The 144,179-nt window shown below is 37.7% G+C and overlaps 1 protein-coding gene across 2 annotated transcripts; it reads right to left on the bottom strand.

Annotated features, from left to right (window-relative positions):
* Positions 1-53,992: 53,992 nt before the first annotated feature.
* On the bottom strand, positions 53,993-127,955 carry LOC149152255 (peptidyl-prolyl cis-trans isomerase CYP19-4-like). Of its 2 annotated transcripts, XM_089445992.1 has the most exons (8): positions 127,800-127,920; positions 127,411-127,497; positions 125,328-125,400; positions 101,529-101,576; positions 101,375-101,398; positions 79,686-79,868; positions 54,504-54,579; positions 53,993-54,384 (listed from the first exon to the last, which is right to left on the bottom strand). In XM_089445992.1, the coding sequence occupies exons 1-8, from the start codon at positions 127,866-127,868 to the stop codon at positions 54,243-54,245; spliced, it is 702 nt and encodes a 233-aa protein (XP_089302118.1). In that variant the 5' UTR covers positions 127,869-127,920; the 3' UTR covers positions 53,993-54,242. The 2 variants fall into 2 exon arrangements, with proteins under 2 accessions (XP_089302118.1, XP_089302119.1); XM_089445993.1 differs by lacking the exon at positions 127,411-127,497 and having other exon boundaries at positions 127,800-127,955.
* Positions 127,956-144,179: the final 16,224 nt, after the last annotated feature.

The raw sequence follows: 144,179 nt of genomic DNA, 5'->3' as shown, positions 1-144,179 counted from the left end.
TAACATCTTCGACCCTAAGAAGCCCCCGATATCAATCTCATGTATCCTTAGTCTCCTTGAGGAATATTATGTGACATTTTTTGTCGCCAAACTTTCAGTGATGATTTTTTTCAAAAATTAACCTCAAAATAAGTCTACAACCTTTCAAAACAATCACAGCTAATCTATAGAGCAACTATGTCAAAGTTATATGATGTTCGTATGTGCATGTGCGTGTGTATGTGTGTATTTATATTTATTTATTTATTTATTTATTTATATTAGTATTAATATATTATTGATATTAATATAATATATATTAATTATATATTAATAATACTATATATAATTAGTTAAACTCAACGTACAGTGATCCTATAGTAGATGGTGTCAACAGAAAAAGCCATTAAGTGGTGGAATTGAATGTTATGCAATAGTTAATTGTCATTTCTCAGATATTGGACAACACATTTTCATATTGGATAAAGCATCAGATATTCAACGGTAAGAGAACTCTCGTCGGATATTCGACGACTGTCAATATTTATAAAACAAAAAACAAAATATGCATTTAACTTCGGACGCTTTTTATGATTTTATTAGTTCCATTGTATTCTTCCCTCAAAATTTCCATCCGAATATAATAGTGGGTTTATATATTTTTTTGTTTACCCACTAAATTCCAATTACATATTTCCCATTTGGAAATTTCACTAAGTCCAAGTATAAATTCTTTTAAGGTATTTGTGTAGTTATTTTTTCCATTCATCTTTCTTTGTAACTCCTTCAAATATATGTGGTCCATTAAATATATATGGTTCATCAATCTTCATACTTTAGTTATTGAAGCAACACTGACATGAATCTTTGATCTAGTAATTCTTATTTGAATTTTTGTATTCAACACATCAATTTATGAATGAAATTTTTTTAACACTTGGTTCCTTCTTTTCATATATCTTAGCTATTTAAACTCACTTGATATTGAGCATTCACTTATGATCACTTTACTACCCCTTTTGTTGAAATTAATTTAAACATGTTCTTATGGATAATCCTTTTTTGAATAAAAAAACACATGTTTGTGGATTATTATTTGTGTTTCTTAAGAATCATAAATTTTATAGTTTCTAGTTACTACGGAACAACAAATAAAAAAACTTTGGTTTTTTTTATCAATTTTGACCATTTTTCATTAGGTACATGTGTGTAAAAAAATGCACCCCAAAAACCATCATATATGCAACTATTGATTTGTACCAAGTTGACGTTATTTCTTTTGAAGCCATATTCATATTTGAGTTCATAGGACATTCATTCAAAGTGTATTCTACCATGTGAACCACATCAACACAAAGTTATCTACCAAGTTGCTTTGCTTTCATCATACTTCTTAGCATCTTAATGACTATACTATTTTTTTTGCAGCTCAATTCTAAAGGGGTATTAACATTAGTGAACTCTCTTCTAATGCCATTAAATTTTCAAAAAAATAAACTTATTTGAACTATACTCTGCCCTTTATTTAATTTGAGAGTGAGAATATTTTGATGACCTTGTTTTTCCACCATTTCCTTGAAATGAATAAAATGTATAAAAACTTTGCATTTCTCCTTTAAAAAATATACCTAACTTGTCCTTGAGTAATTAACAATAATTCAAAGAAATAATTTGTCTTACTAAGTGACAAAGTATCCATGGTCACACAAATATAAGTGAAAGTATCCATGGTTACAGAAATATTAGAATGAACTAAACAAGATCAAACTTAGCTTTCCATGAGTCAATAGAAAAGTTTACCCTATGACACCTTCATAGAATGTAAGATTGATAAATCTCATCACATTATTCAATCTATGTGATACCCCCTCTTCATAGAGATTATGTGATACCCCCTCTTCATAGAGATTAGATTCATAGAATTTAAATGTCCAATCTATGATGATGGAGTTCTATACTAAATGTTTGGAGTTTTATACTAAATGTTTCTATTTGTTTCAATCTTTTAGACTCAAATATAAAGTGAGCTAAAATTCCATCTATTATCATTTCTCTTTTAACTACAATCATGCTTTTTTAAATTGTTCATGATTAAAAATTACCCATTATATATATTGAAAAAAATATATATATTGTAATTGTATGCCATATGCATCTTTGTTGATACTTAGTAGAGTTTCATGAATTATAGTTTGTTTTCTCATTAAATGCAAGAATGACAAAAAATACATTTCCTAAAGAGTTGACATAGAAATGGTGAACCATTTTTCTTGAGATGTTATATGAGTTGAGCATTTCAAATTAATATACCTCGAATCTTCTTCAATATGAACCATGAGACTAGAAAATAACCTATTTTCCTTCCTTGTCCATCTATTATTACGTGTGCATCTTTTTTTTCTTAAAACAGTAGTATCTCTCATAGTGCCAAAATTTCGTGTAACAGTAGCACTAAATGGAATGGGATATTCGTCTTCCTCGTCATATTAATCCAACTCTCCCTCTTCTTCAAGAAAACACATCCTCTCTTCCTCTTGAGTTGGAGAAAAAATTATTGTTGATATTGGTGATTATGGTACCAAATCATAAATGTCTACTGCTAATGATGTCCTTTATTACTATATTTGTCTCTAGATTTCATTTTAGTTTCAAATGAATTTTCAATTCCTTCATTTGTGCTTTACTTGTTTCTTTAATGGGTAATAACAATACACTTAGATTACCAATGTTCATTGTGGTGAGGTCTCTAAAAATATCAATGCTTGTGGAAACAATTTTAAATTTAGATACTAAACTCTATAATTTCATATCAATCTTCTTTCACTTCTCTCTTCATCAAGAAATCTTATTTGAGCCACCAAATATTACATTGGTCTGATGATTCATTAACCAATTTAACCTCCTTAATTTTGGCATTTTGAAACATTCTTCTTAAAGTTTGATAATAGTTATTCCCTTCTGTAAATGTTTTTGCAACACTAATTTTTGGATAATTAGCTCCGTCAATCATTATCTATTAACGAAAATACTTCAGTGCCTAATTTTTCAACTTGATTTTTTCTTATTGTCATCTTTTAATTTGTTGAGTTTTTTTCACAATTCATTTTTTATTCGCATTGATTACAAGATCCCATAAATCCATTTAAATGAAAGTCAACTTAATTCAACTACTTTGATAAATGTTATTAATACCATTGAAGCTGGAATGGTTAGATGGTTTCAATTTGATTAAAATTAAGGAGAGAAAAAAAGGGATATTGTTTCATTTTTTATACTAGGTTGTGCCTAGGCCAGGGTTAGCCCACATGTTGGATGGAAGAACAATCCAACATGGTTTCTACATTATTTTAAGGTTCCTCTCATTGTTAGTATCCATCAAATTCAATGTTATTACACAGTCATCCCTACTTTGAAGACATCTTTGCATAATTAAAGGCATTCTAGGATTAGCACATTCTAAGATTTTTGTGAAATCAAGCCCAAATGCCATGTTCTAGTATTTTTTTTTTAAGTGTAAATACTTTTTGAAAAATGAGTTTTTAACTATGTCACCCTTTAAATATATTTCCAACAATGTAATATTTTTTCAAATGGATTCTAGATCTATTCATTACACCCTCCAAAAGGTAGTGATTTGTTAATCCATGCAATTTTTTTGGTGCAAGGCTTCTAGAAGAAAAACAAGGAGAACCAGCATAACCTCTATGTTGGGTTTAACTTGATTGGTTGGGAGGAATAATTATTATCTCCCCAACCAAGTTCAATTTGTGCAAGTGACATGTTGAGCTCTTAATGATTGTATTGTTGAAATGGCCTTGAGCCCTATATTTAAAAAGTCTCTAGCTTCTAACAAATTTGGTTTACCCTAGGTACCATCCTCAAAATGAGAAGAAGTATCTAGTGGGTTTACTAGAAATGTGTATTCCATAGTTATTGAATAATAAATAAATAAAAACCTATGTATGAAGCGCTAATAGATTTTGGGCATTATGCCCTCAACAATACTCAAGTTGACCATATAATTCTCTAAGGTCATTTATAGGATACATCGATCCTAATATATGAAAATATAACATATAACAGATACATAATATGCTTAATGATATTTAATATACTTAATAAATATTTAGTAATATTGTATGGTTAAATCTTCATGGCTCCTGCAAGTCATTCCTCTCTTGTTAGAAAATGTCCAAAAACAGCATTGTCATCGACAACTGCACAGGCTCCAACTCTCACAACCTCTCCTCCACACCCCAGTCCCTATGGGTGGGACATCATAGAGGAGAATCCAAAGAAGCAAGCATTTCGGTCAAGTCCTCCAGCGTGGTTTAGGCACAAATCCAAAAGTTTGACTCCTCTACAGGTTCTTTTTAGTCATGTTTCTCATGATTTCTATCAGTTTGGTTCATTTTGTCACTACAGAACCTCCGCCAAGGGTGGTCAAACTTGTGGCCTATAGTCACTACAAAAATTGTGTCTCTTTATATGATATGTAAAAACCTCAAACTAATTGTTCATGCTACTGTCTTTTCTTTCCCCTCTCATGGGTAGAGGAATTTTTTATTCACCATCTTTGGTTTCCCCTCCCGGGAGTAGAGCATTACGAAGGGTGATGGGCCTATATCCCCCATGGCCTTCAGACTATATCCTATATGCATTATACTGTTAATATGATGCGAAGACCTGTGTATGGCTAAAATGAAAAGGAAAAACAATGAATATATATTAGATTTGTTTGAAAGGAGGCAAACTGTTATGAAACCGGCTCACAAAAAGATAGAAAAGATAGATCAACAACTTAAAAATAAGCCTCTTCGTGGGGGAAACCTCATTTACATTACACAAATGAACAATTCTTGGATGATACAAATGACAAGACACCCTTTCTATATATAGGAGTCTAAGGGGTCATAATATAATCAGAGTCGACATAACAATAATAATGTAAGGGCACAACAATAACAATAGTGGGCTTCTATGGGGCATAATAATAACAATATGGGCACTACATGGGCACAACAATATAATAAGGGGGTTTTACTAATAACAATAAGGGGTTACACTAGTAGTATAGGGACCTAACATGCCCCTATCCTTCAAAAAGTGTTGTCCTCAACACTTGAGTAGTTCTGGGTGCTTCTGTATAAAATTCTCATCCTCCCATGTGGAATCTTCAAAGAGTAGGTTCTTCCACTTAATGATATACTCTTTGATTAATCGATTTTGTAGTTGTTGGGTTCTTGTTTCCATGACTGCTTCAGGTTCCAATATGATTTTTCCTTCCTCGTCAAGTTCTGACAATATTGTTTGAAATGGGAGCTGTTAACACCCAGGTTGTTCCCTATGACTCCCAAGGGAATACGGCCGGGGTAACCACTAACCAATCTTTGGATCACTGTTTCTAGCCAAACTGTGATCAGAGAGGGCTCTCTCTTTATGATTTGTAACTGTTTATGATAGGGTTTTAGGCTAGCTATTATGCACTGGTTTTGTTTATGTTTTGGTTGATGAAACTCCTTTTAGATTCTAGTGATGTAGTTTTCAGAGAGGTTGAGTACCATTGGGCAATGGAGTCTGTGGCTATATGTGTTTGAAATTTTGAGATGAAAGATGGAACTTACAGGGCCATTTGAGTGTTTAATAGAACAGATTTTTGATTAAATGACTGGAAACAGGTAACACAAACAGTGAAAGCATTTAAGAATTTTCACTTATTGTCTATATATTTCCAACAGACAACTTTAAGAGGAGAAAGACGGAGGTCTCAGGGGCAAAAATTGAATCCCTGAGAATGCCTGTCACAGTAAAAGACACAGTTTTGAAATGCAGCAATTAAGAATTACAATTCTGTCACTGTATCTGAGGAAAACATGTATAATAGCTCAGTTTGAGTCCAGGGTAAACATGGTTAAATCCTGGAACTATCCTTTCACCTTGCTATCAAGTGTAAAACATTTGAACAACAAAAGAGAACAAAAGACTCGAAAACATATAACAAAGAGATTTGAGAATACTTATTGTTTTATGCAACACCCTGGAATCCTGTAACATTCATCTTTCACCACAATACATCAAAGAACACCAAGCCTTGGAAATTCCATTATTCCTTTGTATTACTTCTCTGAAAATATTACAACGAGCGAGAGCTCTTCAAAAGAAAATTGCAACAACCCCTTCAACTGCTGTGAAGGGTGAATATATACTTGCGGTGATTTACAAAATATCTGAGTTCTGAGTTATCTCAGATTTTACATTCTTACCAACTACTTAAGATATTATGATCAAAATTTAATGCAGCATTGATTACAGAGTACAGGCATTTTAATGCTCTGTCAGAAGATATTTTAGCCTTTGGAGACAGCTAAGTCGGTCGAGATATTCTGAATAAATGCTGGAAGATCTGTCTTTAAGGCTTTGTACGCTGTATCCTGGACTTGTCACCTGTGATTGTGACTGTTGCTTGTGGTGAGTCAATGGTCCTGCTGAGTTGGCTCAGCCTCTGCCTCTTCTCTGTAGATATCTTTCTTCAAAATTGTGCCTGCGCATGTATGCTCATTTGCCTGGAGAATTGGCGCTACTGATTCTGGCCTGACAAAACTGTCTGTGTCAAATTTCTCCAGGCATCCTGTGTGGGCAGTTGGTGTGCTAAGATTGCCCCTAGAGTTTCATCTGCTTCTGTGAATTTGAAGAAGTTAGGTGGTGTATCAAACAGATGGTCAACTTCATTCATGAGGAAAAACAGGTTCTCCACTCTGTCATACATACTCTGCCCGGTGGCTGGCCCTGGTTCTGCTGAAGTGCTGGGCGGTTGTGCAATCTCTGCTACTGCCTGGGCATCAATTCTCTTATTGTAATTGTCCAGGGTGAGCAGTCTTCCTACACTGCTTAAAATGCTGGGGAGGCCTCTGTTTTGTAGTGCCACGAACTTTTCCAGGAATCTGTTGATTTCAGTTTGCATATCCTGTGTCCTCCTCTCCAGTGTTCCAACCAGGTTCCTCAATGTTATGACTCTCTTGGCTACAGCAATTGTTTCTGTCCTGTTGGTGATTCCCATGACAGCTAATTGAGAGCTAGTCTTATAGTTCAGAGTATTGATTATCCTAGTAGCAGCTTCTGGCATGTGTCCAAGGCTTGCCCTGGCCCTCTGTATTTCTCTGTTTGCTTTAGTGATGAGCACCATTTGCTCATCCATGGTCTCAATATATTGCCACTGGTTGGCGATGGACCGCCCAATGTTGCTCCATAGCACTGCTTTCATTTCAGCTGTCACTTTTTCTAGTGCAAGCTCTTTCTCTAGTTCAGCAATTCTCCTCTTAAGAGCTTTTACCTCTCTCTCCTTGGCTGCTTCATTCTGTTTGCTCTTGTCAAACTTTTCATTTACCTTGGTCAAGGTTTTCTTAAGTTCATCCAGCTCTTTCATTTGAGATTCCATAGCTTGGATCTCAGCTTGCAGCTTTTGCATGTCTAAACTAGTAGCCTGTTCTGATGTTGTAGATGTTGTTGCTGTGGATGGCGCTGTAGTTGGTGCTGTAGCTTCTGTTTGCTGAGGAGGAGGAGTGGTCTTTGGAGGGATTTCCTCAAGATTTATTATCACAGGAGGAGGCTGGGAGGGTTGGCCCCCTTCTCTTTGCTTCAGTGTTTCTTGTAGTGCTGCCTTTGCAGCTTCAGTTTGTCCTAGCTGGTCTTGAGTCCTAACCAGCTCTTTGTATAGGGATACCAGCAGATCTGTAGCATCCTTCTCTTGCCTTTGCTGGGCAACTTCATCTGTTTGTGGATGGATGGTGGCCGGGAGTTTGATTTTCTTTCTTAGGGCTGCCATGTCTGCATCCCTTATCTTCAGAAGTTCTTGGATGCCTTTGACATCTTTAGGATCATGCCCTATCTCTATAATTACCTCTTCCAAGGACTTGATCCTATTGTCCTTGGCTTGTGATGATGCTCTTTCTAACTCCAGCTGAGAAGCTGTGTTATCCAGGCTGCTCTTTAGTTTATAATTCTCCAATGTCTCATCTGCCAGGGAGGCATACACCATTTCACCAGTTTGTTTATGTAATTCAATCTTGTCCATAGGGTGTATGTCTTTGGCAAGAACCTCCATGTTGGTTCGTAGATAGTCCGAGGTGGACTGAGGCTGCAAAGTTGTGGGCATGAAGTGGCTCATTACCATTTTGCCTTCGCTCACATCGAAAGCAGACATGAGTCTCTGCTGGTTGCTAGGAGCTAGGTTTAACAAGTGATCATACAGCTGCACTTTTATGGGATCACTCCTCCTTTTGATGTCAATGAATTGCTGCTTTATACTTGACTGCCCCTTTCTATGTTGACCGGAGGAGCTGACCTCTCCACCCATAGTCATGTCATGTCCACGCTGAGATGAGCTGGCCGAAAGTTCTCCACTGGGTGGGCCCATGCCCATGGCTTGCCTTACTGCTATGTCCTCCTCTTGGGAGTCATTCAGTCTTTGTCTCTTCTCTCCTCTGATGAAGGATGAGGTGTGGGGGGTCTCTCTCTCCCTTTTCCTAGTCACATCCTCCTTCTGTGGTGTTTGGAGGACTGAGGTGTCTACATTGGTGTCTGTGCTGGGAGGCACCTTTGTTTGGGGCTGCTGCTCAGTGTTACTAGGTTGATCTGTCCCCTTTTCCTGCTGCAAGGGCTGCTGTTCACTGGACTGTGCTTTTTCTTGTTGCTGCCCCAGTTCTTGCTGTTCCATTTCTTCTTGCTGCTGTAGCAAGGTGTCAACTTGTTCCTCTGTCAATACAGGTGGCTGTTCCACCTGTTTACCTTTGTCTTTGCCTGCTGCCTGGGATGTCTTCTCAGTGGTTTGCTGCTGTGCTGCTGAAGATCTAGCAGCTGTTCCAATTTGCTTTCTGTAGGAGGAGGGCACCTGTCCACAAGTTTCCAAGTCAGCTTCTTTTTGCACATTCCTAGCTTCTTTCTCAAGTAATTCTACCTCAGTGACTTGTTCTACTAGTGTACCCTCTTCCCAATCTAGTGCATTGGCATACTGTTCAATTTCAGGTTGTCTTTTATGTGCATAGTTGCCCAATTTGTATCTAATTCTCCTGAGGGAGATAGAATGATTGGGGTCATAGGGAATCCATTCAAAACTGGTCTGCAATCTGAGGCCTTCCAGGATGCTGTGTGCCTCTTTCCACCCTTCCTCTTTCTTGTTATACAGGAAGGAACCTAGCTGACTTCTTACCTTCAATTGTGACTTCTTGTTTCTACTCTGAAAGTGAAGGTAATCTGAGTTCCCAAACTGCCTGAAATACTCTAAGGCAAAAAGCCTCATGGGGACATACCTTGGCAATCTAAATGGGTTCAATTCACAGCCATATATCCTAATGACTGTGTGGTTCTGGTAGAAGTACCAGTTGCCAATATTGTAAGATTTGTTCAAATGTAGAATCCTCTTCATTTCATCGGTTAATCTAGGAGGAGGAGTACCTTGCAGAGCTGTTAGGGCCGGATGAACAAATAAATCAATAAACTCACAGTATGTATAGGGTGATACTGAGGTAAAATGAAAAACAGAGGTCCAGAAAACAACTGATCTTGGGCTTCCTTGGGCATTGAGTGGCCTCAAAGGAACAGAGAAGGTAGCTGGCTGATAGAAAAGGAATAAATGATATATATAGGAGGAGTACCTGAACAGTCTCTCCCTTTTCAAATTCATGAACTGATCATGGATTTTCTCTGCTATGTAAGTTGCATAATCATATTGCACAGCTGGAGGCTTACCAGGGGCAAATATGGACAGCATTGCCATTATGCTTTCATCTACATCTTCCAGCCCCCTGAATCCTAGGACATAGCCAATTAGATCCACCAACATTCTGCCCAACTCATTCAGACAATGGTACCCAATAGGAGGGGTTCTGACTGTTTCAGAGCCTGGTGTGACAAACAGTTGGTTGATTTTGACAATCTGGTCACTGGACAGCTTGATCCCTGTGTTAATCAGATTCTGCATGGACAGAGGGGTCAATTTCTTGGCTGTATTGAAGCACAGCATCTGGTTTATGGTCTCTGGGGTGATCTGGAACAGGACTAGGCCTGTGGGGCTCATGACTGCTCTTTGGCTGGGGTCATAGCATTCCTGGCAGCTATAAATAAGCTCTGGCATTGGATTGACTTGGGGAAGGTTGTATATGGGCAAATTTGACTCCCAAATCCCCAAGATATCTGCCCCACTGAGGTGCTGGGCTCTTAATTCATTCAACATTAGCACATTGTACTTGGTTCCCATGGGGAACCAATCCAGCATTTGGTAGTCCATGTCCCCCAGGGCTTTCCATGCTAATTCCTGGTGAGGGGCATTGATGGGCTTAATATTCAGTGCAATCGGGGTCTCCATAGCTCTTCAAGTTGCAATAATTGTAGGTAGACAGGTGGAATAGTAAAACACAGTCTGGAGGCAGTTTTCTGTGGAAACAGTTGAGGTTTTGAGTATTCAAGGGGAATTCTCTCAATAGCAATTGAAATACTACTGGAGTCTAGTGACAGAACTTCTCTGTGGCCTAACTGAACTCTTCAATCGGGTGAATTATGTCTATTAGGAGCTCTGCCAGGAAAACGCAGAATTACAGAGGTTTTATGAGGATTGCAGGTTTCTAAAGCTCTGCAGGTACTTCTTGGCCCTCACAATGACAATGGTGGATGAACAAATGGAAATGAACGGTGCAAATATCGTTTTTATGGTTCTATTATCCCTCTGAGCAATTTTAAGCTTAATGAAGGTCGTATGGAGGGCGAGACGGTCTAAATACCTGTAATTCGACGAGCAGAGGTTGAAACACAGGTGCACAGTTGCTGTTTGAGGAGGTCGCCCGGGCTAATTGACTGGTTGGCGAAAATTTGAGTTCAAACGGTCATGCAGAGCATTCAGCAGAAATCACAGTGAAAATGGTAAAAACACAGGAAAATTGGTAAATATGGGTTATTTTACCAATTTGGCGCTTTTTTCTGCTGACGTCAGCATGACGTCATTGGTGGGTCATGGTGAGGTGACGTCAGTTGACGTCATCGGGCGACGTGGCAGTGGGTGACTGGTCAAGGGGCGGCGAGGTGGCAGTCCAGTCAGCAGTGAGGTGGACCCATACGAGAGGCAGGTACGAGCAGGCAATGACGTGGCGGCGAGTCAGCGGCGGGTAGGTGGCGGTCAAACTGCAGCGGTCACGGTTAAGGCCTTAACCGCCGCGATTTCTCGGGGCGGTTTAGGTACGGCGCAGAGGCTGTCAGAGCGGGCTCCGAGATGGTCCATCGGTTGACGCGTGGAGGAGGCGTGACAAGGCGCAACGTCACTTTCCCGGAGGTTAACGTGCCGCCACAGGAAGCGCTCCGATATTGATGTGGGTCGTCGGATCTGATGGGCTTGATCCGACGGCTGGCGGAGGAGAAAAAGGCGCGTTTGATAGTGCGGGCGGAAAAATCAAACTTTGTGGGTTTTATGGGTTTTTTCAAATGTTTTGATTAACCAACCATGCGGTAGGATTGGGAAACGTGCCAGAGGCGGGTATTAGCCTTTGCAAAGGTTTTATATGCCAAAGGGGTTTGGAGAGGGGTTTTATCAGTGCAGAGGTGATTTGAGGGCAAATTGACTTGCAGCAAAGGGGAAATAGGGTGGAATAGGTTCACCAAAGTGGCCAGATGCCATTTTGGTCCCTTTTGAACAATACACGGCTATTATGCCTAGGGGAGGGAATATACATAAGATTTGGGGTTTTATACACCTTAGTGTTAATAATATTAGGGGTGGGGGTAAGATAAGGGAGGTTATATAGTAGAATTAGGAGTTAATATGAATGAAGGAGGGGAATTAGAAAGGGGGTGTTAGTGATAGACTAGAGAGGGAAAGAAAAGAAGTTAGTGATGCTCTTTGCTGTGAGTTCATGAAATTCACCACTTTGTTTGCTGATAGATTTATTGCCTTGGCAAGAGACCTATTGATGCCTGTGTAATGGTGATCATATTCTTTCTGCAACCACAACTGCCTACCCAACTATTTGCCTAGCATTTTTTGTTTCTTCTTGGAGGGGCACTTGGACTTGCAACCCTCAATTGCCTTTTCTTTTCTTTGGCTTTTTCCTTTTCTCTCTATCTACTTCTACCCTTATGTCTTCCAAGGTCCCAGATTAAACTTTTGGGAACCTTTGCTTCTCTACCTGAACTACTTGTCTGCCAAGATTAAGCTGTTTGGACAGACCTCTTTCTCTATTCTACAACTCAAAATTGAAACATGGCATGATCCAGATTAGACTGTTGAATCATCCACAAAATTTGAAATAAGGTCCTCAATACTTGAAACACTTTACCCAGCTCTTGCTTTCTAGGAAATATGGGATCTTTGGGATACCAGAGCAGAGCATATTTGGCTTTTCTCTTGCCAATCATGAAATATGAAACCTATTACTATAGGTATCCAACAGGAGCTTCTCACCTATAACCTTATTTAAGCATGAAACATGGAAAATTGGGTGCACTCAGGAAGATGTGGGAAGATCCAATTTGTATGCCATAGTACCAATCTTTTGTAACACCTTGTAAGGACCATAATTCTTTGGCGATAATTTATTATCCTTCTTAGCTTGCTTAAGGGACATTTGTTTGTATGGTTGTAGTCGTAGAAATATCCAGTCACCTACATCAAAACTTCTTTCACTGCAATGTTGATCTGCATGTTGTTTCATTCTATTCGGTGGAAAATTGAGGTTATCATTTAAGAGTTTGAGAACTTGTTGTTGATGCTCAATGTGATCCTCCACTACTTGAACCTTATAATTTTCTTTTAAAGATGATGTGATGGACGGTGGATGATATCCATAAAGTGCCATAAACGGGGTCATTTTTGCTGCAGTATGGAAGGAAGTGTTATACCACCATTCAGCCAGAGGAAACCACTTGACCCATTGTGTTTGTTTATCAGACACAAAGCAACAAAGATATCCTTCCAAACATTTGTTCAGTATCACAGTTTTCCCATCAAATTCAGGACGATAAGATGAGTTATGAGCTAACTGAGTACCTAAATATTCCACCTGTTGTACTCGAAGAAAACAATTGGAGCTTTTTGCATATAATTGTTTCTCCTCCAATAGTTTGAGCACCAAGTCAACATGTTGAACATGATCCTTCCAAGACTTGATGTAGATTAGTATATTATAAAAAAGTACTAACATAAATTTTCTAAGTAAGGGTTTGAAAATGGAATTCATCAAACCTTGAAATGTAGAAGGTGCATTGGTAAGGCCAAAAGGCATGACCAAAAATTCAGAATGACCCTCATGAGTTCTAAATGTTGTTTTTGGAATGTATTCAACCTTCATTCTGATTTGATGATATCATGAACGAAGATCCAACTTGGTGAAGTAAATTGCTCCATGTAATTCATCCAATAATTCATCAATGATAGGAATGGGAAATTTATCTTTAATAGTAAGCTTAAGTATAGGGGTTTACGCAGTGCATTATATTAGATATCATTTTGGGATTCAACTGCGTTAGGTAAGTCATTCATGTATGACCATTTCCATGATAGGTAGTCGTAACTGACTAATTTCTCATGATTTTTGAATAGTTCACTTAGCACTCATTGCATCGGGTGATGCTCACAGGGGTGAAGAAGTGGGATTGAAACTAGTGAATGAATCACATAGCATCAATCATCACTTCCGGGGCTTGCACCCGGTAACCAGGACTTCCCAGGAGGTCACCCATCCCAGATCTCCTCTGGCTCAAGGGCGCTTAACTGTGGAGTTTTCCTCACAATCAAGCCCACTTAGCTTGCTACCCCATTTGCAAAACCTTAGCAAGTATTGTGCCTCATGAACCATTCAAGTAGAGATCCCTGGACTCTTTTTGAATTTAAGTATGGGGGTTTACGCAGTGCATTATATTAGATATCATTTTGGGATTCAACTGCGTTAAGTAAGTCATTCACGTATGACCATTTCCATGAGAGGTAGTCGTAACTGACTAACTTCTCATGATTTTTTAATAGTTCACTTAGCACTCATTGCATCGGGTGATGCTCACAGGGGTGAAGAAGTGGGATTGAAACTAGTGAATGAATCACATAGCATCAATCATCACTTCCGAGGCTTGCACCTGGTAACCAGGACTTCCCAGGAGGTCACCCATCCCAGATCTCCTTTGGCTCAAGTGCGCTTAACTGTGGAGTTTTCCCCACAATCAAGCCCACTTAGCTTGCTACCCCATTTGCAAAACCTTAGCAAGTATTGTGCCTCATGAACCATTCAAGTAGAGATCCCTTGACTCTTTTTGAATTTAAGTATGGGGGTTTACGCAATGCATTATATTAGATATCATTTTGGGATTCAACTGCGTTAAGTAAGTCATTCACGTATGACCATTTCCATGAGAGGTAGTCGTAACTAACTAATTTCTCATGATTTTTGAATAGTTCACTTAGCACTCATTGCATAGGGTGATGCTCACAGGGGTGAAGAAGTGGGATTGAAACTAGTGAATGAATCACATAGCATCAATCATCACTTTCGGGGCTTGCACCCAGTAACCAGGACTTCCCAGGAGGTCACCCATCCCAGATCTCCTCTGGCTCAAGCGCGCTTAACTGTGGAGTTTTCCCCACAATCAAGCTAAGTGGGCTTGATTGTGGGGAAAACTCCATAGTTAAGCGCGCTTGAGCCAGAGGAGATCTGGGATGGGTGACCTCCTGGGAAGTCCTGGTTACTGGGTGCAAGCCACGGAAGTGATGATTATTGATGCTATGTGATTCATTCACTAGTTTCAATCCCACTTCTTCACCCCTGTGAGCATCACCCGATGCAATGAGTGCTAAGTGAACTATTCAAAAATCATGAGAAATTAGTCAGTTACGACTACCTCTCATGGAAATGGTCATACGTGAATGACTTACTTAACGAAGTTGAATCCCAAAATGATAAATAGTAAGCTTGTTGAGCTCCCTATAATCCGGACACATGCACCATGATCCATCCTTCTTGTGTACAAATACCACTAGAGCAGAGAAAGAACTTTGACTAGGTTGAGTTATACCAACCTCTAACATTTCTGCAACGATATGTTCAATTTCACTCTTTTGGGTCTATGGATATCTGTAAGGCCTGATGTTTGGGGGAACACTTCCTGGAATCAAATGAATAGCATGATCATGATCATGAATAGGTGGGAGGCATTTGGGAGTCTCAAATACCTTGGGATGATTGTCCAGAACTTTTTGGAGATCTGGAGAAATAGATGATTTCAATGTGGGTACCTCTAGTGAACATAATTATGCAATTTTGCATTGTTGTTCTTTCTTTAGAAGATTTTTCATCCTGTTATAGCTTATTATCTTTCCCGGTTTCCTTGTGATACCCCTAAATTCAACCTCCTTTCCTTCCCAAAAAAATTCAAGAAAAGTTCTTGAAAATTAAAATCTATCGTACCCAAGGATTGTAGCCATTGAACTCCTAGTACAACATCCGCACCACCCATTAGAATGGAAATCATTGGACTATTCAAGACATATTCTCCCATGGATAGCTTGATATTATGGCACTTTCCAGAGAAATTTATGGTTCCTCCATTTGCAACCATTACTTGACACTCTGGCACTGCATATAGGAAGCAATTCAATTCCTTGGCTATCTTACAATGAATAAAATTATGGTTACTACCTAAACAAATTAACATTGTTACCTTTTTCTTCTTGATATGCCCTTCTATCTTGAGTGTTTGAGGAGTGGTAATTCCTATCAATGCATTACAAGATATGGTCAGATTCATTTCTTTTTGCTCTGGGATTGGTTCCTGGTGTATATCCTCTTCTTTTGACATTTCTTGTTCATTTTCTTGCTCCTCTTCCCCATCTATGTAAATTAATTTCTTCTCAACACACTTATGACCTTTAGTGTATTTTTTATCACAATTGTAACAAAGCCCTTTCCTTCTCTTTTCTTCCAATTGTTTTGGTCTCAACCTTGTAGGTGGTGAAAGGCTAGAAGCAACAACACTTCCATCTTTATTGTTATGAGTGTTAGGCTTCCTTGTTGCCATAATTTTGCTTTCATTTTTTCTTGCCAACTTGTATGCCTTCTACAATGAATCAAGTTCCCAAAGGCAAACATCATGTTGAATGTTATCCCTTAAAGTCCTTATGAACACATCAATCCTCTACTTCTCTGGAATATCATTTAACCTTATATTCAATTTTTGGAATTCCTCAATGTGCTCTGCCATTGAACCAATTCGTTTGAGATTTATCCATTAGCTAAAGAAGGTGTTGCTTTGTGTATCCTCATAATGTGCTATCATTTCCTCCGTGAAAATTGACCACGTGACAAGTGGTTTACGAGAACAAAGCCCTTTATACCATAAAAATTGATTCGGTTCTAAATATAAAGATGTGATACGTAGCTTTTGTAACAGTTGCACATCATGTAGATCCAAATATTTCTCCATCTGTAGTATCCATGTTATTGGATCCTTTCCATCAAAGTTCCTCATATCGATCTTTGGAATATGGTGGGTCTTCAATCCAATGTTAGATTCTATGATTTATCATGATTAACATTTATTTTTTTCTCATCATGAGTTTGCTCTACTATCTTTTCATCATTAGGGGATCTTTCTTGTAGCAGCTTTGTCCCACCTTCCTTCAAACCTTCCATGTATTTCTTCAAATATTCCATGCCTTTCTTCAAATTTGCTTCCCTACCATCAATATTAGATCCCATGGCACATATAAAACTATTTATCTTAGCTTCGTTCGCATTCTTTAAATCCTCCATCCAATTTTGCTTACTAGGTGTTTCTATTTTCTTGATTCAAGTCATTCTTTTTCTTTCTTTTAGCATCTCGATCTTGAATTTGTTGTATCTCTGAAATTTCGGATCTCCAAGGTTTGAAATTACAACCTGTAGTAGACCTCTACGTCCTCTTTCCAATTCGACCAATCTGGTCGAAATTGGATTCTCCACAAAAGAGTTATGCCCAATCTTCCAAGATGACCTTCTTATATACTTTTTCAGTAGACCAAACTTGTACAAAGTGCGACATGTTACTCTTTAGACCTTTGGACCTGAAAATAATATACAGAAAGGTACAATCCATCATCTTTATCTTCTTACGAAATTTCAATCTGATGCTCAGAGAGAAAGTTATAAGGATTTTCCCCAGGTCAATTGTTTGGGATGTAATTCGGGAGCCTGCAGAAACCCTACATTTCTTGGATTGTATCTCCGAAAATATAGCAAAACAAGATCTGAAATTCGAGCCCAAGCTTCACGATTTTGGCTCAAATGGGTTTTAATTTCAGAGTTTGAACCTTCATAGAAAAAAAATTATAGCGAAAACTCCACGATGACCTGTTTGAGATGGAATTTTGGAGCTTGCAAAAACCCTAACTTCCTCAGATCATGTCTCTGAAACTATAGTGAGACAATATCTAAAATTTGTACCCGAGGTTCAGAACGATTTCGGCTCAAATGGGTTTTTTTAACTTCTGAAACTTCGTATAAAAAAAGTTATATCGAAAATTCTACGATGACCTATTTGGAGCAACGAAATGCTAGAATCCAAAGCTCTGATACCAAATGTTATGAAACCAGCTCACAAAAAGATAGAAAAGATAGATCAACGACTTAAAAGTCAGCCTCTTCGAGGGGGCAACCTCCTTTACATTACACAAATGAACAATTCTTGGATGATACAAATGACAAGACCTCCTTTCTATATATAGGAGTCTAAGGGATCATAATATAATTAGAGCCGACATAACAATAATAATGTAAGGGCACAACAATAACAATAGTGGGCTTCTATGGGGCACGATAATAACAATATGGGGACTACATGGGAACAACAATATAATAAGGGGGTTACACTAATAACAATCAGGGGTACACTAGTAGTATAGGTACCTAACACAAATACTTAAATATTTAATATTAAATGCTTATTGAATATTTGAAAGGAGTTGAACACTTGGTGTATGACACTTCATTTCCTAGATAGGGTTGTTATTGCAAGGGAATGAGAAAAGGATGATGGGAGAAATACTTGACATATACAGAAATGGATGGAAGGGTGTTCAACAAGAAATTGAAACATAAAATGGGGTACAACTTTCTCTCTCTCAAATAGTGGAAGTCTAGAAACTTTTCACTACACAAAGTTGTCCAAGATGTCAAGAAGAAACATCTTGGTTAAGAACCTTTTTTCCAAATCATTCTTCTTAACTCACTTTTCCTTACAAAGCTATCCCAATGAATAGTTTCAATAGTGATTTCGGCATGGTTTTATTTTAAAAATAAAAACTCTCAAATCAGTGTATCATGCAATGTAGTATTGAGTCTCCCCAAATGTTGTCACAACCCATGCTACATGTTGGTTCCTACACCCCTATCCAATCACTATCTAGATACTATCTTAATGATTTATGAGATGGCTTGTTCTTACCACTATTTTTCTCATTAGTTTTAACTAAAGAAAAAATCCATTAAGGACTCTTAATATTCATAATGCCTTGTATTTTGAAATGACTAGAACATGTCCATCTCCCATGACTTTCATTGATCATCATTTCTTCCCTTATGCTTCTTCCATCAAAAATTTGGGTTTTTTGTTGTGTCAATAATTATTATGATAGCTATAATTTTCACATTGAGCACTTAATTGATAATTTGACTTCCATTTTTTCATTCATCAAAACCCTTGCATCAAATATTTGGGCCTTTTATACTCCCTTGTGGTTTCTAATCACTATAAAAGTGAAATTTTTAAGCTCCCTGCAAAAATTCTTCATTGGATATCACCAATCCCATCATCATAATAAATTTCCGCCTGTCTATGTGACTTGAAGTTATCTGTGGCTAGTCCCAAATGAAGATTTCTGGTGATTGTTTTCTTTGTCATACTTTTGTGTTTTTTTCTAGATTTCCTTGGCCATCTTTCATCAAAAAAAAATTGCACCATTTTCATTGTAAATATTTATCTCAAACAACTTCCCAATGTTTCAATTGTTATGGTTATTCTCAATTGTTTAATGTTTCTAGATTTCACAACAATCCTTGCATTGAGTTTTGGAATTCTTACTCACCTCCAAATTTTATCAATGACTACACTAAGGCTCAATGATGAGGTTTAGTACAACATCAAGGATCAAACCTTTCATCCTATGTTAGAGTCTCCAAATACATGCAATGTATTTCCACTAGTGGATTTGGTTACTTAACCAAATCTTTGTAAATTTCTCTATGGTCTCAATAATGCTTTCTTGGGTTTGAACTCTTAACCTCTTGATCCACTATAGTTTCACATTATAACTACGTTCCCTTGAGTTTGATGGTTGAACCTCGTCAAATTAAACAAAGCTTTACCCACTTCATGGAATTCGAAATGTGGACCTTCTCAAACACTACAAACCATGTAATATTAATTACTCAAAGATTCTTGACACTCTAACTAAGCTCAAATACCACTTTGTGGTATACCACCTACGCTTTCCCCGCCATAAAACAAGAACCATTTCATCATATCATGAATTTTTTTCACTGATGAAAAGAAATTGTTGTCTATGAACCAAATTGGCATTTAAACAACATCCAATAAATTGTGAAAGCAACTAAATGTGGCATTACAAATGAATACATGGAATTTTTAATATATGACCGTCAATAATTTAAAAACATGCTCAATTAACAAATATTTTTTCACGTAATACCATGCCATTCAAGAAAAACTCAAATATGAAACAAAACTCAATGAATTATATGACGAAAATACAAGAAAATAAAATGAGAAACATGATATTGAGATCAATTTCCTTTCTTATGAAGGTTTATAGCGAACATGGGAATTTCACCCATGAACTTGTGAAATCGGTGATTGGTTGAGCAATCATCATCGATGTGACTCTAATCTACCAAAATCACATTAGAATCACACACAATCCCATCCATATGATATGTGACTTCTGGCAAGCATGTCAAAAGAAAGAATCAAATTCAGGTGCGAAAGATAATAACCTCACTTTAACCTCTCAAGCTAAACCACATTAACAATAAATTCTCATTTTAATTATAATCATTTCCAATACAGTGTTTGCATAAGAGTGGTTGAACTCCCAAATAGTGTGGATGCCACACCCAAGCCAATATGATCTCTCTCCCATTGAACCAAATTTATGCTCATGAATTGGAAAAATCTAGATAGTTACCATAAATTCTAGCAATTCATATTTCCTTCGAGTCCCTCAACAAATTTCAATCAACTTATGGACCTATTCAACCTAATGATTAAGAAGAGATTTTGAATCATTTTCCTTTTGTATAATTGTCTTCCTAGGGGAATTCATCACAATAAGTTTTTCAATGCATTCCATGGATTCTAAGCATTAAACTGCGCTCTAGGAGACCTAGTATGTTTGTCCTTAGCTCTAAGCTCAATGAAACTCAGTGAATCAATCGCAATTGAAAGGTTATTCATCCTTCCTGGCCTCACTAATCATTACAACCATGGATTTCTCATCAAATCCAAGTCCTTTTATCTTAAAGTAATGACAAAATCCGCTAGTTCACTACATGTGAACAACTCTCAAGTTCACAGGTTCATAATGTAGGTTGCAAAGAATTGCAATTATGGAAGTCGTTGCAATTACATAGGAGAATGTAAGAAGTTTCAAAAACCAAATAATGGCTAATATACCTTAGTTTGGCATAATAACTTGTTTTCTCCTACAAGCATCAAAAAGACTTTCTTTAGACACATGATGTAGACGTGATGCTATATCCATAACTTGGCACATGATAAAAGGTAGGGGGATCTCCTTGTGACATGTTGCAAGTAAATTTTATCATGGACCTATTTTTATCTTGCCATCTCATTAACTCATAGCCCCCTTGTGCTCCTAGTAGCTAGCACTCTTTTTAATGGTTTTTCCTTACAAATCCAATATAATTTTTGACATTTTTTGAAATTACAAATTTGAATTGTTGAAATTGTAGAATGTGGCTCATCTAATGAAAATGGGACTTAATAGTCTAAGGTGTAAGAGTTTGCAAATTTGCAAATTTTCATTGTCAAAATTAAGTTTTTTCATTGCAAAATTTCATCAAGTTATCAAGCCAACATATTGTTATAATATTAGATAGCTCCTAAAGGTAGTGTCATATAGATGAATAAGAAGAACGGACGTACACTTCTCCATTTGCTTTATTCATAAGCACATGTACATTGTACAAGTGTGAACCAATTCCAAACAATTTGATAAGTTAAAGAATACATACCATATATTTTAGTTTGTTTCACATATAAACAATTGGGTCTAGCTTGAATGGTCAAGAGGAATGATTAATATTATTCCCAACCAATAACATTTTGAGTCCTCAACAAGGCTATTGTTGTAAAGGTTTTACACTGTGTATTTATAAAGCCTCCAACAATTTTAGATACTCGGGCATAGTGTTCATAAGTAGTATTGGTTAACATTAATAATTAGTATTATCTTTTAAGCTTAAAAATTATTAATATTATTTGTTAATATTAATATTGATAAATAATTTCTGGAGAGATTTGTGTAATCTACATACTCAAATACATATTAGACATGTATCTACAAATTGTGATTTTGTGATTTTATTTCTGTCGATAATAAAATTACATTTTTTTTACCGAGAAAAATGTTTATTAATATTAACTGTAATAAAATTACATTTTTTAAGGAAAAAAATAATCATTAGTATTAATTGATATTAAATATTAAATTTAAACAATTGTTAACTTTAATATTATTTTAATTCTATTATTAAGATAATCTAAAGTATTTATTATTAAATAGTATTCGGGTCATTAATGTTATTCTTTAGTTATGTATTAATATTAATTATTAGTTATTATTAATTGATATATTCAAGTAATTTATAATTTTAAGATCATTCTCACTTTATTATTAATGTAAATAAAAGTAGTTGTTATTAAATATTAGAGGATCTATTATTGTTATTTTAGTTAATATGTTTAGTTATACATAACATATTTTTAATAGTATTAATTATTTCCATTAATTATTAAGTTTTAATAGTTTTTTTCCTCTTACTAATTCTTTGACTAACATTTAATTTTTTAATTTGACTTTTGTAGTTAATCACTAAAATTTTAGAGTTTCTCTCCTATAAAGTTTCTCTCATATATATTTGTATTAATTTGACCAGATTTTCATTATAATTTATCGTTCATTTGTCTTAAAGATGAACCACATTTGTGATGTCCATGTGAAAATCGGGAAGACATAGATCAAAACCTCCAACTTATGTGGAAACAGATTTACACTGAATACTCTATTCAAAATGGAAAAAAGAAATATATATATATATATATATTTATAACAAATCTTTCTTTAAAATATATATTTAAACTTGGGTATTCCTTCTATCACTATTTTTTATACATGACGGAAGATATTGTATATACAACGCTGGTATAAAACAGCCCAGCCATGTCATACACTATTTTTGCAAAAGTTATTCAATTGAATGACGTTAATAAATAGTTTTCCTTTGAAACCCAAGTTGGACCATGCAAACCCACAAGGCCAAGGCCAAGGCCATGTATATATATAAATTCAGCCCACACTCGTGGTATGTATTGTTGTCAAATAGATAGGTAGCCAGATATGTTGTGAGTGTATAGCTAAGGTTGGTTGTTGTTCACATATCGCATACGCAATAATTTACACCTTTTTATATAATATAATTTATCTCACGTTGAATAATATTTACACCTTTGTCATGTAATCACTCAAAAATTTACACCTTTTAGACTATTTATATCATTTGTGTTACGTTGAATAATTTTTAGACTGCGCAGCAATTTGATTACTATAAATAGAGAGATACAAATCAAATTTATCTAATTTCTTTATATATTATATATAAAATCTCCACATGCTGTAATATGTATCTTCGTCACGTGGTTAACAAGATTTATTAGCAACTCATTGTAGAGGTTGTTTATATAAAGAATTTTGGTGGGACAAGCTTAGAAAAATTAACGAATCCACTGTCATTTATTAATTTAATCATTGAAGTTATATTTGTTATATAAGAATATAAGCGTAGTAAAATGTAAGCTTTTGGATTTCGCATGTCCACAATACTGGTGCAATGCCAACCAATAAAGTTAAAATTATTCATGCCATGCATTCCCTGCAATCCCAGCCAGCCTATGAAGATCATTCTTTCTTGTAAATCCAATTTAATTTAATATGTGCCTAAGGGTTTTGGGAAAGAAACTATAGCAGGGTTGTACAAACAGTTTCTAAATCGACCAAATACACAGCAACACGAGTAGTGTTTCTATTGTTTATATCTCCCTCGTCAAATATCAATATCAATATATATGGTTCCACTCATAGCTGACCTCAATTTTGGGATGCTCTGAATAACCTAATTAATTATTGGTGTTGAATAACCTAATTGTTGGTGGTGAGTTTAATTTCTCCCTCAGCCATATCCGGGCCCGTCCTGACCCTCCCTCATGCATATTTCTTTAGAAGCCCGTAATTCCCTTGTGGATGTTGAACCCACCAAGCTCTCTCCAACATGGAGGAAAAGAGGATCAGAGGATTATTGGATTGACAGGTTCCTCATTGTTGAAGACCTATTTGAATCTCTCTCTCTCCCTCTCCCTCTAATCAGGCAAGGCAATGGGTGGGAGAAGGTCGCATCTCCGATCACTCCTTCATTTTTCTAGAGATTAAAAGTTTCGCCCCCCATCTTTCTAGAGAATAAGAGTTTTGCCCAGAAGTCCGTCAATGCATTCAAACTAAATTTCGTCTGGTTGCGTGATGAGGAGTTCATCTCTTTGATAAAATCAAACTATTCCCCATACTCCACTATGTTAGAGGTCTCGGTTGTTGCTCAATTTGCATTGAATCTGAAAAGAACCAAGCAAAAAATAAAGGAGTGGAAAAAGAGAAAAAAGATGCGGGAGGTCCAAGAACTTGAATTGATTATAAAAGAAGTGGAGGACATTTTTTCCTCCTCTGAGGAAGGTTTTTCCTCCCCGGGCACTTTTTTCCCACCATCAATCTCCAGAAAGCTAAAGGGTAAGACTTTTAAAAGGCAAAGCGGAGGAACGGCGTTTAAAAGGTAAAGCCATATGGTTAAAAAGCCGGAATGAGAATGCTAAGTGTTTTTAACCATGAAGAGATATGAGGAGAAGAAAGGAGGTTCCGCAAAAGTTTCCAAAACCTAGGCTCAAGTTATTAACAGTTCTGTTAATAGGGAAGGAGAAGCAAACATTCAGGTTGGCAACATGCAAAATAGAGAAAGCAAGGAAAGGTAAGATAGCGCAGCAAACATAATTATTAAAGAGTGAAAGACTATAGGAAAAATGAATGTACTCTTGACCTTGTAAGAGACTTCTTGAAAGACAAGTTGTTATGGCAAGGACAAATATGCCAAGCATGGAGAGTATGTAAGTTTAACGGTGAGAGATTCAGGCCTATAAAAGTCATCATGCATAGCTTGAGTGATAAATATATCATTCTAAGCAAGAAGCAATTCTTGAGGGGTCCTCGTTTTTTTCTAGAAAAAGATTTAATTATAAGACAACAAGAGGAAAGGAGGGAGGAAATGTCAAAGGTTAGGGCAGCAAGAGATGGGGGACAGCATGGATTTATAAAGATAAAGTTGTGATCGCACAATTTGGACCTCCTTCCAAAACGGGCAACAAGACGATAACAAAAAAGAGGCAACAAACTCTTTAGCATGAAATCGGGAAGCAAGGCCAGTATGGATAAGCAGGGACAAAGACTCAAGTGTGAGTCTTGCATGTCAAAACAAATAGCAATCAAGTCATACACAAGTTTCATTAAAATTAGTTTGTTGGAACTGCAGGGGTTACCCATGGAGACAAGGACCGAGGTTAAGGCCTATTGTGGAAGATAAAAACATAATTTGCCTCATAGAAACACATGAGCATGAAGGGTGCAAGACACCTTTGTTTCAAGGGCACTAGAAGATAGGAGTATGGAACAAGGCAGCAGGGAATGGCAAAGGACACGGGGGTATCATGGTACTAGTGAGAGAAAAAGAAGGTTGTTTCATTCAGCAAGAAAAAGAAGACTCAAATAAACAATTTGTTTGGTTTAAAATATCAGAAAATAGAAATCACATCAGAATTATAACATTTTATTTTGCACCACAAGTTTCAAAAATCTACAAAAGTAGAGTGTTTGACCGCAAAGATCCCTTTGCAGCCGTAAAAGCAGATATTGCAACATATTCTCAGCTAGGTGAAGTTCTTAGAGTGGATGATTTCAATGCTAGGACTACAAGTGAGCAAACTAACATTCTTTGTTATAAAGAAGACTACGACCCTATCTCGCTTACAAAAGAGAGTAATCATCAGCGGGAAAGAATTTCAGAGGACAAGGGATGCAATCTCTTTGGTGAACAATTATTTACTCTATGTGGGGCTTTCGATTTAGTCACTTGTAATGGTTTGACTAAATGGGAAAAGTCTGGTAATTTCACTTGCAATACTTACAATGGAGAAAGTGTAGTATATTATGTAATATGCTCGCATAGTTTGTGTGAGAAAATGGAGGAAGTTTTGATTGGAGATCAGTTTTGGGACTTAAAATCAAATCACAAGCCAATTTATTTAAGTTTCTCTTGGACCGGAAAGATGCAGTTAGCATCAAAAACTCAATGTGTTCAACAAAATCTATCAAATGGCAGAACTCTTTTGACTCCAGAAAATTGTAATACCTTCGAAATAATGATAGAGAGGCTCTTGAAGAAGGAGAAAATCTCATTTCACAGTCTTCATAGTCACGAATTAACATATTTAATTCAAAGCACACTTGCAAAGTGCATGTTATGAATATAATTCATAACAAGTAAAATAAATAAAATAAATGTAAATTGTAAATAATCAGATATTGATTAGGGTAAATCGTCATTAAGTTAAGTGAAAAGGCACATCTAAAAGACATGCCCAGTCACGGAAGGAAACCTGCTTAGGTATATATATGCGGGTCCTCATTGTAACAATCATCATTTATACATTTATATAAATTAATAAATTATTAGTATTATTAAATACCTCTTGTATTTTTACATTCAAATCTACAAGCTATCAATTTTATGCTTCAAAGGTATCAGAGCCATGGTGCACAATATAATCATGTGGGTCTTTGAACGTTGTTCGCCGCACAATGCGACATTATATTCACGTCCTGAATGCGTTTTAGCAATTTAGTAAAATTCAAGAAGCATTTCAGCGTTTAGAAAAATCATACGCAGAAGTTAAAGCATGTCGAAAGGAAATCAATAACAAGGAAGATGATAGCGACAATGAAGAAACGAAACAAGACCAAGATGAGGACTATCCTGAGAAACAAGGAGATGTACAATATCATATCAACAAAGAAGAAGTGGTCAATGAAAATCTACCATCAGTGGCTCTTGAGAAAAAGTAGGGTTTTGAAGATATAGAATCTATAAAAGAGGATGTAAAACAATATAAAATGAATGAACAAAATGAGACTCCAGAGACTAATCAAACGAACAACAACCTAAAAATTTATAGAGAATGCAAGGAAGGATTTAATGATGATGAAACACCTATTAAAAAATATTTTAAAATCAACCATGTAAGTTATTGGAATAGAAAACTGAAATATAGAAAATATCAACTCTGCCCCAAGACATTTAAACTTGAAATACCAATCCCCATTAAAAATAGTAGAATAAGAAGACAACAAGGCGGATGCAGAGAGGGAGTATCAATGTATAGAAATGCTGATAATGGGCAGTATAAAGAGCAATATAAAGAGTTATCTGGTGACAATAAAAATGATGAAGCCGAAAAGAAGAACCCAAGCCATAATTACAATAGTGTTTGGTTTCTACACCTGAGAAAATTAACCTCAACAGGGGATAGTTGTCCTGGGCGTGTAATTTTTTACTCTAACTTTGTTGGTAATCAACAAAGGGTATCAAATGTTAATGGCAGTCATACCTTGGTTGGATTTGGACAACCTTCTAGGCATAAAGTAAATTCAGTAGATTATGATGGTAGACAGAAGTTGCTAAATCAGAGAGAATTCTATACGAATTCCTATTTGACATCTTCAATACAACAACTCATGTATCCGGACCATGTGGGTGATGATTTTACTTCATATATGTCTTCAAAAAAAAATGCAGCAGGAATGGGAAAGTCCACTCCAGGTCAGTTACCCCAGTTAACTGTTGTCAAAGAAGAAATCCCTGAAACAGTGGGTATTATGCAAAGAAGCAACAAAGTTATATCCAAGCTTATGGATGAAAAAATATACTTTTCAAGACCAGAGTTTGATAACCTTCGCTTGAACTCTGACAAATTTCTTCTCCCTGAACTCATTCATGTAGCTGAAAATTTTGCTTGAGCCCACTGCCACTTCTAAGGGCCTTCAATTAACCTTCATGGCACACCAAAGCCTGCCCCAGACTGTTGTAGGAGACAAGATTCAGATTCTTCATGTTTTGCTCAACATTGTAGGTAATGCTATCAAGTTCACAAAGAAAGGGAACCTAAGAGTAGATATTTCCAGCAAGCTTATAGATGGCAAGGATCATACTGAACCAATAATGCACAAACTGAATTCTTCTGCTAAGATTCACCTTGTGGTGAAAGGAACGAGCGGTGGAATAAGCCCTACAATTATACCACAACGTTTTAACAAATCTAATGAAGTGCATAATGACATAACAGAAAGTGGCCTTAGCTGGCCAATCTCGAAGGAATTTACAGAGCTTATGAAAGGAAAGATTTGGATTGAGAGTGAAGCTGCAGAGAATGATACAACCTGCCATTTTATCTTCCCAATCAAGATTGTTCATAATTACGAGCACAAACCTTCCCTTTGGGGTATTGATTACGAGCTCTTCACTTTCGAAGACACGGACATTGAAAGTGTGGTGTTGTAATTAGGAAAACCACCATCCTCAGTGCCCAGTTATCATAGCCACTCCCACTATCTGCAGCAATCATCATTGCTACGGTTGTCGAAGGACCTCAACTCGCCATTGAATCTTTGCGGAGCTGCTGGTTTTGCTAAACCCCACCAATGCTTGTATCACCATCCATTTACCGCTGCCCAACAAACCAGACATTGGTGTGAACTTATGCTTCCCCGAGGGTTGACAAACAGGTTCTACGTCGCCAAGTTTCCATGGGTTTCGTCGTTGTTATCACGAGTTGAGTTGGCATCAACAGGAAATGTTCCAGCAATTCTCCCTCATGCAATATATCGTTTAAGTGTGGCTCCAGCGATGTCAATTCAAATGACAGCTATCATTCCGAGTCATGGGTTGTCAACGGAGGTGACTCGTGGGTTTTCAAAGGACATGTTTGTGGTTGTCAAGAGACGGGTCTCAAACAACACGAGGGTTCACCGTCACACCATTTGAAAAAATAAAAAGATTGTTGTCACATGTTTTTTTCACAACTTATCATATAAGGGTGGTCTTATATATATATGACGAGGTTAATATATAATGGTCAGTAAACATTACATTAATACAGTAATAATAATCTTATAATAACATAATTAAATTAATTAAATTATTATTATTATTATTATTATTATTATATATATATATATATATAAACGGAGAATGTTACTGATGAGCTACATGACGAAACGATGCCCACATTATGTACACCGAGACGACAGACACTAAGTGAAGAAAATCGATAGTGTTAAAGCTTTGAGGACAAAGCTTCCGAAGGAAGGGGCTATGTTATGAATATAATTCATAACAAGTAAAATAAATGTAAATAGAAAATATTAAAATATTGATTAGGGTAAATAGTCATTAAGTTAAATGAAAAGGCATGTCTAAAAGACATGCCCAGTCACGAAAGTACACCTGCTTAGGGATATATATGTGGGTCCTCATTGTAACAATCATCATTTATGCATATATATATATATATATATATATATATATATATATATATATATATATATATATTAATAAATTATTATTATTAGATACCTCGTGTATTTTTACATTCAAGTCTACAAGCTATCAGTTTTATGCTTCAGCGCAAAAGAGCAAAAATTAATAAGTTCGAAACAAATTGTTTTCCGGTTGATTCTTGGTTTGATGAGGAACGCAAAAAGGCAAGGAGAATGTGTAAAGAGTCAAACAAGGATAACATAAAGCTCAAAGCTTACAAGCAGATATTAACAAAGAAAAACGTTGATTTCAAGGTTTCGAGGAGAGAAGAACTAATCTTCCTTGGGAAAAATAACCCCAAATTATTTTGGAATGAGCTCCAACCGAGAAAGGTGCAAACTAAAAAAACATTACAACTTCTAAATGGTTTGAATATGCAAGACAACTCTATTAGCAAGATCCCAAGGTTGACCCTCCTCCCTTGGTCAACAGTGATACAAAACTCTTCACGACGTAAGAGGTAGAGATGGGTGTCAAGAAGTTGGGTGTTGGAAAAGACAAAGACTTCGTTGAACTCCAAGAAGATTATCTAAAGTGAAGCTTAAAAAATCTTCAACCTCACATTACAAAAACTTTCAACAACATCATACAAAAGGGGTTCCCCAGATTGGAAAACTAGTCTGGCAATACCTCTTTTCAAGAGTGGTGACGTCAATAATCCCTCCAATTATAGGACCATAATGATAAACCCCTTGTTTGCAAAATTATTTGGAAGCATGTTAAAAAAAAAAAAATCAACAAGTGGGTAGAAGAAAGAGATAAATCTGCTAAAGGGCAAGCAGGTTTTAGACCTAAACATTACACAGTTGATCATGGTATAACTTTAAGGCACATCATTGAAAAAGTTTGGGAGAAAAAGAAAGAAGTATTGTGTTGCTTTGTTGACTTCAGAAGAGCCTTTGATACGGTTCCTAGGGATAAGCTTCGGCATAGAATGGAGGAACTCGGGGTTCCCAAGTGTTTGAGAGCATTTATGCCTAGGCTGTACGAAGAGGTGAAAGTAAAATTAGACCTTCAGCGTGCATTTATAAAAGTTTTGGAAGCGATATCGGGGCCAAGCAAAGTTGTCCATTGTCTCCTACCCTTTTTGGTTTATATATCGACAAGCTTGAAGAGTGGCTAAATTCGCAAGGGGGTGACCGTATCCATTTGGGCAAACTCGTTATAAGGCTTCTTTTGTACACCAATGACCTTATTCTATTTGCTAAATCTACTCTTGATTTGCAAGAGCACTTACTTTTCGTTGAGCAATTTTGTAGAAGGGTGGGGATACAAGTCAATATTAGCAAAATGAAAGTAGTGGTTTTCTCTAACAAAAGAGAGCATAACCAACATAATTTCTACTTTGAAGGCAGCATTCTGGAAGAAGTTGCGGATTACAAATACCTCGGAATTTACTACACTATAAATCTAAGTTGGGATGGTTGTAGAAAGAAAATAACTTTGGGGGGTTGGAAAGCATTTTATGCTTTTCAAAACAGGTGTAGAGAGGCAGAGTTGTAGGACTTGAAAATCACTCTAACTCGTTTTGGGCTTTTAGTGATTCTGGTAATTCTATACGGTTGTGAATTGTGGGTCAGTAGTACATCCAAGATGCAGTGGAAACAAATTGAGAAAATTCATAAGCGTTTGATTACAAACAAATTCAAAATTACAAGTGCAGTTCCTTATGCTATCTTGTTAAGTGAAACAGGGTTTTCTCCTATTGAAACAATTGTTATGGTGTGAGTCATAAAGTATTTACAAAAAAATGAGCAAATGGAAGAGGGCAGGTGGCCTAAGGTCGTGTTTAATGACATATCGTGCAAAAGAAAGAAGATGTGGATGCGAAAAATAACATATGATTTAGTAAATGGGGTATTTGTTTGAGCATGTGTCCCACAAACAATAAAGAGATAAAAACGTTTGTGATGGATAAGTTCCACAAACGTACTTGGGAGAAGAGCTAGGGAAAAAGAGAAGTATTATATTGAAGAGTTTAATCCCACTCATAATCATCAACCAAAAGTGTATATAGGGGTCAATAGTTCTTGGAGAACCAAAATTCTTATTGCCCAATTAAGGATTAATTCTCATCAACTCTGTTGTGAAACAGGGCGCTAGAAAAGGCCAAAAGAAGTGTGGGAGGAGAGAGTATGTATTTTTTTCTCTTACAAAAATGTGGAAACAGAAAAGAATTTCATTTAGATGTGAGGCCTTCAAAGATATCAGAGAAATTTATGCATATATTTTGGCAGCTATCTCTTGGGATAATCTATTTAGCGAGGGGTTTGTCAAGAAGTTGGGAACGTTTATTGTGAGACTTCACAAGAAAAGGGTCGAATACAAAAAACATATGGAGAAGCAATCTATCCCATAGGTTATTTTTAGCCTCGTGGACCTTAAAATAATTTCATTTCATTTCATTTCGTAAAGGGCATGAAAATTATGAATACCATTTGGAGTCTTCAAGACAATCAAGGTTTCGTGATCTCTTCGTTCAATGGTTTGGCTAATCTAGGTAAACAATTCTTTGAGGACCAATTTAAAGCTCCACGGGCTTCTTCTACAGCTGAAGTTGTCCGCGCAGACCCTTAATGGAGAAAGTTAATGGAGGAAGTTTCTATGGATGAACTTAAAACAGTTTTACACAGTTTTCAGAGGGGCAAGTCACAAAAGTCCTAATCCAGATGGTTGGGATGCATGATTTTTTCTCGAGTTATTTGATTTTTTTGTCAAGATCTACGTGCAGTCATAGAAGAATCAAGGAAGCAGGGTCACATCTACCCTACCTTTAATTCTACTTTCATCACCCTTATTCCTAAATCTAGTCATCCTTCTTTTTCATATTTCTGACCAATTTTCCTTTTCAATGCTATATACAAAGTTATTACTAAGATTATTGGTGTCCCACTGAAGCCTGTCATTTCCAGATATAATTCTCTAAAACAATTCGTTTTCCTTTAGGGTTGTCAAATTCATAAGGCCATCAGTGTGGCCCAAGAACACTTGCATTGTCTTAAATCTCAAAATCAAAAAGGGGCCATTCTCAAAATTGATTTATCCAAAGTCTATCACAGGGTAAGCCCGTTCAAACTAAATTCCACCTGGTTGGGTGATGAGGACTTCATCCCTTTGATAAATTCAAATTGTTCCCCATGCTCCACTATGTTAGAGGTCTCGATTGTTGTTTAGGTTGCATTGAATTTGAAAAGAACCAAGCAAAAGATAAAGGAGTGGACAAAGAGAAAAAAGATGTGGGAGGTCCATGAACTTGAATTGATTGAAAAGGAACTAGAGGACATTTCCTCGTCCAAGGGGGAAGGTTTTTCCTCCCCAGACGCCACCGTAAATCCCTGGAAAGCAAAAGGATAAGCCTTTTAAAAGCCAAAGTGGAGGAATGGAATTTAAAAAGTAAAGCTATATGGTTAAAAAGAAGGGATGAGTGATGATGAATTTGACACTTGAGTAAACCCTAAAATGATCCAACTGATAAAAATTCGAGTTCTGCCCGCATGGATGTGGGAGGAGGCCCTCGCCCTCCCCTCCCTCCTGAGATCGATGCCTTCAAACGTCTGGTAGCCTCTTGCGGCAAGAGGAAAGCAAACTCGAATCAGCATAAGTTTGTAAAGAAAGCCGAATCCATACCCTCTGTTGAATTGCCCGCGGAACGGTCGTGCCGGACTGTGCTAAATCTAGCAAAACGCGGGCTCATTGGTCAATTTGCGGGCCTATCGCCCTCTCCCAAAGCTATTGATGGATGGGTCCAGTGAAACTGGAGGCCCCTTGTCTCTGAAGGAATCCAAAATCATCTGGTAGGCAGAGGCTATTATGTTTTTATCTTCGATTAAGCAAAAGATCGAGACTTTATTTTCCGAAACAATGCATATTTCATGGGCCCCCAAGGGCTCTATCTGAATAAATGGACATCAGACTTTGATCCTTCCCAAATATTCCTTCAGTTGTTCTTGTCTGGGTAAGGTTACCCCACCTCCCTTTTCATCGCTGGAACCCGGAATCTATGGAAACCATCAGGAACAAACTAGGTAAATACATTGATAGGGCTGAAAGGAGAGAACAATATTCGTGTGCCAAAATATGTGTTGAAGTTGACTTGGAAATAGGGTTTCCCGAGGCAATCAAGCTAACCATACCTGGTTGGTCTCACATACAGGAACTTGATTATGAACAACTATTCTTCAAGTGCCGACACTGTCACAGCTATGGCCATTTCGCTCGAAACTGCAAGAAGAAAACTGAGGAAGAATCTGAAAAAGAGAAGGGCGAACAGTGGACACAAGCCCGGAAAGCAGGCACATCCAAGCAGACCAACAGAGCAAAAGGGAAAGGAGGGAATGCAGATACCGGAGGACCCTCTTCTGGGAAGAGACTACGTGAAATTCAAGCCACTTCAAAAAATCCTTTTGTTGTTCTAAACCCTCCAAAAGATCAAAACCGAGCAGAACTTGAAGAGGGAGAGATGCAACAGTGTATTGAACAGATACCAGATGCAAAAATAAATTTAGGATCTCAGGAACAAACTGGAGTAGCCACCTCAAAAATCCCTTGTGTAGACGCAACCCCGCAAGAAACCCATGGGTCTCCAGTAGGCGCCATATCCCCACTCTCTTATGCAGAAATGATCAAAAAGAATAAGCTGATAGACATCCCTGGTTCTTCTAAAGAAGACTCTTTTGAGCGATCCACCAAAAAGGCAGGAAAGAAGTCTCATAAGGAGATTAGAGAAGAAGAGGCGAAGAGATTAAAGATGCAGGGCAGTCAGTCTACAATCGAAATGTCATTAGGCAGAAACACAAGGGCTTGACCCACAAAGGGAGGACTTACTCCTTCCTTCCCTGGTAAATAATGCAAATTGTCTCTTGGAATTGCAGGGGTTTGGGGAACCCATTGAACGCTGAAGCAATAAAAGATCTATCAAGAATGGAACCCTCTCATTTTCAGCAATAAAATAGGTCGCCACATCTCATTTTCAGCCACTGCTTTAGGAGGATGGTTCTTTTGAAGATAATTTGGCTGCTGACTTTTTGTCAAACATCCCTTCACTTGTCACTGCAGATTTAAATGCTAGGTTATTGAAGCCTTTTACTGAAAAAGAGATAGTGGAAGTCATATGGTCAATGGAGCCGGATAAAGCCCCTGGGCCGGATGGCTTCACCATCCATTTTTATAGAGTTTGCTGGAATGTAATAAAACTTGATCTCCTCCGAATGATAAAAGCCTTCCAAAAGAAAGCCAAAGTGGGAGGGTGCACCAACTCCACCTTCCTTGCTTTAATCCCGAAAGAAGTTAACCCAGAGACTTTCAACAGGTTCTGGCCTATCTCACTCTGCAATGCCTCATACAAGATTCTCGCCAAACTCTTAGCCAATAGACTCAAGCCTCTGTTAGGGAATCTAATCTCCCCTCTTCAGGGAAGTTTTGTCAAAGGAAGGCACCTCATAGACAATGTGATCCAAGTGCAAGAAGCCCTCCACTCTAGCCACATTCAGAAGGAAAAAGGCATTCTCATCAAGTTGGATATGTCAAATGCTTTTAACCGGGTTAAACTCTCATTCCTCTAGAAAATCCTTCTCTCTTTTGGTTTTAGTGTTGAGTTTGTCAACTTGATAAAAGCCTGCACAAATCGACCTTGGATAGCGCCCCTGTTCAATGGCAAACCTGCTGATTTCTTCCAAGCTACAAGATGGCTCCGCCAAGGGTGCCCACTGTCACCCTTTCTTTATATCATGTTATCAGAATCCCTAAGCAGAAAGCTAACAGTTGAAAGGGAAGTAGGCACTATCCCAGGCATTAAGGCAGCAAGAGGTGTGGATCCTATAAATCATGCCCTCTTTACGGATGACTATCTCCTCTTGAGACGGGCCTCGATTAAGATAGCAAGGGCTTTCAATGAAATTCTTCAACACTTATGCTTAATTACAGGAGCCTTGATCAACAAGATAAAAAGTGTTGTCTACGGTTGGAATGTAGATCATCCAATTATCCTTCGAATCACTTGCTCCTTGGGATTCCCTGGGTATGACAAATGGGAAAAGATTAAATACCTAGGCCTTCCCTTAACCTTAGGACCAAGCCCTCCCTCCCTCTGCATCGAAGTAATTAGCAAGATAAAAGAAAAAATAGCATATTGGGGAGGCCAATGGCTAACAAAGGTTGGGAAGTTGGTTTTGATAAAGGCAATCCTCTCCGCCCTCCCCATATTCCAGTCTTCCCTCCTGATAGCGCCCAAGTCTATCACGGAACAAATCTCCAAGCTCCTTCGGGATTTTCTATGGAACGCGGGTAAGGGCAACCAAAGCAAGTTACATCTGGTAAGATGGGATATCCTTAAAAAGCCACTACAGGAAGGTGGGTTACAGATTCAGGATCCAGGCCTGGCAAATTTGGCTCTTGGTGGAAAAATCATATGGCAGTTGTATGTAGACCAAAACATCCTGTCAGCAAGATCCTCTGGATAAAATACCTAAAGGGAGGCTCCTTGAGAAACCTTACAACAGCATCTACTCCAATAGGAACAGCAATTTGGAATTTAAGCAGAAGATGCATCAATCACTTATAGCAACATTTATACATAATCCCGGGCAATGGTCTGAGAACCTTACTGTGGGAGGATACTATTCAAGGGAACGCCCCTTTGGCCTCCCTAAATTCCTGCAACGAGTTAAAGATTTGGCTAGTGAACAAAGGTCTCCTCCAGCTTGTAGACATTTTCTCTTGGAATAGCAAAGGGAATTGGGTAGGATGGACTCTTCAAGGGGTCCCAAAACCTCTTCATGCTCAAAAAAACCTGTTGTATACATCTCTCTCTGGCCTCGCCCCTGTCCACCATCCAAGGACAAATGGGGGTGGGGAAGAAAAATAATTTACACAGCAGCTCAAGGTTTCTCCTCTTTACAATCTACTCATGCCCCTTCACTAACACTGAAGCTCTGGAAATCAGTTTGGTCCCCATTTAGCCTACCAAAGGTGAATTTCTTCACATCGTTACTCATGCACAGAAAGGCACTAACAGGTGAAAATTTGAACAAAAGAGGGTTCCACAGCACCTTTAGATGTTGCTTATGCAACTATGTTGCTGAAACCTCTGATCATTTACTGGTTGACTGCAATTTCACACAAGCAGTCTAGAATTTGGTCCTTCACGGTCTTAGTGCTCCCTCCCCCTCCCAGACATCTGTCGTTTCTCTTTACATCTCCTGGATAGACCAAAATCCTGAGAAAAAATCCAAAAACACAGTCTGGAACAACATCTGGCAAGCTATTCCAAAATGCCTTTGGTGGAAAGTGTGGTTGGCTAGAAACGACTATGTTTTCAATAATAGGCTTCTGAATTCAGTGGTAGTGGCGGCCAAAGTGAAAGCCCTCTTGATGGAAATTGCAGGTAAATCAGCTCTCGCCTCCTCTTTACCTTTAGAATCTTCTGCGTGGTTGGGATCCTACTCGACAGGAGAGAGGAACTATTCAGTCAGCAAATCGTTGAATTCCCCTTCTTGGCTCTTGCGACTCACTGAAGGTGACTTTCACACGTGGTGGCAGGGGACCTCAAAAGCCTCGATCTTCTTTGATGGAGCGTCCGAGGGGAACCCAAGAACTGCAGGTGCAGGGGGTTTGATTCTTTCCCCGAATAGATCGAGTGAAACCAGCTTCAGTTGGGGCCTAGGCACTAGCTCGAACAATCAAGCAAAGAGTTACAGTTTCTTAAAAGCTTGCCAGATTGCGAAGGAGCTAGGTTATAAAATAATTCAAATTTTTGAGACTCGGAGCTTCTGATTAAACTTTTAAACTCCAAAGATTATTTTTGTAATCCTACATTAAACAAAACTGTGCAGCAAATCCGAAACACTTTGAAAGATTTTGACAGAGCCGACTCTTACCACATTCTGCGGGATTTAAACAAGCAAGCAGACTCTGGCAAATAAAGGTTGTCTGATGCCTCAAGGAAACCTTATTCTCAATGGAGGACCCTGCTCACTTCATCCTCTACCTTAACCAAGCTACAGCAGGCAGATCTCATTGGACTCAACACTTAGATTGAGCGTTGTACTCGGAATTTTGAAATAAAACCCAGACACAGAGGAGACCTTCATATCAAGACTCTCTGGAGAGATGTCAAGCTTCCAACCATCTGCACTGTGCAAACCTCCAGCCACCAACCTCTCTCCCCCTCTAGCGATCATTTCCACCTCTTTACCTACCCCCCATCAGCGACTCTCCTCCCTGTCAGTCACACTCAGGAACATCAAACAGCAAGCAAAAGGAACAACAAGCAGCCGCAGCCAACAGAAGGAACAGCACAACAACAAAAAGAACAGCAAGGAGAAGGAACAGTCGCAGCCAACAGAAGGAACAGCCGCAGCCAACAGAAAGAACAGCAAGTAGAAGGGACATCACAACAATAGAAGGAACAACAAGTAGCCCAAGGGGAAAAGAAGGAAGCAAACCAAATGTAATTCAAGACAAGAAGAATAACCCTTTCATGAGCAATCAGTCTACAAACCATGAAAAAATACCAGAGAATCAATGTTATGTAAATTTACTTTACTAGTAGGACAATATGTTAGACAGTATTCAAGAATAGCTATAGAAATCTATGAATTTTTGAATACAAGCACAGGAGAAGGGACTGCGTTCCGAGAACATTCTCATGGCTTAGTTTCCACTTATGCTACAGTTTATTGTAATAGGAACTTTATCCATAACAAATTTTGGTAATATATCCACTATCTGATCTTGTTATAATAAAAAAAAATAATAATAATAAAATAAATAAAATAAAATAAAAAAACAGGGATGAAGAAAATTATGAATACCATTTGGAGTCTCAAGATGATCAAGGTTTCAATATCTTTTTGTTCAATGGTTTGGCTAATCTAAGTAAAAAATTCTTTGAGGACAAATTTAAAGCTCCGCAGGCTTCTTCCATAGCTAAAGTTGTCCAAGTTGCTCAATACTTTCCGCATAGACCCTTAATGGAGGAAGTTTCTATAGATGAACTTAAAAAGGTTTTACACAGTTTTTAGAGGGACAAAAGTCCTGGTCCTGATGGTTGGGCAACATAATTTTTTCTCAAAGTTATTCGATTTTTTGGGTCAAGATCTACGTGCAATCATAGAAGAATCAGGGAAGGAGGGTTGCATCTACTCGACCTTTAATTTTACTTTCATCGCCCTTCTTCCTAAATCCAATCACCCTTCTTTGTTTTCAGATTTCTGGCCAATTTCCCTTTGCAATGCTATATACAAAGTTATTGCTAAGATTATTGTTGTCCATCTGAAGCCTGTCCTTTCCAGATATAATTCTTCATGAGGCCATCGGTGTGGCCCAAGAAGGCTTGCATAGTCTCAACTCCCAAAATCAAAAAGGGGTCATTATCAAAATTGATTTATCCAAATCTTATGACAAGGTAAATTGGATTTATGTAGTTCCCCACTCTAGTTGAGTGACAGTGATATGACATTAACATTTATTTAGCCCTAATGCCCACACATTATTCTTTGAGGACCTCAGGTTAAGGATCCATACACATGACTCTATTATTAGTGATTATGATATTAGTAGTTGTGATGTTTATGTATGTTCTCAATTGATATTATTATGAAGATAACAGAAATGGTTATGTATGTTCTCCATTGATATTATGATGAAGATAGCATTAATGGTTATGTATGTTATCTATTGGTATTATGAGGATTGTAGCATTATGGTTATGCATATCCTCTATTAATATTATGATAATTGTAGCATAAATGGTTATGTTTGGTCTCTATTGAATTTATAATGATGATCGCAGTAAAGTATATGTATGCTCTCTATTGATATCATGATGATGATAGCTTTGATGGATAGGTATGTTTTCTATTGATATTACGATGTTGATAGCTTTGATGGATATGTATTATGATGATAACAGCCATGATGAATGTGTCCCTTACGTTACCTACTTGCATTAGTTATGGTTCACAATGAACAATGATGCGAGTGACTAGGTGATGTTGATGACACTATTATGACAATGACTAACACTTAGAAACCTTGTGACTGATTATTATTGAGTATGGCAGGAAAACACCAAAGGCACTCGCATATGACGAGTTGATTACACCTGGTTTGATGAAGATTTATATTTTTGTTTTTGAAATTCTACGTCAATTTTGAAACCTGCTATATATGTTTATCTATATTTTGATAATATGTTAGTGGTTGCAGGCATAGATTATTTGTTTGGCCGAATGGCTCACATATGGGTGATGGGGTTGTACAATTGGATGGAACTGAATGGGATAAGTGGGATAGTGTCCATGATATCACCCATTAGCACTCCCACTGTGACTTGAACTGGAAAGGTTGAAACACCTTCGCCTTGAAGATCATGATGTCATGGGGGCAGGTCCCAAAGTTGGGTCGCTCATGAGAATTTTACTAGGGTGCGCGCATCAAGGTGGATTCATTGATCCCCGACACCATTAGTCTCACTATAGTTGAAAACATAAAAGATGATAGTGGTCTCTGTCGTTGCACCTATACTTTCCCCTCGTAGCCACTGGATGCTTGAAGGGCAAGTGGCATGGCACCCTTGGAACTTCAAGGGAATATCTTGAAGGAAACGACCAACTTCGCACCCTTGGCATCACAAATAAACTGTTAGGCGTGACACCCTTGGAACAACAAGTGAAGTTCTTGAAGGGCACGACCAAACTTGATACCTTTGGAATCATTAAAAATAAATAAATTAATAAATATAATCAAGATATGAAAACCATTTAAATTCACATCAAGGGTAAATGATGTTAGAAACCAAGGTAATTAAATCAAGAATAAAACTTGGGTTAAGAGGATCATAAGAAGAAATAAAATATTTTACCTTAAAAACTCTACCCTTCCCATGTTGGAAAATATTAGGTAAATAATGTAATTTAATTAAGTAAAAAAGGGAAAGAGGGACATCAATGTAAGGACAAATATTAATCCTAAAATAGTTAAACCTAATTAAGAGAAGAGGATGGTCCTTGTGACAACAACCAACAGAAGAAAATCCATCTAAGAAATAACTTAAGTTAAATTAGGGAGTAGATAAGGGATCAAATCTTGACTTATCAATTGAATTAAGTAATGAACACAAATTAAGGAGTAAAAAGGGGGATCGAGAAACAACTAGGAGAAGAAATAGGAATCTTGTTGACGTGAGGAAAAATATTATTTTTAAATTAAAATTTTAAGTAAATAATTTTGGAGATATTTGATGAGAGAGTGACACATGAGTGGGTGAATAATCAAACTATTGGATTATCAAAAATAATTAATTATGCATAAAATGTCAATTGTCACCTATGAGGACTCCTATAAAAGAAAGGCGGGTCATGGGAGAAAGGATTTTTTCTTTACCCTATTGTTGGATGGATGAGAGTATGTCAGAGTAGTGACTACGAGCTATAGTGAGTTTGGTAAGGTAGAAGACTTTAGAGAGGGGACTCTTGAACCAAAGAGTGCTCTCCTCTACCAGCGAATACATTCCTCCATTGTACAACCCCATCGCAGCTCGGGGGTCCGCGGGGAAGGAGAGTACACAAGGAGTAGGCTGAGAGGTCAACTGGTGGGTCGTTGCATTCGGATTAAGCACGTCGACATTCACACTTAGAAGTGACCGACAACAAAAGAGGGCAATTACAAGAAGTGAAGTTGAATCTCGTCTCCTGATAAAAGGGTACCTATGTTGTTATAATATTCTTTTGTATGAATTCATTATGGTTTTAGTTAATAACATGTAAATTAGATGATATGTTCAATGAAGTGAGATTCAGGAAAGTTTTATATAATGCTTAATAATTTTTGAGTTCCCGATGTTATTTTCTTATGGTTGTATTTTTGGTACTTTTAAAAAAAAATTATAGGGTTGGTCCCTACACTTGGTATCAGAAGTATGTTGAACCTTTGAGACCTATGGGCCCATGCATGCATGACTAGTTTTGTTAACTTATTAACAATGTTGCTTTTGACTCCAAACAAAAGGGACACTGGCAACTCGTCAAAAACACCTTTGGATAGTGTGAAATCTCTCAAAAATTGTTAAGGAAAAGTACTGGAGTCTTATGAGAGATTATTAGTCTCTCTGTATTAAAGCTAACTTTTAATCAAAGCGAGCATTGGAATGACCTTTCAAGATTACGTTGGCCTCTACTTGCGAGCAACGTTCAACGCCAAGGTAGAGCCCTTAAGAAGGCTTTGCAGACTTGATTGATGGTCTAGTTTTGGCCAAAAAAAAGTCATTCTATTTGATGGTAGTATTTATATCATCATTATCATTTATAGCATTTTGAGAACCTTTGAAAAAGTAAATATCAGATGGGAGATTGTGCAAATTTAATGATGGGAATTTTCAACAGGGAAATTGAACTTGGTATTCTCTCTCACAATTATGTTCTGGTTTGTTTTTCGACGTTAGATACAATAAATTGCAAAATTCCCATCTGCTGTGAAATATTAGATATTAGTTCTAGGCATAACTCTGATTTATAATGCCTGTGTACAGTTTTTATTAAATCCTTTAATCAAGGCATAGATTTGATTTATAATGCCCACATATGTTTTGGTTTGTGCACTATTCAATGGAATGGCCACCACTAAAGGTGATTCACATTGTTGATTACGTAGCAAGGCAGATAGAAATCAATCTATGGACTAAGACTAAGATCACAAAGTTCAAAAGGAGTAACTTCAAAAAGTTGGCTTTATTTTACTCTTGATTTCTGATTTTAACATTGAATATTATCCTTTCAACAAGTCAGCGTTATTTTACTCTTGCATTCTGATTTTAGCATTGAATATCACCATTTCAACTTCCTTGCGTGATTGAATTTTAACAATCACCTGGCTTTTATTACGTCTTTCCATTTGAAAATTTCATCTCTATAGATGTGATATGAGATAACAGTTTACAGAAGTTTATTCTAAATGAATGATCACACACACAAGTTTGCTAGCCTCGTTCAAAATCCATTCCTATATTTGTACGGTGCACTATTACAAGCCAAACTTGACCACTTGGCCCTTCAAGAAAAGCATCTTTATGAACCTGAAAATGGAGCAATCTCACAAACGCGGGCAGGATTCACGTGGGTCGATGTCCCACAACTTCAGCACTGCCACTCGAATAGTTTCCTTTGCCTTCCACTACAGTCGCTGGAGGCACTGCATTGTTGTCTTGGCCTGACTGGAAGGCTTGACATAAAGCTACAATCACTCTGAAAAGAGGACTGGAGAATCCTATTACAAAGTTTTTGTTATGTTCATAAGTCTATTCTTGGTCGTGGTGTAGAACTAATATAATCATAACAGTGAGAAGGGTCGGGTAGCATTTCTAAGGATCAAAAGTGTTAGATTTCTAAACTAGTCAAGGCCAAGATTCCTGGAAAATAGAACGCAGTTCTATGCATAAATTATAGTTTAATCTCATAAATCTGAAAAGTGATATGTGCCATACAAATTATGAGGTAATCGAATCTCTAAATTAGAGCATCCAACAAAAAGATTACTGTGGAATGGACTACAATTATGAAAATATTAAAAGTTAGTCACGTCAAGAATTATAGTTGAGAATTTCTAGTGAAGATGAGCATTAATTTTGGCTCAGCTACAGTTTGGAACTGTAGCTTGGCGATCCCCAGCGAAGGGTTGTATTAGACGTGTTTATTCCACTAAAGTTCCAATGGTCATTTTGTGGTTAGTGGGATCCACGTAAATTTTAACACGCGAGAGTCACAGTTCGTTGTCGCCAGCGGCAGGAGATTATTTTCCACGTGCCTGAAGAATTCAAAAAGCAATGAATCTGCAAATTTTCTAAATTCTGTGTTTGAAAATAGTGAAAATTCTTATCTAAAAATATTATGTTTGAAAACATATACGAAATCGATATAATCCCCTAGCACGGTATTTCCATCGGTCCCACGATCATGCTCTCTTTTTCCTCGTTAAATCGATCTAATACTCTGTCGATTCCACAACTGAGTTTATAAGATAGGCTTCATCCAAACCACGGTTTGATGGCCCATCGTGTAATGATTTAACCCAAGAACCACAGTGATTAAGCGTTGGACCAACAACATTGTGGAACGCAGTGCATTCCATATTGCAACTAGGGTTCGATAGTTCAATGCACATCCCTGTAATGATTTTCACTCTTTGGTGGGTTTGCGCCATGCTTGAGGGTGCTCCTTTCGTTACGCACAGGTAATAATGAACAGAGCCTCATACTCCCTATTGCATTTCACTAATATTGCGTAAGGCAGATCCGCACAAGAAATGATCACGATTTTTGGATTACGCTTAATTGTATCGTTATATCTGCTCTTATGGTATATGTTCTGCCCTAAGCTTACTCATGGTCGATGCACTCTGGCATGTGTTGAATGTTTGTGCAAACAATTCTGATGACGAGTAGATATTTCACTACTTATAATGCTAATATGATAACCAGCACTCTCATAATCGTGCCATGGTGGAAACGTATTCTGACATTGACATTGACATTGTTTTCTAGATCTGTTGATGCAACCCAAGTGAAAAAAATGCATTGATATATAAAGGCTATAATATATTTTTATATAGGTCTGGTGGGGATTTTAACCTGAGTAAGAAATATAAGAGTCTGAAATTTTGTTTATAATAACACTCTTCTTATGATTAGAATCAGCCCATATACTTCCGTATTAACAAGGCCTCTGCTGATCTCCATCAAACGTTAAACATTGATGAGATCTTGGCATGTTTTGAACACATTACGGCTGGGGTAACAACGCCTCTGCTAATCTCCATCAAACGTTAAAAACTAATGAGATCTTGGCATGTTTTGAACACATTACGGCTAGGGTAAAAAAAAAGGAAAATTGGCTCGTGCTGTTTCATTACAAGTAGCAAAAGTGCAAATAACGCTTTATTATTTTCACTACCATTGACCTATGGTTATAATGTTGACTTGTTATTAACCTAAAGCGCTTATGCACTCATGTGACAGCGTTTTGAAATATGTGCTAATACTTCAAATGATTTCAGAAAATATGGACACCGGAAATATGCATGGAATGGCTTAATGGTAACATTGCACTACCCTGAGGTTAAGTCTTCATGGTCTCATTTCATGGAATTACTATGTTTTGCCTCTCACTTAAACACAGAAAAGCTCAAGGTGAACAAATTTGTGTATGGACTAAATGTTAACATTTGAGCCACGGTTAGAATCTTAATGCCTCACACCTTGCACAAGGTAATTCAACGGGCAATCATTACAGAGGAGGAGATCATGAGCAGTGGACCTAGTAAGTCAACAAGGCCCACAAGATCAGGAGTACCAAGTGGAAACAGTATGAAACGTATAAATTTGCAAAGGGGTCCTCCACTAAATCATCAAAAGTGGTCAGCAGGAAATCAAAAAACACCATATAGGCATCCAGCTCAGCATCCGCACAGGGTACCTCAACAAACTCGTCAACCACAACAACACCGACCTATGCGACAGCACCAAGTCACACCACCTCAGCATCGATCCCAACAGTCTGGCTCTTTCCAACAGAGTTCCAGGCCAACTCCCGGTTCAATTGGTAGTAGGAGCCAAGCTCCTAAGAGGGGGTGTTGGACTTGTGGAGGTCCTCACTATGAGAGGGATTGCCCTCAAAAGACAGGTAATATCAACTCAACTAAGAATGCAACTACGGTGGGGGATCAAGGGAAGGCTCATCGCATCCATGCAGCGGTGAACAATCGTCGGGTCGAACACCAATCCACTTTGTTGGAAACCTCAAGTAATATTGATGGTATGAGTTTTGTCATTTTAATAGATCCATGAGATATTGATTCCTTTATTTCTCTAAATGCATTATCAAATATTAAACATAAAGCAATTGCACAATATGAATTTAGACATGTAGAAATGGCATGCGGTATGAAAAAAAATGTAGGAAGGATGGTAAGGGATTGTGAGGTGGACTTGGGGGTATGTAAGACCAAGGTATCCTTGTACTCTACAATTTTAGGAGTCTATGATGTAGTTATAGGAATGGATTGGTTGGAACAATATGAGGCACTCTTAGACTGCAAAGACAAGATTCTACATTTCACAGACGATGATGACCAAAGAAATCATTAAGGGGAAAGAACTGAGGGGTGTCCCTGAGGTTCATCTCTTCCATACAACTAATGAAATATAGGCGAAAGGGATGTCAAATGTTCTCGGTGTTAGCTCTAAACGATAAGGGTGATTCTGAAAACCTTGATAAACATCCATTTCTTGTTGAATTTAAGGATGTATTTCCCGAAGAACTCTACCCGGGCTACCCCCAAAAAGGGAAATTGATTTCATCATCGACCTTAAACCAAGCACTAAGCCTATTACAAAATCACCCTATCGTATGTTGGCTCCAGATCTAAAGGAATTGCATATCCAATTAAAGGAATTGTTGGACTTGGGGTTCATACAACCTAGCATATCTCTGTGGGGAGCCCCTGTGATTTTCATTAAGAATAAGGATGGGTCTTGGCCACTGTGCATTGACTACCGTCAGTTGAACAAAGTGACGATAAAAAATGGATAGATGACTTGTTTGATCAAATGAGGGGGGTGACTATGTTTTCAAAGATAGATCTGAGGTCGGGATATCATCAGTGGAGAATCAAGGAAGAAGATATCCCAAAGACAGCGTTTAAGACAAGATTTGGGCATTATGAATTTATAGTTTTACCCTTTGGCCTGACAAATGCCCCGAGGGTTTTCATGAGTTTGATAAACAGAATGTTTTGGGATTACTTAGACAATTTTGTACAAGTCTTTATCGATGACATTTTGATCTACTCAAAGACCCCAGAGGAGCATGATGAACACTTGAAGATAGTTCTACAACATCTTAGAGAAAACCAATTATACGAGAAGTTGTCAAAGTGTTCCTTTTACCAAACCAAGATTCATTATCTTGGGCACATTATCTCTGGGGATGGTATCGTAGTAGACCCAGTGAAGATCGAGGCCATCATAGAATGGCCAACACCAACCAATGTTCATGAAATACAAAGTTTCATGGGCATGGCAGGGTATTATTGTAGATTTGTCGAAGGGTTTTCGAAGATAGCAAGCCCCATTACCGAGCTCCAAAGAAAGAACAAGAAATTCAATTGGACTGAAAAATGTGAAGAGGCATTCCAAAGGTTAATGGTGATATTAACGACAGCACCAATTTTGAAGGTATTGGATATGGAGCAAGAAATTTTGGTTTACACTGATGCCTCCAAGGAAGGGTTGGGTTGTGTGTTAATGCAAGGAGGAAGAGTAATAAATTATGCATCAAGGAAACTTAGAACCCACGAAGAAAACTAAGCAGCCCATGATCTAGAAATGGCAGTGATTATTTATGCACTAAAGATTTGGAGACATACCTTCTAGGAAGTAAGTTTGATCTTAGAACTGACCATTGTGGGCTACAGCACATATTCACTCAAGACCACTTAAATGCAAGACAAAGACGATGGTATGAGCTAATTAGTGAATATGATTTTAATCACTTACATAAAAGGAACGGTAAATAGGGTGGTTGATGCTTTAAGTAGGAGGCTTCGAATATTTTCAGCAATTCCCTTAAAGACAAATTTGAGGGAGAAACTGTTTGATTTACATTTTAAAGACACCTGGTACCAAAAGGTTAGCAAAAGTTTGAGGGAGGATGAAATGAAGGTCCCAAAATATGAAGAATACTCCCTTGATAATGATGGGCTACTACGATTTCAGGGAAGGATATATGTACCATTGAATGAAGATATACGCCAATTAATCTTGAATGAAGCACATTGCGCAGTATACATGGCACACCTTGGTGTTAAGAAGATGAGTGTCGACCTGAAACCACTCTTCTTTCGGAAAGGGATGAAGAAGGACATCGTGAACTTGGTAGCAAGACGCTTAGGGTGTCAACGAGTAAAAGTTGAACACGGAGATTCAGCAGAATGATTGCAACCCCATGAGATACCAAAATCTAAATGGGAAGTTATACCAATGGACTTCATTGTGGGACTACCAATGACCTCAAGAAGACATGACTCCATATTTGTAGTGGTGAACACGTTGACCAAGAGCGCCCATTTCATACCAGTTAAGACTACATATAAGGCACCAGAAATAGCCATAGTTTTTATTGATGAGATTATGAGATTGCATGGAGTGCCTAGGAAGATCATATCTGATAGGGGAGCAGTGTTTACAGGAAGGTTTTGGACCAATTTCCAAGAAGCCTTGGGAACCCAGTTGAACTTCAGCACTGCTTATCACCCTAAGACAGATGGGCAAACAGAGAGGACTAATCAAATCCTCGAAGACATGCTTCGGATGTATGTGATGGACCAACAAAAGAGATGGGAGGATTTTTACCCCTCATGGAATTTGCTTACAATAATAGCTATCACAGTTCCATCAAGATGGCGCCATTTGAGTACTTATACCGAAGAACTTGCAGAACACCTCTTAGTTGGGACCGACTAGAGGGCCGAGTATTAAAAGGACCAGAAGTGGTGCAAGAGATGGAAGAACAAATGACTATGATTAGGGGAAGGCTAAACGAAGCACAAGACCGACAAAAGAGATATGTTGATGCTCATCGGATAGACCGAAGTTATGAAATGGAATATAGGGTGTTCCTAAGAGTAAGGCCCAAAAAAGCTCTATAAGATTTGGAAAGGGAGAAAAATTGTCTCCACAATTTATGGGACCTTTGAAATCTTAGAAAGGAAAGGGTCGATGGCATATAGGCTTGCCTTACCTCCATCTTTAGCGTGTATGCATGATGTGTTTCATATTTCTGTTTTGCATCATTATTTTCAGATGATTCGCATGTTATTAACATTAGTCATTTGTAGGTTTCAGACGAGGGAACAGTGATGATCGAACCAGTTCGCATACTGGACTAGTGAACCTTGCAGCTTGGACAACGGTTAGTGGACCAGGGTAAGGTCCAGTGGGACAACTATAGTCCCAGTTCAGCTACTTGGGAGGATGTCGAGGAGATGAGTCACCGTTTTCCTTACCTATTCCAAGGACTTCGAAACGAAGTCTACTATTAAGAGGGGGTGTAAGTAGTGACCCACTCTAGTTGCTTGACAGTGATATGATATTAACATTTATTTAACCTAAGGCCCACACATTATTCTTTGAAAACTTCAGGTTGAGCATCTGGACACGACTCTATTATTAGTGGTTGTGATATTAGTGGTTGTGATATTAGTAGTTGTGATGTTTATGTATGTTCTCCATTGATATTATGATGAAGATAGCATTAATGGTTATGTATGTTATCTATTGGTATTATGATGATTGTAGCATTATGGTTATGCATGTTCTCTATTGATATATTATGATGACTGCATAAATGGTTATGTTTGGTCTTTATTGAATTTATAATGTGATAGCAGTAAACGATATGTATGCTCTTTATTGATATCATGATGATGATAACTTTGATAGATAGGTATGTTTTCTATTGATATTACAATGTTGATAGCTTTGATGTATATTTATAATGAGGATGACAACCATGATGGATGTGTCTCCTATGTTACCTACTTGCATTAGTTGTGGTTCACAATGAACAATGATGTGAGTAACTAGGTGATGTCCATGATGCTATTATGACAATGATTAACACTGAGAAACCTTGTTACTGATTATTATTGAGTATGGCATGAAACCACCAGAAGCACTCGCATATGACGAGTTAAGGACACCTGGTTTGATGAAAAATTATATTTTTGTCTTTGAAATTCCAAGTCAATTTCGAAACCTTCTATATATGTTTATCTATATTCTGATGATATGTTAGTGGTTGCAGGCACAGATTAATTGCTTTGCCGAATGACTCACATATAGGTGATGGGGTTGTACAATTGGATGAAACTGCATGGGAGGAATGGGACAGTGTCCCTGATCTCACCCACTAGCACTCTCGTCGTGACTTAAGCTAGAAAGGTTGAAACACCTTCGCCTTGAAGATCACAATATCATGAAGGCAAGTCCCAAAGTTGGATCGCTCGTGAGGATTTCACTGGGGGGCATGCATCAAGGCGGATTCCTTGATCCCTAACACCTATAGTCTCACTATAGCTGGTAGCATAAGAGATTACAGTGATCTATGTCGTTGCACCTATCCTTTCCCCTCATAGCCATTGAATGCTTGAAGGCAAGTGGCGTGGCACCCTTGGAACTTCAAGGGAATTTCTTTAAGGGCACGCCCAACTTGGCATGCTTGGCATCACAAATAAATTGTTAGGTGTGACACCCTTAGAATTTCAAGGGAAGTTCTTGAAGAACAACCAAACTTGGCACCCTTGGAATCATTAAAAATAAATAAATTAATAAATATAATCAAGATATGAAAACCAAAATTCACATCAAGGGTAAATGATGTTAGAAACCGAAGTAATTAAATTAAGAATAAAACTTGGATTATGGAGCTCATAGGAAGAAATAAAATATCTTACCTTAAAAATTTTACATTTCCTATGTTGCGAAAATATTAGGTAAATAATGTAACTTAATTAGGTAAAAAGGGAAAAGAGGGACATAAATGTAAGGATAAATATTAATCCTAAAATAGTTAAACCTGATTAAGAGAAGAAGATGGTGAATTAAAATAAGATTAATAAATTAAATCTTAGAAAAATTTAGAGAACCTCCGTGTGTTAACAAGCAACATAAGAATATCTATCTAAAAAATAATTAGAATTAAATTATAAATTAGGGAGTAGATAGGGAATCAAATCTTGACTTATCAATTGACTTGAGTAATAAACACAAATTGATGAGTCAAAATGGGGATCAAGAGACAATTAGGAAGAAAAATAGGAATCTTGTTGAGGTGATGAAAAATATTATTTTTAAATTAAAAATTTAAGTAAATAATTTTAGAGATACTTAATGAAAGAGTGACACATGGCTGGGTGAATAATCAAACTATTGAATTATCAAAAATAATTAATTATACATTAAATGTCAAGTGTCACCTATAAGGACTCCTATAAAAGAAAGCACGGCTCATTGGAGAAAGGATTTTTTCTTTACCATATTGTTGGTTGGATGAGACTATGTTAGAGTAGTGACTACAAGCTATAGTGAATTTGATGAGATAGAGGACTTTAGAGAAGGGACTCTTGAGCCAAATAGTACTCTCCTCTACCAGCGAAAATATATTCCTCTAGTGTACAACCCCATTGCAGTTCAGGGATCCGCGAGGAAGGAGAGTATCCAAGGAGTAGGGCTAGGAAGTCAACCGATAGATTATTGCATTCAGATTAAGCACGTCGACATTCACTCTTGAAGGTGACCGACAACAAAGGAGGGCAATAGAGGCAAGACAAGTTGAATCTCATCTCCTGGTGAATTGTACCTATGTTGCTATAATATTCTTTTGTATGAGTTCATTATGGTTTTAGTTAATAACATGTAAATTAAATGATATGTTCAATGGAGCGAGATTCAGAAAAGTTTTATATAATGCTTAATAATTTTGAATTCTCAATGCTATTTTCTTATGGTTGTATTTTTAATACTTTAGAAAATATATATATAGGGTTGGTCCCTACACTTTACATCAGAGTTTTACTCATCCATCTGTGTCCTTCGTTGTATTGATCAATGGCTTTGCATCTCCTTTCTTCAATGTGTAACAGGCCCTAGGGTAAGGTTATCCTTTATCTCCTCTTTTGTTCCTTCTAGTGATGGAAGGCATGAGCCATCTTCTTAGAGATGCAAAAAGGAGGGGTTTTCAAGTGAGTGTATATAGCCAAGAACTTATATATTACCCCTCTGCTTTTTGTGGATGACATTCTTATCTTCTGTAATGGGAATGTTTGTGAATCTTCGATGTTAACTGATTTATTATCTCTCTTTGAGCATGCCACTGACATGTCCATTAGTGTGCATAAATCCTCTATAACTCATCATAATCTCACAGAGCTGGAAATTCGTCATCTATCAAGTGTTCTCCTATAACCTATTAGACCTATGGATTTGGTTCTAAAGTATTTGGGTTCTCATCTTAAGACAAATTGTTATGCCAAATAAGATTGAGCTTGGCTTGTGGCAAAAGTGGATAGTCAGTTGAATCGTTGAAGCCATAGATGGCTCTCTAGAGCAAGTCACTTTGTGCTCATTAAATCTGTATTGGAAGCTATTCTGGTCTATTGAGCTTCTTTGGCTTGGATCCCTAAGTGCATTTTGGAAAAGATCAGGAGGCGCTGCTCGCTGCTCCTTTTTCCTATGGTCTGGAAAGGAAAAAGGGATCCTACCACGGGTCAGGTGGGGCCTTAAAATATCTTTGAGTTCTCTAAAGATCTAGCTGCAAAATGTTGGTGTTTGATTTTTGCTAGTAGTCTATGGACATTGGTGGTCAAGCACAAATATATAGCGCCTTCCTCCTTGGATCCATGGCTTAGTAATCCAAACAAATCTCAATCCAATATCTCTATTATTTGGAGGGTTCTAAACACTTTTGACATTATTGGAAGAAGGGTTCTAAACACTTTTGACATTATTGGAAGTGGGCTTGCTTAGTGGATTTGCAGGGGTGATATGTGCTTTGTCTTGGTCAAGACCGATGGCCAAGGTGTGATATGAGATATAGATGTCTTGGTCAAGACCGATGGCAAAGGTGTGATATGAGATATAGACTGTCGCCTCCCTCTAATAGATTGGCTTCATGATCATGATTTCTGGCTTCATGATCATGATTTCTGCATGTCGGCTCAAGTTGCCCACCCATTCCTCTCCACCTTTTGGCACCAAGCATGTTTATCGGTTGATGACCTACGTATTGAGCTTGAATATCGGACTTGCTGGAACAACTACATTCAAGCTCTCAAAGACAGTTATATTCGTATTACGGACATCCCAGATGACCTTGTTTGGTGCATCTCCTCCACTAACATATATACACCTAAATTGGGTTTTGTCTCCATTATTACTGACAGATTAAACTTGGAAGAACAGTTGTGATGGAAGGCTGTCTAGAAGGAAAAATGTCCGCTTAAATCAAAAAAAAAAATCGTGGGATGTCCTACAAAGGCGGTTTATGATTGGCCCTGGATTGTGTCATCTCAGCCAAAAAAAAAGGGGGAATCTGCTCCGTATTTATTCATGGGATGTCCATTTTTTCAGAATGTCTGGAAGTTGTGCAGGTCAGCTCTCTGACATTCCATCTCTTGGTCTGGCCCTGATATGGAAGGCGCTTGTCATCTGTGGCATTCAAATCCCTCTTGACGCCCTTTTAGAGCCCTTCCCCTTATTGTTTGTTGGGAGGTTTGGCTTCCTAGGAACCAGTTGAATTTCTTGAACAAGATATCAGTTCCTTCTCATATTGCTGCCGAAGTGTTGGCCATTTTAAGCCATTTTCCCCAGGAAAAGAATGGCCCGGTCACAGGGTGGTTTCTTCAAAATCTATTGATATTGCAAATCCGTAGGGCTATATTTTGATGGTGCATCCAGGGATAACGGTCAGTTGAGTGGTGGCAGTTTTATTCTATACCTCTCCTTCCCACTATTTCAAAGTTAAGATAGGCCTGCACCACGGCACCAATAACAGAGCAGAGCTCCTAGCATGCAAAAAATCTGCTTCTCTTTGCAAAAGAACAAGGTTGCAGATATATTCATATCTTCGGGGAATCAAAGTTGTCTATCAACTGGATTAATGGGCATTATATCCTACAGGAATATTTACCTTTGTCCTATATTAGAGGAGATTATTTGTATTGTTGACTCTTTTGATTCCTTCTCTTGCTCAGACATATACAGGGAAAGGAACAATGATGCTGACAGCTTATCAAAATATGGCCTACATTTGGAGAAAGATCTTTGGGCCATAGCTGAGCAGAACCAGGATTGTTTGGTGGAGTCCAGTATTGTTCCCAACTAATGTTTAATTTTTTTCTACAGTCCGCAGTTCCTTCTCAGAATACACTCCTGAAGTGCATATACAAAATGTAATTTTCCTCGTATGTTTATGAATAAAATTACACGTCCTTTTTCCTCGGGAAAAAAACATGAGTGCTTCTCTTATTGTCATTTTGGCCTTATGGCAACGTTCAAGCTATTAGTATCTTAGTGCATTATGGCAACGTTCAAGCTATTAGTATCTTAGTGCATGTGGCAGCTAGAATTAATATCTCTAAACATTGGATCTCAAATTCCACATTCATCTTCATTTTTATCGAAATGATCAATCAGTATTACATGGATTAATCTATATCAAGTTCCTTGTTGCAGGAGGCATTATATTCAAAGAATATCAACTTCAGGTTGTACAAATATCAAGCAATCCAAATAAAGATAACAGGGCTGCAGCCCTAGACACCAGGTTGGCTACTTGGAGAAATCGATACTAGATGGATGCTTTTGATTACATTCTTAATTAAATTATACAATTTTAATTAGGAAACAGATTATATAGGTCATGTTAGGCCTCACAGGACCGTAAAAATATAACAAAACATCATTAAGCAAATGTAAGCGGAGCATTAAGAAGAATTACCCTCTTATCTTGAGGAAGTGAGAACCATATGCAATGGTTCTTCATTGCACTTCATCCAACAATTACAGATCATATTCAACAAGATTCTCATAGGAAAATACTAATCAGCATGTACAGTAAGCCTGCTCACTGATAAGGATGATAGCTAATCATGTATTATTTTTGTAGCAAATTAAGTGAGTCTCGGGTAAGTAGGCTACCATATATCTCAAACTTGCAGTGCACCAACGGACAAAGCCTCAACAAAAAGAAACCAGCCAACCTCCGGTTGGCAATGGACTCATTAACCTTGTTTGTCAATGCTAAATTGTTAATCTATCAATCCAGGTTTCAGAATATAGAAATTATATAGGACTAAGATAAGCAATTACTGCACTTGGTAATTTAGAGATTTCTAAGTTATATACAAAAGGGCAAAAGACATGATATATCCAAAAAGTTGTGCAAAAATCAACCATCAAGTATATGAAAATCATGTTCTATAAGTTTGCTGCCATGTTTAGATACATCTGACATAATTGGGGGAGATGCGGAGATTCATAAATTAACAGCTAACTGGGTCACCAACTCAATATTTATTATTTAAGATTATCCCAGGCTTTATGACGATCCAAACATATTGGCTCATTAAATTTGGGAATGTCGGTTTTGCCAAAGTGAAACTCAATGTTTGTATCCATTGATTGATGGAGATCTCAACTAGAAGAGTTAGCTAATCCATAGAAAGCTCTCCACTGTCTGCAATCTTTACTTTCCTTTTTGGTTGACCACTCTGTCTTCCTTCTGCTTCTACTTTATATACAACATCCATTCCAGAAATAATTTTTCCAAAGACAACATGTCTGCCGTCCAACCTGAATGGAGAAAAATATATTTTGCATTTATAAAATATTAGTGCAACTCGCCCCTAATGTCTATAAATACTTTCGAGCATGAAGTAAATAGGACCAAGGTTACATTAAACTAAACTCACCAGTCGGTTGTTACTGTGGTAATAAAAAACTGAGAGCCATTCGTGTCAGGACCGGCATTTGCCATGGAGAGGAATCCTGGAAGAAATGATCAAACCCAATTCATAGATTTTAAAAAGACTAGACAATAAAAAATAAACACGAAATGTCAACCTCAGATTCTCTTAAGGGAACTTGGAAGAAATGATTAAACCCAATTCTTAGCTATTTAAGAAGACTCGTAGACAAGAAAAATAACCAAAAAATGCTCCCATAAGATTCTATTAAGACTTGAATAAATTTTCACTGTCCCACATAAGTACTTAACTCTGAAGTATTTCACATATAATTAGGCGGTCCTTTTCAAGAAAACAGGTGTTTGAATAGAAACGAGAGGAAACTAGAAAACAGGTGTTTGAATAGAAACGAGAGGAAACTGTAGAAGAAGCATTCATCTTTAATCGGTTTCTAGTTTTAGCCTAGCAATAGCATCAGGTGGGTTGATCATGGCTAGAAATGTTCAATAGATACCTCGTATATTGCTTAACAATCCATTGATCTCACTGACTAACCATGACCCCTTTGGCAAAATGAAACTATATTAATATCCACAGATAACCAAAATGGATCAACGGGACTCTACAGAACAAGAAATGACACTATTCCGAGGACTGCCTAAAGCATCTACTAACCAATCTAAACTGTATACAGAATAGATACCATAGGATGGGAAACTCGAGAGGGAAACCATGAGGCTGAGAGGAAACAGGTACGGTAACAGGGGACCCAAAGAGGGAAACCCCAAACAAATTAGCTCAAAAGAGTCCTGGGGAATTAAGAGAAGAGAACAAGCTTGCATGACAAAAGGGGATAGATCAAACACTCAATCAACATCAGAGTCAGAAACCAACCTACATTAAGTAATACAGTTAGAAAAGTGAGCCTGCTTTGGAACCATTATTGAGGGGACACCATCTAACTTTTCTGCTGCCAGTTCAGTCAATACCATGGGTAGTAGAATCCACTGCCATAAATAGGATAGAAGAAAGAAGTGAACATCCTAGTAGGTCTAGAGAAACCCTGCAAAACCTGATGCCCAAGGGCATTCACCTCTCTAAGGTATAATTCAAACATCTATGGTCTAGGCAAGGATCCACACAAACCTATTAGAACAACGAATCTCCTCCGGGTACCATAGTAAATGGGGCACCTGAAAATGAAGAGTTCCTTGGTCTCAATCTCTTAAACGGAACATAGCTGGCAGATCCTATACTTCCAAGCATTATGATAATCAGTCTCAATGCTAGTGCAAACATTCTCCAAAGAGTGGAGTGCCAATTAAAGGTACCTCTCCAAACCTAGATCTTATTTCCCAATAGAACAAAGCCAGTAAAGGTGAGAAACTAACATGAAGTTGTTTTCAAGATGTAGTGGAAGTGCACCACACCTGGCTTGCATAACATATTGAGAAACAATTCATTTGCTATGCATCATCTGCTGGGAGCATAATGGCTCGGACTCTCTCAAGGTGTGCTCACTTAGTAGGCCCTAATCTATCCTCCCAATCATTAGAGATATAAAGAACAGTGGGCTTATTAATTACATGGAATCTAAGACAGGAAATCCTAAACCTATGCATTCAAGCATTGGTTTTCAAGCAAGATTAAAGCCACATATCCCGTACACAGTTGTGACTAAGAGGTTAACCTCATATAGAACATAGGGCCAGTAAACTGCACACCCAAGTAAGTGCACAACATAGTGATCTCAATCAGCCCCTCCCTGTAGAAGAAATGAAGCCTGTATAAAGAAGCCTTTGATGTGTTAAGGATCGTGACCTTGGGTTTGCTAAGGTTAACCTCAAGAGGGTGCTGATTTGAAAAGTGGGCCTATGAATCCAATTCACATGTAGACTCTCAGGGAAAGAAGCTATTAGAATTACACCATCTGCAAGGTTGATGAAACCGAATAGTGTAGGATACAACCATACTCACATATGTGTTAGGCTTTAGCTTTGAAGAACTCTTCGAGCTCATCAACATAGATCCCAAATAATATCAGAGAAAGCATCCATGTTTAATCCCAATGGTGTTCCTAATTAGGCCGGAAAGACCATGCTCAGTCCGGAAGAAACCAACAACAATCTCATAGCCTCATAATGGTGGTTGTGGGTAGTAGCTCAGACATGCCAAGGTCTCCATCTCCCAAACAAGTGATGTCCATGCGCTAAGTCAAAGGGTTTTCCAAAGTCCACAAAGCAACAACAAACCTTAGCAAACCATTGTCTGGCTTCTTCAAGAACAGCTCAAAGAGTAAGAATGTGGTTCATACTCTAGTAGTCCTTCCTAAAACTTGTTTGACCTCTAGCTATAAAATTATATTTCCAACCTGTTGACTCCATGGCCAAGGATGTACCAAAGGTTGTTTGTACCATCAGAGATCATCATACCACCAGACTTTTTCAACTCTACTTCTTCTTATCATTTTCTGTTGTACTCAAATTCCACAATCCCTGTGGGGACAATGTAAAAGTGATACTAGTATGAGGAGTCGAGTAATGTAATAGGGTTAGATAGCCTGAGATCTTATCATCAAGTGAGTATTACTCTGGGAGATTTTTTTCATTGGGTTAATTATCATCTCCTTACAAGGACTTAATAATTAATTGAGTTTTTTTCCTCCAAATATACCCCAAAGTCGGAGTACGCCTCGATGGTGAGGCCTTGGATGAGCCCTAGTGTCTAGGGTCAACGTATATTTCCATACTAAATCACACACAAAATTTCATGGAATTTGATCAGGTCTAGGGGATCATTTTTTTTATTTTTTAAATTTCCCGCAGGGTGGAAATGGAATAAAAATTATATATGAAATGTAGTAAGTGACATGTAGAGAAGTTGTATGGGTTATGAGTAATGAAAATTGCACCTCACCCTTAACTTTCTAAGGAAACACACTATGAGGGATTAAAAATGTATTCTATACCCTCAAAACCCACTTTTCCTAAGTTTAGTGGAAAAAGTAGCAATAAAATTAAACCAAAAATTAAATAAATGGAGAAAAATAAATATCCACCTCATTACAATTACATAAATGGAGAAAAGTAAATATCCACACATGCTAAATGATGTGGAAATGAGATGGAAACTCATGGAGGAGTTAAAGTGAAGTCCCAAGGTGATGTGGACTCCTAAAATCAAGGAAAGAACATGTGCTCAAAGAATTGAATTTATGACAATAAATGAGGAAGTTGCTTACTTGGAAAATTCGAATTTGTGAAGTTAATGCACATTTGGGAGGGAGGATTTGGGAGAATATTTGGTGGAGATTTTTGTGGGAAATTGTCCCTACATTGGTTCCCACCCATATACACTTGTCATTTCATCATGGAATTTGATTTTTCTTGAGAGATTCTTGATGCCACTTGGGAAATTCGAATTTGCATGAAGGTGTTTTGAAATTGTCACCCATTTGCTTTGGGATTGGCACCATTTGCCTTGGGATTAGTTCCCAAGCTACTATATAATAAGAGTTTTATACTCTTTATACTAGTTATTGTGCTTGGGGAGACTCTGCTCCTATGTACACTTGTGTTTCATATGAATAAAAAAGTATTTAGGGTTCATTCATGGGTGTTTCTCTCTTGGAATTTGTGATTGGCTCAATGATGGTATACTTTTCTGGTTGTGTTTAATTTGATTTCATTTTCTCATATGCTTTTAAAGAGTTGTGAATGTACAACTATCTTACATTTGCAATTGGTTATTTGATATGTTCTACACTAAACAACTCTATCTATTTTCACACAAATTCTAGATTTTTCTTGTCATTGTTTATTGATTTAATCCATATGGGCTAATGTGCATTTGAAGTTTTCTAAAAGCCATATTTTGGATCAACTAGAAAGTGTGAGGGGAAGTCTTCAAGAGCCCAACCCACTTTTAGCATAGCTTTCGAAAAGCTCCTATCTTTATTTGGATCTTAATAGCTTATCTTTTGAGAGTGTTGATTTTGCAAGGGTCCTTTTTGACATAGTTTGTGCTTAAGTAAAGTATTTCAATCAAATCTATATCTTATACTCTTATGCTTTCATTTCTTATCTAGCTAATCAAGAGCTCCTTACAAGCTAGATAAGTGATTGGGTCTTTTCTCATCACTTGACTTAGTTTTTTTTGTATACTATATTATAGCATTATCACTCATTTTGCATGCTCTTACACTAACTTTGGTTTTAGCTTTGTAGCCCTAACATTTTTGTTGTAGGTTCTCTCAAGCTTCAATTTCCATTTTCAAGGAGGTCGTGGATATTAGGAGGGCTTGCAAAAGAGGCTAGGCCATGTATCATTTTAGGAGCTTGTTTTTCATAATTGTAGCATCATCTTCATCTCTCTTGAGGCTCCATACTTGAAGGAATTTCCTTGTGGTTTCAAAACCTCATATTGCACTTCGATCAATTTCTTAGGTAGCTCTCAAAGAGCCATTAACCTCATTGTAACACCATAATAATTAAATTTATGTTTTTATTGCGGGAGCGTGGGCCCACCCATTGGCATCCCTATCTCTCCATTTTAGGGAGAGGATCTCGAGTGGATTGGCTTATTGGTTCTAACTTTTTCTTTTTTTTCTTTCACATCACATTGCATGGTCTAATTGGGAAGTAACACAAATCACATTTCTCTATTTTCAAGTTTGTTAAAGTTCTTTAAACTAGCACCATTTACAATTGTTGCTACAAGTCTTCAAATTTACATTTTACTTTGCAAAGCAATCTTCTCCAACCTTGTGCGAGCATTTTCATTATTTTAGCAAACTTTGACGTACTTGACTTGGCTATCGCTAATCATTCATGCTTTATGGTTGTGCTACATTTTGAGTATATTTGTGGCATCATGTATTAGGCAAATTTATCTTTCAAAGCAATCATTTATTTTCATGTCAAGCAAGTTGTCTTTCCTTTTCTCAAGTTAAGAGTTTCTCTTTCAAAGCTATCGTGGGCATAAATCTTATTTTATTTTCAAAATATTTGCAATTTACATTGAGAAAGTTTTCAAGCTTCATTTGCTTTAAGTTTGTTCATCATCTATCTTTAGCAACTCACAATTCTTATGAAGCTTATGCATCTTGTGTTTACTTGACCAGCAATCTTGTGGAGCATACTTAATTGAAGCATTTTTTACATAGCACTTACAATCTCACTTACATTACATATCATAGTAGGCATTATAATTTAGTTGCATTTTAAAATTAACCTCCAAGCATAAGCTTGGTTGATAGAAATCACAGGAAATGACTTTCTTATAAAGTTCTTCCAACTAGTACGAAGTAAAGTAAAAGCATGTGACCCTACAGTTATGAAGGGGGCTTGTCCCCTTGTAGGGACGAAGGCATACATTGGCTGGAAAAACCCAGGGGACAAATATCGTTAATGACACCATTGTGCCCTCGCCCCCTCTTTCATACAGTCAACCCAATTTCTACCCTTTGGTAAGAGCTCAAAAGGAGGATCTCTCACCTAGATTAGGCATTTAGTTTAAAAGCAACCAAGATAATTGCATCCAATTTTAGTTTAGGTGCATTTCATATTAGCTCATCTTATTGTTTTACTTGCAAATAACCATTATACTTGTCATTTATGAATATGTGTTGAATTGAATACTTTGTTTTGGCAAGTAAATTCTATATTTTGCAAGTAGAATTCTAATTGGTTTCCTTTGCAAGATATTATTTCCTTGTATGTTTTGGATTAACAAGTGATCATATGTCTCGAAAGCATCCTTATATATTGTATTGACTATTTTATTGTGGTAACATCTTTTGTTTCATTTTCAAGATTGCTTGTGCTTCCATTTGAAAATAAATTCATTTATTTTGAGCATCTTTCATTTTTTGAGCAATATTTTGAAGGCATATTTCATTTTTTGAGCAATATTTTGAAGGCACTGGTTTTACATATGCATATTGCTATTTCATGTGTTATGGTTATCAAAGTTAATTTTGGTTCATATTGCTTATATTATATTTGCGTGGAATCTAAAAAAGTAATCCATTTCACTCTAACATCTCCTAGAAACCTCACATCTTTTAACTTAGTTTTCTATTTAGGGATCACCACCCTTAGCTAACCTAGGAGATAGCTTAACCAGAGAGAGTAAGGAATAAGTGACAACCCCTTCTCTTCAATTTGCCACCAACCACACCTTGTGCAGTTAAGGGCTTTTCTCACTAACTGGTAGGTATGTGTGACGGGCGGCAACACAACCTTTTAGCAAGAAACATGTCGAATACAATGGCATAAAGCTTTATGAAGGTGTTCCTAATCATAAGTCTTATTGGGGCAATAGCTATCTCTCCATTTATGAATAGGATGGTCAATATGTCGCATCCAAGATGACGTAAAGCCTAATCAAAGAACCTCAATGAAAACAGTTGAAATAGAAAGAGTGAGGCAATCTAAACCTTTCTTGAAAATTTCAACTGGGATTTCCTCAAAATCAGTGGCTTTTCTACAGCTCAATTTCGCTCAATTTCTGAATGACTCTCTTAATGTTCTCAATCCAAAAAGAAGTGGCAAGAGGTAGGAGGAGAGACCATGCACTGGGGATGAATCTAGAATGTTGTAAAGGGTGGCAGAATAGGAGACCCAAATCTAGTTAGCAATGTCTAAATGAAATGCTTTCTTAGGAAAAGGGATATGTCAAAATACCTTAGGAGAGATGCACAGGGCAATGAGTAGCCTATGTCACTTCCCAAAGGACATTGGACAAGAGGCCATATTTAGCAGAAACACCAATGGGGTGATAAAAGTTGGGAAAAGAAGGCTAAATAGGTCATAATATAGAACTCATCAAAATGTATCGTGGTAAGGAGGGCACCATATAATCCCAATGGAGGAATTGTCAAGGGACAAAAAGGTCTCGTAAATGTGAAACTCAAAAGCCATGGTTTGCAATGCGAAGAGGGGAAGATGCACATGGGGAATCAAAGTCAAGGTGGAACATACTTGACTGTGCTGGCACCACCACTATTGAGGAAAAGGTCCCAATAAGGATAAAAAGACCATGAGATTACCCCAATGGAAGAAGATGCTACCCATATACCACAACAAGTGATGCCATATTCATCACCTTAGGATGGCAATCTGATTTCAGGTGTGGATCAAAAACATGGATTCACCATGATCCAAAAGCGTTTGCTACCAAATCTGTTTCTAGCAACGGGGAAATCCTATAGCATGAAACAACTCCCAAAATAGGTTATGTTCCCTGCAACAAGAAACATTTCCTGCATTAAACAAAATAAAAAAGCAAAAACGGTCATGCCAATCTTCAGGAAAAATGCCAAGGGGGGATGTCAACTTCCCATGAAAATTGGGTGACTGGGGAGGCCTGCCCCCCAAGCCCTATTTTCTTTATTTTTTTCTGTAACTCTTCACAACAACATTAGAAACCATAACTTATCTCATTTTTCACTTTCATGCTTTCATGAGCACTTTGGAGAGAAGATTTGGAGCTCAAAATTGTATATTAGATCATGCACTGTAGTTTATACTTTGTTGCCATGTGTTTGATCCATGCTCTGTATTTTACTAAATTCAAAGCAAAGATCGTGTTGATGTTGTTGGAAGTTCAACAACACAAGGGATCTCCCCAGTATGAAGTCCCAACTAAATCTCACATCGTTTGGAGTAGGAGCCCCATCTGGATAAGAGGCCCGGCCACTAATATTCTTAGGGATTTTCCTTGGCTGCAATTTTCAACATAAGAGATTATACAAGCAATCTTTGAAACAAGCAAGTTGAAATTGTGAGGTATACAATCGCAATGTATATAAAAATGGAAAAGAGAGAGTGAGCCTTTAGAAGAAAAGTAATAGTATTGTCCTAAAAAAGTCAAACAAGAGCATGAAAAGAATCGTTGATTAACCTGCAAATCAGTTCACAAGATAACAACGATCATAAAACAAGTAACAACGCACATTCAATAAGACGCATATCAAAGCTAATGAAATAGTTCATTTCCATTAGTATGTGTTAACATAAACATACACTGCAAACAATGAAAGAATAACCTCACAATCATTCCCGGCGTATGCATGAAAGTGTGTTGGCTCTGAGAGCTTCATCTACTAAGAGAAAGTCCCAAGATACATGATTACAACAATGCAACACTATCCCCAATAGTGGAACATTCACCATTTTCTCCTCCAAAGAATGATCTTGTCTCCTATGCCAAGTTAGATAAGCCAAGGTGAAAAGTCCATTGCTTGAGCTATGAGAGTGTATATATAACAAATGAGGTGACTCTCCACCTCCTTTGTGATTCTTGAGCTTCCCTCATGACTCTTGACCTCCCATGTGACTTTTCAAATTCCTATGAGACTCTTAAGCTTCTACATGACCTTAGAACTTTCTAGTGACTTTTTACATTCCATGTGGGACCCTTATGCTTCCATACATTTTACATTTTCTCATTTTTTTTTAAATTACATAATTACATTCCACAAATGATGTCGCAAAATACATTGACACATATAACTTTTATGGTGACACTTTGAGAAGCCACGACTTGGCGATGGTGACATAAGACTTCATTGTATCAATGCCAAGCTCTTCTCTTTGTTGCTATGACTTTCACTTATTCATGATAGATCTTTGCTTGTACTCCATCTTCACCCTCCAAAGGGTCTAGATAAGTGTTGGAACCTAGCGTTGGTGACATAAGACTTCATTGTATCAATGCCAAGCTCTTCTCTTTGTTGCTATGACATTTGACTTATTCATGATAGATCTTTGCTTGTACTCCATCTTCACCCTCCAAAGGGTCTAGATAGGTGTTGGAACCTTCCAAGTCAGCGTGAGTTGCCATCTCTTTGTCTTGGTTCAAGGCTCCTTTACTCTTGCATGATGAAATCTTCATGTCTCATCTCAACAGGTGTCCTCCTTGTGACATCTCCTTGCTAACCTCTTTGACATCATCTTGTCATGGTACAATGATACCACCTGCAAATGAATTCACTTATGACAAGACAATGTCAGTCCCATAATCACCTATTTTATATGTGCTTGCTTATATAACATATTGACTGTGGTGGGACAATCGGCAAGGGTTTGAGAGAGAAGGTCTAGGAATTGCGCAGTTGAGCTTCACAGGGACAGAGGGATGACCACAATGTCCACTGGAACTACGCAATGCGCAGTATGAGGCAAGGCGCAATATTGCGAAGTAGGCAAGTTTCGTCAGCAGGAGAGACAAGACTAGGCACTGTAATTGCGCAATGCATAGCAATTGAAGAGTAGACTCCAGGATTGCGCAATTGAGCTTAGCAGTGGCCCAGAGATGGACCAAATGTCCACTAGAACTACAAGATGTGCAATAGGAGGCTCACTTGCTAAAAGGATTGCGCAATTGAGGAAGTTAGGGAGACAAGGGAGGCGGGTTAGGGCACTGTAACTGCGTACTGCGCAATGATTGAAGAGGAGGCTCATTGAATTGCGCAGTTGGGCATGGCAAGAGCTTAAAAGTGACCCCACTATCCACTACCACTGCACAATGCGCAATACAGGGCAAGAGAGTTTATGAACTGCGAAGTGGGCAAGGCTAAGAAGCATGATTGATAGTTTGTACTCCAAGGTTGTTCAACGCGTCGTTGGAGGAGGTTGTCCTCAAGATGGGTACAATGCACAGGTCCGAGAGGTAAGGATTTCATCACTAAGACTTAGGAGCGTGCAGAGTACTCATCACTTGCGTAGAAAAATGAGTATGCTCGTGAATTGCACAAGATGTGAGGGTAGGGATGAACTCCAAAATTGACTACGTGTGAGGGCAGGGATGAACTCCAAAATTGACTACGTGTGAGATGAATGAGACGAGAGCAAGAACATGTAACAGGGCTTAAACATGATCACACACATATATTCACCCAAGCACATCACAAGAAGACACATAGTACCCAAAACCAAGAGGCATAAAGTGAAACGATAGTAAAAGATGTGTTATGCCATAAGAATGTGTCCAACACATGTTTTAAGAATAAATAGCATCAAGTAGTGTTAGAGAGTGTGTTGGGGATGCCTATAAAAGTGTGCCAAGGTGCTCTTAAGATGCGTGAAAACAAGTGAAAGCGACAAATTCCATCATAAAAAAAAACACGAGCAACGCATATAAGAATGAAAGCAGACAAGAGCAACACTTATGAGACTAAGTGAAAATGACACTTGCAAAAGCTAAAGAATGTGAAATGAAAGCAAGTAAAAATGATAGTCACAAAAGTGAAAGTGACACTTACGAAAGCAAAAGCGCACAAAAGCGACAGTTAAGAAAACTCGCCTAAATGATAATATAGTTGCGACTGAGAGTGAGAGAATGCCCCTTATGCTCCAAAGTGCACAGAGCTTGAAAGCAAAAGATGACTATGAAAAGGGCTCTGAGTTTACTCTTTATACAAGGAGAGCAGAGAAGAGTGAGGTGGTTGTCACTAAGAGGTGTGACAGCAATGATTAAAAAGATTGCACTCTCAATGTCCCTATCAACTAAGTTGTTACTATCATGAGGGACTGCACAAGCACTATCTCCAAGGATTGCACAAGCATTGTTTTCCAAGATTGCACAATGAATTCCTCAAGGGTAGACATTGACTGTTAGACTTGCTAGAAAGGGGTGTGCTTATGAATGCATCAAAGGTTATGCATGTGTAAGCAAGTCGTTTCAACACTAGTCTTTAGAACAACATCAACCGATCATGAAGTGACTATGAACAACTTGAAACAACAGATCATAAGATCACAAGGAGGCTCCAAAATTCAAGTGTAGGTGAAATTTTGGAGGGTATTTGTCGCAACAACAATAGATCCCCATTCAAAAATTTTAATCACCTTCTTTGTGATCGTAGTTCTCTGTTTTGATGATTGTTTTTCAATATTTGGCATGATACCTCATGTTCAAGAAGACAAACGCTAAAACTATCTAGTTGTGACAAACTCGACTAGAATTTTAGAGAATTTGAAATACTCTTGGGGAGTAAATGTGTCATTGGCCTATTAGTTTGGTTTGGCCTTTCTCAACATTTCAATCATCAGTTATAATAAGCATTTTTTGTCCTTTTAGGGTTTGTAGTTGTTACTTCTTCCTATTCTCCCGAGTACATTTTAATATTAAATAGTCTTAAGATAAAGTCAATTATTGGCTATATGTGTATTAGCTCTTGGGTTTTTGATATTTTATTCCCTAATTTATAGCCAACCTTTGTAGTGTATATTTGGAACCTTGAAAGAGATATTGTCTTGCTTAGCTTGCAAAAAAAGAATCCATAAGGTTTTTATTTTGCAAAAGTAATGTTTTCGCTTTAGCAATATTAAAACAATTGCAATTGTTTGTTTTCATTATATACATTTTCGATTTATTAATTTTTGAAGATAAGCAAACTAAAGCAGAAAGCTACAAGACTAGACAAGTAAGCTCATTATCAATATGGAAGTATCATTCGGTTCAACTCTTAAAAATTGTGATTCTTAGCTCATTTTTTACACTCTGCAAGGAGATGTCTCACACTACAATATTTTTCCTAATCATTTTTTACAAGATTTAGTGAAAATTAATAGGATATTAATAAGATCATCGGCTTTTTAACTATGCTTTCAAGAATCTTCATAATTAGGTTTCTAGCTAACATCCTAAATTATAACAAAATACAAAAACTCTAACAAAATCAAATTGTGATTGATGATATTATGACATATGAGTGCTCCAGATTATAATTTAATGGATGCCAAGAATTTTGTTGATGCCCCCAAAATGAGGCCTTTTTTATCAAGGAGTACCATCCAATCTAGATGTCTAGTAAATAGATTTACAATCAATTGTTTCTCAATTTTTTAATTTTTCTAATTCTACATTTATATACGTTATAAATAAATAAATATACATATATATACAAAAATGTATATTGCCACATTCATAAACCCTAAATTCTGGACAGTTATTGCACTTACACACGGTACTTCTAGTAATATTGATACATACCCACAAATTGAGTAACCTTGATCTTAACTAGACTCAATCCATTAGTCAAGCACCTTTCTAGTCCAAAATCCTCTAAGTTGAACTCTTCGATGTTGACTTTGTTGCATGGAAGGTGATTCAGCATGGATAAAGTGCCACGGCATGCAGTGAGTCACCTTAAATACCTCCTACAACGATTAATTAATAAATTTCCTAAGTCAAGACTTTAGACAGCAATTTAATTCAATTGTTGGGTACCCTTTTGTAAAAGGGAAAAGAAGCCAACAACAAATAAAGTCATGATCGTTGATCTCAATAATGTGAGATCTAATCTCAAACATTGAGATTAGGGATTTCGCTTGGGATTAGGGTTTGATCTTTTTAATAGGGGGTTCGAGGCAAAGGATAAATACAATTGATTTGCCATGAGTTGGGATTCAACAAAGCACAATATTTGGCAACAAGAGCGAGGAGAGGCTAGATCGAGACAGCCAGAGCAAGATTAGGGCAAGCGATATAAGCGAAAAGGCCAAGTTACCTTGGCACGTGTGGGGTGAGTTATATTGAGCAAGTAAGCCGAGTTTTCTCTCGGGTCGTGAGGTCGAGCTTCCCTTGTGCATAAAAAATCTTTTATTGGGTCGCACGTGTGGACTGCTCAAGGGATAAGTGAGAGAGAGGGTTGACATCTTTTGCTGTGTATTTATTGGAGCAAATTCTTGTGAGTCTATCGTAAAAATATTTCTCATGAAGTTGCATAAGAAGCCCAACATTTGTTGGTTTTCTCCACACTAAGGTTTCCACGGTGTATCTGTGTTATTCTTTGTTGCATGTAATTGCATGTGATTGGTATTGTGAATTTTCGCTTTTGTTGTTTACTTGGTTAAAAACCCATAATATTTATTGTTACAAATCAAATTAGAAAGCATTGTTTATTTCATATCTATGATCATTTTTTAGAATGTAAATTCGTAACTGGGTTTAAAGAAATTAACATGGTATCAAAGCAATAATCTTTGAATACGAAGCCAAGAAATTTGACATAGGTATCAACACAAGCCTCAGAGTTCAGTGTTTCAATCTCTTTTAGGGTTATTCTACAATGGCTACCAGTGTTCAATATAAGGGCAGCCTTGAGGATAGCTTGAACTAATTGCAATGGAAGGTTCGAATCTCAATTGTTCTCAAGGCAGTTGTGTCGCCAAACTCAAATCCAATTTCTCTTGATTTACATGAATCCAAGGAGGCCAAGGTGCAGAGGATTATTCTCGATGGGGTCAAAGATTATCTCATACCCCATTTGTCAAAGAAGGATACATCGAAGAGTATGTTGGATACGCTCACAAAGATGTACTACAAAGACTGTCAAAGTTGTAAAATGGTGTTGAGGGACAAGTTGCATACCATAAAAATGTCCAAGGGGAAAAGTGTGGCATCTTACTTGACCAAGATAATGCAATTGAGAGATCATATGGCAGTGGTCGGGGACATGATTCTAGAGATGGAGTTAGTGAGTATTGCCTTGAATGACTTTACGAAGCAATGGGAAGTGTTCGTAAAATGTATCGTTGACTGAGAATACATGCCCTCTCGGGAGAGGATCTAGGAGGATTTCATCCAGGAAGAGATCTGAAAGAGTGCTCAACATGGAGATCAAAAATAGAATTTCGAAGAAAAGGAAAACCTTTCCCTAGCAAGCAAGGGTAAATCTAAGGCCAAGAAAGGGTCGAGTGATGGATTTACTTTCAAGGGTGAGATGAAGAGCCTTTTAGCATGTTCTACATGGTCAAAACAAATTTTGTAAGCCATATTTCACATGGAGGAACATTATATTTTTATTTTACAAAGGCTCCACAATTTACGAAGGATCCATAAGTTTCGAAGGAAAATCTTGATGAATATAAAAAGAGGCTACTCACTCCTTGGTATGCAATTCACCTCTCAAGCATATCCATTTGATTCTGAAGGAGCAATATATTCTCTCCATTCTCGCTAAAGTCTACGTCATATTGTTATCTTTCTGGTATCTATTTGAGGACCATGTTGGAACATATTGCAAAAAAAGGTATCCTTGTGGAGTAAAATGAGACTTAAAAAGCCTATCATGCTTACATTCTTGTTCTCAGGAAGACATTAGTGCACATGGATGTGAAGTTTGAAGAAGAGAGAACTCTTCAAAAGTTTGGCAACATGTTTTTTTTCTATGTTGAGGTTCAGTAGGAGCAAGCATGAAAGGTTGAGTCATTTACTTCCAAGCATGAAAATTCATTAGATTTCTGAAGCACTTGAGTTCATTTATGCTTACTATTAAATCTAGAGATATATGCAATGAAATCAAATCAATGTAATGCCCTTTAATTTCATACGATAAACATTGATGGATCAAACATTCAATATGTACTTCCATCCATGACATTAAAGTGATTCGGGATAAGATGAGCAAATTAAATGCTTTTGTGTCTATTATTTAACTCTACTTACATATACGCAAACCGGTATCTTGGAGCTTGATTAGAGACACGAGATAGGCACTTTAAGCATAATCCACCATAATATATGCTTATTGCTAAATTAAGGGTTTATCATGAGTACATATTAGCATTAATAATATCTACAAATGATATGACATGAAAGAACACAAATAAACATAGATCAAGAATTTTTCAAGTAAGCATTAGCTTGTGCAAACAAAATAAAAAATGGGAAAAAGGGGGGTGGTTTGGTTATATAAAAGTAAAATACTAGTGCCTAATTATTATGGGGTCACTTCACCTACTTCAAAGTGATATTAGAGTGTATCAAAAAGGGTAATATTGACAACACCTAAAGGATTGCCCTAAAAGCATTATCCAAGGTGTCTAGGGTTTTTGGGATCTAGTTTGTGGGATGATCTTGATTAGGATCACATCCAAGTATAATATGGCGATCGCAAACAAGGTGCAAGGCAAGAGAGAAGAGTCTCTAGACATCCAACCTCAATGCAATACTACCTTTCCTTCAATGGTCAAAGGAGAAACAAGTGGAAATCTCACCTTGAATGTCCCTTCACCAACGCAAGAAAGATGCCCTTCTTCGACCTTGGTTGTAGCTTTTTCCACCAAAAAACCTATAAAAAAGACTTCTTTAACCCTTGAAACAATAATACTAATCACAAAGAAAAAGACAAATATGCTCAAAACATCTGAAGTGAGCTTTTCATTACTTTCCCACCCTTTTGTAAATGAGGAAGACTCCCGATACAAAATGGAATTCGTCGTTGCTACATTGAATTATATAGTGTTGACTCAAACCATGAGCACTCAAAAACGGTAAAACCACCTGGTCAAAACCATGAGCAATATTGTATATGAATACATCACCCTAAGAATATTCAACAAGGGGCTTTCACAAAACAATATTCAAGATGCCCTCTAAACGGGGTTATATTACAAAGAAATGAAGCTTTTATATGTAAGCCCTTCCTCGAATGAGGGATTCAATTAGCCATGCAAACAATTAAATGTTGAGACAAATCTCAAGCTTTGTTTGACATCTTCAACAATCTTCATGGACGCTAGTGAGTTGAGTTGAGGTGTCCAAGGTGATTGATGATGTTTTGACCCCCTTTCTTCACCTTTGACCTTTTCTCCTATTCATTGAAAGGCTCGTGGAAAGTCAACCATCTCCATGGAAATCCCAACTGGAGTAGCCTTTAGAGTCTTTTCTCCTTAATGATTCACTAAATGGGACCATTGGGTTGACATATTTCCATGGTAAAAAGAGTGATTGCATTAGCACTATTGACATATGGATGGAAAAAATTTGTGCAAATAACGATCAACCTTTTAACAAAATGTGGGCTCTATGCTTCTTGATTATGGTCTCACATGGGTTCCCAAAATGGGGGAGTTAAAGAGTCCAACTCCACCTTATACCTCCATGTTTTTTTATGTGACCTTGTTTTGGCTCATAACCAAACACAGGGATAGGCTTCATGAAGTTGTGTATTCCTCATATGGTTACACTACCTTTGATTTCACATAGCAATCTCTGTACTAGCTAACTAGTAGGATTTGTACATAAATATGTTCTTTGAGCATTAATTTGGTTGTTTGATTGTTCGACTTCTTTGCATTTTGTATGCTACACATGCCTATTTCCATTTCATGAATTGTTTGAGTGATTTCCTGATGTATTTCTAATGGTGGCACGTTTACTTTTATTCAAAATAGTGCTTTCCAAGGCCCTTAGGTTAGCCCTGTTTCATTTAATATTGATGCTTTGTCAATATTATATGTATAGGTCACAAGTTTGAGTGAGATTTTGGAATTCTCGTATACTCTTGCATATAGTGCATGTCCCCAAGTAGTAGCCGCATATTTCACCCCAAGAGGCAACCACTTGAAGAGGCACCTCTGTGGGTGTACATTGCTAACCTACAAGAGTTCGTTGCTCGCACTTAATCTCCACTCATCCAGAAAGCCCATTCATGTTCTCACCCAGACACCTATGCTAGCTCAACCATGATGTATTAGAAGTCTTACTCACCTCAAAAACGAAAATGCAATGATGTCCCCATGTATATTGTGATGCATACATATGTAAATGAATGGTGTTTTGGCTTTGAATGGGTTGTGGCAATGGTGCTCAGCAAAATAGGATCCAACAACACTTCATAATCCTACAACTTACTTGTTTTCCTTGTTTTGGCTTTGAATAGGTTGTGACAATGGTGCTTAGCAAAATACAATCCAAAAACACTTCATAATCCTACAACTTACTTGTTTTCCTTGTCATACTGTTATGGCATAGTTTTATCATCAAAGTGCATCATCTCCCTAAAGTGTAAAACTTCCGGATAACAGAAATATATATAAAAATACTTTATTAATAAATGAATAAACAGATGATGATGTTTACAGTGGGGATGCCTCGCTTATATATCGCCATGGACACCCTTTAGGAAAGGGCATGATCTTATGATCGTGCCCTTTCGCCTAACTAAACCTAAATTAAATAATAAACCTGAAATTAACTAAATTTTTACATAACATTGCCTTCCTCTCGAAAGAATGCTTTGTCCTCAAAGCATATGTAACGACGGATGTTGTTGAAGAATGATTCATTCTCCCAAAAAGCGTCTTCTTCGGGTAAGTCCTTCCACTTGATCAGATACTCCAAGATGATCAAAGTCACACACTTTAAAAGATCTTGGATTAATCTCTCAATTCCCGCTTTTTGGAGATGTGGATATCGGTATGGCTTGATGTTGATGGGGTTTGACTCTGTTTTAACTTTTGTTCTACGCTCAATTTCTGTATTAGGCGGCATCTTCATAGGTAGGTCTTGAATCTCTGGTGATTCTTCTCTGGTCATATTTGCAGACAACATTTCTAATTGGTGACATTGTATTGCATAAGCAGGTGCTCTTCTTCGACTCGGCTTCATCATCTGAGATGATGATACAACATGATTTTCTGGTGCTTGGAATCCATGTAGTTTGTACTTCTGACCTCCCCATTTGAATTTTATAAATTGTACTTGATGGTTGGCGGCATAAGTACCTAAAGTTCGTAGCCATTGGATACCTAAGACTACATCTACTCCTCCTAACGGTACTGTGAAAAACGGAGACTCTAAACTGAAGTCTTGAATCTGCAATTTAACCTTATGGCATTTTCCCACCTTTTCAATCTTCATACCGTTAGCTATCATCACTTTCATGTTTGGTAAGGGAAATGAAAATATATTGAGTCTCTTTGCCATGGTTGCATCTAAAAAATTGTGTGTGCTTCCAGAGTCGACGAGAACCACTACGTTGTTCTTCTTTATGTGTCCTTTTAACTTTAAAGTCTGAGGTTGTGATATACCTGTCATGGCTGATAATGATACTTGTGGAATACTTCCATCATCTAGTTCTGGTGAAAATTCTGGAGCGTCTTCTGTGTCTTCTACGTCATAATCTTCACTTTTTGAATCGTTGGTTGCTTCACAATTATATAGGTTCTTTGGTTCTTTTCCTTTAGCACATCTATGTTTGGGGTCCCACTTCTCACCACAGCGTTTACATTTACCCTCTTTTATCCTTTGCATTTCCACATTAGATTTTTCATCTTCACGACGATGTGGTGGAACATATCTTGTATTATTTGAGTCCACATACTGGGGTATCCTTCGTCTTGCATAAGCTTTTTCCACTGTTGACCAAAATATTGGTTCGGATTTCTTTTCGGTTGTTTTTGCTTTTCGTCTTGCTTCTTCTATAGATGTAATATCATGCATCTCAAGTTCTGCTTGTAAATGGGTTTTGAGTCCCGAGATGTATGACTAAATTAGACGAGATTCTGATAACCCAGGTACTCGTGTTACTAAGGTCTCCCATTCTTGAGTGTATTCGTCCACACTTCCTTTTTGTCGTAATTTGATGAGTTTTGAAAAGAACTCTTCTTCCTTTACACCTTGGAATCTTTTGAAGAATGCATCTTTAAATCTCCTCCAGCTAATGACGTGTGTGGTCTTTTTCCACCACATATACCAGTTATATGCTTCTCCCTCCATTTTCATGGATGCATGTCTGAGCTTTTCGTCATCGTCAGTGATGTCATATATCTCAAAGTATTCTTCTGCTTTATTTATCCATGCAACATTGTTTTTTTCGTTACCATCGAATTTAGGCATCTCGACCTTTGCCCTTCGCTGTATGTTGCTACTGGTTGAGCAAAAAAAGGGTGTTGATTGGTAAAGTTATCCCAGAGTTGCTTGTTTGTAAAGACTGTGTTACTTGCTTCTTGGTGGGGTGTCACTGATTTTTTTGGGGATTCAACCTTGTCATGAGAGTCTGTGGACTTAGTTGAATCCGACGAGACGTGTTCTTGATTCTCTTCACCTTCTTTCAGTAGTTGTTCGGGCGTACAATTCGACCTTTTACACAGAACTTTTAGCATTGTTAAGACCTCTTTGAAGTTTACTTCCGTTTGGACATGTTGACTTTCCATTTTTATCTCTATTCGATTTGTCGTATCTTCAAGATTTTTGATTTTGTCCGCTTGCTCCCCCAGCTTGCTCTCGACTTCATTTAATCTTTTACTGACCTCGTCGTGGTTGTTATTTATCTTATGCTCTACATGCAACAACCTTTTTTGGAAATCCGCCATTGTCATTGTCGACATTGAGCGGGTTTGCGGGGGCGTGTATTTATTTGCCAGCTAAAATATTTTTCCTCCCTTTTTTTTAATTATCTAAAATAAATTTTATACATATAAATTTTAATTAATTAAAATAAATTTAATTAATTAAATTAACATATATATATAACTTTTAATTAATTAAATTATATACATATAAATTTTAATTAATTAAAATAATTTTAATTAATTAAATTAACTTTTTATATATATATATATAAAACTTATAACTAAATTATGTATTTTATATATAACATAAAATATAATTATATATAAATGTTTATATATAAAATATAATTATATATATATGATATATATAATATATATAAATTAACGTTATATAAATATTTATATATAAAATATAATTATATATATATAGCCCTTTGACTTATTCAAAAAATCGTATGGAATAACACCGCAGGCTGGCTATTAGTTATAATTATTTTTTGCATATGTCATTAAACTCTGAACAGTCACGTATTCGAAAAAACCATATGGAATAACACCACAGCCTGGCAATTATATCGAATATCACCGTAACCGCAGGCTGGGTCGATGGTGGTGTATGGGACAGTAGTGTATGGGACAGACGCAGCGGCGACGGGGGACGCGGACAGTAATTTTAACGGCTGGCTACGGTCGAAGGTGAAGTCTGTGGGCAGCGGACGGACGGAAGGCTGTGGAATTTAGATGGTGGGCACAGTTGGATAGCAAAACGAACTGCTCCGATACCAGATGAAGTGTAAAACTTCCGGATAACAGAAATATATATAAAAATACTTTATTAATAAATGAATAGACAGATGATGATGTTTACAGTGGGGATGCCTGGCTTATATATCGCCATGGACACCCTTTAGGAAAGGGCATGATCTTATGATCGTGCCCTTTCGCCTAACTAAACCTAAATTAAATAATAAACCTGAAATTAACTAAATTTTTACATAACACTCCCAAGGTCAAGTTGTACTACTAAGAGATGCTCCATATGCCCTCCACACATAACACTCTCAACCATCTCCCCTTCAAAACCATTCCATTCATGAAAAGAATTTGTTCCCCTTCATGCTTTCCTTCTCAAAGGTCATTATTAAAAGGGCTAAATGACGCATGAATGAAATTAAAGCCTTCATTGAAACAAAAGCCCGCGATTGTTTCAACGCTGGAAAGAAAAAGGAAATTTGAATTGCTATGCAATTGATCTTGGCAGAAGGCAGTCCACACTTCCCTTAGTTGATTTGTTCTGGGATGGCATATTGATTGCTGCTTTCTTGTAATGGATACAAAAATACTAATTGAGCGTGTAATGGGTGAAAATATGGGTGAGAATATTTAAACAAGGAATAGAGTATACAGTCAGTGTGGACGTGTTATTATTGTTGTAACACGTATATGTATATGGATCTTCAATGAGCAGAGGAATGGTTGTTTAGAAGGGCTGTGACTATATATTTGAAGACAAGGAATGAGTTTTTGAGGACAAAGATCTCAGTTGATTGAAATGTGGGGACTTGATTTCAAATACCAGAATTCATCTTGGTCTCTATTTGGTGCCAAGACAAACCATCACTAAGTCTGAGGATGAAAGAGATTTGCACATCAAAGATAGGAATGGATTCTGATCAAAGAATTCCAAAATCTAAATATTGCTCATTAGAGGGAATCAATGAGCAAACTTGTATACTGTGGGAACAATAGAAGCCAGAAGCCAAAGTCAGAAACATAGCCAAAACTAGAGTCAGAAGTCAAAGCCAAGAGGGAGATCCAGAGCTATTGCCAAGAGCCAATGTTGAGAGCCATGTTCTGGAGAAACAAACAGGAAGGCACATTGATTTAATAGTTTGATTTCCTTGGAAGCTTTTGGAGGGCAAGATCCTCTCAATGGAGAGGTGTGATCCAGAATGGATCCCAAACAAACAATGAATGGTTAATGAGACTCAGAACACATACGCATTGGACACAATTGAGGGTTGAACAACGGCAATGCAAGCCCAAGATGAAAATAAGACAAGAACGTGTGGAACTTTGAGGAGGAATGTTGCCTGCAAAGGATGAGAGAAGAGCATTTGAAGGGACACCTAGCCTTCCAACTATCCCAGTGTTGCCTATATTCTTTGGCAAATTGACTCACACAGGGTCTTTTGGCAGAGTAGTAGAGGATGCAACAGAAAATATTGACAATGCAGATTGTTAAATGGCCTGGGGAGGCCATGTGACTGCATTTTAACCCTGCATTTATCAAGAATAGAGACTGAGTCACACATTCCAATGTTGTTTTTCCTATTTGGTTTTCCAAGGCAAAACATTCTGTTCATTGTGTCTCCAATCGCCATGTGAATGCACTGTTTGTGTAATTGCTACAAGTTATTGGTTTAATGAATAAATTTCACTATAAATTAGTGGATTATATAGCTTGGTTTACTCTTCAACCTTGTTCATCTTGCCCACAACAACTAAAGACCTCAGACTGTTCATTCAGAGCTCAGAGGAAATCAATGGTGGAGAATAGAGCACCATTGTGTGATGCATAGTTTGGTTTACTCTTACCCCCAACATCTAAAAACCCGAGAACATTCATTAAGAGCTCAAAGGGAATCAATGATGGATATTAGAGAATTATCTGCATATTTTTTCTTTCCCACCTCAGTTGCTAGATCGTGTTTCTAATATTTAGCATTTTACCTCATTCCAAGACCATTGGGCAGGCATAGGGACTCTCTATCATTTGCACAGAGATAAAATTGCTAGTCTAATCAACCCCAAGAATCTGTTTGTCTTGTCTACTATGCCAACATGCTATATATAAACACTAGATGTTGCAATGGTGTGGCATAGAGCATCACCCAACAGCATCTAGTGTGTCAGTTCATCACCAGGCTGCTACTTAGTGATTTATTTCTTTGTTTACAACTGTGTGTTGAATTGTCATCAAAGTGACCAACTGGCTTAACATAACATCCCAGCCTACTCTTGGAAATTCGCTTCACCCTCCTTTATAAACAAACATATGTAGTTAATATTTTGTCCTCTAGTTGAGGAAGCATATGGAGGACAACCTAAGTTGCAGGAAATGTGGCCCTAGGGGTCGTTTCCTCCCGGGAAACGAAACGAAACCTGGAAACGCGTACCGTACGCCCTGGAAACATGTTTCCGGCTGTACTTCCACGTTTCCCGAAATGGAAACGTGACAGTACGGCTGGAAACGCGTTTCCAGGCCGTACGAGCCACGTTTCCCCAAATTTATGTGTTGTTTTTTAAAAAAAAAATTAATTTGTTTTTAAATTTTTTTTAGGTTTCCGGGATGTTCTAGAAACCTTTTCCGGGATGGAGGAGAGAAGCACCATGAATCCAGTTAGGTGGTGGATTTGTCATGGAGCAAATGGTGTACATTTGCAAAACCTTGCCATTCGTATTCTTTCACAAGTGGCAAGCTCTTCATCAGCAGAAAGGAATTGGAGCACTTATGGTTTTATTCATTCTGTGAAGCGCAATAGGTTGGGCTCACAGAAAGAAGAGGATCTTGTTTATGTGCACTCCAACCTTCGCCTTGCATCTCGTAGGGGTCCAGAATACAACAGTGGTCCTTCTAAAGAATGGGATGTGGATGCAGAAAATCCTGATTTGGATCTCTCTCTTGCTGCCCTGAATATTGAGGCCGAATCTGATAGTGGAATTGGTGCATCATCTTCTTCAGCACTACCATCCACTGTTGAGCATTGTGTTGCTTCTATTTTTGATGAGGATTAGTCTTTTGTGACTTGTCTCTATAGTTCTTGTAGCCTTATAGTCTTTATTGTACTTGCAGCCTCATATACTAATATAAATAAAGGCTGATTTTGGATTTTCCTATATTTTTATTTTCATTATGTGATCATTCATGACTCATGAGTAAATGTGATGTAAATTTAATCTTAATGTTTAAATGTAATAAATTATAATCATATAATGTAAATGTATCATTCATGCTTTATGATTGCACATATATATAATAATAATTTTTAAATATTTTTTAATATATATATATATATTATTATATATATTCATGTTTCCCCGTTTCCAAAATTTGGGGAGGTCGCGTTTCGTTTCGCTTCCCGTTTCGGAAACTCGTTTCCGTTTCCCCGTTTCGTGCAACTTAGAGGACAACGATGTGTGTATGACAATGCTCAATGAGATCACTGCGATTTAATTGAAAGAACACCCAAATGATGGTTGCTTTGTGTATAAGATAATGCCCAACTAGATTGTTGTGAGTCCAAATATATGCTAAGGAAATATCCAATTTCCCACAATACCACCCTGGTCCATGCCATTCCATCAAGTCAAGGTTCAGTGTAAGGTTTATGGATTCACGGAAGATGCAAGTTGCAACCAACATTGTACACACACAAATAGATGCCTAACCAATAACCACAAACCATTCAGCCATAAGCATCATGCAGAACAAAACCACCACAAGGACTTTAAACTAACTTGCCACTTAATGCACTTACAACAATAAGCTGATGTCTCAATTATAATGATGAATGAGAGGATGCAGTAAAATATTGGATTAAAAACAAGGTTTGAACTACTGGTATTAGACAGATTTCATCCCTACACGAGATTCTCTTGGACAACTGACAGAGCTAATCAGGTCATGACAAAACATCGTAGTAGGTTGAAAAGGGAATAAAGTAAGGGTTAGATTCTAGAATTGTCTATTGAAGGGTCAGTTATTCTGAACCATATAATATTGTTTCAAGAAAAACCATTAAAGAAGCTAGCATTCCAGGACAGAGGGGTGCAGCAAAATTTCCTTGGAACAAGACTCCTAGGAAATATATCTTGTAAATTGCACGAGTTGGCAGTAAGTCATCCTATACTAAAGGCCAAAGTGAACTGAAAGCCCAAAGATCATCATAACTCCACCGTGAGCTGTCCAGGATGACATTAATGCAAGTCAATTTGCATAAGAGGTCGTCAAATTGCTCTATGTAGGCCCCATAAAATGACAAAATAGCTGAGGTCAAAAACAAGCAGAAGAGAATGATGCATGTATCACGAAATAACAGCACATTCACATTCATCTGCCTTGCCAGAACTTAGAAGTATACTATGCTGATCCTATAATCCCTATCTAACTTCAGGTCAACCTTTTCCCACTTAGTATAGGGTAGTTGCTTAATGTAAACTGCCTGTCCAATAAAACCTGGTTCAAAGTGAGCAATTTGAGAAGTCTTAACCTTCAAGTTTACCAGAAATGAGGTTTGGGTCCAAGAATTTACTTCAGTGACTAATTCATAATTGTCTTAAGCCTCATATCAGTCTGGGATATGCCATAGAACGACCTGTAAAATTTTGGACATGTGCAATTCAATTTTGACAAATGGCATGGCACAAATGTATGAAGATAACATGTACCAAAGCCACACATTTTACTATAATGCAGATAAACTCACTTACTGAAAACAAGGAGAAAATGTCTCTTATTTGCAATAGCAGATGTCAGAGTTTCGCCACGAAATATGTTCGCATACAAATGTGAAATATCTATGAGCCTGACATATTTGCATTACAAATACAAAACAAACAATGAACCCCATAAAACCAAAATAAGCCTTCACCGTTAGCTTGTTATCATCCAAACTTCATGACATCTCAGAAAAGAAACAAATCAAATAAAATGAGAACACAGAGATAGAGATTATTCCTACAATTATCTTGATGATTTTCCTACCATTTCTACAAAAACACAAAATTAAAACCACTTTTGCAGTCTCCAATACAATAAAAATTCGAGAAACCTTCTTTCTCTATATCTAAGGACACCACTAGGTCCCGCGTTCAATGAGATCCATGCCTGCTGTGGTCCCAGAGCAAAATTTCATATTTTCTGTGTTTCAAACATTTTTATGTATAGTAGCATATTTTTTGTATCAGAAATGTTGAAGCATATCTCCTCTACTCTTTTTGGTATGTATTATTTACACACGTCCTTTACTTGGCACCTGTGCACTCATCTAGTAGCAGACTAATGTCATAAGAAAAGGAAAAAAGTAAATTAGCATACCTGGTCCTGTGTGCTTGAGTTTGAAGTTCTCATCAGCAAATTTAGTTCCATAGATTGACTCTCCCCCTCTGCCATCTCCAAGAGTGAAATCACCACCTTGAATCATGAAGCTGGGAATGATCCTATGGAAAAAACTTCCCTTGTAATGGAGTGGCTTTCCACTTTTTCCAACGCCCTTCTCACCTAGACAATTTAGATGTATATCCATCAATGTGTTGCCTTGCTAGTAAATAGCACATTAAATAAATGAAAGCAGCTAAAAAAGTATGTATAAGGTATAATGTGAAAACCTAATGCTTATATAACAATATAAATTATTAAACAAAAAAAGATTAGCAAAACAAACATAACTTTTCAAAAATGGAAATCTGTTAGAAATAGGCAATCTGAATGTTTAAGTTGGTACTGAGTTTCACTTTTTGTCTAAATATCTATTGCAGAAGATTTTGCAGTGTTTATTGAAAGAGATTTGGAGGATTGTAGCAACCATGAAGCTGCTGGTTATACAGATTTGTGAACAATTGATTTACAGCACCCTCAAACGGGTTTGGCAGATGAGTGAGAACCAGATTTCAGGACTTCCAAGCATCCACGACAACAGTGGCACTAGCACGACGTAAGTCTACAGGGATCCAGAAAACATAGAAGCAGCAATGCAGGTATGTGTCGACAAAGGATGACTGCAGTTCAGGATGACATCCACAATTGTAATTTGTGGTGTGGTCATGTTACTGCTGTGAAAGTGCAACATCTTGAGGATACAGATGCTGGGAACCTGGATGGACATGATGGTTGTGATGGGTCGGTTACCAGATTGGTCTCCCCTTGCAAAAGGTATATTCAACCTTGTTGGAGAAAGAAGTCAGGATAAAGTATGTTGGATTGGTCTCAGAGTGATCTCCATCTGCAGAGTTATGACAAAGAAAAGGAGGGGGCAAGATCATGCCGACCCCAACACAAAAACAAAATCCCTAGAGAGAAATGTCATTAAGGACCTGATCAGGATTGTGAGAGGCAAAGTCTAAGCCAACCAGACAATAAGGTTCTAGAGTCTCACACGCATTATTCTTAATTTAAGTGAGAAAATGGACCTACATGTGAGCAATGCCAAAACTTCAAAAGGCTTGGGATTGGCCAGTTGGTAGGTACAAATAACAAGGATATCAACTCCAGACTTCATGTGAGACCAAAGACCTTTCGGATAAAGATGCATAAGTCACAGAGTGTAGGGCAATAAGATGACTGATGAAGGTTTGATTATCTAATATCTAGTTCAATCCAGTTGATTGCAATCTCAGGTGCATATTGAAAAGTTTTTTCTAGAGGAAGGACAGACGGAGATCAATACAAGATTTATGGGATGTGCCATAAATGGACTTGGAAACTGCAGTAGATGTTGTTGGCATTGTTGATGTTGATAAAGTGACTTTCATCATGGGGACTAGACTTCACTGGAGACAAGGTTTCTTCAAATGAAGATGAAAGAATCACAGTCTGTAGAGTATGGGGACGTATATTAACCAATTAAACCACTCATGGAGCAGTTGGTAGCATGGGGTTCAAAAATCACAGATGATGTTGCGAGTTGCGACAGCTCTCTTTTATGGTTTGCCAACGTATCATGAAAGTTTGGTTGTAGCTTTCAGAACACAGTCTGGTCTGCCCTTGCAAAAGGCGCATTCAACCTTTATGCAGGAGAAAGTATGATGGATTAGTCTCAGAGTGATCTGCATCTGCAGCTTTATATTCATTAGGGGAAAAGGTTAAAGAAAAGAAAAAAGGAGAGGGCAGTTCATGTCATCACCAACACAAACCAAAATCCGTGAAGAGAAAGCCAAACACACAAGAATCAAGTACTGTCATTTTAGAAAAGAAGAAAATTATAAAGAAAGGATGTCCAAAGCTGGATGCTGAGAAGGATGAAGCAAACGTTGTTGTATGAAGTGGTTCAGTTGATTTATTCTCAATCTCAGCGATTAAAATGGCAACTATTCCAAAATGTGATGACCTGAGTTAGGAGAAACTGGGCACATGACAGCTAATAAGACATGGTCTGTGTGGTACGAAACTTTCAAAAAGGATAAATATAACTTTCAGTGATGATAACAAGAATAAGATAGCACAAAGGGGGTGTCTTTCTACAGATACCAAACGGTGCATACAAAGATGCCTTATCTTACCAAAAGTTTGCTTAGATGATTTCATCCTCAAGGGTGCGGTTGGTAAAGTTGTTGCCAGAAGGATGGAAACCTGTACAAGTTTTACTTGGAGCTCTGGAAGTGGCTTTGGAAGTTGTGGTTGATGTTGATGCTGTCACTAGATATCATAGGTTTTGGTATGTGAGTGCACAAATGTCAGTGAGATGAAGGAAATACTGGGCAGTAGAAAATGCTTATGACATTGGGCATTTATAGAAGGGTGAAAATTAGGAAAGCAGCACAGGCACCCTTTCGCAAACGATATAATATCTAGAATCAGAGGGCAAATGACATCAACTCAGATAATTATGGACTGATGCAAATGTTGCAGGTTGCATAATGGAGGAAAGTGCTTTATTACCTTCAAAAATGACTTTTCATTCAAAGATTTGTTTATTTTCTACAAAAGTTGGACGCCACCAAAGTTATTGACAATGGGGGCGAATATGCTTCCAAAGGGTTGAGCCTTTGCACTTACAAAGGGATCAAGTTGGAAAATGGTGTCAAATTCCTGAGTTTGTTTTAAGGGGTGAGGCAAATGAAGTTGCAGCATATGCCCAAGATAGAGTTACTCAATGTAATGTTGCACAATAATACGCTGTTGAAGCATGGAACAAGAGGAAGGCAAGGCCTAAGGATCTAAGGGCTTTTGATTATCTCTTATGAGTACATGTTCTACATGAGAAATACGAAAAGGTAAACCGTAAAACTGGATACTAAAAGTGTATAATGCACTATAATAAGCTAAAATTCAAACACAACAAATTATCAGCATTATGACCGAATAAAATACAAGACCATCGTAAGATTATGTCATTTTTAAGAAAGATTCAATGTTGCAAAAGAAAATGGACGTGTAACGTACCTACGGAGAATATGTAATACTTAGGGAGGTACCCAAGAGAAATAATTGATGTAATGTAACCATAATCATGGAATAAGGCCCACTTGGTAGTAGGTAGTTGATAAATAGACTCTATAATGAGGGGTAGTATCTGTGTATTGGACATGTTTAGTATTGTACTCTAGCAAGCATGGGTTGTGGAGTGATCCTTCAAGAGGAAACAATCAATAGTGTTACCTTACCTTAAAAGTTCTCTATATTCTTGTGTTTATTCTTGCATCAATGCATATTATGAAGTTAATGGTTTATAACTTTTATCTAACAAGGTTTACTACAAGTGGTATTAGATATCTTTCTTAGGCAAAAAAAATGAAATGAATTTTTTGGCAGATTTTTTGAGGGAAAAAATAGAGCCACTACGCTTGAAACTAATTGCACTGATAAGCACTCTCCAGCCCAGTATGGAAGAGATGTTATAATGACATGTTCTATCCTATTTAACATTTTGACTCTATCAAATTATATAAAAATAAAATTTAAATTTAAATTTAAAAAAAAAAAAAAAAAATTGAGGTGAAAATGGTCGATTTACCATTGCCAATTTTTGGTCTCCAAGTTTGGACAACCCATGGTTTGGTAAATGGTATTCTTATGGAAGAACACACACACATATATCCTACCACTCTAGATACATCTTAACTCCAAATCTACCAAGTGTCGAGCGGGATCAAATCTCGTGAGGTGCAAACCTCTTTTAGAGTGAAATGATATTTGATCCCTCTCGACAATTGGTAGATCCAGAGTTAAGATGGATCTAGGTTGGTATATTGTAACTTTCTGTGTAGAACTTGAAGAAACTAAATGCAGATTTGAGTTTCAACTTCCTATAGAAAAAGTTACCCAATTTCAAAAAAATCAATTGAATTAAAGTCTAGAGAGTGAAAATATCATTGATTTAAAATCAAACATCTTAGGGAGTCATGACTTTGTTTTAGGTATTGCATAGCATATAACTTTTCACAGGTTGCCCTAACTAAAGCCAAACTAAATCCAAGTGAAACAAAACCAGCTTCAATTTGGCATATTATATGACCTACTTTTGAGCCATATTGAGAAAGTTGTGGCCATTTCAAATTGCCACCCCAAATACCTAACCACAAAGAGGAGCTCCATTAAAAAGTAAGTTTTTTTTCAAAACCGTGGTTCCATTTTCCAGTCTTCACAACATGCTTTTTCCACAAAGAGTTGATGGTCCTAGTATTGAAGAATACATACATGAAATGAAATCATTATGTCAAAGTGGAGTTATGGATACACTACGGTTTAAAAGAAGATGTTGCTATATGGTGGAAGTTGCTCAACTATGACAAGTTGAAGGCTTTGAAGTGCTCTCATACTGTGAAAACTTCATATTACAAGTTAACGTGTCTTCAATGAGAGCAAGTCATTATTTCGATAAACCCTAGCCACAAGCATAATTCCAGCAATGTTGGTTTTGCTAAAAGATTGCAGGGCCCCGCAAAGCACATTCAAAGCACACAAGTTGAGGATGAGAATGTTCGAAATTTGAAATATTTGAATTCTATTATGGATAAATATATTTTGCATTCAAATTTTCCTTGTAATACCTTTTTTTTAATTATTTATTTTCTCATAAATTATTCTATAAAATTTCTTCAGAAAATGTGTACTATAAAGCTCATAGACAAATTTCACTACAAAACCCCCAGTTATTTATTTATTTATTACTGGGGAGGAAATTGCATCAAATTCACTTAAAAGGAACCTGACAATAGATAAGTTGGAGACACTCAATCTTTAGAATCCTTCTCTCGTTGGACGACCTTGTCTGCAATGAATGTTGCTACAACCTTCTAACACTCACCCCAAAACCTCACTTCTCCTCGCTAAGCACCATGAAAAAACCTTAAGTGATTCTTCCTCTTGACTAGCTAGGGTGGGTGTTTCAACACCAAAACAAGTGAATAGTTAGATCCCTATGGAGGATAGTCTCACCCTCAAAGATGATCCATACTTAGGGCTACAAATGCTCAAACAAATGCTCAAAGAGCCACAAAAACAATTCACCAAATCATTTACACAAATACCCCTTATAAGCTCATGCTTCTCTTTTTATTATGATGGCTTATCAGAATACCATGGGCAATATGGGTCAATTTTTCTTTATTAAATAAAGTGATTTCTTTTAATATTCTCTTTCTTAGTCACTTTTAAATAATTAATTCTCTCATAGCCCTTAATTAATTTTAATTTGTAGCCCAAGCTATTGAGATGATCTCCTTCCCCAATGTCTGAAAAAAGGGACATTATAATCCTCCCTTCCCAAAATTTCTTGTCCTCAAGCAATTTATACGCCTATAACAAGATCCCAAACAAGTCCGTAGAGTGCTTCAACACATAACTGCCATATCATCTCAACATTGTTGAACTCGGTACTACTACCATGTGTTGCCATGTCTTGGAGCAATCCATATAAGTGTAATACTCATAGTCTCACAAAAAGAGTTTCTGCCATACTGCCTTCTCCTCCCAGTGGTGCTCCCCTACTTGGTCAAGCCATGCCATAACCAGGGGATAATCCACTTGGATCCCACTGCCCAATAAGGAATCTATCATTCCCAATGGTTGAACACTTCAATTGCATTGTACCCCGGGCTAGAAGTATTTTCCCATATGTTTCCCATTTCATAGGGTACCAACTCATAATCTTCCTCCAGTCTAACTATTGGGGACCCCTATCATAATAAATGTTAACTATCACCATAACACCTTTACAGTCCATGACTTCCTGGTGTTGAAAATGGGCAGCTCAAGAAGAAATTCCCTCCTTGGGGAAGCCCTTCTCACCCGAAGGAGACCCTACTAGCCCTTAAAAGAATTTAATTTGCACATTGGAAAATATTATTTTTAATGTGGAACCATGACGACACAAAAAATACAAGTCAGCCTGGTAAAGGAAATTCGTCCACCTCAACCAGATATAAATACACCTAAGGTCACATCACTTCGCGGCATCACATCACATTGCACATTCTTCTTCATAGGTTCGACTTGGTTTGAAAATTGCAAGGTCCAAGCTCATGCATGCAAAGAGGAGAGAGAAAATTTGTGGCAACCTTGACTTTTTTGTTTTGGCATCCTTGACCAACTTTGAATTTGGATGGTTTGACTTGTTTTGACTTGGGTTTTGGATCTGTTCTTGGAGGTTGAATTCAAGAAAAATAAGGCCAAAATTTTTTTGGCACTTTGACCACATTTCACTATAGGTTTGAGGCAACTTTGACCATAGGGTTGACTTTGAATTTGACTAATTTCTAAGGCAAATTTTGTGACTGTTTTGACCGAGTTTGACTAAGGGAAGGAGGCCACATTCTTTCACTAGTTGACCGAATCTATTGGAGTTGATTTGACCATTGACCAAGGACTAGTTAGGGCTACAATAACTGTTGTTGACTTTGACAAAAATTGCAGATTTGAATATTGACAATATTTGACTTTTATGCTCATATTGTATTAGATATTGGTTGGCTGATTTGGTTAGTCAAGGCTTTGACCTTTGACTAGTTATTGATGTACTTGGACTATGTATCTCTCTGTTGAACATTTGATGACAATCCAATAGAAGAAGAATTTGGAAAGGGTTTTTCGCCTTGAGGCGTTTTTCCTTGGTCTTTGAACAAATCTCTATGTCTCTATTATTCTCGATTGTCTTCTATTGCACATTTGGTTTATTACTCTATCTATAATTGCTTACTGTTATTGGAAGATTGAAAATATACTGGATAATTGATTGTTATTGGAAGAATAATTGTTATAAGTGATTGTTACAATATAGAACATTGGAAAATTAACACCTAGAGAGTGTCTCTCCCACAAGTCATTAGCAATCCCTGAAACAAACCACCATCTTGACACTATGTTACTATGTTTATAACTGAGATGCCACTACGCCATAATTTTTATTTCTGATTTCACATCTCGATATACTTACCATCCTGCTCCAACATCCACAAGATTAGATTCATGCTTCCTCGTATCTTTCATTTATCACCTTACCCCTATGTGGATCAAGCAATAATGTGAACAGTTGCTCATTACTTGCATTTCTACTCTCCAACAATTGTGAACTCCATGTGTTGCAAGCTCTTTGCTAAAAGAGGGTTGATGTACATTTCCCCTCGTGCTCTTTGCAAAAAGCAACTCAAAAGCATGTCTATGTTGCTTCCCTATCAAGAGTTTTAATTGATCCTCAATATTAAGAATCTTGACAATTGTCCCAACACTCTTGATCATCCATTCTTCAAGCTCGATGTCCTTCTTTAATATTGTGCCTTTTAGCCTCCAAAGTTTCTCCTTCATTGAATGTGCTCCTGTTGACTATCATTTGGAAGCCCTGTAACCAATATATCTACATGCGTTTCATTGGTCGGTTCATAATGTGAATGCCCAACCATCTCGCCCAATACTGCCATTGGAGCCTTTGATGAGTTCTCTAGAAGAGATGATTCATGATACTTTTGCTACAAACTATGTCTCCTCAAGCCCCTGCAAATTCTTAGTTCCTATTCAGCTTACCCATCAAATCTTGAGTGTTAATGGTATTGTCATCCTCTTAAGCAACGACATTTGTAGATTGTGATTCACGAGCTCTTTCTTCTTTCACCAATTCCTCATCAACTGACATGTTTTCTGCATGAGGTGTGGCATGGACTCCACGCTCCATGGTTCCCCCTGTTCTTCTGTCCTTAGCACCATTTGACTACAAGAAATCTTTTCCTTTACCAATTCCACCCCAGTGGCCAATTGTGCTCCTTTCTTGCCATGATGGACAATTTTGCTTCTTTTTTGGTTCTTACCCCTATTGACATATCGTGTGACCTGCAACCCCATTGAATTTAGCTCCTTTTTAGTTAGTTGCCTTCGAACCATTTAAGGTTACACCCAATCAATCTTTCTAAAAATTCATGAGTGGCAAGTAAAACAACTTGCTTTTTCTTACAAATAGCCAACATCTTCAATCGTAGGTGTTTGCAAATGGCATCATCATCACCTAAAACTATAGACAAACTATTTTGCATGCTAGTTTTTACAGTGCTTGGATGATATTCTTTAACGTAGAAAGAGTGGAATATTTGAAAATCAAACCACTACAATCTAGATTAAGCATAATGACACACATTTTGGTTTTGGCCAAGGTCTTCAATATCATGCAATCCTTGGAAGCTTTCCACAATCAGCTATAACACCCATCTTAGAATGCCATCAATGTAGGGGGGGGAGGGGGGGGGGGACAACAACAGTTATCCTTATGATCTCACAGAGGCAAGAAGCAACTGCAGATCTTACCTGCTTACAAGGATGTTCCATAAACCTGTGTTGGATCAACGTCAGCATTGATTGCTTCAATGCCCAACTTAAAATCTTCCAATCAAATTGACCTACTTTGTACAAGCATGTGTCTAGCTTCTCCAATTTAGATAGGACATCCCATGTCTTCCTAAACTTCAAATCTTATCCAAGTACAAACAGCCAATTCCCCACTTCCTATTCTTTTTGTAGATCCCTCAACTACTTATGCTAAAGACAGGACATCCCATGTCTTCCTAAACTTCAAATCTTATCCAAGTACAAACAGCCAATTCCCCACTTCCTATTCTTTTTGTAGATCCCTCAACTACTTATGCTAAAGAGTAATATGAACTCCTTTGGAGAAGGGTTTGTTGATCTGTCTTGTTCTTTGCTCCATAAGAACATCATTGTCCAAAAACCAATGATGTATTGTTGAACTATTGTTGCCTTCTCACCAAGTTATTTATGGCATTTCTGCTGCCTTCTAAGGTCTGTTTCCAATTGTCCTTCGTGAGCAAATTTTCAAAGTTCCATCTTTACAAACAATCAACATAACACCCTTTGAATGTAATCTATTACAAAAATCCCTCGTCAACCAAATTTTGTCAAACAAGTTTTGCTACAAGATATCAATGCAATACTTAGCAATCTTCATAAAAGAAAAGCCTTGCTCAAAACAAGTGTTTTTTTATGCTATAGTAGACGAGTACACCAATTGTGCCCCCGATTACAGAGCTCTAATTCCATAATTTATCGTTATTATTCTTATTACTATGCTTATGCTCTTTTTGTCCTTCGCACTCCCTGCTCAATTTGAATTTGTATATCCCTATTGCCTCACTTCACCATTTGAGACATCTCAAACCATATCCAATTGTATCACACAAGTAACTCAACACATGTTTTGTTGCAACCCAATGTAAATGCCTCAACTCAACCATACTTTGGATAGGCTGTTTACTACAAAGCAAATATCAAGGATCCAACCAATCGCATGTACATCATGGAATCCACCAAATCTTAATCTAAAATGGAATCACTTAGCTTCTTTAGATTAGAAATCATCGATGTGGCCCTAGACTTGTAGTTCATCAAACCAAATCTCCTCAAAATCTAAACCATATACTTCCCTATCCAAGGATGATCTCATTTGGTCTCTACAACTCCAATCCCAAGAAATAAAGCATCAAGCCAAGATATTTTGTGGAAATTTAATGATCTACACCTTTATCCCAGTTTGAAAGTTTGCATGTGTTTGTTTAGGCCCAACCCACATGTTTTGGCATGCTAATATAAATTACAGTGTGCATTTATTGCAAACATTAAAGAGTGCTTCTACTAATTTTTCATTTTCCTCTCAACTGATAATTAATGCAAAAATTATGGAAGCATTCAACACATTTGAGACACTAATTTTTGGTCAATCCAACCCCAAAAAAACCCCACAGCCTCTTGGGGAAAACAGGTCTTCAAATGAGAATTTTATTGCTTGAGAAAATTAGAATAAGTACATAAAATAAACGCAGTACTTATCTCCCTTCTATGTTGTAGCATTAAACGCTCTCTTCTGGAAATTTGTGCCCACTGAAAAAATTCAAATTTTCACAAAATTACATGCCCAAAATTTATGTATTAAATTCTCTACCCAGCTCCTCAAAATTAGTGCCTAGAATTCTGCCTCAAAATCTGTGCAAATTGTTGCCTCAATTTTTGTGTTGAAGGTTGATTGTTTTGCCTCAATTTTCATGCCAGATGGTCACTAAAATCCTCCTCGATTTTTGCATTCACTGTGGCTAACTGTCTCGAAATTCGTGCCTTGAATTTTGGTCTCGCACTGAGTTTCTTCCTCAAAATTCGCACTCAAAATCTCCTCGAAAAGCGTGCCCAACTCCTCAAATTTTATGTTGTTATTTCTCGAAATTTGTGTTGCCTCTTTCTCCTAGAAAATCATGCCTCCAGTTCAGTCTTCCTCCTAGAAAATTGAGCCCTCCTTCTATTGCAATTTCTCCTCCATAAAAATTTCTCCTCTCCTCTCTTCTCCTCATGCTCTCTCTCAAATGTGAAGTGAAAAATGAGCCTCTTTTTTCCTCTTTTGTCTCCTTGGAAAAGATTGAATCCCTAAACCTAGGATCCAATGGTTGAGATTTCATCCTCAAATCTCAAGATGTGTGGTTGAGATCAATTCTCCCAAATGACCCCCCTCATGCATTTGCCCCATCACTTAAAAGTCTCCTAGTACCTTTTTCAAGTTGTGTATTTTTTCTAATTTTTCTCATAAAGTGATTTTACACCTCGCTTTAATATTAGAAAAATACACTTAGTAAATGGTACAACACTTCTAAGTACCTTTTCCACCCATGACATTAGTATAACTCATAACTATCATTGAGACAAAAGTAATTAATGTGCTCACTAGGCTAAAAGGGATAAAATCCTAGTAACACCTCTCCTTGGTACTATTTTCAACATCTTTCATCTCAAACATCTGAGACCAACTCCCTTTAACACTAAAGCAGATTCATCTGTGGTAATCTAGGTTGCTTCCTTTTCCACATAGACAAGTCCTTCTAGCATTGTTGCTCCCTATGTCACTGAAGCATACTATTTTGTCTGGCATGGTCCCTTCATAGAAGGCATACTCTTACAGACCTACCATCTTTGAGCATCTAACAATCTCAACTCATGACATCCTCTTGGAACTGCCTGAATGTTTGCTCCCTCGGAATTGGAAGCTCTTCAGATCATCTGGCACAGTTTTGGAGATCCTAACAATCTGTACAATTTCCTTCTTTGAACGCTGACAATACAACGATTAGAGTAAAAAATCTCCTTGAAGTCCACTTCCTCTTTCTAGGAAAACCCACTTGCCACAAACCTTGTTTTGTACATCTCAATCCTAACATTTGTTACAAGAATCATTTCATTAGCAATCTCCACAATGTACCTATTCTTCCTCTTTACAAACTCCATTCAAGAGGCCATGATATAAAAATTATAACCAAGGCAACATACAAAGGCAAGAGGTTGATGAAAAAATAAAAATAATAATAATAATAAAGGGAGAAAAATAAGAAGTCCTTATCTCTTGATTAAGGTAAAAACTATTAAGATTTTGTGAACTCCCTTTCTAACAAATTTGTGACTTCTTCTGAGGTGGATGGTTATCCTCATCATCATCAACATTTACTATTGATGCATGTTGTTTTCTCTTCCTTTTCTTCTCAGGACACTGGGAGGCATAGTGTCAAAAATCATGACATATGAATCACCTGCCCTTTGATAGATCCTTCTTCTTCTCCTCCTTGCGCAGCAATACCTGAGCTAGTTGTCCTAATAATTTGTCGAGTCCTTCCTCTCAGATACCAATCACTCCTATTGAGTCTATGCTTGAACCCTTTGGCCATACAAGAACCTAACCATATCTACAAATGCATCTTTGTATAATTTATTCTCCAACTTTGAAATAGAGAGTAAGTTATTTTTCAGACTTGGTACAATCAATACATAACTCATGTATAAAACCTTCAAACCCCAACTAAACTAAATTTGTCCCAACTCCTTTCACAACATACTTGGCATTGTCTCCAAATTGCACTTCCCATGTTGAATCCCTCTCAGTCAAATGGGTGAGAGAATCTTGAAAACATGTTATGTGCCTAGAAGCACCATTATCCACTGACCAAATATCACTACCATTACTAATAGTGCCAAAAAGAGCAAAAATAACAACTTTCTCCTCAGCTCCCTCTGGTCCTGCAATAGCTTTCTTTTGAAGATTGGTAACACTCATCAAATTGTCTTCCATTCTGAGACTTGGCATCATTTGGATTTTCTACAAGCTGAATAGTAGAATACAGTTTTTGCTAGATAATTATTTCCTAATGATTTTCACATGGTATTTGATGCCACTGATATCATTCAGCAATTGAACTTCAGAAAACATCAAAAGTAAATGCAACGAAAATAGTAAATATCATAGAAAGACAGCAACGTACAACAAAGACAACAAATTTTACACTAGGAAACCGAACCTGGGGAGAAAACCCAACAACTTTTCTTTGGGAGAAATTATTAGTCAACAAGGTTTACAATTCATTAATTTTGTCTAGAAATTTGTGCCAATAATCCAAGTCAATTTCCAATCAAACCTAGTCAAACTTCTACTAGTCAACCTTGGTCAATTTTATCAAAAATCACCTCTAAACTTTGCAATCAAAATGCAATGGAAGAGTTACCACTCTGTCTTACAAGGCAGAGGGAGCGACAGTGAAAAATTTAAATCTGCGCTCACATACCCCTGGTGCAAAATATCTGCCACCACCCCATGGCCCTAGGAGGGGGTCCCGAGGCCCCTCCTCCTTCCCCTCCTCCGCCAGAGATCCTTACTTTCAGGAAGTTGATCAGTAATAGTAGTAAACGCCCACCAAGGTAAACTCAACGCAAGTTTGTAAAGAAACTTGACAACATCCCACTGAAGATTCTTGCAGATCTGTTATGAACTTAGCTGAAAGAGGGCATCGAACAATTTACAGGGCTATGGACTTCCCCCAAGGCTATCGAGGCTTAGATACAGAGGAACTGGCGACCATTAACAAAGGAAGGCATTAGCAGTTTTCTGGTTGGTAAGGGCTATTTTGTCTTTGTTTTTTATTCGATAGAAGACAGAAATCTCATTTTTAGGAATGGACCATATTTCATGGGACCTCAGGGTCTGTATTTAAACTCATGGTCACCAGATTTCGATCCGACACAAGATGTGCCGACAGCAGTTCCAGTGTGGGTGCGCCTCCCTCATCTACCACTGCACTGTTGGAACCCGAAGTCACTAGAAACGATTGGTAACACCCTGGGAAAATACATAGATCGAGCAGAGAGAAGGGATCAGTACTCATGTGCAAGAATATGCGTCGAAGTCGATTTGGAAATAGGGTTACCTAACGCTGTAAAGTTAACAATATCACACTGGTCTTATATCCATGAGTTAGACTACAAGCAGCTACCATTCAAATGCAGACATTGCCATCAATACGGGCATTTCGCAAGATACTGCAAAAAAAAAGGAGGAAGATCTAGACAAGTCGAAAGGAAAAAAATGGACCCAAGTGCACAAAGCAGTCCAAGCCAAGGTGAATAACACAATGTTCCACCAAGAATCTGAGACGGGGAGACGCACAAGGGGGACGTGTGGGAGTACCCTCAAATTTTAGGGAAATTTAGGGGGGAGGGGGGGACGTCGGGTATATATTTTTTTCCTTTTTTATATATATATATATATATATATATATATATATATATATATATTTCAAATTCATATTCAATAATGAAAGCATAAATACAATGATACATACATAATTGAATTAAATAATGAAATACATTGATCCATACTCATCATCCTTACTAATACATACATGATTCATCCATAGACCACGAGATTCAATAATGAAATACTCCAATCCATATTCATTATTCATTATTCACCATTATAGAATCTACACTGATTTAAAAATTAAATTCATCATTCATAATTCTAGATTTTAAATTGATTTAAAATTAGAATTCATCATTCTAGAATCTAATTAGTACTAAGCAAAATAAATTATACTAGATACTGAAATCAGAATACTGGAATAGTAAATTGATATAACTAAAACTCAAAAATAGTGGAGTGATGGATCTAAAAGTCACTATAAAGTACAAAGAGGGCTTGGTGCTCTTGATTAAATACAAATTCCATACCCTTGTACATGACAAAATGCAATGGAAACATTGCAATCCATTGAATCTTGAATTCCTGAAAAACTGTCAAGCCTACTGGATTTTGAGTGAGATCTAAAATTCTACTTTCTCCGTATGAAATCCAATGAGGTCGGAACCACTCTCAAACATCCTGAGTCATTTCATGGTAATGTTAAAAATTTAAGTAAAAGGATGAAAATGAAAGATAAAGGAGAATGTCACTTGCATAGCATTAGTAGGGCAATATGGTCAAATACTAGGTTTTCCCTGTCATAAATCATTGTTTACAAGCAAATTTAATGGGGGACGCATAGCCCATATTGAGGGGGGACACCCAAACGTCCCCCTTTTGGGGAGTCGTGCCCCCCACACTAGGGAAACGTCCCCCCTGCGTCTCACCGTGTCTCCCCAAAAGGGGGACGTGGGGAAACGTTTCCCTAGACGTCCCCCTGTCCTGGGTGCGTGGGATGCGAGGGGTGCACACACCCGACCCTGGGGGACGCGTCTCCGTGGAACACTAGAATAACAAGAACAAAGGGAAAGAGGCACCGACGGAATCTGGAGCTCCCTTAACAGAAAAGGTACAAGCGGAAGCAAAAGGACAACAGCCTCAATAAACCCATTCGAAACCCTCAACACACCAAACAAAATTCCAAAATCAGAGATAGAGGAGATTGAACGCCAAGTTCCTTCACTCGAAGCATAAAAAGAAGAACATAGAAGCAACCCAACTTGACTCCCTCCTAACCTACCTATGCAGAAATGACAAGGAAAAAACCTCCGGAAACCTCTGGGTCATCGGAAGATGAGACATTTGAGAGACCATCCAAAAGAGTTGGGAGGAAATCTCATAAGGAAGCCAGGGAAGAAGAGGCAAAGAGGCAAACAATGCAAGGCAGCCAATCCACCATTGAAATGTCTATCAGGAGAAACACTAGAGCAAGGCCCCCTAAGGGGATCAACTCACTCCACTCCGGTTAAATAATGAGACTAATCTCTTTGAATTGCAGAGGCTTGGGGAATCCTGCGAAAGCTAAAGCAGTTAAAGACCTTTTGAAAATAGAAACTCCCGATATCCTCATGCTCCAAGAGACTAAGATTGAAGGGGAACCCTTCTTGAGATCAGCAAAATAAAATGGAAAAAAATGCAGGAAAGGCCATTAGTTCAAGAGGTTCCTCTGGTGGCCTAGCAACATTGTGGTCAGAGGACAAGTTTCAATTAGAAAGTTCCTTTGAGACCCAACATTGGATATACACCGAACTTCGGCATCTATCTAGTAAGCTCTCCATCTCTCTTTTCAACCTTTATGTCCCAGTCCTCCTTACAGAGAAGAAAGAATGCTAGCTGACCTTGTCTGATTTCTTAGACATTTACTCCCCTCAGAATATAATAGTGGCTGGAGATCTCAACCTCGTCTTTGATCCAAAAGAAAAGAGAGGCGGTAATAGTGGCAGGGACCAAATGCTTCCATTAGTAGAGGAGCTAATACTTCATTGGGATCTTCTTGACTTCAAACCGAAGAAAGGCCTTTATACCTAGACAAACAATAGAGTTGGGGCAAAACACATCTCTGCCCGACTAGATCGTTTCCTAGCGCAGAGCTCTAGGTTGCTAGGAAAAAGACTGATCTCCTTGAAAATTTTCCCAAAGCTAGCCTCAAACCACAAACCTATCCTCTTACAGCTGGAAGAGGAAGAAAATTTGGGCCCTATCCCTTTTAGATTCAACCCGCTTTGGTCAGGAAAAAAAGGGTTCATGGAAATTGTTCTGGAGGCATGGTCCACACCTGTGACAAGATCTCTCGGCTTTGTGTGGGAGCAGAAAATAAAAATAACCAAGAGAGCTCTGAAAAAATGGATTAAAGAACCCTCAAATTCTCCCACCAGCAACAGAAAGGAGACAGTTCAATTTTTAACAGATCTGCAAATGGATATGGAAAATAAGGAGATCTTTGCTTCAGATTTAGAAAAAGAACAAGTTGCCCAAATCAAATCTTTCCACGCTTTCTGCCAAGAAGAAGAGACTTGGAGGCTTAAGTCTCGTAGCCTGTGGCTTAAAGCTGGAGACCGAAACACCTCGTTCTTGCATAGGCAATATAGAGCTCGGCTATCCCGAAATCATATCTCTAAAATCACTTGCTCAGATGGGATTGTGCTCAAAGGTCAAGAAATAAGGCAACAAGAAATCATTTCCAGAATCTCTATAAATAGGGATGGGAATGGTAGTGAAGAAGTCATCTCTGAATTTCTCTCTCACATTCATGCTTTGGTAATCAAGGAGAACAACACTAGTCTTACAAAACCTTTCTCAGAGGAAGAAATCTGTAAAGTAATTTGGTCCATGGAGCTAGACAAGGCACCTGGACCTTACGACTTCTCAATTCATTTTTATAGAATCTACTGGGAAATAATAAAAATTGATTTACTGAGCATGATTAAAGCTTTTCATCAAAAAGTTGAAGTGGGAGGCAGTAATAATTCTACCTACCTTGCATTAATACCAAAAGAAGTGAATCTGGGCACTTTTGACATGTTTAGGCCAATCTCGCTCTACAATGCATCATACAAAATCCTGAAAATAGAATCAAGCCACTGCTTGGGTAACTCATTTCTCCCGCCCAAGGCGGCTTTGTCAAAGGGAGACATATATTGGACAATGTAATACAGGCGCAAGAAGTCATACATTCCAGCTATCTTCGGTAGGAGCAAGGTATGCTCATAAAGCTAGACATGGCAAACGCATTCGACCAGGTAAATCTTTCTTTCCTATACAAAGTCCTCCTTTCCTTTGATTTCAGCTCTAACTTTGTCAATTTGATTAAAGATTGTACTGAAAAGCCATGGATAGCTCCTTTAGTTAATGGCAGGGCAGCAAACTATTTCCAAGCCTCAAGGGGAATAAGGCAAGGCTGCCCCCTCTCCCCTTTCTTGTTCTTTCTAATGGCAGACTCGTTAAGTAGAAAACTGAAAGCTGAAAAGAAAGCAAGGACAACTCCAGGAGTCAGGTTGACGAAAGGGCTAGAGCCTCTCAATCACGCACTATTTGCAAATGATACTCTTCTTTTGGGCGGAGCCTCCATCAAGATGGCCAAAGTTTACAGTGGAATTCTTCAAAAATTCTGCAGCATATCAGGAACTCTTATAAATAAAAGGAAAAATGCAATATACGAGTGGAAATGTGGATCAACAAGCAATTCAGACAATAGCCCTCTCCTTAGGCTTTTTGGGATTCGCTTCTTGGGATAAAATCAAATATCTCTGGTTACCAATAGGTAACCCTAGGCCCTAACAAATTATCGTTGTGGAAAGAGGTAATAAGCAAAATTAAGTCCAAGATTACAGCTTGGAGAGGTCAATGGCTCACCAATGCTAGCAAACTCATCCTTATAAAATCTGTTTTGTCCTCCCTGCCTATTTATCAGGCTTCCTTTTTTCTGGCTCCAAAGAAGATCACGGAACAGATCTCCAGACTTATCAGGGATTTTCTATGGAGAGGAAGAGGAAACCAAAGAAAATTCCACCTAGTGAATTAGGATACAGTTAAATGCCCCATCCCTGAAGGAGGCCTGCAATTAAGAGACCCAGGCCTTGCCAATCTAGCTCTTGGAGGTAAAATACTTTGGACCCTCTTCTCAAAGAGCAAACACCCTGTCAATCAGGTCATAAAGGAAAAATATCTAAAAGGCTCATCGCCAAGGAACATTCAGATAGATAACAACATCAAAGGGACGTCGATATCGCATCTCTGCCACCGTGGGATAGACTTCTTCCAAAAGAACTTGTATCGCATTCTTGGCAATGGAAAGAACATGATGTTGTGGCAAGACAACATAATGGGACAGTCGCCTTTCAGCAAAAATGAAGCAATCAAAGAAATCAGGAACTGGCTCATGCAACAAGAATTCCTCACCCTGGCAGATATCTCGACATGGGACGACTCCGGAAAATGGCGAAATTGGGAAATCACATGAGTTCCAAATCAAATGCGCAGTCAAAAGACCCTCCTGGAAGAAGCGTTAATGGAACAGGCACCGGTTCATGTGCATTTGACAAACAAATGGGGATGGCGAAAGACTGGAATCTACAACGCAAGGCATGGATTTGCCTTCCTTCAACCACAGCAAACTTCGAATCATACCGCATCTGTGTGGAAACAAGTCTGGGACCCTCTTGGTCTCCCCAAAATAAATTTCTTCACCTAGGTATTAATGCATGGGAAAGTGCTAACTGGCGACAATCTGAGTAAAAGAGGTATTCACGGGCCACATCGGTGTTCTCTCTGCTGCAAAGCCCACGAAACCATGGAGCATGTGTTTGTGGATTGCTCTTTTGCTCAAGAAGTCTGGGACTACATCCTTCAAGGCCTCAATGTCTCTGCCCCCATCACAAGTCAAAGCAACTAACCTTTTTAGCACCTAGAGAATGCGTTATCCTCACATGACCCAAATAAAGACAGCATGGAACAAAATCTGGAAAGCAATACCTAAATATGTCTGCTGGAAAATATGGCTCGCCAAAAACGACCAGATCTTCAAAAGCATTCTGAACTCCCCTTTGAAGGTGGCAACAAAAGCAAAAGCATTACTCCTCAAGACTGTGGCCAATCATCCCCTTAAAAACGATAACATGCTTCTCCCGAAAGAAAAAAATGAATGGGAACTTATATATTTCGAGACAGGATAAAGAACACCACTTGCTGACTCAGATTTTCAAGCTTGGTGGAGGAAACAGTGTAAGACAACAATCTTTTTTGATGGTGCCTCCAAAGGCAATCCAAGGACAACAGGAGCAGGCGGAGTGATCTACTCCTCGGAGGGTATTCGTGAAGATAGTTTCAGCTGGGGACTTGGACATTGAACCAACAACCATGCAGAAATCCTTGGTTGCTAAAAGCCTATTAAATAGCACGTGAAAAAGGTATTATGGAAATACAAGTCTTCAGGGGCTTAGAAATTTTGATAAAGATATTAAATTCGTAGGACCACTTCAGCAATCCGGCGCTCAACAAGACACTTCAAAGGTTGAGATACTAGCTCCAAGACTTCTCTTCCTATCTCCTTTTCCATATTCTACGTGGCTCAAATAAGGAAGCAGACGCAAAAGCAAACCTGTCATGCCTCCTGCCACAAGGAGCCTTAAAAAAGAATGATGAAGAAGCTACATGGAACCCAATCGTGTAATCTAGAGTAAATCTACACCTATGTAAAGAAAAGGAGAGCTGCAACTAAAAGGAATTCTGAATATTGTAATGATGGTTGTTTTGGTTTCGGCCCAACCAGTTTTAAATAATTAATATCGTTGTTATAGTTTAAAAAAAGCAATGAAAGTCTCAATCAACTATAGCCTTGTGGTCAACAATGTACAATTTTGTGGTCAAATCAAAGGTCAAACAACTCAATCAACGCCCATTCAACTCAGTCAAACAGAGATAAAAGTTCAATCAATTGCTTCTCCACCTGTGTGGCCAAGAAAGAGATAAAAAATAGATAAGATGATCTTCAAAACTGATTTTCTTCTTGCTTAGACTTGCTCTTGCTTTGTGGAGAAAATGAAATGTCATGTCATCTATATATACTAGTTTAATGGTGTGAAATAACGTCCCTTCACCCTTCACGTCCCTTCACCCTCCTAAGCCAACTTGACTTTTCCGAGCCGACTTGTCATTTTTTTAATTTGATTTTTCCTAATTTTTCTAGATCGACTTAGGCATGCGGGAATACCTCCAAACAAAAAAAATCAATAAGGATATGCAGAGGAAAATGCACAATAGAAGTAAAGGATACCACATTACAAAAGAATGAAGCAACGAACATGGAACAATTCATAGAAGTGGAGAAACTCATAATTTATCACCCACCACATAGAGTGAGATATGCATTGTATATCAAGAAACTAAAATCACAAGCTATGGATGCAACACTTGGAGCTAAAGAAACCACCAGATAGCAGTGTGGCACGGATGTAAAGTACTACAAGTCAGATAAAAAGCAACCATGGATACTTAATACTTTTAAATCTTCCTATAGGAAGGCGGTTGGTTGTGAGTGCGTTATGGGATGGATGGCTAGATTGATTGGCATAGCACACTTGATGACAAGTGGGTCCACATGGGTCAAGAATGTGATTTACTAGGAAACATTTTCTTTGGTAGTGCAAGTTACTTCCATCAAGATGCTTGCAGCAACTGCAATTGCACTACAACTACATGTTCAATTTTGACATGACAACAACTTTCTTGACTAGCCGATTGGAAACAAAAATTTACAGGCAACAAGTGGAGGATTATGAGCGATCAGGCCAGCAGCATTCAAATGTTTACATTGAGTTAATTGAAAACAGAATTCATGTATAACAAATCTTAAATCATGATGTTCAAGCTAAGTTTTGTTGACCTATTGTTCAAAAATTAATTCATGACTAACACTCCTCTCTAGGCCTTTCAAAGCTCAAAAAATATTTATTATTTCGCACTCAATATCATCCAACATTGTAAAGTGAATTCCTAGTGAAATACCATTTTGGAGAAGAGAAATGTTTCCACTTAAGCATTCCAAGAGATAAGCTTCCTATACTTTACTCTCTTCACATTAGCTACAAAAAACGAAAACAAAAATCAATTAACATAAAAATATCTATTTAGAAATGTTAGGTTTTCTCATCCAACTGACAAAAAGCTTGCTTATTTTTAACCAAGTTGCAGTTGACATCTATCTTCTTATTCAGCTGATTTCCTTCTTACAAAACTTGTCATCAAAAATTGAATGTTATAGACAACAAGCACAGAGCATGAAAACTCTACAAGGCATGAATACTTCCAGCTTTTGTGACCAGGAATTGACAACAAATAGTGCAATGACTATCAAAAGGCCACCAAACATTTTAACACATGAACAAAACCTCTTCATAGCTACGACAGGTCATTGTCAGGCGACTATCAAAAGGCCACCAAACATTTTAACACATGAACAAAACCTCTTCATAACTATGACAGGTCATTGTCAGGCCTCAACTTCCATCATACCCCCAACTATAGACATCATAAAAGGCCTCATTACTCCAGCATCAAATAACATATACTCTAGTTCCCAAAATACAATCAACACAAGGGGCACATACTAGACACCATGTTAATGTCGAGTACATCACCAGGGCCTTTGATCCGGTTATATACATGTTTATGAGGCTGTCCTATTGTTGTATCTTTCTTTACTTCATTTTATCCTGGTTTTAGCTTTTGGCAATTTCTAGGAGTTGCGTTTGCACTCCCACATTGTACTCGTACCGGATGTATCCTTTAGTCCCATTGACCTACTTTTTTGGTCATTCATTGGACATTAACAAAATTGAAAATTATCTTATCTGACATTACACAGTATATATTGATTTTGCAAAAAGAAGCAAAGAGCATTAATTTAATAATTACCTTTACATTGATGATTTATTAATGTCAAATTTATCTGTCTATGTATATAATAAGTGACAATCCATATAAAAAAATTGATAAACTTCAAGAAAATGCTGAAATTGTTCAGAAAATAAACCTGTACAAAGCGCCCGAAAATTCTCTGCCAACAACACCATAAGAATTTAAAGTGGGTAAGTGTTTTCCCAGAAGCAATATCAACATTTCATAAACTGAAAGTTAACAACAATAACAAAAGCATTAGCTTGTCATTGTGCAAAATAATTACTTACCTACAGTTTTGGGTACAGCTTTCCCAAAGAGTCCAATAACAACTCGACCTGAATAACCATTGTGAACTTTCAGAAACTCTTCTTACAAGACAGTATTGCACAATGTATAATATTTCTAGAGACTACATTATTTTATCAAAAATCTAGAAACAACTCCAAAATAAACAATCTGTGCAAGCCTGCAGTCGTTACACCTAAGCTGCAAAATTCAAAGCTCAAGTGTATGTGTTACTGATAAGGAACAAATGTGTGATATTACTGGAAAAAAATAACGCATTGAAAAGTTCTGGTATTTAAAATCACTGGATGAAATTTTATATCTAGCAGGATAAAAGAGAATATGATAAGATATGGTATCAAGAGTTTATCCCTGCTGTAAAACAATAATGTTTCCACACAGTGCCAATTTTTGCATTCATAAGACAAACCTGAACCCCAAATAAAATTCAATGCATTACACATCCACCCTATCTATCATTAAACAACAACACAGTTATGTATTCTACCATTCTATGGGCAGACAAAAGCCTAGAACACAAGATAAACCAGCAGATTAATTAGTTTACTCATCTTTTGATAGAGTTGCAGTACTTATTGCCACTAAGCTTATTAGTTCTAGTAAAAATCTGCCTACCAACTCCTATTTCAGATGTTGACCAGTCAGTCATCAAAGTTTATACACTTTATGTAAATATTTGCAGAATTTAAATCTTGCCAGGAGCAACAAGGTATCACTCTGCAAATTTTCTCACTTTTTAGGAGTTTCACTTGCAATTATTGTTTTTCAAAATCAAGTACAAATAATGGGAAATTTGTTTGAGTAGATTGATATACAATTCTGGCATTCAACTCTAGGAGATATTGAACTGCTGCAAGAATGGCCAGACAATAATATTGTGGTGCTGGGCAACTACACAATTAACAGATACAGCATCAACAAGTACCCCTGTTAATAATAAATACTGGCCTAATGTAAATTGGCCTGGCTTAAAGTTAACTAATCGACTAAGTCACCTGACACACGGGGACATGGGACAAGAAGGACACGAGGGTTCAAGTGTCAGACATGGGCACGTTGACCCCCTGGAACAGGATACATTAGGACACATTATATATATATTAAAAATTAGATATTTCTTACACAAATTCTCATTCATGATACAAATTCATTTATTCAAACATAGGTCTTCATCTAAATGTAGGTTTTACAAAGTAACATTATGCATACAAATACAATTGTGACATATTCATCAATGATCCAATAAGAGAAAGACAGGATACTGCAGTTTTCTCATTAAGTCATCAAAATCAAAACGTGTTACATAGGTAGTAGCAATGCCAATGGCAAATAGAAATAGAAAATACAAAACAACTACAAGCCTCAAGGCAGTAGGTAGCTCATGAGTCGTCAATCATCATCATCAAAATCAGCATCACTGTCATCATCATGGTGACCATTGCTCTCCTCTACTGCATCCTCCTCCTTTGTATCTAATGTCATCTCTGCATCTGCTGGTTTGGAGGATGATCCCTCTACAGTATCACCATCATCAAAAGTGACAGGCTCTAGCACTGGCTCATTAAGATCCAAATTGGCCAATGCCAACTCAACACTATTGTCCAAACCCATATCATCAAGAAAGACATCCTACATCTTTGTCTTTCCCTTCAAGCACTCATCCCTCTCCCTATAAATAAGACGAGTGTTGGTGTGCACATACATCATTGTCTGTCCTCGACTGCTCAAGCCTGCTCTTCTTGACACTATACAAATTTCCATATGTGCTCCAATTCCTCTCGCAACAAGAGGATGAAGTCACCTAAGAGATGAGCCTCATGGCTAACTGTTGTAGAGGAGGGCTTGTTACCCCATGAGTTGCCCACCAAAAATAGGGTTTCTTATCCCCCTATCTCTAATCATATCATATCCTGCAAATCAAACAGTGTCAGTGGAAAACTCTGCAAAGGAATCCTCCACCTCATCAAGGGATGTTCTATCCTGAAAAATCCACCTTAATGCATCCTTCCTCCCCTGTGAAATTTCACCATCCATGTGAGGAGGTAATCTGTGGGAAGTTCCACCATTCAGCCACTCATGGTTGTAGTATTTTGGGTTCAATGATTGAGCCAAATAATGCAAAGGTGTGCAATTCTTGTCCCATATCCTGTATGGTGGTGAAGAATGCCTCTAATGATATCTCATACTCGAGGCACTCACTCTGTAAAATAATGCTCCTCGCAGACTCAATCATGGAATCTCGTTCCTTATAAACCTCTCCTAGGATGGGTTGATTTGTATCTGCAAATCGTAGCAAAGAAATGATAGGGTCCATGATCTTAATAAGTATATCTACCCTCTCCCACCAAGCATCATCTAACATTGTGTCCTTCACACTTTTGAGGCTGCTTGATCTGTATTTCTCCAAAAAGACCAAAACTATGAAATAACCATGGCCCCAAGAGCAGTCTTGACCTCCCTCAACCTCTTCAACATGATGAATGAAGAGGCACACCGTGTATCTACAATCTTCAACAATGATATATTGGTGTAGTCCATGTAGATTCTGAGGGCATTTGTATGATTTTGTACAAAGTTGCAAATATGCCTTGCATCCTCAATAATACTTACAATCCAAAGCACATCAGAAGCAATAGATTTAAGTGCTAAATTCGAGGAATGGACAATGCAAGGTGTCCAAAACACTTGTGGATATTTAGCTTCAACAATCATGCCAGCAGCCTTGCAAACAAGTGCATTATCTCTAATGATTTGCACACAAGAATCAACACCTACATCTTCAATAACTTTAATGAACAACTCACCCATATATTGTGCATCCTTGTATTGTCCAAGTGCATCCACTAATTTCAAGAAAATTGGACCATTCAAGGAAGTGACCATGAAGTTGATGAGTGGGTGGCGTGCTGGATCTATCCATCCATCAAAAACAATACCAACCACAGATGTTGGCCATGTTAATTTAATAGGATCAAACATGTTGTCCACCTCTGTCTTTTCCTTAGTCAACAATGTGGTTCTAAGCTTCTTTGACCCAGGAGGCACATACCCTAATGGAGCACCTTGAGTTACAGCTCGACACATCTCAATAAATAAAGGCGAAAGTGCAACATTAAAGGATATGAAGTTTTGATAGAAAAAGAATGCAATGATGAGATCAAGCTCTTCCCGTTTCTCTTTCTGAAAAACCTTATCCATTGGACCAAGTGCCACTGCATTTCTTTTCACTGCTTGTCCCCCACCAAAACTCTCAAATGGAAATTTGTTGTTGCTTTTCCTCTAAAATGGAAGGGGATCATCATTCTTGATTTTTTTAGATGTTGTTGTCACCTTTGCCATACCAACATTGGCCTCTTTTTCCATTTGTTTCCTCTTAGCTAAAGACACCTGTGTACATGTTGCAATTCCACAACCTGGTAAAGCCAACAAATGAGATTTCACACAGTAATATGTGCTCATGAAATTATTGTTGCAATAGTTGCATTTCCAAGCAACATTGCCTCCTCCCTTCAACTTGCTTCCTAACCCTTTCTCTCTTGTGACATACTTCCACAAGGGATATTTGTTATCTTGAGTCTATTGTCTTCCCTCAACATTTGAAGTTATGGTTGCAGCCCCACTTCCAATAGAGGGAACACTTGCAAACCTTAATGAAATTGGAAGAGGAGGGGCATCTCCAATGGGGACATTATTCCCCTTCCTTTGCCCCTTCCCTACTGCCCTTTATTGATCCATTAATGCTGTAAAAAAAAAATAAAGAAAAAATGCACAAACTTGTAAAAAAAAATGCACATGCAAACTGCTGCAATAAAAATGGAAACAAAATGCATTTACATGTTGCTTGAATCGCCTCCAAAATGCTCCCAACTCTTTGTTATTTTCTCCCACACGCCCACAGCAAGAGAGAAAGTGAAAAGTGATTGTGAAATGGGCCAAAACTGCCCTTTATGGGTCGCGCGGCACGCCAAACAAAGGGATTTGTGTCCCAGGATCGGGACACAATGGAGTCCGGCCAGACACGATCCGCAGTACACGTGTCCCACCGAATTGTGTCTGATTCACCCAATTTGGGACATGACAAGTGTTAGGGTCGAATCCGGTTTTTCTAAATATCAGGAGCCAATTTGCACTCGTCATATCATACTTACAAGTTACTAGAAAAGCCACTGTGACCTATTAGGGATATAATTCAATTCAATGCTATTGATAAAATTCAGCAAAAAAAATAGGAAAAGATGAACATCCCTTGACCCACTTTTGTGGTCATTTGTTGGACATTAATAAAATTATCTCACTTCTATGTAAGGAAACAAATCCAATGGTCATTTATGAAAAACATAACTATTTGCGTGAACACACATCAGCGGATAAAGACAAGCAAAATAAAGGATAAATATTGAAGTCAAGCTCACCTACGCTGGCAATTGACACAGGGTGGAAAGTGGAGAACACAATGTAAAAAGGAAGTGATCACAGAATAAACTCAATTTCAGCATGGAGGCAGAAAGCATTGCTGAAGCTTCCAGCCAGACATTTAGAAAGCTTTCTCAGGAGTTTCTAACATAGGCAGAGACAAAACAGTTTTAAAATAGTTAGTGATTTACAACATAATTTGAGAGATGTATTTTGTATTTGTATATTTCACATCTTATACAGCTATATCAAGCTGTATAAATCTTATGTTCTTTACTTTTTGTGGCATCCAATAGATCCTATTTGGCCATCGAGGATCAACAACCAATGTTTCATTTTATTTCATTATACATTATAAACTTTATTGTAATGTGTTTCATAAACATTTTACTCAATTCAACCAAACAAACGTCTGCTTTACAAGTTTTTTTTTAAGATATGAGGTTATCTAAGAAAGCTCACAAAAGGGGACACTTGACAATTGTTCAGGTCAACTAACATCAAGCTGAACATTTAAAAAAATCCTCTTGTAGAAGTCATCTCTTTTTGCTTTAATTATTTTGGACACATATCTTAAAGTTATTGAACAGATGGAAAAAGCTCAAACATCCTAACTTATCAAACTGGATCTATATTCCAGTTAATCAAATTGTTGAATACTTTTTACAAATATAGGTCACCCTCTGAGTTTTATTTGGCTCTCTGTCCAATCATTGGCAATGATCTTTTCTGGATGTGCTTTGGTTGTTGACCATACGAGGGTGCTAATCACTCAAAACAAGAAGAGGTCGAATGAAACATATAGGGATAGTGTCCATGATCCCTCTCACTTCAGCCCAATGCTTGGCAGCTTGCTAGCTTCAAGGAAGGGATCCCTGGTAAGACTCAAGATTGGAAATCCAGATTTAAAGAAGTGACTGGCGTCTTAAGTCCAGTGGCTGTGGAAAGAATGAGGCAAAGAGAAAGTTAACTGGGAAAGTGATATACCCGAGGCCAATCAACTTATAACACTATCAAAACACTTACAAAGTTCAATGAACAGCCGTGAAATTTGCCAACTGGCAACAAGAAAGTGATCATCTTTATTACCAAAGATATGAACACAGGGTATAGTATATCAAATAAAAACAAAAATCCTGAGGAAACATAAAGCCATTGAGCTGGACCTCTCTCACAGCCCAATCACAAATAGATGTAACGTGACTAAGAGTGGGAGGTACCAGTATCAAGTCAATAGATGTAATGCGACTCAGAATAGGAAGTACCAATACTGAGTCTATAATGAACTCTACAATCTGGCATTAAAGGAAGCATGATGCGAAGTGAGGAAGCAGAAAAGAAAGGAAGAGCCAAGAATAAGAAATAGTGAATCCCTTTGCTTGCTCCTCTTCTCATATTTGAGGCTTTCTTCCAAAGAAAATCTTCGACTAATTTTGAGTGCTTTTCTAAAAATGGCTGTCCTAAAAATAACATAAAGGCATCTAGCAAGTGGGTGTAGCTCGGGTGGTAGGGAGGACTCACTCTTATTCTCCCCGCTCAGGTTCTAGTCCAACCAAGACTGACATGCTCGCTCCTTGGGAGTAATTACAAAACAAAATTAAATAAATAACACAGGCATCCTCAAAAGAGCTCCAAAGCTTGTATGATCCCATCTTCATAAAAACATGCCATATATATCACACATGGATGATAAACTTGCTCTACCAGGAGAATGTAGCTTGCCCTCACAATTCACAAATGAATATAGTACAATAATCCACCTGCTCTACCAGGTCAAAGTAACTTGCACCCACAGGAGAACACGGTCCACTCTCTCATCTGATGCATGCTCTCTATCTCGTCTACCTGCCAAAATAACTGGAAAAACTTTGGCAATGGTATCAACGCTAAGATTTCATAAATCCCCAACAGGTAAGATGCTTTTTTCCCAGAAATATCTTCTCCAGTGAAGCACCCTCTCTATCCAAATATAGCAACTAGAAAAGATGGAAATTAATGCAAAAAGAAAGCTCAAGCTAGGTAGTCATTAGCAGAAATTTCTTGATGGTCAAGCAATCTCCAAATGCATAAGTTTGTTCTGAAAAAGCACTACTACATGGGTCTCACATGGGGTGCCCCGTTGTTGCTATGACCCAATTTTTTGCACTTTCTTGAAATCAAATGAAAATTCTGATTTCTTCTCCATCATTGTTTGAACCCATCCATACATGTTACTTTTTAAATCTAAAAAATCTAAACATAAACATTATCTCATCCATGCATGCCACTTTCTAAAACTAAAAATTCTAAACATGAACTTTCCCTGATTGCCACCAAAATTCACTCCCATGCCCTTCTCCACAAAGGTTCTAAAATGTATAATTGGTTTCCATTGTCGAAATATAGAAAATATTAGCTTCCAAAATCAAAGACTATCCATTTCAAAAACAATAAAATGTGTACTGAAACTATGAGCAGTAGTTTAAAAATAGAAATTTTCCCAAAATAGCAATTCTCACAAACCAAAAAGTATCATTTCCCAGCAATCACCCTCGTGTGGATGGTCCAAGTGTTGTATGTAGCATGCATGCATGGGACACCTAATAAAATTAGCACCAAAGTCAGAACTAAAATCTAATGTAGAAACATTGAACATGGCATCCCCCCATGTCAATCTAAAAAGAGGTGAAAACAGAACTCATCTTGATCTCAAACTCTGGACCAAAATATGTAGTCGCAACCTTATTGAAGCTTAAGCACGGAATATACCTAGGGAAAATTTGACATTAACAAGGAGAGCAAGTAAATGCAAGCCAGACTAAATTGATTCCTAAAAGGATGCAACAGAACGTACTGAGCAGTTAGTAACCCATCACTTTCCTTGATGTGTCTTATAAAGTGTTAGCTATAGCTATTAATACTCACATTGAAAATATCACTAACCAAATTGCTACGCCTAGACAAACAAGGTTTATTGCAGGTTGTTTCTGTTAAATTTCCACGGAACTTTGCAACTACTTAGCGAATAACTGAAAAATAAGGCAACCAATACTGAAACCTACTTAACCTTCACCAAGATACAAAGATCCTTAACTGATAAGCAGCGGAATAAAGTGCAGAGATAAAAACACAGTCATGCAATTAACACGATTATTTTTCTTGGGAAACCCAACTGGGAAAACCCTCTCCTTGTCATAGTAATTTATTAATTGAGCAAATAGATCAAATACAAAGCAATCGTTCTCTTGGGAACAAAGTCATTCTCCTGCTGATCTAGCCTAGACTTGCCCTGAAAAACCTTCATCACAGCTCCTAATCCTTTGCGCACAACCAGGCCCTAATTCCTTGCGCAATAGCCTCTCTCCTTGCACACAAAATCTCCTATCTTGTTTATGTGCACAGGGCCTCCTATTTTGTAGCGCAAATCTCCACAATCTATTGGCACTTGTTACTCAAGACTACGAACACCACAAGCAGGGAGCTCACACACAAATCTGTGCACTCAATAATGAATTACAATTGCGCCTTCGTCCTCCTTTTATCAATTTGGTTCGTGCTAAATCTGGAAAATACAAATTTAGACCCAATGTCACATGGTTCGGGTTCGAGTTCAGGTTCGACAATGATTAGGTTCGGTTTGAGTTCAAATGTTTTGATGAGGTTTGTCATTAGGTTCGTCTATATATATTAATTTAAAATGAATTATACTATAAAATAGTAAGAAATCAACATCAGTAAACATCAAAAATTCTATCACAGACATGGAAACTGCAAGGATAAATTACAAGCTTGAGTTGCGATAGGAAGTTATGAGTTTTGATCTATGGACTTGGTAAATGACTATGAGGTTCGATGAGGTTCGATGAGGTTCGCCGAACCTCAAATTTTTTTTAAGGTTCGGCAAAATTCGAACCTGAAGGTTAAACTTCGACGAACCTTGTGACATAGTATTAGACCAGCAGTTGTGATTGACTTGTTAACTAAGTTTAACTGACTCTCTAACTTGTCCTTGCCTCAATTAGAAACTGAAGCTCCCAACTCATCTTCTTCTAAAATCGGACTACCACTTGATCCTGCAGTTACCTGAGGTAGGCTCCACATGATTGAAGCGTAATCACTACACATGGACTTGCTAACTCCATGGTCAAAGGACAACAAATCGTGGTCTTTCTAACTAAGGCACAAGCCAGAGAAGACCTTCCTTCGCTATCATTTTCAACAGTTTCATCCTAGATGATATTTTTTTGTTATCAGCGTGGTGAATCGTTAACTTCTAGACCTAATCTAAGGAAGACCCAAGATCAATTCTCGTAGCTGCCACTATAACACCAAGAGTACATCCAACAACCTGCAAGCAGATATACTAATTTCTTATGATTTTGGCAAGAGCCGAGACTCTAGCTAGTGGGGAGTCTACTCCTTGAGCCGCACACCATAGCAGGACAATATACTCAATGTGATTTGAACCCTGACCTTGTGGGTTTCACCCAATGAACCCAGCCGCCTCACCACACATCACTGTATTTGATCCTCGATAATATTATTATAGCCTCCAAAAGTCTTGAATGGACAAGGGAGACTAGCCAAAGGTTCCTCTTTTAAGGGCCAACATTAACAGAGCATATAAGTTGTTATTTATGGGGGCATTTCTAAGCAAAGGTTCCACTTCATTGTCCCGTCAAACAAGGTTACATTTTGGCCCTCATTTATATGTCATTGCAACTAATACTCTAGGATATGTTCTTAAGGTTGCTAGAGTGCAAGATCAAATTCAATAAATCTCCCTTATGGTGGCAAACAATTATAAAATTTCCATTTTGTTGATGACTTGACTCTAACTCCAAAGTTACCCCACGACTCCATCAAAGGCACCTTTACATCTCTGCTAAAGATACTAGAGCCATTGTGGGTGAGGAAAAAACAAACGCTCTCATCGTAGGACAAGTCTTTACTACTTGATTTAATCTAAAATGCAAAACTCATTCAGCGACAATAAATCAACTAAAAATCCTATGTCGTTTTTGACATAGGTAATGTAGTAATTATCCAAAGCGAGAAAATGGGCAGCGAACCCTTCTGGTTCTGGCCTTAGCCGCTAGTGCTCTCCGCGCCAGGCAGCCCCGCTGCTGGGCCGCAGCCCTGACCTGGTTTCGTGGTTGGAGCCTCCTGCTCTCCCGAGCCCGGGTCTTCTTTCGGGCCTCCTGCCCTCCTTGCAGCAGCTCTGTGGCAGCTGCTCCCTCCGCCTCGTCGCCTCAGCTTGTTCTTTCTTCGGTCCCCTTCCCCCGCTGCCCTTTTTTCCTCCTTTCGGAGCCATGACTCAGCCTTCTCAGGAGCTCTCTGAAATGGAGAAAGCATTTGCCATGCTCGTTCCAGAAACCAATACGGCACGAATCCGTCCCACAGCTTCAAAGTTTATCAAGAAACTGGATGAAATACCGCTGATCCCTCTGCCCACAGCGCTACCAAGAAGAGCTGCTGTAACTCTAGCAGATCGTGCATTAGTTGGACAGTTTACAGGATTGTGGCCTTCCCCTCGCACGGTTCAAAAATGGGTGGAAAGAAACTGGAATACGATGGTCCAAGGGAAAATCGCTATAAGATTTTGTGGAAGGGGATACTACACCTTCCTCTTTGAATCAGTGGAAGATCGCAACCTCATATTCAGGAACGGTCCTTATTTTATGGACACCAGAGGACTTTATCTAAATCGATGGACTCCCGATTTTGATCCAGAAATGGATGTTCCTAATGCGGTCCCGGTATGGGTTCGCTTGCCACATCTCCCACTCCACTGCTGGGGAGATGAATCTGTTCGTGCTATTGGAAACGCAGTGGGGAAATATGTGGACAGATCGGAACCAAAGGAGAACATGTATGCCTGTGCGAGGATATGCGTAGAAGTGGACCTAAGTAAAGGCTTACCAGAAGCAGTCAAACTCCAAGTCGACCACTGGACGCACATTCAGCAAGTGGATTACGAGCAGCTCCCCTTCAAATGTAAGGTATGCCATGAATATGGTCATTTTGCTAACAGATGCACCAAATTTAGATCAGAAGATAATGTTAACAAAGAAGCCCCCGAGGAAGCATGGGAAATTGTTCGGAAAAAAAAAAAATCAAACCCTCCGCAAGATACAGCTGAGCCCTCATTGATAAAACCCTCATCCTCCATGCAACCATCCAGCTCTGGACCTCCTCCCCCATCCTCTCAGCAAGTTACTTCTCCCTCTCCTCCTTCCCCTCCACGGGCTTCTGATCCCCCCATCCCCCCGTCCTCAAACCCCTTTGCATCTCTCTCCGAGGAAGATCCCTCTCATGAGCCTGAACATCATTCCTCCTCGCCCCCCCATATCTCTCAACCTTCACCGGATAGCACCTCAACTAGAATCACAAGAAGCCTTTCAAAGGATCTAGTTGTTTCCAACGAGCCTCAGAAAAAACTTGGGCCAGGAAGGAAATCTGCAAAACAGCATCGAGAGGAAAGTGCACAAAAGGATATTGCAATGGGATCCCAGACGCCAATAGAAACCTTCATACTAGGAATCTCGGACAAGGAAGGCAACCTCAAAGGCAAAGAGAGGCGAGCACCTCTGCACAACACAGGTAAATAATGATGAAAGTGCTGTCCTGGAACAGCAGGGGACTAGGGCACCCCTCCAAAAAAGCTGCCCTCATGGAGTTAATCCGTAGTGAAAAGCCAGATATCCTACTTATTCAAGAAACAAAGCTAAGTCAGGTTGAAATCAGTAAACTCATTGAACAACACAAGCAGTATGAAGGCTGTACCAGCGAAGCTAGGGGAGCATCAGGGGGTATTTTAACTATGTGGAATGTAAACAGATGGAGCTGTCAGGTGACCAAAACACAGCAGCATTGGATAAGCACTAAGCTGGAAAACAAGGACAATGGCAAAGAGGTAAAAATTTACAACATATATTCTCCCAATCAATTTAGGGAAAAAGAGATCTGCTGGACCACCTTAGAAGAAGAGTTAGATGGAGATAATGATAACAATCTCATCCTAGCGGGGGATCTAAACCTTATCTTACACTCAAATGAAAAAAGAGGAGGGAACTTCACTGCCGACCAATGGCGAAATCGGTTAGAACGCATTATGCATGATAAGGATCTAGTGGATCTAAAGCCCAAGAATCGCAAGTACACATGGAGTAATAGGCGATTGGGAGCTGGTAATATAATGGAGCGACTTGACCGATTCCTCGTCAACATCGCTTTCCTTTCCTCCTTCTCTATTGGGCAATCTGAAGTCCTCAACTCCTCTGCCTCAGATCATTTCCCCATTACCCTCTCTTTGCAAAGTCAAAGCCCTCTTGGTGCCATTCCCTTCAGATATTCCTCCCTTTGGAATCAAAACCCAGCAGCACGTGAAATCATCAAGCAAGCCTGGCTGCATCACGTGGAAGGATCCCCCATTTACATATGGGAATCGAAAATCAAGCAAACAAGAAATGCGTTAAAGGCATGGGCAAAAATCTATTACAAGGAGCCCGAGGCAGCAAAAAAAGAAATCAAACAGCAGCTCGAAAAAATACAGCAAAATATAGAAGTGGAAGGACTCACCCAGCAAGCCAGGCAAAGTGAAATCAGATTGTATGCAGCATTATCTCAAACTGTTAGAGATGAAGAAAGCAAATGGAGGTTAAAATCTCGGCAAACTTGGCTACGTGAAGGTGATAAAAACACTTCCTATTTTCACAAACAAGCCACAATAAGAAAAAACAACAATACAGTGAACGCAATCCGAGATGGAGAAGGGAACATGCACGATTCTCAAGAAGCAATCAAGGAAGCGGCTACAGCCCACTTCAAAACTCTATTAACCAAGGACCACAATGAGGTGGACTATGCAAACTTTCTCCAGCACATGAGCAGAGAGGTCACTCCAGAAATGAATAATAGCCTCACAAAAGAAGTTGAAGAAGAGGAAATAAAAAAGGCGATTTGGAGCCTCCATCCGGACAAAGCCCCAGGCCCAGATGGATTTCCAATCAGCTTCTATAGAGAATTTTGGTCTTTGATCAAAAAGGACATCCTCAAAATGATACGCTGGGTCTTAAAAAAAGGTAAAATTGGAGGCTTTACAAACTCAACCTATTTAGCTCTCATTCCTAAAGAGAACCGGCCAACCTCCTTTGCCAGATTCCGTCCAATATCCCTATGCAACTCGGCCTATAAAATAATAACAAAAATTCTGTCCTCAAGACTTAAGCCTCTCCTTCCTACTCTGATATCCGAAAATCAGGGTGGATTCTTGGCCAACAGACATATTTCCGACTCTATCCTTCTGGTCCAAGAAGCTATTCACTCAAGCCTCAGCCGAAAGGAAAAAGGTTTTATTCTTAAGCTTGATCTAGCAAATGCTTTCGATAGAGTCAATCATTCATTTCTATATGCTGTCCTAAGCAAGCTAGGATTCAATGATTCCTTCATCTGCATGATCAAAGCATGTATCTCCAACCCCTGGATTTCGCCTCTTGTGAATGGACGACCCTGCACAGCCTTTCAATCCTCACGAGGCCTAAGGCAAGGCTGCCCCCTCTCCCCCTACCTATTTATTCTAATGGCTGAATCTCTAAGCAAAGCACTGGACTATAATAGAAGGGCAGGACTGATAATAGGGATCAAGTTCGCGCATGGCACAAAAAACATAAATCACTCTCAATTTGCTGATGATACCCTTCTAATGGGAGGTGCTTCGACTATCATTGCTAGGCGCTTCAAAAGGATCCTGGACCAGTTTATGGAATGCTCCGGAGGAAAAATAAATCAAGATAAAAGCTGTATTTATGGATGGAATATATCGGCCCACAAAACTCAAAGTATTGCAAATATCTTAGAAGTCACCTACAAGACTGAATGGAACCACTTCACCTACCTAGGTATGCCAGTGAGCAAAGGCCCTCTGAAGACAGAAACTTGGAACACTATTCTCGACAAGATCAAGAGGAAAATCCAGCAGTGGGGAACCATGTGGTTGAACCCAGCAGGCCGTCTTGTCCTTCTCAAATCAGGTTTGATCTCTCTCCCTATCTATCGTTTTACTTTGCTCCAAGCTCCAATGAATTTTCACCATAAGTTGGAAAAAGCCCTTCGCTTTTTTCTCTGGCAAGGAGGGAAAACAGAGAAGAAAAAATTCAATTTGGTTGGTTGGAAAAGTATCATTCAGCCCCAAGAAAAAGGAGGTCTTGGAATAAGATCTCCTTATCTTTTGAACCTAGCGCTCGGGGCAAAAATAGTTTGGAGATTAATCACGGGGAGCCAGGCTTGGTGGAAATCAATTTTAGAAGCCAAGTATCTCAGTGACTCCAGGCACAAGCTACTAGAGAAAAACATACCCAACAGAGACAGCTCCAACATCTGGAAGTTATGCAAGAAAATTATCCCTATCATGGCACAGCATGTCTCCAAAGTACCAGGAGAGGGAGGCAGCATAAGCATATCTAAGGATAGAATTCTTGGTCAAAGTCCAGTGGAATCCAAAGAAGAGGTTCTTCCAGCTTTAAACTGGTTACAAGGCAAAGGAATTTGGAATCTTGCCCAAATTTCCAAGTGGGGAGACCCCCTCAAAGAATGGATTGGCTGGGAGCTGCCAGACTACCCAAGGGATCTTCATCCAAATTTCAGCGCTCTCAAAGAGCAGTTACACAGCAAAGCCCCGACTCAGAAAGGGGCAAGAGACAGCTTGCGATGGGATCCATCAGGCGCGGAGTACACGACCAAGGCAGGATATCACCACCTCTGCGCCAACGCCTTTCCACAGGACATATGGAACCATTGGAAGCTTGTTTGGAAAGCAGAGGCCCCCCCCAAAGTCAAATTCTTTTGTTGGCTCCTAATGAAAGGGAAAATTTTAACAGCTGAAAACCTCAAAAAAAGAGGAATCATAGGCCCCTCCAGATGTCCAATATGTCTTCAAGAAGAAGAGACAATGCAGCATCTATTTATCAACTGTAAGGTGGCAGCTAACTGTTGGAAAGAACTAGCCGCTGTTGGAAGAACAGAGTGGAATCCTAATCCAAGCATAGTAGAGGCAATCAAAAATTGGAAGAAGCTTTGTCCATGGAAGAGCAAGAAAATCAAGTTATCTCAAAGAATCTGGAATACTCTGCCCCTAACAATGCTGTGGAGTATCTGGATAGCAAGAAATAAGAAAGTGTTTCAAGACAAAAATCATAACATTAGAAAGATATGCCACAAAGCTATAAGCTTAGCCGTTGAAACTGTGACCATTCGACCTCACAGCAAAATCAATCTCAGCAACCTCAGTGTTGAAGAAAGAGACTTGCTCAATTATGGCAACGTAATTAACAGCTACGAAACCGTAAAGGAGGAGCAAAAAACAAAAGAGACAGCCACAGCGTGGAAATTGAGACCCAAGGAGGAAGAATTCGCCCTCTGGTTGAGTAACAGCAACAAATATTGTCTATTTTTTGATGGAGCTTCAAAATCCAACCCGGGTCGAGCAGGTGCTGGTGGTGTTATATGCAATGCAAATGGCACAACAATCTTGTTTTTTGAATGGGGGCTTGGAGACTTGACCAACAATCGGGCTGAAGGGCTGGCTCTATTTCAAGGTCTAATCCAAGTAATCAATCTGGGAATCAAGAAAGTTAATGTCTTTGGCGATTCAGCAATTATCATACGCCTTATGGAGCAAAAACAAAACACTCCTAACACTCTCCTACAACAAATCAACATAAGAAATCAAAATCTACATAAATTGATAGAGGAAGCCAACTACTATCACATTTTAAGGAATCTAAATAAAAAAGCGGACTCTCATGCTAATCAAGCATGCCACCACCCAAAAGGGCAGCTGCGCTGCAATGATCGCATCACTACTCAACCGATTCCATGAGTCACAATCATCCACTTGCAACATGTGATCTCATATCCTGCAGAACCAGCTGCAGCAATCACTCCAAAGGATCTCATGATAAGAAGGATAAGTATGACAGCGCAGAAAGGTGTAAACAGCAAGGAACCTCAACTCAAATCACAAAAGTTAAGATTTGCAATGCAGAGAATCGTCCTTGTTGCAGAGATGGCAATCCCAACCAAGATATATGCAACAGAACTCAAAATTGCGTTGGAAAGGGTAGCTCTAACTCCCGTCAAAGTATCGGGATAAGGAGAAGCCTCTCCCGCCAGTATGCCCACAGAAACTTCATAAGTACTCGCCCGCAGCATTCGCTCCAATGCACTTCTGGAAATACCCATTGCGAACTTGAAAGCAAAATAGGAGACGGAGGTCATCCTTGCAACAAAAGTTCAAGTAAGAATAGGAAGTGCCTCAGAAGCTCTGCTCTTATCCTGTTACAGAGCATCGTTGACTGTCATCAGAACATCAAGGGGGAAAGTAGCGGTCTCAGAAATCCTCTGTGCGATCGTGTAGGGGAGCCCACCGCAGTAAAGTGCCTCAACAGAAGCCGCAGCAACAATCAAAAGAATTGGAACAGCCATCAGACAACGCCAAAGAACGCAGCCCACATCCAGTCAAAAGAAATCATGGAGCGCCCAGAGGATTGCTGGCATTGCCGAGACTTAAACAAGGAGTTTAACGAACTTCGAGCCCAGCAAGGAGCGCTGGAAGATTTGGTCCGTAGTATGGAAAACCAACTCGAAGACAAAATTAGCATTCTGGAACACAGGTTGGAGGAGCAGGTTAAGATCCTTCATACCAAATACAAAGCTGAAATGGAGCTCTTTTTGCACAGGGTACACACCCTCCACGAGCAATACAGTGCGTTGCACAACAGATGCATTAATGCAGAACAAAAATGCATACATGCTGAAGAGAAGATTGATGCACTCAAGAAAATGCTAGAAAAGAAGGAGGCTTCCTCCTCCTCAAGTGCCAAACCCACTGAAGTCAATATGGATCCAGAAGGATCAACAGCCAGAAAAATAAGTCACATTGAGATCGATTGATCATGATTTGTAAGTGCAAATTTTGGGGAAATCAGTATGTCTGTATCTACAGTAGTTTAAGTAGCACTAGTAGTAGTCTAGTTAAGATAAGGATCAAGGAGAAATTCTTTTTTGTAACTCCTGGGATCAAAATTGCTCCAGAAGCAATCTATGTAAGGCTCTAGCCTCTTTTTTCAGTTAATGAACAGCAACCGAACTTGTCAAAAAAAAAAAATAAAAAAAAAATCAACTACAATATTACCTATAAAGGTTATTTGGGATTAGTTGTTGCATAAAATTAAGAGCAAGCTTCGATATTGGACAGCTAACGCATTCCATTTGAAGTGTGAAACACCATTTCATATAGAACTCTGGTTGCAGGCCATGCTTAGTATAGGGTACAGGTGGAGATGGAAATGTTTTTTGGTGGTTTCTTTAGGAGAAAGAGTGTGAGAAAAAGGACATGCCCTTGGTTTTTCCTTGGGCCTCTGCACTTTAATCAGATAGAGGGTTCAGCCTAACAGTTATATATGCTCAAGGGGTTGCATTAGCAGCAAAATCAATATTAAGGGCATGAACAACAGTGCACGTTAACAAACACATGTTCAGCATCACACGAAATGCTAGATATATAAATGGCACACATAACCACTGTAATCTATGACAGAATACTCTGGTTAAAGCATTTAAGATCACCAATTCATGTGTGCTTGAAAGGACATGGTAAACATCGTAGTTGGTACCCAAATCAATGTTGGAAAAATTGGACTTGAGAAGTCGTCAGCTTGAAAATTCAAAAAACTCACAACAAAATTGACAACTACTCACAAATCAACAAGCATTAAAAAAGGCACAAATATTTCTTTTTTTTAATTTAAAATTTAGATATAAAATAACATTGCACGATCAACAAAAGATTTATTAACAGCAATCGAACACCAAGTTTTTTGAAAGATCATTATTCTTTGGGAAAATCCTGCAATTTTTTCTTAACAAATTCTCATTTGGGGGAATAGCACGAAAAATAATTGTAAAACCAGCGACTTTATGACCATTTTTCTACTTTATTCAAATAGTTGCATTGTCATTGTGGATGGATCATTGTTGATTGGACTCTCAATGAAAATAGGGCAGCTTGATTTAATTCCTTTGCAAGAAAATTGTTGGCAACGAAAGGCTTAATACATGATAAGATTAGTGGGTCAAGGATGTGCGTAAGTGCTTATCTTGGAGAAGACTTAAATCAGTCTCAATGACTTTAGTTTGTCAACTGATCTGCTTTATTGCAATTTGTCAAATGATTCTAGATGATTGTTTCCTTAAGCTAAATCTAGATGTTCATGAACCTATTTCGAAGAATTATTAATGGTGTTATGGGAAGCCACATACAGACTACTGAACCAAAGAGTTATATGTTCAAAATTGTCCAAGTGGCAACTTCAAGATAGTAAAACACGGTGAACCACTTCGTGTCTAACAAGGTATCTGGAAGTTCCACTCTTCTTAAATAACCAAGTACTTCAACGGTTACAGTCTTTCATAGCAACCTCGCAGTACTGGATCAAATACAAAGCACTAGTCTTACAAATGATTGTTGTGTGATTTGTCAATCCTAAAATGTTTAAGCATATAATGTGGAGTTAAAAGTTAGCCAAAACTTTTTAGGCCTGAAATTTGGTTAAGTACAGTGTTGTCTTTGTTTCTCCTCTTCACATGGAAGGGGGTTGTGTTCAGGGGCAAACCCATGATCCAACAAGCAGGTAAGAGTATGTGGGATGTGATCCCCACATTAATAAACATCTCTTTCATATGGAAATGGCATTATTGTCCAACTGTTCACGAGGCAAGTACTTCATACAACCCAGGTGAAATCTTTGCTTTTTGATCAAATCTTGCTCTCTAGATCTCAAACCCAGAATGACATTTTGAGGAAAGATAGACACTCTTAAAGTTGAAGACAATATGGACATCTTAGCTCTTCTTTTGTCTGAAGGAGGGGGCTCTCATTTGATCAATCATCATTCTTTGGCCCACGGACCCCTTATCTTGAGTGAGAATGTTGTTGGCCGTAGACATACTTAACATATTTAGAATGATAAGTTAAATCACATGTTCGATCCATCTGAACTCCATATCTATCAAGCACCAAGATAAATCAAATCTCTCAAGGTGCAAACCATTTTGAGAGATTTGATCTCTCTCAGCGCTTGATAGATCCAGAGTTAATATTGATTCTATGCTGGTTTAAGCCATGCGCGGCCACACAATTTGTCAAACTTACGATTTATCTAATCATTTCAAATAAGTTAAATATGGTTAAGATTAATCTAATGAGTTCCTTCTAGTCTACATCTCATGCACAGTGGACCTGCATGTTGAATTTCTTGAAACTCTACAACTACTTAGATGAATGTACTAAGGCAACTAAAAAGTTAAAAACTGAAACCTGCTTTAACTTTCACCAAGATACAGAGTTTCTTAACATTCTATAAGCAGTAGAAAACAATCGAGATAAAAACACACGCAAACAAAATTGACATGCTTGGAAACCCAATAGGGAAAACTTGCTTTCTTTGTTGTGGTCTTTTATTGATTAGTCTTTGAGCAAATGGATCTATTAAAATACACGCTGCTACTGCAGCCAGCAATTTGTCACTAAGAAAGCGCTAGACTTCTCCTCACTATTCTCAGCTCTACAATTGTTCTTCTCCTTCTCTTCATCATTGCTCTCGGCTCCTGAGAAAATGCTCTCGACCCTACTCTTGATTGCAGACAATTGTTCTCTGCTGAAGATAGTCTCGACCTGCTCTGCAAATCCTGATCCTTGCTCCACAATCCTTGTGTACTCTTGCTCCTCAACCTATGCACACTCCACACAAAGAATGATCAATTTTAATTGTGCCTTCATCCTTCTCATCACAATAAAAATCGATACATGCAAGGAGGCCTAGTAAAATGCCAGTTCACACTAGTGTCACGACTCACGAGTTTCCATTGATAGTTAACTGGAGCAAGTCCCAGTTACAGTTGGACCAGCTCTCAGTTAATTAGCTCGAGTTGCTCCTTGATCTCCTCTAGTTGTAATTTGAGTTAACTAAGGACTCAACTCATCCTCTCTTCACTTATCTCTGAAGTCTTAACTCAGCCTAACTAAACTTGTAACTGAAGTCTTGACTCATCATAACTAAACTTGTCACTGCCACCTCAACCTGTAGTCTAACTGAAGAAACTCCAACGAACTGAAGTTCAACACTCCACACGCAAACTTGGTGATCATTCCAGTAAACTGGAATTCAACTCATTGTCACTAATCTCATGAACTCGCATCCACGCTAAATAAAGACTAATTCGAGGTCTTCACTAGCTAAGACAGATGCCAAAAGACCTTCCATCGCTACATTTTCAACATTTTCCATGCACCCTCCTCCCTACTCCCATTTCTTGAAAATCTGCCTTGTTGGGGAACAAACTACCCTTGGTTGTTGAGTTTCATGAGTCCTTGCGACTCATAGGAATTGAAGTTTTGCTTTTGGTCTCATGAAACAAAATGTAATTTTGTTTAACAAGGCCCAAACAAATAACAATATTGCATGGGGTGATGGTACATTGATCAGGGAAATGTTTCATTGCATCATGATAAAAGTCCAAAAGGTAGAGTAGGACAACCAATTACTAAAAAAATTAGGGCGGCACAATATGCAACATGAGCAAGGAGCCGCCTACCAAGTGTTGTAGATATATGATATTTTTTGTAGCTTCATTGTCTTCTATAGCCTACTTTTTTCTAGTTTATGGTAGCCACCCACATGGGCCAATTTTATTTGTTAAAAGAAAACTAACGGCGCATATTTTGAAATAATTAAATGTTCATTGTATTCTCCATCTCTAGTGAAGAGTGACTATTAGCCTCATTCTTGTAAATTCAATGAGAATGTAAGCATTATGCTTTCGTAATAAGATGACAAATTATAAAATTAATGTATATAAACCTATGGAACTTGTCAAAAAATTTCGTAATTTGAACCATCAAGAAGCACCTGACTAGAAATTAAACTAGGAAACATTTCCAAGGGTCATATAAAACCACAATGCTTTCCAAATTAAAATCCAATACATTATTTCAAAAGGTACCTACCAAATCTAGTTGTGCATGCTCTTTACAACCACAATGATGTGAGGATGGCTTGTCAAATTTGTAGAGTAGGACAACCAATTACTAAAAAAATTAGGGAGGCACAATATGCAACATGAGCAAAGAGCCGCCTACCAAGTGTTGTAGATATATGATATATTTTGTAGCTTCATTGTCTTCTATAGCCTACTTTTTCCTAGTTTATGGTAGCCACCCACATGGGCCAATTTTTTTTGTTAAAAAAAAACTAACAGTGAATATTTTGAAATAATTAAATGTTCATTGTATTCACCATCTCCAGTGAAGAGTGACTATTAGCCTCATTCTTGTAAATTCAATGAGCATGTAAGCATTATGCTTTCGTAATAAGATGACAAACTATAAAATTAATGTATATAAACCTATGGAACTTGTCAAAAAATTTCGCAGTTTGAACCATCAAGAAGCACCTGACTAGAAATTAAACTAGGAAACATTTCCAAGGGTATATAAAACCACAATTCTTTCCAAATTAAAATCCAATACATTATTTCAAAAACTACCTACCAGATCTAGTTGTTCATGCTCTTTACAACCACAATGATGTGAGGATGGCTTGTCAAATTTGTAGAGTAGGACAACCAATTACTAAATAAATTGGGGAGGCACAATATGCAACATGAGCAAGGAGCCGCCTACCAAGTGTTGTAGATATATGATATGTTTTGTAGCTTCATTGTCTTCTATAGCCTACTTTTTTCTAGTTTATGGTAGCCACCCACATGGGCCAATTTTTTTTGTTAAAAAAAAACTAACAGTGCATATTTTGAAATAATTAAATGTTCATTATATTCTCCATCTCCAGTGAAGAGTGACTATTAGCCTCATTCTTGTAAATTCAATGAGCATGTAAGCATTATGCTTTCATAATAAGATGACAAACTATAAAATTAATGTATATCAACCTATGGAACTTGTCAAAAAATTTCGTAGTTTGAACCATCAAGAAGCACCTGACTAGAAATTAAACTAGGAAACATTTCCAAGGGTCATATAAAACCACAATGCTTTCCAAATTAAAATCCAATACATTATTTCCAAAACTACCTACCAGATCTAGTTGTGCATGCTCTTTACAACCACAATGATGTGAGGATGGCTTGTCAAATTTGTAGAGTAGGACAACCAGTTACTAAAAAAATTAGGGAGGCACAATATGCAACATGAGCAAGGAGCCGCCTACCAAGTGTTGTAGATATATGATATGTTTTGTAGCTTCATTGTCTTCTATAGCCTACTTTTTTCTAGTTTATGGTAGCCACCCACATGGGCCAATTATTTTTGTTAAAAAAAAAACTAACAGTGCATATTTTGAAATAATTAAATGTTCATTGTATTCTCCATCTCCAGTGAAGAGTGACTATTAGCCTCATTCTTGTAAATTCAATGAGCATGTAAGCATTATGCTTTCGCAATAAGATGACAAACTATAAAATTAATGTATATAAACCTATGGAACTTGTCAAAAAATTTCGTAAGTTTGAACCATCAAGAAGCCAGGGGAAGCGTCAAATAAATAACCTTAAATATTAATTACTTAAACTAATTCTCGAAGGAAACTCTATGTCGGTTACTAGTCACGATTCAAATGCAATAAAAATGGTCCAATGGTCTAATTCTAATGGAGCGATATAAGATATGCTGGTGGAATTCAAGAAAGGAGAATATGATGGCTGATAGGCTTACACATCAAAGGTATGTCTTCAAATCATAGAGGTCAGCATCAACTAATACATCAAAGGTAGAAAGGACAAGGATCATGTCTTCTATTAACATATCTATATTGGTTACAAGTCACGATTCAAATGCAAGAAAAATGGTCTAATCTTCATGGAAGGATATAAGATATGCTGGTGGAATTCAAGAAAGGGGAATATGCTGGCTTATTGGCTTACAAATCAAAGGTATGTCTTCAAATCATGGAGATTGGCATCAACTAATACATCAAAGGTAGAAAGGATAATGATCATGTTTTGTATTAACATAATATGCTTTATGAAAAGGCTTTTAAATTCTTCTATTAACGTGTTAAAAAAGATATCCCACTAACAAAAACTAATCCAAGTCTTCCAAACAACAAATTCTGGTCTAATTTTCATGGAAGGATATAAGATATGCTGGTGGAATTCGAGAAAGAGGAATATGCTGGCTTATTGGCTTACAAATCAAACGTATGTCTTCAAATCATGGAGATTGGCATCAACTAATACATCAAAGGTAGAAAGGATAATGATCATGTTTTGTATTAACATGATATGCTTTATGAAAAGGCTTTTAAATTTTTCTATTAACGTGTAAAAAAAATATCCCACTAACAAAGACTGATCCAAGTCTTCCAAACAACAAATTCAAGTAATATTTTAATGATTGTTCATTGTAACGTTTATTTCTTATTAGTAAGTTCAGATGTTAAACAGAGGAAACTTAGAAATAATATGCATGAACCCTGTACCACACTCTAAATGAAAAAAAAAAAAAAAACAGATATGCAAGAGACTAGATGAAGAAATATTAATCAAAATGGGCATATTATAAGCTACAAGATTAACAGTAATAGAAACAAATTGTCCTCTTTCTTGTACACAAGAATTCGCTGATCTAACACTGGTTTCAGTCCAATATAGCAACATGAACTGTATGACAAATAGTTTTAGAATTTTATATCATGTAGATCTTATAAATCAAAAGATTATATTCAAGCCTCTTATTCCAGAGTCCAGACATTCAGTAGTAAGATGATAAATGGTAGGGGCAAGTGATTGCAGTGGATGCCGATATATGATCATGAAAGCTGAAACAATTAAGAATTGAACAAGTAACCAACACTAAACACTTGACAAGAAACATCAAAACATCAAAACAAGTTTGCTAGATAACTTCTAGCTCCAGTATTTTTGGAGAGAATAGAACACGAAAAATAGGAATAACAACTCTCATAATGACTGGAAAACGTACTATCAGCAAGGCTTTGCAAGCTAAAGTGAAGTTTAGACCTAATATTATTTGAATGATTTCATTGATTTGTTCAAACAACAAACAGAAAAATCATTTTTAATTACATAGCAAACATGCAGAAAAGATAAAGAAAAAAGAAATCTTGTAAATCATAAGAGCAAACCAACAGTTCCATCCTTGTAACAATAGAATTTACTTTTATGACAAAAGAAATTTCTTTAAACTGCTTAAAATTTACATTTTTGGAAGGAAAAAAATTGTTCAATGCCCATGGTAAGACCCACAATCCTGCAAAAAGATAATCAAAACATAATATGTGAAAAGCACATACCAGCAGGTTTTCCAGCAATATCCACATCAAAGTATACCTTGTGTGTCACCTCTTCCAGATCCTCATGCTTGGCCTGATAGAACCCATGAACCCAGAAATTAGTAAAAAAATAAATTCTCTAAAGCCCATACATAGTCCATTTGATAAAATAATGTTCCAACCCAAACATGTACTTGATAAAATAATGTTCCAACCCAAACATGTACTTGATAAAATAATGTTCCAACCCAAACATGTACTAGAAACTCACATGAGTAGAAATGAACATAGAAGAAAAAAGCAATACCACACAAAACTAGCAAAGCCTAAAACAAGCAACAGATAACAGAAATGAAAAAACTGACAAGTTCTGCAAATCAAGAAAATGCATAAGAAGGATATCTTTATAGTATATACATGGGCATAATTGTAATGCAAAAGCATTGTAGACATGTGCCACGTAGTAAACTCTAACACACTTTCACGCTTGTATGATTTACAAATTTTGTCACTTGGGTCCAAGTACAGTGATTGAAAGACAAAACATTTCATGAGTTTCGGTTGTTAAAAAGCATACATATACCTATACAAGTAAAGGGGAATAATCTGAGGAAGCTATGCATCAATGATCAGAGAATTGTAAATTGAAAATTTGGAGCTATTGTGACAGCAAATGGATTCAGCAAAAGCTGAGATTTCTTCTTTTGTTAGAAAACTTTATAATTGTGGCTAGAATGTCGTAGAAACGAATGCACAGCAAGGAATGGCAACATCCTTCCATATACTGTGTGGCTTGTGTAGTGTTTGCATGTGGTAGACTGTGGAACCAATCACATTTGTCAGAGCAGTTAGAAATGTATCCAAGTTTAACAAAACAACATAGATACTGGCATCCAACATATTTGCTTTGAAAACAGCAAGAAATTACATCTGTGCCAGCACATGCAATCTTAGTTTTAATTTTGAAGGATGCATTGCTCCAGTTCTATATCATGAGTAATTTATGTGTAAGGCAGACCTCTAAAAAATCACAATTTGCTTCAAGCTTTCGGTGTCAAATGCAGTGTTATGGCACATATGTCTAGTATTATTTTGAGGGATAGAAGGAAAAAGTAAGTACAATCTTTCCAATTACAAAATTGAGTCTTATCAAATGGATCATCTATATTTGGGACGTACGACGTTAAGTAGAGGAGATTATTAAGGAAAACATGGCATAAGGCAAGAATAACTAACTGGTTCAAATGACACCATTCTTAAAAACACTGAAATGTGGGTAAAGGAAACCAGAAATTAAATTGAAGGAAACCAGAACAACTGTGTTTACAAGATATTCTTCAAAATGATGTACCGAGTGAGAACAAAAACAAAAACAAAAAAAGTCACTTAGAAGCCCTAGAGGAAACAACGAGATCCAATAATGGATGTCATCCCTAACCAGTAGAATTCTCCAAGACAGTGTTTCTATTTGTCTGTTGGGTGCACCGCATAAGCCATCTATAAACAATCAAAGCCCATTCGTCTACCATCTGCAAGTCAGGAAAGTGGAGTGGATGTATTACCTACCTATATGGGAAGAAATTACCCATTACCCATATGTCAACAAGGGAGCTTGTCTCGATCTAATAAAGTCAATTCCCAAATAGGCGGTGGAATGCTCCAAGTCAGGGCTCATGCAGAGAAAAAATTCCCAAATAACTAGTGGAATTCTCTAAACAGTGTTACTTTTCCCTGTGCTCGTTCAGTGCATCAGAGTAGCCCTCTACAAACAATAGAAGTTCATTAGTCTAACGTCTGCATGTCAGGAGAGTGGAGGTTCAATATTACCTATATGGGAAGAAACTACCCACTACTCATATGAGAAGAAGGTAACTTCTCTCGTTATAAACTCCTGAGACATCATGAGATCAAAGCTTCTAAAACCTTGATCCCAAAGATCAAGGAGGTCTGCAGACAGTCGGCCATTCTCTTATTTTCAAGAATCCAAACATTCTACACAACTACTAATAAAAAACAAGACTTCTCTTCGCAGTGATTACAAATTTTCAACTTTCGAATAAGATCAGTAAATGTCTGCTCTGGTGAGATCAACGAAGCCGTCTACCAGGGTTCCATTATCGTTGTGATCTGCCTCACCCGAATGGCATGTTGAAAAAGGACGAGACCAGGTACAAGTCCCAGGCAATTTTACCTACACTTTAGCAAAAGGAAGTATATGTTATGCCATTTTCCCCGACATCGGGGCATGTTTCTCAAAGCAAGTGACATAAAAAGCACCGAGATCTGCAGAGATCCAGATCGCAAACAAAAACACGCAACCAGTGCAAAACCCATAAACTAAACACGGGAAGGAGGGGGAGGAGGAGAAACCGTCTGGGAGAACACACACAACGTCAATTGACAGCATCAACCCTAAATTTATCCAAAGAAAAAACCAACTCTGAAGAATAACTATTGGAGTTTGCCATGAAATGGCAAAAAAACTATCAAAACCTGAGTAAATACGATGGCACCCAAGAATACTAAGCTCCAAAAGAGCAGTATAGTACTTTGCCTCGCCATATTTCTCGCAACCAGTCCCCTTTGAAAGTCGTTAACTCTCACAATACAAGAGAAATAGGTATGCAGATGTCTATATATAGGTGTGGAATCGTGGGTCAAGTGTGATTAAGTTTTACCTAATAACAAAAAATATATAAAAATAACCCTCAATAGAAATTAATATGGGTTGCTTCTTTTTTTTTTTTTTTGTTAAGGGTAGAAGGTCTAGGTAACTAAACCAAGGCTAGTAGAAGGTCTAGGTAACTAAACCAAGGCTATATAGTAGTTTAGTTAATAGGGTTTTTATATAGTAGTTTAGTTAATAGGGTTGTTTAGTTTAAATATAGTTAAATTTTAAATTCAAATTAGTGTTAAGGTTTAGAATTCTATCTAATTAATATCGGTTGCTTTTTTTGTTAAGGGAGAAGGTCTAGGTAACTAAACCAAGGCTACATAGTAGTTAATAGGGTTGTTTAGTTTAAATATAGTTAAATTTTAAATTCAAATTAATGTTAAGGTTTAGAATTCTATCTATTTAAGTTTTACTTATTGGTAAAGGTGATTTCAATGCTTCTTTAGATATAGCTTTAAAAAACTATAATATGTTCACTCTAGCAAGAAGATTTTGTTTTGGTCTATATCGCAATTTCTGCATGCTTATTTCCGCACCTCAAGATTTTTTTTCTAACCCTCTGAACCAAATAAAATGGAGTCAATTGGGGATCAAGATTCCAACTTCCAATATTACGTTTTCATAAGCTCTCACCAACTATAAAGGCATTCATCGTTTTGTATATTACATTATATTGTCACTAAAGAAGCAAAGCATTCATTGTTTTCTATATTGCATCATATCGTCACTAAAGAAGCAAAGCATTCATCGTTTTCTATATTGCATCATATTTCCACTAAAGAAGCACAGACAAAAGCCTATATTGCATCATATTGTCACTAAAGAAGCGGAGACAAAAGCAAGGGACGAAGAAATATTATTTGTAAATTAGTTGACTTGAAAGCAATTGCATTATATAAAAGTTGTATGTTTTTTTTTGTGTTATTGATATTATTATTTTTTTAATATGTGAAAAAATAATTTCAATGTATTTTTTATAACATTTATTATTATTATTATTATATATATAGAGGATTATTAATAAAATGAATGTCAAATTTAGAATTTGACTTAGATTAGAATACTTATCTACTTTGTTATTCACCAAAACATCAACCTTGTGGAGTACACCCATCATCCCATTAGAAGGTTAGTCTCTCGTACATTTGCACTTGGAGTTGCTACTCATCCTCTAACTCAAATGTGTAGTAAATGTTGCATTGAATATAATTATACTTGGATTTACATTTGAAATACATTAGTCCTCTAGCTAATACAAAGTCCATGGTTTGGTTGTAGTGAGCAGTTTTGTTCATACAACAAGAGGTTTGTTAAACGTAGCTAGAGTGATTCGATGGTTGTTGTCTTATCAAATTTATCATAAATGCCCAACCTGCAACCTCAACCACGGTAGTGGTATGACAACAATGATAGCAATGGTACATTGTCTTTCGTTGTAAATTAAGATCATAGCCAATGAAATACAACAACAACAACAAAAAATATAGAAAGAAAGAAATTATTTTAATGTCCACAAGGCTAGAGATAGCCTATGGGGCAGATTGCTTCTTCATCTGCTTGATGTATTCGACCCTTTTTCTGTGAAGCTTCACAATAAATGCTTTCAGCTTCTCGATAAACCCCTCGTTAAATAGGTTATCTCAATAGCTAGTTGTGAGCATATCTGCATAACTTTCCATGTTGTCTTTGAAGGCCTCACATTCTAAAATGAAATGTTTTTATGTTTCCACTTTTCCGGAAGAACAAAAAATGCATACTATTTCCTCCCACACGTCTTTTGGCCTTTTCCAACGCCCCGTTTCACAACAGAGTTGATGAGAATTAGTCCTTAACTTAGCAATAAGAATTTTGGCTCTCCAAGAGATATTGACCTCTATGTATGCTTTTGGTTGATGACTATGAGTGGGATCAAACACTTCAATATAGTACTTTATCCTTCTTCCTAGCTCCTTATCCAAGTACGCTTGTGGAACTTATCCATAACAAAAGCTTTTATCTCTTTGTTGTTTATGGAACACGTGTTCAAGCAAGTACCCCATTTATTAAACCATTTGTTATTTTGTTGCATCTGAATTTTTTTTGTTGTTGCAAAATCTGTCATTAAAGACAACCTTAGGCCATCTACTCTCTTCCATTAGCTCATTTTGTTTAAAATACCTTATGACTCACACCATAGCAATTGCTTCAATAGGAGCAGCCCCTATTTCACTTAACAAGATAGCAGAAGGAACTGCACTTTTAATCTTGAATTTGTTTGTAATCAAACGCTTCTAAATTTTCTCAATTTGTCTCTACTGCATGTCGGATGTACTGCTAGCTATTAGGACCCTATAATGTACCTTTTTGCTCATACCTTTTGCTATCATTGCATCCTTTTCCTGCTCACATTTAAGCCTACATTATCACATTAATCTAATTTTCCAAAGGTATATAACGTTTCTTCTCTTTGTTATATGTTTAACTTGTTTTACATGTAAAGTTACATTACTTTCATGCTTAGCCACTAATCAGAAATATATAGTTGCTAAAATAGTTTGAAGACTGCAGTTAATATATTGTTACTGCTTGAAGACCACGTTGTTGAAACAGTAAACAGTACACAAATCCCGATGTTGAAATAGTCTGTGATCTGCGATGCTGAAACAACCTATGATATGCGCTGCTGAAATAGTTCGTGATTTACGATGCTGAAACAGTATTTCATATACAACGGTAACAAGAAAGGATAATTAAAGGAGTTGTTACACTGGCCGCAATAGTTGTACATTAAAGTCAGCACCATTACAACCACTGTAATAGCATTTTATTATGGAAGATCGGAATATCTTATTCCAGCATAGAATATTAGATCAGACTAAGAATAGGATTTGTATGTACACATGTAATCATTGTATTAAGAGGATTTCTCCTCTTTAAATAGAGGAGAAATCAGCATTAGGGAGGGACGACAGAATACGGAAGGCTTAGCTGGAAGTCACCCTGATGTAAGTAAAGATATTCTTAAAACAATATTATTAAAAGGAGTAAGGGGTGACTTCTAGATATGCTAAATATGTTTGGTAAAGGGGACATATCTAAAGAATCATATGATGAAATTATTAACCTCTATAAAATATGTTCAAGAGGAGCTGCAAGGAATAGATCAAACAACAGGGATACCACATTTTCAAGAGTTCAAAAATCAGCTAGTGGAGGAGCAACAAGAGCCGAAATAGGTAATTTACTTGAGGATTTTAAAACTGAAATGTTAAGTTCTTTTGCTTCACAAATTGACACCTTGCAGATTAAAAAGAAACAAGCCGAAGCAGAAGCGGCTCTGTCCATCTTTTGTCCCAAATGTAGAGAAAAGCACCCACTAAGGGAATGCCCATTGGAAAAAATGCCAGTCTTCACCCTTTGTGATAAGGATCATGAAACGCAACAATGCCCTTCTTTACCAGGAATCAAAGCAACATTACAACCAACCAATGAAGAAGCTGAAGTTGTCTATCTGTTGACATAGAGAAGACAATGGCAGCTGCGAGGACAAGGTATGAATCCTAATATGCCATTTACATCTTCTAATCATTGGAATAATTAACCTTCTTTTAGTCAAGCAAATTACACTCCCTTTAACCAAATGCAATACCCACCCTTCAATCAAATGAATTACCCACCCATGCAACAAACAAACCCTCCCTTTGTAGACCCAACAATGTGGACTCCTTGGCCTCCACAACGACAACCTCATTTCAACCAGTGGAATCCAAATTGGAGAGGTCAATAACCCTCGTTTCCAAATCAATTTCCTTAATTTCAGTCACAATTTCAGCAACCACTCCCTTTACCATCAGGTGCTCCACTGAATAATCAAATGATGCAGCCCCAACTACCTGTACAACCTAACCCCAACCCCAATAATAAGGTTGTGTAGTTTATTGATATTCAAAACCAGCTTATACTTTTTGTTTTCCCTGTACAATGCAATGATATTCATTTACGATCTGGGAAAATAGTAGAACCTATCATTGATGATGTTACCTCTTCTGATTCTAATAAAGAAGAAATAAAAAAGCATGATTTGTGTTAAGAAACCCGGTAGGAAAACTAAAGATCCCCACACAGTTCATGTCATGGGTGATCTGTCTACACTAATGTCAGGTAAAGCTCCTCCAATTAAATATGGTGATCCAGACCATCCTACTGTCACAGTGCAAATTGGAAAAACAATTATTCCTCGAGTTCTGGTAGACTTAGGCGTTGTTATCAATATTATGACTCTTGAAACTTCACAACTGTTACAAATGAAGAATGGAATCAAAGATACCCCAACCATTCTAGAATTAACTGACCGTTTACAATCAAACCAGAAGGAGTTATTGATGACCTAATCATCTCAACTGAGTCCTGGAATTATCTAGTTTATTTTGTGGTATTACAACCTAAAACAAAGTTGGGGGGTCATCCTCTAATTTTGGGTAGGCCTTGGCTAGCCACATCAGATGCCTTTATCAGTTGCAGATCTGGTTCAATGACAATTTCCAATGGATATGAGACCAAACAGCTTACTCTCTACCCTCACGCTACGCCCTTGATTAATAATGATAATTCCTTATGGGTGGACTATGATGATCAAACTACTCAACCTATCTTGACTATCGGACAAGCTTTAAGCCTTAAAGATGCCACTAAGGACGAAGTAATTAATAATTTTATTTGTGAACCCTCCTCTGTGACTCCAGGAACACATAATCAGCTAGCTGCACTTTTTGAGTCAGATACCCAGGAAAATCTTAATTCTGAAGACCTACCTCAAACATCAGCTACCATCTCCTCTAAAAGTATACCAGTAGAAATTGAACCTGGCAAAACACTGAATATAAACCCCAACTTGACAGTTGCTGAAACACAATAATTAATGAAGTTACTTCTTGAAAATAAGGAAGCATTCGCGTGGGACTATACAGATATGAAGGGAATCTCTCCTGAATTATGTACTCACTGTATCTATATCAAGGAAGATTGTTGACCGATCTGTCAACCTCAACGACGAATGAACCCTAATTTAAGGGAAATTGTTAAAAAGGAACTTCAAAAATTGCTTAATGCAGGGTTTATATATCCTATATCTGACAGTGAATGGGTTTCCCCATTGGTAATACTTCCTAAGAAAAACGGGAAATGGAGAGTGTCCGTAGATTATAGAGCCTTAAATAAAGCCACTCAAAAAGATCACTTTCTGTTACCATTCATTGATTAGGTGTTAGATAGTTTGTCAAGGAAGAAATTCTTCTCTTTCTTAGATGGTTTCAGTGGGTATAACCAGATCAGAATTGCATCCCAAGACCAAGATAAGACCACTTTTACTAACCCCTAGGGAGCCTTTGCTTATAGAGTCCTCCCATTTGGGCTATGTCATGCACTAGTAACCTTTCAAAGAGCAGTTATAGGAATCTTTTATGATATGATTAATGACTCCATGGAAATTTTTATGGATGATTTTGCCCCTTATGGTGTCTCTTTTGAGGAGGCACTAAAAAATCTTGAGAAAGTAATTAACTGATGTATACAAGCCCACCTCTCCTTAGGCAAAGAAAAATGTCGTATGGTGATGGCTGAAGGAGTGGTACTTGGAGATTTTATTTCGTCTCAAGGAATTCAGGTAGATCCATCCAGGATACAAGTCATTGAGAACCTTCCTATCCCCAAAACCCAAACAGAAGTGAGAAGCTTCTTAGGACATGCTGGATACTACATAAGATTTATCAAAAAAAATTCCAAAATAGCTTCTCCTTTGTTTGTGTTACTTATGAAAAATGTTGAATTCAAGTGGACTAATCTTTTCCAGGAAGCATTTGATGCACTTAAACATCAGTTATCTACAGCTCCTATTCTAAGGGAACCTGATTGGGCACTTCCCTTTCATATATCAACTGATGCTTCGGATACTGCAATTGGAGCTGTCTTGGGACAAGAGGAAAATCATCTCCCCTATGCTATCTATTTCATTAGTAAGAATATGATTTTTGCTGAGCTTAACTACACAGTTACCAAAAAGGAATTTTTAGCAGTTATCTATGTTATTAATAAATTTCGACATTACATCATTGGTTATTCTACTTTTGTCCATACTAATCACTCAGCTATTAAATATTTAATGAACAAATTTGTCACAAATGCTCGAGTCACCAGATGGTTATTATTATTACAAGAATTTGATATTACAATTGTAGATCGACCAGGAAAAGAAAATGTAGTTGCTGATTTTCTTTCTCGGTTAACACTTGATGATAATACTCCAGTAGATGATTCCTTTCCTGATGAATATTTATTTGCAGTATCTGCTCACTCACCATGGTATGCAGACATTGCCAATTATTTGGTTGCAGGGAAGTTACCACCACACCTATCCCACTGAGAGAAAATAAAAATCATTCAACAAAGTGCTAGGTATAGCTGGATAAGTGGGTGTCTTTTCTACATGGGACTTGATCAAGAAATCCGAAGATGCATTAGAGAAGATGAAGTTTATGATATACTAAAATCTTGTCATGATGGCCCTTGTGGAGGGCATTTTTCTAACAAAAGAACGGCACATAAAATTCTCAGGACGGGGTATTATTGGCCCTCACTTTTTAAGGATGCAAAGAAATATGTCTAGGCTTGTGACAGCTGTCAAAGAATGGGTCAGCCTAATCATAGAGATGAAATGCCATTAAACCCCCAGGTAGTACTTGAACCATTTGAGAGATGGGCCTTAAATTTTGTAGGACCCGTTAACCCTCCATCCAATCAAAGAGTTTATATATTAGTCTGCACAGCTTATATGACCAAATGGGTGGAGGCTAAAGCACTCCTTAGAGCTACTGAAGAAGTTGTTCTAGTTTTCTTATTTGAAGATATCTTTGTCAGATTCGGAGTGCCTAGAGAATTAGTCATAGATGGAAGAACTCCTTTCACCTCTCATGGTTTTAAAGCCACCCTTCAAAAATATCATATTCATCATAGAATGACTACACCATACCACACCCAAGCCAATGGACAGGTGGAAAGCACAAACAAAGTAATAGAAGCCATTCTAACAAAACAGTGAAGGAAAACCATAAGGATTGCTTTCAAAGGCTCCCTGAAGCATTATGGGCTTATAGAACTACCTGGAGAAACACTACAGGATTCTCTCCCTATGAATTAGTTTATGGTAAAAGTGTTCTTTTTCCTGTGGAATTTGAAATCAAAACCTTAAGGACTGCTTTAGCTGTTAACCTTGATTTGACTGATGCACAGACAGCTAGGTTGCAACAACTTAATGAATTGGATGAAAAAAGATTAGATGCCATTAATCAAACAACTATGATTCAACAACAAAGAACAAAATGGCATTTTAAAATCATCAAGCACAAGCAATTCCAAAAAGGTAATTGGGCTTCATTATATGATTCTTGGTTTACGTACAAGATGGCTAGGACCTTACGAAGTGGATACTGTTTTCCCCAGTGGAACAGTAAGGCTCCTAACAATTGATGACTCTAGAATACCGTTATTAGTAAATGGTCATCAGCTCCGTCTATACCAACGCCCCATTTCCAAAGAAGATTTTAAGGCCACATGCGTGGCAGATTCACATTATCTCTTTTTAGAGGAGCCTCTTGCCCCTCATTGCATTTAATTTTTCTGAATTTTATTTTTAGTATTAGATTAAAATTTCTTTTACTAATAATCCCTGCCAAGGGATGGCATGTTACAATTTATTCTTTTGCAGATTCTCGATCCAGAAAAGCCCTACCAAGAAAGGACAATCTTACTACAAGCAGATCCAAGCTTCATCTTGTGAATCATTGTTCCCACTCTTTTCAATCCATTCATCTTCAACATCTCCATCATTCATTCCCTCTCATTTCTTTTCCTGTCCCCATTTTCTCATTGCTGAAACACCACTTTGCAACAACATTTTCCCCATCTTTTCCGTTGTTGAAACACCATTTCTTCAGCAATATTTTCCATTATTGAAATATCACCCTTTAGCAACATTTCTCCCCATTTTCCCATTGCTGAAACACCACATTGCAATAACATTTCACCCCATTTTCCCATTGCTGAAACACCACTTTGCAACAACATTTCTCCCCATTTTCCCATTGTTGAAACACCACTTTGCAACAACATTTTCCCCATCTTTTCCGTTGTTGAAACACTATTTCTTCAACAATGTTTTCCATTGTCGAAACATCACTCTCCAACAACATTTTTCCATTCCTTTCCTGTTGCTGAAACACCACTTTTTCAGCATTGCCCATTTTTTTCGTTGTTAAGACATGACTATTCAACATTTCTTGTGATACAAACATCTTCTTCAGTTCTTTTGCTCTTACTTCTCCTATTTTTCATGCTACATTCTATCCTTTCACTACCTTCTCCCATGATTAAACAAATCCTTGGTACAACTTCTCTCATAATTCCAAAGTTTTTCCATGATTACTGCAATTCTATGATGAACAAGCACTATATTTTTTTCGAAGTACGAATTAAAGGTAAAGGTGAGGTATGTAAACTTTATATGTAAATACAATTAAATTGTAGTTAATGAGAAGATGTTGATTCATTATTACCATGATCCCCATACACTTAAAGTCATTATTTCAGTGGTAGTTGGGGGGAGTATCGAAACTTTATGTCATCATTTCACACGAATTGACTACCATCACTCCTTTTTACCCATTATCTCGCCTTTTCACCATCATTTACATGTCCTCATCCGCAACATTTACTCTATTCGGGTGCAGTTACTCGACTCTGTGACTGTGTATTTTACTGAGCTAAATAGATATGGGAGATCCTGCTATACGATACGAACCCGCCACAACAACCATGCTAGAATTGTATCCAGAAGTCTACCCAATCTTTCAGCAGGCGGGCTGGCTGGGTTATTTTCAGAGGCTCCAGGGATTTGATCAACAATAGGTTCTTCAATTTGCTCGGAATCTTCAAGAAGATTATTCTATTGTTCAAGGGGTTCGGATTTCAGTCACATAGGATGATATAGCACAGGTATTCGCTGGTTCAACCGCAAACACATTATTCTTAATGCTTAGCTGGATTTTCTCTTGCCAGGAGAACAAGTTGAGCCTAAAGCCCGAGGTGTTCAACTTAGCTCGTCGCCGCCTCCTTGGCCGAAAGTTGCAGAGTTTGTCAAGCACTACCTTACTTGTGAATGCCGATACCAGGTAGTTTCCCAGTACGACTTTGTCTTGTTATCTCATTTACGACATGCTAGACTGGTGAATATTCCTTACTTTTTGCTCGGATGTCTTAGAAATGTGTCGCATTATTGTAGACAGGTTAAAAACCCTCTCCTTTCCCTCACCCATCACCGTCTTGTTCAATTACTCATCCAAAAGGGTTTTGCCCAACAAAACCCTCCCCTAAACAATCCACCCATAAACCCTTAGGAAGTCGTTGAACACCCTGAAAACCCTCATGAAGAGCAACCACAAAACCTTCTTGACCCTCCAGAAATTCCTAATAACCCGCCTACAGACCCAATTGATCCAATTGACCCTCCTACCATACCAAGTCCACCTCACAATTTACCAAAATCATCTATTCCTACTGTTGATATCCTTAGTAATGATTCTCAAGATAACCCTCCCTGCTCCATCACTGAGGAAACACCCACTTGCAAAAGAAGGAAGCAAACTACTATTGCTTTTTTATCTAGAAATCGAACGAGGGGTGCAATCAAAGTAGCAACCACTTCTGATAGCCCTCCCCTTCCACTATTGAGGAAAAATCTAGTCGAAAAAGAAAGGAGCTAATTGATAATTTTTCTTCCTTTTTACCTAAAAGAAGAATGAGGAATTCAACCATAGCAACAACTACTGCCACTACCCTAAATCCCCAACCCATCCTGCTAAAACCCCGTACACCTCCACCCTTCCAAATCCCCGAATTTTTACCTGTTCCACCCATGGGCACTGAAACACAAGAACCAGATGCCCAGGGTGCTGTGACATCATTTTCCTTACATTCAGTAGCTGAAACACAAGAACCAACTACTCATTCAGTATTTGTTACATAAGAACCAACTACTCATTTAGTAGTTGTTACATAAGAACCAACTATAGCTGTTACACAAGAACTAGCTACAGCTGAAACATAAGAACCAGCTACTGATTTTGTTCTGGAAACACAAGAACCAGATGCCCAGGGTGCTGCGACATCATTTTCCTTACATTCAGTAGCTGAAACACAAGAACCAACTACTCATTCAGTAGCTGTTACACAAGAACCAGCTATAGTTGTTACACAAGAACTAGCTACAATTGAAACACAAGAACCAACTGCTGATTTCGTTATGGAAATACAAGAATCAGATGCCCAAGGTGCGACAACATTATTTTCTTTACATCAAGTAGAATTAGATGTTGATTTTGTAGCTACTCCACAAGAACCAGCTACTAAGGTTGTGATTGTTACACAAAAACCAGTCATCCCTCTTGATACACCTATGACGGATCAACAACCAGAACCAACAATGGCTTCTCTCTTACAAGAGAATGAGTTTCTAAGATCAAAACTAGAAGCTTACAAGCAAGAGCTAGTGATGGCAAAGGAAGCCTATGACAGGGAACTTAATTTGTATACCTTAGATCGCGCAGAGGCCATGGTAGAGAAAAACACAAAAGATGATCAGTATAGAGAGTATATGTGCAGACAATGTGGGCATATTTATGATCAAGCAGACTACAAAGTGGTTCAAATCCCAATGCCTAGAGCTTCCCCTGCACCTACGTCTTTTGTAGTTAAAGAAAAGGAATGCCCTACTGTTACACAAGAACCAATAGGACCTTCAAAAATTCCAAAAAGCAAAGCTAATCTACAGGAACCCTGGCCTACATCGACTGTTAAATCTGAAGCTACTGTTCTTATTAGTAAAGATGTTCAAACTCTTCCTCTTGATACAATTGTCCAATCTGAAGGTCCTATTTTTATTAGTACCTCTACTCAGACCCTACCTCAGCTTACCGCTCGCAATGTTGGAACACAAACTCAACCATGGAATGAGTAGGTAATAATGAACAAATGGAAGAAGGAGTCTACTATTACACAGCACAAAATCTTGTAGGAGCACAAATTACTTTGGATGAACCACATATATTCAAATTGGGAAGCTTTGGAGTCAAACACTCCAAGAATCTTGTGCCCATAAGAAGCAGAATAAGGAATTAAAAAGCAAATTGCTCCTGATGTTCGATCTGGCACAAAAGTTGTTGGCTGCTAGGAAACAATCTCTAAATTACTCTCTTTTCCTTCCAGAACGACTTGCATTTTTTTAGATGAAAGCAATCAAAGATGGAAGACCCTATGCAGTGATCAAACCAACAGATTTTGTTCAAAATTTTGCAGAAGCCTCTACCAGTGATCAGCATCTACTATGTGAATTATATCTTCATAATGAAGCCATTCCTGAAAACTGACAGCTTAATCTTAATCCTCTTGTTGGCGATATCCAGATTCGGGAATTCGCCTCCTTTCTTGCCAACCAGATTACGTGGCAGAGTGCTTTTCTAACAGTCAGGCATAATGAAGATAACCATCTCTTTTGGATACGGTCAGAACCATAGAATGTTGCCACCTTTGTTGAAGAATATTATCAATTTTTGAAGAAACCAAGGATGATTCGACATATGTGGCGACTACAGGTAACAATACTTCGGGATTGTCAACGATTTATTAAATACAAAGAGACTGTTGCCCTAAAAGCAAATAACATGTTTTGGCAACAATCTTTTGAGGAAAGGCAACATCATAATCCCTTTAGACCTACCAATCTTGAGACAACAATCTCTTGGGTACCCAGTTACATCAAATGTGTTCAACAATGCGATGTAAATTGGATAGGTTATTAGTTCCATTTTCCCATTCTGTGGATGCCAGCAAAAAAGTATCAAGCTCACCATAGATTGCCCAAGAAAGTTGAAGCAGCACTTGGCAAAGACTACAACATGTTCAAGGATTCAGAGCTCCAACAGACAGTACCTTCTATAGCCATTGCCTAAGTAATTTGCACGCCAAGAGTCAGTATTCGGATTTTGATTCAGAGTGAAGTTGCCTAAGGACATGCAACCTTTTCAGTTGGGGGGGATGTTAGAACCCTCTAATGTACCTTTTTGCTCATACTTTTTGCTATCATTACATCCTTTTCCAATTCATATTTAAGCCTACATTATCACATTAATCTATTTTTCCAAAAGTATATAACGTTTCTTCTCTTTGCTATATGTTTAAATTGTTTTATATGTAAATTTACATTACTTTCATACTTAGCCAATAATCAGAAATATATAGTTGCTAAAATAGTTTGAAGACTGTAGTTAATATATTATTATTGCTTGAAGACCACGTTGCTGAAACAATAAATAGTATGCAAATCCCGATGCTGAAACAGTGCGTGATCTACGATGCTGAAATAGCCTGTGATCTGCGATGCTGAAATAGTCTGTGATTTACGATGCTGAAACAATATTTCATATACAACAGTAACAAGAAAGGATAATTAAAGGAGCTGTTACACTGGCCGCAATAGCTGTACCTCAAAGCCAGCACCATTACAACCACTGTAACAACATTTTGCTATGGAAGATCGGAATATCCTATTCCAGCATAGAAGATTAGATCAGACTAAGAATAGGATTTGTATGTACACATGTAATCATTGTATTAAGAGGATTTATCCTCTTTAAATAGAGGAGAAATCAACATTAGGGGGGGATGACAGAATACAGAAGGCTTAGCTAGAAGGGAATTACAGAGAAGGGCGTGTTTATTCTTATTGTAACATGTTACATTTGACATATGAATAAAATATCACTTTGAGCACTTATTCTTAGTTCTCGTTCATTTATGGGGAATCTTGTGAGAAGGAGAGGGCCCACCTTCATCACAAGATTCACCCATTAGTTTTGTAGTGTGTTAATTATTGTTTTTATCCATAGAACTCTGTTATATGTTGCTGAAACTTTGCTTCAACTGATTGTTGCATCATTTTCATACAATTCACTCCTAGGTAATTGTTGTTCAGTTCGATTGGTGATTCTGTTTGCCGAATGAGTTGATGAAAGTGTGATAGTCGGAGACAGGTGCTAAAGATTCCTACTTTGGGGAATAGGGTTCTATTATCTATTATAGCATAGTTAGTCTTTTCTTTTGCAAATTGCTGAAAGGTTCCTTTTTCCTAGGTTGTTGTTTCTTAACATAATCCATGATTCTTCTGATAATTGTTTTCCTTTAAATCTTGAATTCTTGAATAGAAAGATTGATTTTACTGTAATTCAAAGTAGAGCTTTAGTCTGATTCAAAGCAAGGTGTGATTAGTGTAACTTTTACTACAATTTTGGATTGATTTTGAGATTGAGCATATACAGTGTGTGATTTCCTTTGAAATAAACAGACTTCCCTAGGTTGACAATTTACGTAGCACTTGATTGTTTAATTAAATAAGCAATGATAGTGACTAACACTAGCCCTTAGTTCACAACCATAGAGAATCATCGGAATCACTAGAAGCCCAAAAAGAGTTTGAGTGGGTTTTCAGTTCCATAACTCTGCCTCTCTACACCTATTTTGAAAAGCGTAAAATGCTTTCCAACCGCCTAAAGTTCTTTTCTTTCTACAACCATCCCAGTTTAGATTTTTGTTGAAGTCAATTCCAAGGTATTTGTAATCTGCAACTTCTTCCATAATGTTGCCTTCAAAGTAGAACTTATGTTGGTTATGTTTTATTTTCTTAGAGAAAACCACTACTTTCGTTTTGCTAATATTGACTTGCATCCCCACACTTCTACAAAAATGCTCAAGGGATAGTAAGTGCCCTTGCAAACCAAGAGTCGATTTTAGCAATCAAAATAACGTCATCTGCATACAAAAGAAGCCTTATAACAAACTTGCCCAAATAGATACCATCACCCCCTTGTGAATTTAACCACTCCTCAAGCTTATCGATATATAAACCAAAAAGGGTAGGAGACAATGGGCAACCTTACTTGACCCCGATATCGCTTCTAAAACTTTCAGAAATTCCTGTTGAAGTTCTAACTTTGACTTTCACCTCTTCATACAACCTATGCACAACTGCTCTCTAATGTTTAGGAACCCCAAGTTCCTCCATTCCGTGCCAAAGCTTATCCCTAGGAATCGAGTCAAATGCTTTTCTAAAATCAACAAAGCAAGAAAAAACTTCTTCCTTTTTCTTCCAAACTTTTTCAATGATATGCCTTAAAGTTATACAATGATCAATTGTGGAATGTTTAGGTCTAAAACCTGCTTTCCCTTTAGCACGCTTATCTCTTTCTTCTACACACTCACTAATTTTATTTTCTAGCATGCTTCCAAATAGCTTTGCAAACAAGGGGTTTATCATGATGGTCCTATAATTGGAGGGATTATTTACGTCACTGCTCTTGAAAAGAAGTATTTCCAGACTAGTTGTCCAATCCATGGGGAGCCCCTATTGTATGATGTTGTTGAATTTTTTTGTAATGTGAGGTGCAAGGATCTTTGAGCCCCACTTTAGATATTCTGCTTGGAGTTCAACTAAGTCTTTTGCTTTTCCAACACCCAACTTCTTGATACCCATCTCTACCTCTTGCACTGTAAAGAGTTCAGTATCAGTGTTGACCAAGGTGGGAGGGTCAACCTTGGGATCCTGCTCATAGAGTTGTCTTGCATAGTCAAACCATTTAGAAGTTGTAATACTATTTCCAGTTTGTATCTTTTTCAGTTGGAGCTCCTTCCAAAATAATTTGGGATTATTTTTCCCGAGGAAGATTAGTTCTTCCCTCCTTGAGACCATGAAATCAGCGTTTTTCTTGCCTAATAACTGCTTGTAAGCTTTGAGATTTATGTTATCCTTGTTTGACTCTTTCCACATTCTCCTTGCCTTTTTGCATTCCTCGTCAAACCAAGCATTAACTGGAAAGCAATTTGTTTCAAACTTTTAAATTTTTGCACTCTGCAAGTGCACATTGAATTAAATGTGTTAATTCATGACTATGAAGCCCGTGAATTGTGATTTTCTCCTTCTCAAAGAGCCTCTCTAGCGTCATTGTGAAGGTATTAAAATTTTCTGGAGTCAAAAGGATTCTACCATGTCGAAGATTTTGTTGGACATACTGAATTTTTTATTCTAATTGTTTCTTTCCAGTCCAAGAGAAACATAAATAAATTGGCTTGTGATCTGATTTTAAGTCCCACAGCTGATCTCCAATCAAAACTTCCTCCATTTTCTCACACAAGCCATGTGAGCAAATTATATAACCTACTACACTCGCTCCATTGTAAGTATTGCAAGTGAAATTACCAGACTTTGCCCATCTAGTCAAGCCATTACAAATGACTAAATCAAAGTCCGCACATAGAGTAAGCAATTGTTCACTAAAGAGATTGCAACCCTTGTCCTCTGAAATTCTTTCCCACTGATGATTATTCTCTTCTGTAATCCAAATAGGGTCGCAATCATCTTTACAACAACGAATGCTAGCTTGATCACTTGCAGTCCTAGCATTGAAATCACCCACTATAAGGACTTCACATAGCTGCGAATATATTGCAATATCTGTTGTTAAGGCTGCAAATGGATCTTTGTGGTCAAGCCCTCTACCTTTGTAGATTTTTGAAACTTGCGGCACAAAATAGCATGCTGCAATTCTAATGTGGTTTCCATTTTCTGATATTTTAAACCAAATGAATTGCTTATTTGAGTCTTATTTTTCTAACTGAATGAGACGACCTTCTTTCTCCCTTACTAAAACCATGATACCCCCGTGCCCTTTTCGATTCCCTGTTGCCTTGTTCCGCACTGCCCTCTTCTAGTATCCTTCAAACAAAGGTGTCTTGCACCCTTCATGTTCATGTGTTTCTATGAGGCAAATTACATCTCTATCTTTCATAATAGGCCCTAACCTAGGTCCTCGTCTCCATGGGTAACCTCTATAGTTCCAACAAAATAATCTTAAGGAAACCTGGGTTTGACTTGATTGCTATTTATTTTGACATTCAAGACTCACATTTGAGTCTTTGTCCTTGCTTTCCCATATTGACCTTGCTTCCTGATTTCCTGTTGAAGAGTTTGTTGCCTCTTCTTTATTACCATCTTGTTGCTCTATTTTGGAAGGAGGTCCAAATCGCACTATCACAAATTTTCCTTTATAAATCCATGCTCTCTT

Source organism: Pinus tabuliformis, chromosome 9 (genome assembly GCF_031772625.1).
Source record: "Pinus tabuliformis cultivar Carrire ecotype Pingquan chromosome 9, CPIR1, whole genome shotgun sequence".
Classification (NCBI taxonomy): Eukaryota; Viridiplantae; Streptophyta; class Pinopsida; order Pinales; family Pinaceae; genus Pinus; species Pinus tabuliformis.
The sequence above is the reverse complement of the archived record's forward strand: the minus strand, read 5'-3'. Positions and strand labels throughout refer to the sequence as shown.

Bases quoted from the DNA above. Each gene is read 5' to 3' on its own strand.
- LOC149152255 (XM_089445992.1), bottom strand. From the start codon at position 127,868: ATGGCGAGGCAAAGTACTATACTGCTCTTTTGGAGCTTAGTATTCTTG. The intron at 79,869-101,374 runs GTTTATTTTCTG...TAAATTGTCTAG, and splicing joins TTTTCGGGCGCTTTGTACAG to GTGAGAAGGGCGTTGGAAAA. The intron at 54,580-79,685 runs GTATGCTAATTT...CATTTCTTCCAG, and splicing joins ACTCAAGCACACAGGACCAG to GATTCCTCTCCATGGCAAAT.